This window comes from Panicum virgatum, chromosome 5K, assembly GCF_016808335.1.
Source record: "Panicum virgatum strain AP13 chromosome 5K, P.virgatum_v5, whole genome shotgun sequence".
NCBI lineage: Eukaryota > Viridiplantae > Streptophyta > Magnoliopsida > Poales > Poaceae > Panicum > Panicum virgatum.
The window spans coordinates 18561879-18699534 of record NC_053140.1 but is presented as its reverse complement, the minus strand read 5'-3'; the positions used below and the strand labels follow the sequence as shown (position 1 = coordinate 18699534).

The 137656-nt window shown below is 46.8% G+C and overlaps 13 protein-coding genes, 1 long non-coding RNA gene and 1 pseudogene across 26 annotated transcripts; 7 read left to right on the top strand and 8 right to left on the bottom strand.

Moving 5' to 3' along the window:
* Window positions 1-10113: 10113 nt before the first annotated feature.
* On the bottom strand, window positions 10114-12887 carry LOC120706814 (GDSL esterase/lipase LIP-4-like). 2 transcript variants are annotated; one of them, XM_039991544.1, is made up of 5 exons: window positions 12451-12887; window positions 11412-11597; window positions 11140-11303; window positions 10613-10946; window positions 10114-10514 (listed from the first exon to the last, which is right to left on the bottom strand). In XM_039991544.1, the coding sequence occupies exons 1-5, from the start codon at window positions 12764-12766 to the stop codon at window positions 10282-10284; spliced, it is 1233 nt and encodes a 410-aa protein (XP_039847478.1). In that variant the 5' UTR covers window positions 12767-12887; the 3' UTR covers window positions 10114-10281. The 2 variants fall into 2 exon arrangements, with proteins under 2 accessions (XP_039847478.1, XP_039847479.1); XM_039991545.1 differs by having other exon boundaries at window positions 10613-10883.
* Window positions 12888-24427: 11540 nt separating this feature from the next.
* LOC120706813 (GDSL esterase/lipase LIP-4-like) lies at window positions 24428-28651 on the bottom strand. The gene is made up of 5 exons (XM_039991543.1): window positions 28208-28651; window positions 25975-26160; window positions 25677-25834; window positions 25172-25442; window positions 24428-25068 (listed from the first exon to the last, which is right to left on the bottom strand). Exons 1-5 carry the CDS (start codon window positions 28506-28508, stop codon window positions 24836-24838), a joined length of 1149 nt encoding a protein of 382 aa, XP_039847477.1. The 5' UTR covers window positions 28509-28651; the 3' UTR covers window positions 24428-24835.
* Window positions 28652-45483: 16832 nt separating this feature from the next.
* On the bottom strand, window positions 45484-48376 carry LOC120706811 (GDSL esterase/lipase At1g09390-like). The gene is made up of 4 exons (XM_039991542.1): window positions 47575-48376; window positions 46805-46990; window positions 46573-46727; window positions 45484-46436 (listed from the first exon to the last, which is right to left on the bottom strand). Exons 1-4 carry the CDS (start codon window positions 47990-47992, stop codon window positions 45900-45902), a joined length of 1296 nt encoding a protein of 431 aa, XP_039847476.1. The 5' UTR covers window positions 47993-48376; the 3' UTR covers window positions 45484-45899.
* Window positions 48377-49395: 1019 nt separating this feature from the next.
* LOC120706810 (YTH domain-containing protein ECT4-like) lies at window positions 49396-54363 on the bottom strand. 2 transcript variants are annotated; one of them, XM_039991541.1, is made up of 7 exons: window positions 54166-54363; window positions 52756-52893; window positions 52603-52676; window positions 51991-52485; window positions 50926-51447; window positions 50633-50845; window positions 49396-50422 (listed from the first exon to the last, which is right to left on the bottom strand). In XM_039991541.1, the coding sequence occupies exons 2-7, from the start codon at window positions 52841-52843 to the stop codon at window positions 49706-49708; spliced, it is 2109 nt and encodes a 702-aa protein (XP_039847475.1). In that variant the 5' UTR covers window positions 52844-52893; window positions 54166-54363; the 3' UTR covers window positions 49396-49705. The 2 variants fall into 2 exon arrangements, with proteins under 2 accessions (XP_039847475.1, XP_039847474.1); XM_039991540.1 differs by lacking the exon at window positions 54166-54363 and adding an exon at window positions 53242-53833 and having other exon boundaries at window positions 49706-50422.
* Window positions 54364-66258: 11895 nt separating this feature from the next.
* Window positions 66259-70447, top strand: LOC120706808 (solute carrier family 25 member 44-like). Of its 2 annotated transcripts, none has more exons than XR_005688438.1 (6): window positions 66259-66510; window positions 67523-67904; window positions 68454-68650; window positions 68740-68881; window positions 69514-69647; window positions 69810-69969. XR_005688438.1 is itself a non-coding variant. In XM_039991539.1 (6 exons), exons 1-6 carry the CDS (start codon window positions 66434-66436, stop codon window positions 70082-70084), a joined length of 984 nt encoding a protein of 327 aa, XP_039847473.1. In that variant the 5' UTR covers window positions 66259-66433; the 3' UTR covers window positions 70085-70447. The 2 variants fall into 2 exon arrangements, 1 of the variants encoding a protein (XP_039847473.1); XM_039991539.1 differs by lacking the exon at window positions 69514-69647 and adding an exon at window positions 70059-70447.
* Window positions 70448-71030: 583 nt separating this feature from the next.
* Window positions 71031-78346, bottom strand: LOC120706807 (polygalacturonase At1g48100-like). Of its 2 annotated transcripts, XM_039991538.1 has the most exons (12): window positions 77064-78346; window positions 76814-76981; window positions 76641-76685; window positions 76330-76537; window positions 76145-76226; window positions 74190-76037; window positions 73992-74120; window positions 73532-73679; window positions 73281-73407; window positions 72993-73085; window positions 72327-72367; window positions 71034-71455 (listed from the first exon to the last, which is right to left on the bottom strand). In XM_039991538.1, exons 1-6 carry the CDS (start codon window positions 78168-78170, stop codon window positions 75527-75529), a joined length of 2121 nt encoding a protein of 706 aa, XP_039847472.1. In that variant the 5' UTR covers window positions 78171-78346; the 3' UTR covers window positions 71034-71455; window positions 72327-72367; window positions 72993-73085; window positions 73281-73407; window positions 73532-73679; window positions 73992-74120; window positions 74190-75526. The 2 variants fall into 2 exon arrangements, with proteins under 2 accessions (XP_039847471.1, XP_039847472.1); XM_039991537.1 differs by having other exon boundaries at window positions 71031-72367; window positions 73351-73407; window positions 73992-76037.
* A 7793-nt stretch (window positions 78347-86139) lies between these two features.
* On the top strand, window positions 86140-91515 carry LOC120706806 (annotated as a pseudogene).
* Window positions 91516-92412: 897 nt separating this feature from the next.
* On the top strand, window positions 92413-96675 carry LOC120706801 (leghemoglobin reductase-like). 2 transcript variants are annotated; one of them, XR_005688435.1, is made up of 3 exons: window positions 92413-92790; window positions 95171-96479; window positions 96511-96675. XR_005688435.1 is itself a non-coding variant. In XM_039991533.1 (2 exons), exons 1-2 carry the CDS (start codon window positions 92539-92541, stop codon window positions 96419-96421), a joined length of 1503 nt encoding a protein of 500 aa, XP_039847467.1. In that variant the 5' UTR covers window positions 92413-92538; the 3' UTR covers window positions 96422-96674. The 2 variants fall into 2 exon arrangements, 1 of the variants encoding a protein (XP_039847467.1); XM_039991533.1 differs by having other exon boundaries at window positions 95171-96674.
* A 253-nt stretch (window positions 96676-96928) lies between these two features.
* LOC120706803 lies at window positions 96929-100926 on the bottom strand. 2 transcript variants are annotated; one of them, XM_039991535.1, is made up of 7 exons: window positions 100579-100910; window positions 99287-99386; window positions 99046-99141; window positions 98914-98966; window positions 97566-97614; window positions 97430-97477; window positions 96929-97336 (listed from the first exon to the last, which is right to left on the bottom strand). In XM_039991535.1, the coding sequence occupies exons 1-7, from the start codon at window positions 100827-100829 to the stop codon at window positions 97241-97243; spliced, it is 693 nt and encodes a 230-aa protein (XP_039847469.1). In that variant the 5' UTR covers window positions 100830-100910; the 3' UTR covers window positions 96929-97240. The 2 variants fall into 2 exon arrangements, 1 of the variants encoding a protein (XP_039847469.1); XR_005688436.1 differs by lacking the exons at window positions 96929-97336; window positions 97430-97477; window positions 97566-97614 and adding exons at window positions 98076-98601; window positions 99898-100026; window positions 100327-100397 and having other exon boundaries at window positions 100579-100926.
* Window positions 100927-101015: 89 nt separating this feature from the next.
* LOC120709763 lies at window positions 101016-107017 on the top strand. Its single transcript, XM_039995418.1, has 10 exons — window positions 101016-101261; window positions 101823-101912; window positions 102069-102197; window positions 102442-102522; window positions 102614-102649; window positions 102754-102862; window positions 103038-104447; window positions 104531-104806; window positions 104906-106951; window positions 107010-107017. The coding sequence occupies exons 7-10, from the start codon at window positions 103292-103294 to the stop codon at window positions 107015-107017; spliced, it is 3486 nt and encodes a 1161-aa protein (XP_039851352.1). The 5' UTR covers window positions 101016-101261; window positions 101823-101912; window positions 102069-102197; window positions 102442-102522; window positions 102614-102649; window positions 102754-102862; window positions 103038-103291.
* An 8-nt stretch (window positions 107018-107025) lies between these two features.
* On the top strand, window positions 107026-107900 carry LOC120706805. The gene is made up of 2 exons (XR_005688437.1): window positions 107026-107445; window positions 107599-107900. It is a non-coding gene; the product is annotated as an uncharacterized LOC120706805 (long non-coding RNA).
* Window positions 107901-108189: 289 nt separating this feature from the next.
* LOC120706802 (craniofacial development protein 1-like) lies at window positions 108190-113177 on the bottom strand. Its single transcript, XM_039991534.1, has 5 exons — window positions 113024-113177; window positions 111772-111837; window positions 109420-109544; window positions 109140-109319; window positions 108190-108832 (listed from the first exon to the last, which is right to left on the bottom strand). Exons 1-5 carry the CDS (start codon window positions 113061-113063, stop codon window positions 108458-108460), a joined length of 786 nt encoding a protein of 261 aa, XP_039847468.1. The 5' UTR covers window positions 113064-113177; the 3' UTR covers window positions 108190-108457.
* A 178-nt stretch (window positions 113178-113355) lies between these two features.
* Window positions 113356-114158, top strand: LOC120706804 (ubiquitin-40S ribosomal protein S27a-2-like). The gene has a single exon (XM_039991536.1). The coding sequence runs from the start codon at window positions 113456-113458 to the stop codon at window positions 113921-113923; it is 468 nt and encodes a 155-aa protein (XP_039847470.1). The 5' UTR covers window positions 113356-113455; the 3' UTR covers window positions 113924-114158.
* Window positions 114159-115917: 1759 nt separating this feature from the next.
* Window positions 115918-121689, bottom strand: LOC120706799. Of its 7 annotated transcripts, none has more exons than XM_039991530.1 (7): window positions 121573-121689; window positions 119632-119720; window positions 118507-118647; window positions 117546-117659; window positions 117420-117455; window positions 116474-116590; window positions 115918-116328 (listed from the first exon to the last, which is right to left on the bottom strand). In XM_039991530.1, the coding sequence occupies exons 3-7, from the start codon at window positions 118627-118629 to the stop codon at window positions 116233-116235; spliced, it is 486 nt and encodes a 161-aa protein (XP_039847464.1). In that variant the 5' UTR covers window positions 118630-118647; window positions 119632-119720; window positions 121573-121689; the 3' UTR covers window positions 115918-116232. The 7 variants fall into 7 exon arrangements, with proteins under 7 accessions (XP_039847464.1, XP_039847465.1, XP_039847462.1 ...); XM_039991531.1 differs by having other exon boundaries at window positions 118507-118644; XM_039991528.1 differs by lacking the exon at window positions 121573-121689 and adding an exon at window positions 119126-119206 and having other exon boundaries at window positions 118507-118887.
* Window positions 121690-125407: 3718 nt separating this feature from the next.
* On the top strand, window positions 125408-128186 carry LOC120709762 (protein GFS12-like). Its single transcript, XM_039995417.1, has 4 exons — window positions 125408-125665; window positions 125882-125916; window positions 126410-126457; window positions 126554-128186. Exons 1-4 carry the CDS (start codon window positions 125519-125521, stop codon window positions 128184-128186), a joined length of 1863 nt encoding a protein of 620 aa, XP_039851351.1. The 5' UTR covers window positions 125408-125518.
* The last annotated feature ends 9470 nt before the right edge of the window (window positions 128187-137656 follow it).

Genomic DNA, 137656 nt, shown 5'->3' with positions numbered 1-137656 from the left:
GCATAGAACTGACATTGAAATCGGTCACCATACGTCCATCCCAATGCTGAGCATGCATTATCATGTGAAACCCGCAACCTTTGCTGCATCAGCGAGTAGTGCAAAAAAAAGGAAACAAAAAAAGCATGTGAGACAGGCACCAAATCTGTTGTGTAAAAACAAGGAATGGTAAATAGTGGTGCTGAGTTACTTGTTTGTCTGCTTCGGGACTCCAATATCAACAATTTCATAACTGTCTATTTGGTGCTTCGAAGTGTTGTAGTAGTCCTTCCACAAACTTTTTACTGCAGCAAGAATTTTGTCGCAGCAAGCAGCCAAATTTGCATCTCCCAATGATCTCATAGAGTTCAGCAGCTCAAATCTTTTGTTGTGCAAGTTTAGTACAATCAAAAAGTAGTGTCCCGAGTGTTCATTACCTTCCACTAGCTTCTGTAAGACTGGGAAGAATATCTAAGAATTTTTTGTTCAACAGCATTTTAGATAGACATATATTTGCTAATGAGGAAAAAAATAAGGGGTACTGCATGAAAAAAAAACATGTTTCCTGGGAGAGGGAAAAATGTGGTGAATACCATCTGTCGGTGGTCCAAGTGGTTTTCGTTTCTTCTGAACGCTCGTTGGACCGCTGCCATTCCCTTTTGGTGATTTAGCATAAGTGTCTGCAGGTGTGTGGGGGGGGTTAAAAAAAAGCATTCCAATATGGATAAAAAAAAGTTTACATTGTCTAGCCAGATGCACTGAAATTTATGTTAAAAAGGTATATTAATGTGTAGTTATAATAACACATAATTTTCTGTGAAAAAGTTGCCTAGTCTAATACATGAATTTTCCAGTTTTTATATAAAAAGTTGCCTAGCCGCCTGAAAAAAAATGCCTTAAGTTCTGTATTAATACGTTCTTATAATTAAAAGTTTGCTGCAAAACAAATATGAGAGAGAAATCTTACTGAAATATGAAGTGGCATTACACATTTGGTAGCCCCCTCATCTTCTTGCCATTGATAACATAAATGCCGATCTCTGCGATGGTATTCTTCATCTTCCCTCCTGGTTTTACCGAATCCACTAGATCTCCCAATGTTGCGTGGTTGAACTCATAATTGATTATGATTTCACTGCAGGAAAAAATATAGGGATTTTAAGATGTAACAGAAAGGCAATGTGAATGGGAAACAAAAAAGATATGAAAAAAAGGCAATGAGATTAGACACACATACTCCCTATTGTTGAATTTGGTGCGCCTTTCTGGACATGAGCAAACGGCTTCGTACACCTTGGCCACATCCCAACTGCATTTGAATGATACCTTTCGAACAACTTCCACATATGGGGACTCCAGCGCTGCAGGCAATTTGTGCATCCGTCTTGGTGCTAGTGAGTAATTAGGTGTGATGGATGCTGCTACTGATGAGTCACCCTCTGTTTCCATTGGTGGTTCCTTTGTCAGCACTTCAGATGGCATTGGTGCTGCATTTGGTGTGCTAGATGCTGCTACTGCTGCTGCTGCATTTGGTGTGTTGGATGCTGCTGCTGCTACTGCATTTGGTGTGCTGGATGCTGCTGCTGCATTTGGTGTGCTGGATGCTGCTGCTGCTACTGCATTTGATGGGCTGGAAGCTGCTGCTGCTACTACATTTGGTGGGCTGGAAGCTGCTGCTGCTACATTTGGTGGGCTAGAATATGTTGATGCACACGTTGGTGTATCTGGAACACTGCTATTAAGTTTTGTCTGAGCTAGTTTATGCATTTGAATAGCCTGTTCTTCGAACATTTGAAGTTCCTCATGTGATACACCATCCAATGTCCATGGGGATGTACCTTCTATCGGAGGGAAAAAAAGCAAAAAAAAAAGAATGAACAGTTAAACTTGACTGATGGAAAAAAGCAATTTGGTTGGGGGGAATGCAAGCTGGGATTACTTATTGTACGTAAATGAGGTAAACATAACTGCCTAGCATCTACATGTTGGTACAGCAGTCTATTAAGTCTGCCTCTACCCAAGTCATGCTTAATGGTGAACCAGGACAGCCTATCTTCCATCAAAGAGGACTGCGCCAAGGGGACCCTCTCTCCCCGATGTTATTTATCTTAGTTATGGATGTCCTAAATAGTTTGTTCACCAAGGCTACTGAAGAAGGACTTTTGTCTCCCTTACACTCGATTGGTCAGAGACTATCTCTGTATGCTGATGATGTGGCACTCTTTATTAGCTCCGATGGAGAAGATCTTCAGCTCACAAAGGATATTCTGAAAATTTTTGGAGAAGCATCAGGGTTGCAAACCAACCTGCAGAAGAGCTGTGTGATACCCATACATTGTGATGAGGGAATTGTGGAGGATATAAACAACACTCTAGAGTGCACTGCTGCAAGTTTTCCCACTACCTATTTGGGTCTGCCTATATCTGACAAGAAACTGAGAAGAGGGGATTTATTAGACTGGATTGAGAAAATAGCTAACAAACTGCCAGGGTGGAAAGCTTCGCTGCTAACCTTGGCTGGACGAACAGTGCTAGTACGATTTGTACTTACTACAATTCCCATCCACTTGCTAGTTGCCATCAAGGTTCCCAAGTGGTTCTTACGCGCGGTGGATAAAATAAGAAGAGGTTTCCTATGGACAGGTCGAAAAAATGCCAATGGTGGTAATTGCTTAGTTGCCTGGGAAAAGGTCATGAGACCTATTGATCTTGGGGGGCCGGGCATTCACAACCTCGAGATCTTGGGCTGGGCATTACAAATGAGATGGCTTTGGCTTGAGAAAACTAGATCTGATCGGCCTTGGGCTGGCCTACAAATCCCGGTCTACTCCAATACAACAGCTATGTTTGCTTGTGCAATTACAACTACGGTTGGTAATGGAAGGAACACATTGTTTTGGACTGACTGTTGGTTGCATGGCAGCTGTCTAGAGGATTTGGCCCCAAATGTTGTCAGTTGTGTACCTCTAAAATTCAGAAAAAAGAGAACAGTGGCTGAGGCTTTGCTGGGGAATTCCTGGGTGGCAGATATAAAAGGAGCTCTATGGTGGCTTGGCCTGGTAGAATACCTTGAGCTGTGGGACATGTTAGCTGGTGTTAACCTAAATAATACAGATGACATCCATCGGTGTAAACCTGAAGCTTCAGGGGAATTCTCTACAAGATTAGCATATAAAAATTTCTTTGTCGGAGCCATCACCTTTGAACCTTGGAAGAAAGTATGGAAGTCGTGGGCACCCGGGAAATGTAAAACTTTTGTGTGGTTGGCCATTCGGAACCATTGTTGGACTGCAGACCGTCTACAAAAAAGAGGCCTCCCTCATCCTGAGCGCTGCCTGCTCTGCGACCAGGAAGAAAAAAATATTCAGCACATCCTCACTTCCTGTGTTTTTGCTAGGCAATTCTGGTTTGCCATTTTGCAGCCATTAAACCTGGCTCGCTTAACACCAACAAGGACGGTTAGCTTTGCTGATTGGTGGAAAAAAGCTGAGAGGAAACTTCAAAAACAACACAAGAAGGGGTTTAATTCTTTGTGCATCCTCGGAGCCTGGACCATTTGGAAGCATAGGAATGCATGTGTTTTCGAGGGAGCGTCTCCAAACCTACAGGTCGCGGTGCAAGCCTTCAAGGAGGAATCACACCTTTGGCAATTCTCAGGGGCTAAGAGGCTCGCTGCCCTAAGCCTTGAGTTGGGGGAAAGGCATGCCCATTAGCTGGTTTGGATGTGGTCTGGTCCCAACTTTGTGTGTTTTTTGTAATAGTCTTTTTTAGATCTGCACGCTCCTCACTCTGGTCCAAAGTGTGGAGTGTTCTATGTATTTGGACCACTCTTGTTCTCTCTTAATACAAAGATACGCAGCTCTCCTGTGTGTTCGAGAAAAAAAATAACTGCCTAGCATGGAAAAAAGAAAAAGAGGGGGTATGTACCAGGCTCGATGTTGTGTTTGTTGATCATGACAGGAGGTGTGTAGTGAACTTGGTTTTGGTGGGAACTGCTTGTTCCTTCCTCCGGTGGTGTCGGCACTTCAAGTGACCCCATGATGTTAAAACCTGGAGGGTCAAAATCCCAAGAACTCCTCTTGCCATCGCTTGATGAAGGCGCTGCTCTTTTCCCGCTGGAACTTAAGCCTTCATCCATGTTGCTGCAAACCCCAATTGATTTTGGTGGAAGCATAAGCCTTGAATGTCTCATGTGCATGCTGCCCAACTTCTTCACTCCTTGATCATGTTGTGCTGCTGGTACATTTGGTGCTGGTGCAGGTGCATCACACCTTGGCTCGGTGTTTTTCTGCATTGTGGTTCGATGGGCACTGACTGGTTCTTTTGGAATTGATTTCATCCTGTTCAGCCTGGTGCTTAATGGCACAACATCTTCATCCTCAGGATCCCCTGATAGGTCAGCTTCATCTTCAGAATCTAGTCCCAAGCTTCCTTCGTCACTGTTGCAAAAATCTTCTTCCTCAGCTTTATAATCTGAATCTTCCTCTATCTCTTCTCTTCTTCTTGTACTTCATCATAGTATTTCACTGTCCTACACCTCTGTGATCTTCTGACACTTGATTCAGCTGGGTCCCCATCTTCCACAGCTGCTAAATCTTGAATAAATGTGCCAACACCTCTGTGACACCACAAAGAACTTTCCTAACAGTTTCACACATTTTCCTCTTCTTTTGAAAAAAAATAAACAGAACAGGGCGGTTTGAGCATCAAAAAAATTCAAAAAATGTCTGCTGAAAAAGTAGTAAGTTGCTGGTAGAAAAAGTAAAAATGCCTGCTAAAAAAAGTGGTAGAAATGTAGAAAGTTGCTGGTACAAAAAAAAGTAAAAAAATGCCTGCTGAAATATAGTAAGTTGCTGGTTCAGATTTAAGAAAAAAAATGCTTGGTTGTGAGTGAGAGAAAAATGGAAAAGGAGAAACATGTGTACATACATCTGGTGCCAAGCCGCGGGGTGCTTTTGACGATACAAAGCTATAAATGTCATCCATCTGAAAAGGAGAGTCTTGCACCACTGAATGTGCCGATGATTTGAGCTGGGAAAAAAGGATTGGTTATGGTCTGAGTAATGATAAAAAAAATGGTGGTTTGACTAATGTTTAAAAAACAATCAGGCTTGGTTTTGACTAATACCTTGAGCTTGCCAAATGAACCATCACGATTCGTGTCCAGCTTGATGACCTCATCCAATAAATTCCTTGTCCATGCAGCGATCATTGGCATGGTGGCAGGGATTTGGACATTTGGAATAGCTAAAGAATCAACATAGATAATTTGGAAAAAAATGCACAATCATTAATTTTGAAGAACAAAAAAAAAAGAAACAGGATGAACATTTGATGGGCTAAAAGACTTATGACAAGCAGTAGAATGCAGCCCTTGAAGGAGTTATTCTTGTTGAGCTTTTTAGCAGCAGCCTTGAGTTGGTTGACAACAAACTCGCACCAATTCAACTTCTTCACTCTTGAGAGGTCCACTAATGGGGGGGAGCATCTAGGGCTTATCCCCAAGCTGGTGGGAAGGCACAGAAAAGTCGACACTGCAATCATTAGCCAAGACCTCAGGATATCTTCATTTGCTACTTTGTTACTCTTAATCCTATTCACTATTTCTTCGATCTTTGGTGCAGACCCTCGAACAATGCCATACTTGCTCTGTATAAAATTGATGGCATCGTCGTCAAGCTCATATTTGACTTCATCGCCCTTGTTTGGAAGCTAAAATATCAGAAACTGACTGCGCCATGACTGAAATCCTTCCCCTGCCGGGTAGAACAAGCTCTGATGTCTCTGCATCAAAGCACTCAACCGTGAGCCAATTCGCAAACGCTGCTGGAATGGTGGGGCACTCAATCTTAAGAAGCCCCCCAAAATCTACATCTCGAATCATATTCTTTTGGGTTCAGTCATTTCTGCATAAATCATGGTAAGCCTGGAAGGAGAGGCCCTGTTCCTTTTACGCTGCAAATTAGAAACAAAAGAGGGCCGAAAAAAAGAAAAATCAGAAACCTGAGTTTACATTGTCTAACCAGGTACACTGAAATGCCTTATGCTAAGTGTAATAATGCATAGTTAAAATAGCGCATAAAAATCGGGTATGGCAAAATATTAAAATATAGAGTTGCCTAGTAGTCAGATACATGAAATTGCATAGCCGGGTGCACTGAAATTCCTTAGGTCATATATTAATTTTGATGCATCAAATATTACATATAATTTGCCTAGTCTGATACATGAATTTGCCTAGCCGGATACGTTGAAATGCATTGGGTTATATATTATTTTGCCTAGACTGATACATGAATTTGGCTGTTTTAGAAAAGTATTATAGCCTAAAATGAATTTGCATGACCATGTCGGTGCAGGATAAAATCCAAAAAATGCGTGGGGGAGATATTTTGTCATACCTCATCAGATGATTTCGCTCGGCCTTGTCACTCCTTCTGAATTTTAGACATTGTAAAACCTGTGTTTTACCAGAAGATAAAAAAAAGGATAGTGATGATGAGGCTGAGAGGCCTGAGAGGCTGAAATCGAAGACAACTAATAAGCCATGGAAAAAATTAGAGGAACTATTGTTGCACTGATTGTGCATTTCCAGAAAACTGAAAAACCACATGAATGTAACCACCACCGCCACTAAAAAAAGTGATGAGTAGAAGCATATCGGTACAAAACTCCCCCTCCCCCCCCCCCCCACCCCCCCCCCCCCAATCATCAGTACAAACCTGAAGTAAAAAAATTGAATCTATCAACTACGTGTGGTGTAGCATGAACTGAGCTAACAGGGAATTGGTACTAGCAAAATATTCTACGTTCTCAAGCAACTAGACTGAGAAAAAAAACTGTATGGCCATCTATAAGCACTGGTGTGTTCCACACAACAGAAAATTCCCCCCAATGGAAAAATTACTTCTACATCGATGAGCATCCTCTCCTCCAGGTGCAGGAGGAAACCCTCTCCCCCTCAAGCGAATCAGAGTGTTTTAATGCCCCCCCCCCACCCAATGGAAAAATTACTTCTACATCGATGAGCATCCTCTTCAGATGCAGGAGGAAACCCTCTCCCCCTCAAGCGATTCAGAGTGCTTTATTTATCACAAAAATCTGGGGAAAAAAGCCCTCTCCCCCCTTGAACCCAGAAAATCTCAGGCCCCCTCATATAACGCATAGCAAATACCACAACCACCTCCCCTCCCGTCCCCGCCCCCTCCCCCAACAACCGGAATCACCCCATCCCCATCCCGATACGGACCATTTTGGAGTGCGTGGCATGAACTAACCTGTCTGGATCTGCGATTCCTGCTCCCCCTTGAACCACTGCAGGTGTCCCCGTCGAATTGCTTGCCGTTGACCTCCACCAAAGCGAGAAACAACAGTCAAATGCAGGAGAAGGGGGCGCAGGTTAATCCGCGGCACATGAATGGCACGCGTGACTCACCTGTTGCTGGCCTGCGCCTCACACCCCTCCCGCACTGCGACGCGGGAGTTCGCCAGGGCCAGCGATGCTCGTCGCCAATGCGGGGGATGCGGCTCGTCGCCTCTGTATCTGAGATGAGAGAGAGAGGGGCCCTAGAGAGAGGATGAGGAAGAAATGAACCGGCACGAGAACCAATGTTTTGAATAATATTTGGGTGCTACATCTAGAAAGTGGGCCCGGTTAGTCAGTGATACGGACAGGTCACGCGCGCGTTGTTCGTTTGATCTGGACCGGACGGTGGATGTGGGTGGCCGTAAAACTGTGCAAGAATACGGCCTGCTGAAATAGAGTCATTACCTTGTTAAATTGTAATGACATGCTTCTGATATCAATGATAAATTGGGGTGGGTGGGGGGGGGTTCCCGGCAAGCAAACATAAGGCCTGGATTCCTTGGATGCACAACAAATTCATTGGAAATATAGGAGTAGCTTATAATTTCAGTTTTGCACGTGATAAGCTAAGCTCTGTACAACTCTTTTCTTTGTTTTTTATAAATCAAAAATCTTGAAGCGTTGTGGGGAACTCCCCCACAGTTTTTCTTCAAAAAAAAAAGCTAGGCTATTTACAATACATCTGGAAGAACTAATCAATGACGGTCCCACGATTCGTCATTTGTGTGGCCCAACCGCCCATGGTTTAGGTTGGGGCCATCCATGACCTCAGGGGTGGACCTAAATTTTTGATGCTGTAGTAATTAGAAATTTAATTTGCACCAAGTTCGCCCTTGCATGTAGCCCTAGCCAAAATTAACCAAGAACCGAATCGAAAAAACCGAGAACCGGAACCAACAGAACCGGAACCGAGGATTTCGGTTCTCTGTTCGGTTCCTATTTGTTAGGAACCGAAATTTTCAGTTCGGTTCGGTTCTAGAACTCGGTTAACCGAAGAATCGAGCTTTTTAAATATTTAGCTCATTTAGACATTTGGCCCACTACAACCCAACAGTCAAACCCCACCCACGGTGCCCCTTGCCCGGCCCACCCAGCCCCTTCGCCAGTCGCCCCCCCCCCCCCCCCACCAACCAGACCACCCACCCCCACGCCGCCTGCCGCCCCCAAATCCCCCCAATCCCTAGTGCCGCCCCACCGAGCGCCGGGCCCCGGCCGCCGTCCTCGCCCCTGGCCAGCACCCGGCCCCGGCCGCTGCAGCCGGCCTCGCCCCCGCCGTGACCTTCCTTGCTCCCGTCCTGGCCCCCGCCGCCGCCCTCGGAGTTCCCCTATAGCGGCACCATGCCCACCGGCCCATGGCGCACCACAGGAGGCCCACGGCGCGCCGGACAAGCTCTGCCGGCAGGCTAGGCGGTGGTGCCACGGCGGTCCCCAGCAGTCTCCTGCAGGCAAGGCCCCAAGGCGGCGGCGGCGCTGCGGTCTCCTGCAGGCAAGGCGGCGGCGGCGGCGCTGCGGTCTCCTCCAGGCAAGGTGGCGTCGGCGCGGCGGTCACCGGCAAGGCTGCAAGCAAGCCGGCAGTCCCCTCTACAGGTTGCGGCGGCGCGCGATGATGGAGCCAAGGAGCGGATGGCCATGGACCAATCGCGGGAGCTGCAGAGGCGTGGGAGCTCGGCGTGCTCAGAGGACTTGGCAGCGGTGGTGGGTTTTTTTTCTTCTCTGCCTCTATGACTGGTTGGTTAGTTGGGTTCTCTCGGTTAGAACCGGAACCGAACCGAACTAACCAAAATCGAATTTGGTCGGTTCTTGATTATAAAAAGAACCGATCGGTTCTCATTTCTTAGGAATCGAACTTTTGTGAGAACCGAGGAACGCCCAGCCCGACCTGCATGACCTGTCACTGATGACCATTCATTAGTGATGATTGACACCCTCACCCATCACTTACATGGCCAGTCGGTTCTCTCTGCTGTCTAACCCATCATTTTTGACTCAACCAAACCGAATTTTTGTACAATTGAATCGGGAACATATCATGTGCAAACCAACCTCTCCATACAAACTATGAAAACTTAAATCTGGGTCATCGGATCAACATCCAAGGGGCATGAGAGATTGGGTAATTTTGCAATCTAGACTCGCCCTTGAATTGGGTAATCACACTTTTGCAAATTCTCCCTCCCACCCCCTGCGTCCCTCCCCTTGGATGTTGATCCGATGGCCCAGATTGAAGTTTCCATAGTTTGCACGGAGATGTTGATTGCACCTGATACATTCCCATTGAGCTCACCCATCCAAAACCTTATCCTGCCTCTGTTTTTTCTGTTTTGCTATAAGGCTTTTGAATTTGTGGTAGCGTACATTCCTAGTAGGTGTGAACTTGACGGCAGCTTAGTTCTTCCCGTTCCCATTAATGGCCGTGTTTGGATGAGAGCTTGAAAATTTTTTCACAAAAAAACGAATGCATGTATGAAGTACTAAATAAAGTTTATTTGCGAAATCTTTTTGCGAATGGATGTAATTTTTCAAGACGAATCTAATAAGCCAAGTTCCATCATAATTGGCTACAATGATGCTACAGTAACTGTGCTTAATCATCCCCTAATCGTACAGTTAAAGACCTTATTAGCTACAGTAATGCTACAGTATCATAGTTAAGGAGGTAGTTTTGTAATTAGACTTTATTTAATATCCCTAATTAGTGATCAAAGCACGGGACAAATTTCGTGGGGCCATCCAAACACGGCCAATAATCCCAAAATGCACCTGTTGAGTGTGGAGGACACAGGACAGATCGTTAATTAGTCACAAATTATTCCTTGTGAAATGCGTTACATTTCTTGCTTGCCTTGGATGCAAACGGATTCGCAACTAATAAATCGCTCAGCTTTGCTTACAGGTATCACACACACTGCACTACCAGCGCAGGCCCGTCGTCGTTGTCATGCCTTGCAGAAGTAGTCGAAGGGCAGCTTGGGCGTGGAGAACTCGCCGGAGCTGATCTTGGCGGCGACGACGGCGTTGGCGGCGTCGGTGTAGTGCACGCCGTCCCAGCTGACGAACTTGGCGCCGTCCTCGCACACCCGGAAGCCCGGGCCGAGGCAGCTCACGTTCGCGTTGTAGTTGTAGGGCGGCCCGCCGTAGCCGCAGCACGCCATGAGCGGCTCCTCGAATCCTGAAAATTGGTCACGGGATCGAGGTCATCGATGGCGGTGAATTCGTGATGGAGTTAGAATACAAGGCATGGTGGAGGGCTCATCATCATGCACGGACCGTAGGCGGAGTGGTTGGCGACGAGGTCGTACTTGACGAGCAGCACGTCGGTGTAGACGACGGTGGCGCCGCGCAGCTGCGACCGGAGCTCGTCGCAGGCGGCGCAGAGCTGGTTGTTGAACTCGTAGGCGCCGTCGTTGAGGGTCTTGAGGCAGCCGCTGTCGTCGAGGTCGCCGTCGTCGGGCCTGGGCGCGGCGAGCTTCTGGGGCAGGCAGCCCAGGGGCCCGGTGCCGTGGACCCAGAAGTTCTTGGCGCCGTTGTAGTGGAGTGTCTGGATCGGAAACAATAATTGATTCAAGCAGCAGGTTCGTCGTCGTCCTTGCACAACAGCTAGCTAGTTGTTGTTCAGACAAGACAAGAACGACGATCGACATCAAATAGCTTCGATTTGCATTATCCGCAGGACACCTTATATGTATCAAAATCGATATCAAAATCAAAAAGATCTACAATCCAATTTGTCGATTCAATAGAAGCCCAAAGAGGTGCATCGACAGAGCATGGATAGCAATTTTATTTATTCTTACCATGATGGCGTCCTTTATCTCCGCGATGAAGGCCGGGATCTTGTTGTGGACGATGTCGTCGTAGGGCGCCCCGCTGCCGAACGCGGCAGAGAGGTCGTTCTGGCCGATGTCGATGAGGTAGAGCGCGTTCCGGAAGCCGTCGGCGTCGACCGGGGCGCTCCCACCTGCACCACCGCGCACCCAGTGCATTGCAAGGACAGAGATTGTTAACTACTACATGTGCTGTGTCTTGTGCGCCTCTGAAGTAGGAAGCACGGAAGCAGGCATGTTACCATGGGTGAGGAGCTCGAAGGATCGCTGCTTGAAGTGGAGGAACTGCTGCACCTGGACGTGGAGGGAGAAGGGGGCGCTGCGGGGGAGCGTGGCGGAGCCGGAGACGGCGAAGTTGGCGCCGCCGGTGAAGTCGGAGCCCAGGGCCTCCAGGTACGGGCTCAGGTAGCTCATGTTCAGGCTCTCACCTGCATAGTAACGTAAGGTCACGATTCAGAAAGTGCGGCCCCGTCAGGTGCGGAAATGCGTGCAGTTGTTTCAAGACTGAACAGAGAACTAGAGTGGGAGGACCTACCTAGCATCCCAATGCAATCTCTTACAGCAAACTGTGCAAGGGTAACACGCAGGGAAATGTTGTTATCGATTACCAGTTTACCACGCGTAAGTTTCAGGAAAATGCGACAGCAATGTTTTCAAGGAGCAAAGGTTCGAGAGAGAGCTGCCCAGGCCACATCTTGCGCCGAGCCGTCCATCCACCAGCAGAGGAAGGAAATAATGGAGGTCCCGGTCGGCTGCTCGATCGCCATGAAAAGGAAAGTTGGAGGTCGCAAGTGTGGGACGACGGTGGAAGTGCGAGCTCATGATGGGTAGCACTGCCACTGGATAGCAACCAGAAGCTAGCTAGCCATGCTCGCACTTTCGCCCACGACCGCACTCTACGACTCCTGCCAGTTTGTGGAAACCGGCCGGCGGCCGATCGTTGGTGCTCTCGCCCTTTTCGTTGTCCTGAGTGAGAGGACGACCCAGACCAGCAGCCAGCGCACGCGCGCGCCTGTCAATTGCAAGGACCTGCTGCATGCGCGCGGTCACCATCAGGCACCACCAACTAATTAATAGCCTTCTCTCCATCGATCGTTCTCTGGCTGCTTCCACGCACGCACCAACCAATGCAGGAGAATCACGGCGACCTCGACCACCACTAGCTAGCTGCCTGGTTGCGTGCGCGCGACGACCGGCCGGTGACGAGCAGTGGAAGAAGTGAAGAACGTGGAAGAAGAACGATGGCAGCAGTGGAGATGGGCGAGCCGGCCGGCGACTCACAGAGGTAGTCGATGACGAGGCGGCCGTCGCAGAGGCGCCCCGTGGCGCGGCGGAAGAAGGCGCGGCCCTCCGGGAGCGGGTAGTAGTAGCCCAGCCCCGCCGCGACGCCGCCCGTGTCCGTGTTGGAGTCCCCGAACGCGAACACCACGGGCCGCCGCGCGCACGCCGCCCCCGCCGGCTCGTCGTCGCCCTCCTGTCCGCCGGCGTACGCCGTCCTCGCCGCAAGAGCAGAGACAACGAGTACGGCCACCGCCGCAGCAGCCGCCGCGCCGCCGCCCGGCCTGCTGATGCTGGTGGTGCCGCCAGCCGCCACCATGGCTGACGGCTCAACACGTACGCGCGCTTTGCGCGTCACAAGGGAAGAGACGAGTTGAGTGCGTTGGCGGAGGGCCCGGATGTGATGTACGGTACGGTTTGTCGCTAGAGCAACTCGGCCGGAGAGGATGGGGTGCTGTGTATGTGTTATATAGATAACCGTGCAGTGGCCAAGCAACTGCGCGTGCATGTTCCCTTCCAAGTTCCAGCAAATTAGAGTATAATGCACCGCTAGTTTCTAAACCTGCATTGTGAGGATTTCTGGGTCCATAAACTTTTCAAGTTGTTCGCCGCAATGCGAGTAACGTTGACATGGCATGCTAAATCGTACGTCCCCGAGACTGCCAACGTGGCTTATGATCGTAATCGATGCATTTGCTCTTGGCTTTCTTCTCCAGCATATGCCATCTCCATCCTCTAATCTCTCTCTTAGAAGCCGGCGGGTCGCTTGTCGATCCTACCACTTGCTGGGTCGCTTTACTGCCGCCGCCCGGGTGCCTCCTACGGTCCTACCTGAGTAGGGTTAGACCAGAGAGGTTGAGTGACGAGGGACATAAATAAGACAGAAAATGTACAGTCAGCACGCCATATGTCAGCATTATGTGCACACACGGACAAATATATGGACCTATAATGAACAACTTAACAAGTTTATGGTGAACGAATCATAGCTCAGTTGGTAAGATTTCTTGTGGTGGAATCTGCTCACCAGGGTTCGAGTCCTCGACTCGGCATAAACACTCACGTTTTTATGGATTTATTATTATTATAGAATTTAACCGGCACTATTCTTTTAGTAGTAGGGAGGAGCGTGGTGACTTCATCAATCCCGAGGATCTGCCGGCTTAGTCTCTCGAAAATTTTAACAGAACTTTCAAAATTGAAGGATCTTATTGGCACACTCTCACAAATTTGGGAACCACCAGTGCATTTTGAAACCCATTATGTATGTACTGCTCAAATATGATGCTAAGAGGAAGTGGTAGGATTGACAAGACGGCTTTTAATAATCGAACTGGTAGCGTGTGTATGAATGAGATCAACTCGTTAAAAAGATGACGAAATCTAGCACAAGAAAGGGTTTTGCTTGGGCACAGAAGCGTTGCCGGCTATTACTGGGGATGGACCTGCCGATCGAACAACAAAACTTTTACTCGTCGTCGACGCTGTCGCTATACCCTGTGTGAAGCAGAGGTTGCTGTAGCGATCACGACAAGCTGGGCGCAACATCGATCGGGTCGATATTCGATCCTTCTCCTTCACTACTACTGTTGTTTGCACGACAAGAACCCCCGCCGTGCCGAGAGGAAATAAATTAGACACGGAGTGGCACAAATATACGCAATAATAAAGGCTATTGTCGCAACGTGGAAACTTGCGAAACAGATTCTGTTGGACGTTTGCTGCAGCATCACCGCATGTTCATGGGCGCGCGGGTGCTTAGTAGTGCACAGTGTTTTTGGAAGTGATTCGTTGAAACTGCTAATGAACATAATTAGAATCTGCTCCCTTTGTTTCAAATTTTAAGTTATTCCAACTTTCTTGAAGAGTCAAACTGTTTCTATATTTGACCAAAACTATAGTAAAGATTACAGTGATTCATAACACCAAATAGATATACTATGAAAGTATATTTAATGAAGAATCTAATAATACTTATCTAGTATCATAAATGTTAGGACTTATTATATAAATTTGATCAAATTTTAAATATTTTGACTCTTTAAAAAAGTTGGAATGACTTACAATTTGAAACAGAGGGAGTAGCTAATCACAGAATCACTTAGCCTAAACAAGATCAATCTACTAATGCAGAATTTAGGCAGAATCAAATTTATGGCAATGTTAGGAGTAGCCATATATAGGAGCTCCCTGAGGGTAGGGAGTGAGAGAGAAATAATAATAGGGTGGAGGGTGGTGATCGCTGGCGGGTGTCTCCACCATCACCGCTAGTTCGTAATATACCCTAGTGTTGATAGCCGTCAAATCTATGACCGTCGGCTCATATTACGATCTGGTGGTGTTATCCACATCACCGTCTATCACCACTGGTTCGGTTCAAACCGACGGTGATGGGGTGTTTGCAATGACAGATTCCATAGTAGTGTTTAGACCTTTTGTCTTAAGACTTATGGTTTAACGTGTGGAAATCTATAGCCTGACTCTTTAGGACAAGTACGGTGATACACATCGGTGATCTTATACATTCTCTCGTACAGTTCCATGTAGGGCTGGAAACGAGCCGAGCCGAGCGGCTCGGCTCGGCTCGGCTCGGCAAGTGAACGAGCCGAGCTCGGCTCGGCTCGCTATTTTTGCGAGCCAGAAAATCAGGCTCGGCTCGGCTCGGTGGAGGCTCGCGAGCCGGCTCGAGCCGGCTCGCGAGCCACACTAAACAATGTGAACTAAACTCAAAATAAATTAATTTACTTTTTTTGAATGATAACAATAATTATGTGGCATATATTTCTTATGTACATACAAATTGCTATGTTATGTGTATAAATATTAATTTATACCACTAATGATGAAGAATTAATTCATCAATCATCGTGAAATTATTCTTAAACTGTATTGGGTCGAGCTCGCGAGCCTGAACGAGCCGGCTCGGCTCGGCTCGCTATTTTTGCGAGCCAAAAAATCTAGCTCGGCTCGGCTCGTTTGAGGCTCGCGAACTGCTCCGAGCCGAGCCGAGCCGTTCCGAGCCCGAGCCGAGCTACGAGCCACGAGCTATTTTTCCAGCCCTAGTTCCATGTATGATTTTGATGATATTGAGAAGAGAGAGGGAGAGGAGAGAATGAGATGGTTGGTTCGCGAAGCAACCACCTCATAACCTTGTAATTAAGGACTATGAGACGACTTTCTCATCATTGCATGAGTCGCGGTTGCTATGTGAATCATAATATTTCTTTTTGCTATGTACAAATAAAAAGAATTGGGCAATTGATACAAGACGATTTAAAATATAATAATACATCGGTCGGAGTCGTCTCAATATTATTAGGTGGCAATGCATGGTATCCATATGTTAGGCGGCACTAATAATATACTGCTTGCCCTTAATTGTAGCACGTGGGTGGGGAAAAATGTATATCCAACGTGATTATGCCCCGGTAGGCCGGCAGCCCGGCATGGTTCCAGATGGTGTGGCCCTTGGCGTACGCACGGGATCAGATCAGTTTTGCCGCTACGGCCTACCGAGACGTGACAGCCGCCGGCCGCCGGCCGGACCGGGGCAATGCAAGAGACACACTAGTGCACGCAGCGCGCCGGCTGGCCGTGGGTGTCGCCTCATGGATCTGCGCGGACGGCATGTAATGTACGCACTCGCTCCGGCCGGGACAAGCGCACGCAACCGTGAAGTAAGCAGCCGCGGGCGCTCAGCTCACCGCAGCCGCGCGCCCACATCTGCCTCTCTACGGGCGTCATCACCTGCTTGGCTACTTGCCCGGCCAGAGGCCAGTAGCTAGCGTAGGGCGTCTGCATCGGATAGATGGATCCAGCAGCGGCAGTGCCTGCCGGCGTAGCGTAGCGTAATGCGCCCAGATAACAATGGGCGCGCAAGCGGCGGCCTTGCCTTGCCCCGGCCGCCCACCACAAGCTGATCTTGGTCGCGTGCGGTCGCAGTCAGTCGTAGCTGTGGACGGAAAGGAAAGGGTAGCCTCCCTCACACAGGTACACGCCCCGTGCCCGTGTCGCAGCTGTAACACCCAGGTGTTAATCCTCGGTAATTAGGTTAATTAAAGTCATTAGTTTTAAACTCACACGGCAAAGCACAAAATCAAAACATCTCCTGTCAGCCTGGGCCGGACTGGTTTGACCGGTCTGACCGATGTCAACCATTTTGGGCCCCACAGCATTTAAATCTCTCTCTCACTCCCAACGACCCATTCAACTTCCCAGACCTCTCAGCTCGCCGTCCCGAGCTCTCCCCTCCCATGTTCTCACCCAAACCCTAGAACCCAAATCCTTCCTCTCCAACGGATTCCAAGGCCGGGGAAGGATCAAATCAGTGTGGGGGGATCATCTCCTCCTCGATTCTATCCTTGGGGAGCAGGGGATTCAAGGTCTTCGCGCGGATAGGATCTCATTCAAGGTATTTTGCTTGTCATGGTCGATCTTTAGTTCTAGATGGTTTTAGACGATTCCCTCCGGTCAAATACATCCTATTGGATCCCAGGGACTAGATCCTAGAAGGGTTTTAGAATTGGTGGACGATTTTCACCGCGTCATGGATTCTAGCTTCTGTTCTGGTTGGGACCGGTCTGACCGGTCGGAGGGACCGGTCTGACCAGTGATGCGGCTGGGTTAGTGTGACCGGTCTGACCGGTCGGATGGACCGGTCTGACCGGTGGAGGTTGGCTGAGAGGGTGTAAAGTCGGGGTAGTGGGTACAATCGGTTAGAAATTATTTTGGCTATTAATTGCTAGTAATTTTTATAAATTATGCACGCATTCTCATGCCATATGCATATGCATACGTGTAGCAGCCGCGGCGGAGGAGATCGTATACGAGGTGGTTGCGGAGCCATAAGAGCCGCAGGGGCAAGCCCCGCAGGAGGAGGTTCGCGCGGAGTCAGCCCAAGGCCCAACTCACCCCAGTGTTGAGCAGCAGACGGAAGGCAAGCCCCGGTGCACATCCTTTTATTTCAAACTATGACACCTATATTTATGTTGCTATTACTTGTGCATTAGGTTTAGAAATTGTTTGGAACCCTAGTTGCATGATCCCTAGGTTTCCTCGAGTTATACTAGTATGTAGAGGACGATAGAAATGCTATGCTTAATAGAACTCGGTAGAAGACGAGTGATTTCGGGTCACTCGCGAGATATAGGGTATTTAGTTATTTTGAATATATGGAAATATTGAATTAGGTAAGATAGGAAAAGAATTTGGAGACCGGGCGGGGAAAAGTTAGCCCTGTCTGTGTCAGTTAAGGACCGTTCGTTGTCTGGCCATGTGATTGAGTTTGAACCGTATTAACCGCATACCAGAAGTAGGAGGTAGTCGAAACCGGTAAGCCGAGTACTGCTTTGCTTCGAAAGTACAGGAACCCGCACCCAACTCCTGGGGCGACGCGAGTAGTCGCGGAGAATTGGGATGCATATGTTTATTTTTGGTGGTCTCACGTTGAGCTCGGCTGACCATATGTCGTTGGGCTGGTTCCTGTAGTTCGAGGTGAGGAGGGGAAAGGTTGGTGCGTGGGGTCCGACGGGGCTTTTGCGTGCCGTGTTGGTTAGGTCCACCTTGCAAGGTTAAATCGGATCGATTCGCCGTCAGTCGCTCTCGGATATGAGCACCTTGATCGCAGCACCGCATCGTAGTAATGCTATATGAAATTTAAGTGATGTTTGGAAATGACTATCATGAGTTATTATCCCATGTTTGTCATGATTTGCTTAGCAGGTGCAAATACTAGTTAATGATTCTTGTATATTAAATTTGGAGCTAAAAGTGGAAAAATAAGGACTTATTTTAGAAGCTTTTTATGCAAACTAACCACCAGCCAGAAAGTTTTGCATGTCTAGATATATGGGCTAAGTTATACCCACTGGTCGGGTAAGCCTTGCTGAGTATCAGTATACTCAGGGTTTGTTGCCACAATTATTATTTCAGGACACCCGGACGTCGATTTCTGCCCCTGCTGCGTTAAATTCATCCGCAGAGATGCAGAGGGGTGAGAAGTGGTGGAGAGAGACCCTTAGGCTAGGGCTTTGTCGAGTTGTACACTTGGGGCTGAGTGTGCAGCCTTTCTGTTTTGCGCAGACCGGTCTGACCGGTCCGTGGGACCGGTCTAACTGGTGGTGTCGGCAGGTAGGGCCGACCGGTCCGACCGGTTGGGAGAACCGGTCTGACCGGTCTTGATAGATCAGAACTGCTGAAAGCTAGAGTAGTTGTAGGATCTTTTATATTCGAACTTCAGTCGTATCTATTGTAAAGTTAGTCTTGTAAATTACTTATGTATTTGAACTCGGCCTGTAAAACTTAATGTTTCGTGTCGTGATCGCTCTCGTATTTTAAGTATTTTCTCGTGCTTGTACCATCTGCGCCCACCATCGCGTGGGACTACCGGTGTTGTTTCGATCGGGCCGTGGGTTAAGAAAGGATCGCCAAATTAAGCCGTTAAGCTAATGCGCCCGATGTGTTCAAATGACGACCATTACGCTTAATTAGAGTTTTAATTTGGCGGTTCCGTCACAGCTGGTATCAGAGCCGAAACGCACTGGGGGTGATACAAGCATGATTAATTTTTGAATATTACAAACTAAAAATGAAATTCTGACTTAGGGTGAGAAGTAGTTAAGTAGTATGGGTGGGAATTATGCGAAGTAAGCCCTAGATATATATTAAGTGCTAGAGTCGTAAGTAAGGTTTCAGTTTTGGTCGAGAGGTTAACGTAGGACGCTCATGCATCATGCATCATGGCACCGTGATTTCCAAATTGCAGTAAATGTTTTGAATTTTGGGATTGATGCACAATTAGGACTTAGAAGTTTATTTCTGCTGGGGACCGGTCTGACCGGTCTTGGCCACCGGTCTAACCGGTTTATCTACGTCAAGCCCAAGCAGAGCCATGCAGACCGGTCTGACCGGTCGGTTGCACCGGTTTGACCGGTTGAGCGCAGACAGAGTCCCCCAAGTTGTGTTCAAATAATTGATTTTCGGTGATTTCTTCCATGATTCGGGTGTTAGTTGCAGTCAAGATTTTTCTTAAGTAATCAGAAAAAAATAACTAACCCAATCATGGTTGAATGCAGAAATGAGAGAGCCACCAAATCCTCCTGAGTTGGCCTAGGCCATTGCGGCCATACTCACCGGACGCGATGAGCAGACGGCACTCCTCCGTGAGCTTGTGGCGCAGGGCGGAGCGCCGCGGCCTGAACATCACCACCAGCCACCTGCTCCTGGATATCCGGAGTTTTTGGCCACTCAGCCACCGCTCTTCCATAAGGCGGATGAACCACTAGAGGCGGACAGTTGGCTTCGGACCATCGAGTCCAAGTTTACCTTGCACCCATACAATGATGGGGATAAAGCAGGATTGACAGCCCAGCAGCCGAGGGCTCCCGCGCGCACATGGTAGGAGAATCATGTGGCAATGTTCCCCATGGACACCCGATTCACTTGGGCTCAGTTCAAGGAGGCTTTCAGAGCGCACCATATTCCAGCGGGGGTGATTAGAAGGAAGCTCACTGAGTTCTTGGCCCTGAAGTAAGGCAATAACAGTGTACTACAGTACTCCCAGTCTTTCAACACACTATCACAGTATGCTGGGTACCATGTAGACACCGATGAGAAGAAGCAGGCGTGCTTCAGGCAGAGGCTTAGCAGCAAGCTCCAGGATCGCCTGGCCATGATCAAGTTTGACAGTTTCAGTGAGCTGGTCAATGGGGCTATCATACAGGAGGACGCCCACCTAGCTCACAAGGCATAAAAGAAGAGAAAGGTGCCGGCAGCGGGATCTTCCAGCAGTGCCCCTCAGAGGTTTCGTTTGGTGCAGTCGGGCCCACAGCGAGCCCCCTTTCAGCACCAGCCACAGCAGCAGTGGGGATACAGGCCCCCTCAGTACACTCAGCCACAGGGGACAGTCAGGCCTCCTGCTCCTCAGCAGAATGAGCAGAAGGTCTGGGTGCAGCAGCCGGGGGTATGCCCCAATTTATTTCCGTGCTACAACTGCGGGCAGCCGGGTCACTTTGCACGGAATTGCCCAATGCCACCCAAGCAGGGCCAGCAGTCCGGTCAGCAGAGTCAGAAGCAGCAAGTGGCTCACTTCAAGCCAGGACAGGTGCACTACACCACCCTCGAGGGTATTCCTGACGGAGCTCCAGTGATGGCGGGTACATTTTCAGTAAATGAATATCCTGTCACTGTCCTGTTTGATTCTGGAGCGTCTCATACTTTTATTAGTAAGGAGTGTGCTACTAGATTAGGGCTGAAGATAGAGAGTATGCCCAAGCCGTACCATATTCACTCACCTGGGGGAAAGTTAATCACCAATCAATTTGTCAAGCAAGTACCCCTACAGTTGCAAGGAAAAAATTTTCCTACGGCCCTGATAATGTTACCAACCCAAGGGATTGATTTGATATTGGGCATGAACTGGATGGAGGGTCAGGGAGTTAGTCTGGACACGACCTCACAATCTGTGCACATCAAATCTTCCATTCATGGGTGTATGACTTTACATTTGAAAGATCATATGTCTTTGACACCTACGGTGAATCAGGTTGAGGGTAAGAAGCTAGCAGATATACCAGTGGTGTGTGAATATCCGGACGTCTTTCCGGATGATTTGCCTGGAATGCCGCCTGATCGTGACGTGGAGTTTACCATTGAATTGCAACCGGGTACGGCACCGATTTCTAGGAGGCCTTACCGGATGCCACCCAATGAGCTGGCGGAGTTAAAGAAACAATTGCAGGAATTGCTTTATAAGGGCTATATCTGTCCTAGCACGTCACCTTGGGGCTATCCTGCACTCTTTGTGAAAAAGAAAGATGAAAGCCTCAGGTTGTGTGTGGACTATAGACTTCTGAATGCCATCACAATCAAAAATAAATATCCCCTTCCCTGGATTGATATTCTGTTTGATCAGCTATTCGGGTCCAAAGTATTTTCCAAGATTGATCTCCGCTCTGGCTACTATCAGATAAAGATTAGAGCTGAGGATATTCCCAAGACGGCTTTTTCCACCAGATACGGACTTTTTGAATATCTGGTCATGTCCTTCGGGCTAACGAATGCCCCTGCTCATTTCATTTATCTCATGAACTCGGTGTTCATGCCCGAGCTAGATAAGTTCGTCGTGATTTTCATTGACGACATCCTGATATTTTCCAAGAATGAAGAAGAACATGCAGAGCATCTCCGCATTATGCTTTAGCGCCTGCGGGAGCACAAGCTGTACGCCAAATTCAGTAAATGTGATTTCTGGCTCAAGGAAGTCTAGTTCTTGGGCCACATCATCTCAGATAAGGGGATTTCTGTTGATCCTAGCAAGATTCAGGATGTCCTGAATTATAAGACTCCAGAGTCTGTTTCAGAGATCCGGAGTTTCCTTGGGCTAGCAGGCTATTATCGCCGGTTTGTACCGTAGTTCTCAAAAATTTCTAGGCCCATGACTGAGTTACTCAAGAAAGGGGTGAGATTTAGTTGGGACGACAAATGCGAGCAGGCCTTCCAGACTTTGAGAAGACTTCTGACGTCTGCCCCTGTCCTCGCTCAGCCAGATATTACTCGGCCTTTTGATGTGTACTGTGATGCATCAGGTACGGGTCTTGGCTCTGTATTCATCCCTGTTTGTCTCCGCCGGATATTATTCGACCATTAATACTTATTGTAATGCATCAGGTACGGGCCTAGGCTGGGTCCTTATGCAGGACCAGCGAGTGATTGCTTATGCCTCCAGAGCCCTCAGACGACATGAGAAGAATTATGCCACTCATGATTTGGAGCTGGCAGCAGCAGTACATGCATTAAAGATTTGGCGCGCATTATCTTCTGGGCAATCCTGTTCACATATACTCAGACCACAAGAGTCTAAAGTATATTTTTACCCAGAGTGAGCTCAATTTGCGCTAGAGGCGGTGGTTAGAGTTGATAAAGGATTATGATTTGGAGATTCATTATCACCCGGGTAAGGCGAATGTCGTTGCGGATGCACTGAGTCACAAGGCAAATTGCAGTTGCACCTCAGCCTCAGTGGTGCATGAAACCTTGTGCCAAGAAATGGAAAAATTAAATCTGGCTATTGTATCTAAAGGCACACTTACTAATTTTACCCTCACACCTACACTTAGAGATCAAATTGTGGAGGCTCAGAAAAATGATGCGGGCATGGATAAGATCAGGCAACGGCTCAGTGAGAATGATCCTCAGGTGCAGTGGTTCCATCGAGATAGTGAGGGGGTTCTTTGGTTTCAAGATCGGTTAGTAGTGCCTAAAAATTTTGAGCTTCGGAAACAAATTCTTGATGAGGCTCATCTCTCCCGATATTCTATTCACCCGGGCAGCAATAAAATGTATCAAGATCTGAAACAACGATTTTGGTGTACGAGGATGAAGCGGGAAATTGCCAGATATGTATCTGAGTGTGATATTTGCAGAAGGGTGAAGGCGAGTCATTTGAGACCAGCTGGTCCCTTGCAGCCCCTGAGTATACCATCGTGGAAGTGGGAAGATATTAGTATGGATTTCATTGTTGGGCTTCCCGAGACCTCAAAGGGGTATGACTCTATTTGGGTGATTGTGGACCGTCTCACGAAGTCAGCCCATTTCTTGCCGGTGAAGATCATTTATAAGGCACAGCACTATGCGGAGTTGTATATCAGTCGGATTCTTAGCTTGCATGGGGTACCCCGGACTATTATTTCTGACCGTGGTGCCTAGTTTGTTGCACGCTTCTGGGAGCAGTTACACTCAGCCCTCTGTACTCAGCTCATTCGTAGTTCAGCTTATCATCCTCAGACGGACGGCCAGACAGAGAGGATCAATCAAATTCTGGAGGATATGCTGCGAGCCTGTGTACTCTCTTACAGTAAAAAGTGGGATGAATGTCTGCCACTTATAGAATTTTCTTACAACAACAGCTAAATGGCTCCTTTTGAGGCATTATATGGACGGAGGTGTAGGACACCATTAAATTGATCGGAAGCTGTGGAGAGAAATTTCTTTGGGCCTGATATAGTTCAGGAAGCTGTGGAGAGAAATTTCTTTGGGCTTTACAAATCTTCTGTTTCAACAAAAATAATTACAACATAATCTATTAGTAAAGCGTAGAAGAATTTTGGTTACCTGCAGTCGCCGGCTCGAAAATCCGGCAAGACTTCGCCTCTATCCCTCCCTCCCTCTTTTTTATTGGTTTCTGGAATTTTAGGGATACAAATGAGGGGTTGGGGACCAGCCAACCCTTATATAAAGGTGGGAGATCCGGTCACCCTGCAGCTGGGCGGCTAGGGCCGGCCGCCCCGCTGTCGGGCGACCGGCCCCCAAGGACCTCTGCGCAATTTTCTCCGCGAAATTTTTTTCACAAAAACCCCTGCCGCCCCGCTGCCGGGCGGCCAGGTCCCGGCCGCCCGGCAGCCGGGGTATATTCCTGTAAATTTCCAAATCGAAAATATATTTTTGTAAAAAACGAAAATAAAAAATAAAAAAACCGCTGCCTATCTTGCCCATTCACGTCTACAACCACATAAGGCCCACTCCAGCCCCTACGCGTGCGCATAGCATTTCAAAGACACTCTCCTGCACTTCTTCTGGCGTCCAATCCTCCCCTAGGGCCCATAACAGATCGTACGCTAACATACCACAGAAGAACAGATTAAACATGGACCTGAAAATACTTGTCAACTACGAACAAGGCGAATTCTTTGACACACACAACAGAAGAACAGATTAAACAGGGCCCTGTTTAGTTCCCACAAAAAAATTTCTACAGTATCCGTCACATGAGTGTTCGGACACATGCATGGAACATTAAATGCTATTAAAAAAATAACTAATTACACAGTCTAACTGATTAGCACGAGATGAATCTTTTAAGACTAATTATTCTATGATTGAGCATTATTTGTCAAGTAACAACAAAATATGCTACAGTACCAAAACCAACAACTTTTCACCAACTAAACAAAGCCCCCCACACACAGAGAGAGAGACACACACAGGGTGAAACTGCTTTGATTTCAACCCTCCTAGAGCGTCATCCAGAATTATGGTTACAACCCCTGGACAAAAGGTGACCTAAGTATGAACTCATATCGTATAAATGTTCATCAAAGTTTCAAAGGGGCATTCGGCCCAACAATATTTCAACCTCTGCTGCAATTTCTCAATCAAACAAGACACGCCTTCTAGTCGACAGTTCACCTTCACATTCATCAAACAGGCAACTCATTTCAGGTGGCATTTTGTGGTGGGACAAACAGATCAATATTTGCACTGATTTCACTCTCCCTTATAAATAAACCAGGTAATCAATTTGTTTCAACCATCTCCGCACTTTATAGACTTGCCAGCTATCTTCAAGCAATTTGCCTAAACTAGAAGGTACAGTATCAGGTATGTGCAAGTATCAGACCCTGCAGAACTGATCAAATTTGAGGCTGGGTTTGGAGTACTGAGAGCTCAGTATGGCTTTGGCCACGACGGCATTGGCAGCTTCCGTGAGGTGCACCCCATCCCAGCTGACGAACTTAGAGCCGTCGTCGCAGGCCGTCACATCCTTAGACTGGCAGCCCTTGTTGAAATCGTAGTTGTAAGGAGGCCCTCCGTACCCACAGCATGTCATCAGCGGCTTGTCGAAGCCTGAAGAGCAGAAATGTTAATTGAGCGAGAGACCAAGGCTTTCAGATTTGTCTGATTCTGTGTGAGAATACCATTGGAAAGTAAACATATTTTGTTCGCTCACCATATTTAGTGTGGTTGGCAACCAGATCATACTTGATGGGGAATAGATCGGTGTACACTATTGTCGCGTCTTTCATCTGCGCACTAAGCTGATCGCATAGGCTGTCCAGCGCTGTGTTGAATGCAACTGCAGCTCTGTTGTAGGTCTTGAGACAGCCATACTGATCAAGATCACTGTCGTTTTTCCTCGGTATAGCAAGCTTCTGAGGCAGGCAACCGAGAGCACCAGTCCCGTGTATCCAAAAGTTTTGACTCCCATTGTTATACAGAGTCTGAGTTTTGACAAATACAAAAGGAATGAAGAGATGGGTAGTGTGTTACACTGCTACTGTGCTTTAACATGAACTTGCAAGCTAAACAGGTATAAAAAATTACTGATGAAATCATCATGTAGCATGTTCATGCTTCAGAAGAACATGTGTAATGAGGATTACTGATTGCAGCGTCCAATAAGAAGGTAATAGTCAAAATCATATATACAGAAAAATGATAAAGGAATACTTTACCTGCACAGCATCCTTAATCTCAGCAAGTATTGGCGGGAATTTGGCAATAACTTGATCATAGGGCAAGTTGGACAGAAGAGCGTTTACATCATTCTGCCCTATGTCTATCATATATAAAGCATTCTGGAACCCTTGTGCATCAATTGGACCACTAAGACCTGTATTTAACAAATGTAGAAGACAATAAATTTACAGATAACTGTTCACTGGAGCTCTCACTCAGTGTATGTGGTTCTCATCTTCCCTCCATTTGTACTAATTGATTCAAGTGAGAGGGGTTGATCAGAGTTCAACAGACCTTGATCAATGAGTTCCAGGGATCTATCTCTGAAGTATAAGAATTCCTGGACCTGTATGTGCAACGCAAACGGAACATCTCGTGGTTGTGTTGCTGCACCAGCACTGGCGAAATTTGCACCGCTGCTATAATTAGAACCCAATGCCTTCAAAAATGGGCTCAAATAGCTGATGTTCAAGCTTTCACCTGGATGAAATTCGGACCAAACTCAATGTTAGCAAGGAGATGTATTCCAAGCATTGATTAGTGTTTCTCATGTACATGGAAGAGACACATTGCTGATCAAATTACAAGATTGAAGAACAGAGCTAAACGAAGGGAGAATGCAGTTTGGCACACCACATAGTACCCAAAAATCATGTATTTATCTGATGGTGTTGTGCAATACGATATGACTGCCAATGTTTCTTTTACTCACACAGTCACAAGCCTTGTATTTAGCCGACAGTTATAACTCAATCGTATGCTTCATTCAAAAACTTCAGCATTGTTGGTGTACCTCTATATTCCAAAAGTGGTTACAAGATAGGATATGGAACGACATGGTAATTTATTTGGGATTATTCTGAAGTCCCTGATGAACTTCAATCAGTACAGAAGACGAGCATGTGCATATTAAAAGATGCAGCTGCCGGCTGGCGCAGGATAAATTGGAAAGGCTTGCCGATTAATGAAAGCCATAGTATCAAGTTTCTCTTAAAAAAGGAAGTTTCTTGAAATAGTTGCCCCCATTTGTTTAGAGAAATCAGGTTAGACATGAAATTGATTTCACCATTTTCTTATATGAGCAAGTTAAGCCATCCGCTATAAGGTGCAAACAGTAATATATACATCATAATGGTATGAAATTAGTAACAAAACAATCATAAGTGTATGTATCCAATTCAGATATCAAAATCAGACTTCTTTTATACTCCTTTTCTTCAAAAGAGTTCAAGGAATCAAGGGTGCTACAACGAGTGCAGCTGAGGGCATGTGGCCATGTGCAGCAGCTGCAGTGAGGCCGTCAGTGAATGAATGCCACCAGTCCATGGATCCTGGTCCAGGCTGCCCCATTCAAAAGGAAAGCACACGGGTATTGAATGCTCACAGCAAAAAAGTTGATACTACATTTCGTTCGAAGAAAAAAGAGCTGATGCATTAGTACCACCGGCCTCATTTCTGCCCATCCTTGCAAAGTTTGGGCATGATGGACTCTGCTCACGCGCCCAGCAACAACCAACATTATTAATACGGGAGTAACTGGAAATATTGAGAGGGGGGAGACTGGAGAGACAGGTTTCTCCTCCCTCTCCCATGTCAAGTAAGCAACAGCTGGGGCAGTCTGCTGTAAGCTGGAACTATAAAAGTTCACAAATCACAAGGACCGGAGAGGCCATGTTTGGATGAATGCATCAAAATTTTTTCACAAAAAGACGAATGCATGCATGAAGTACTAAACGAAGTTTATTTGCAAAACCTTTTTAGAAATGGATGTAACTTTTCGAGACGAATCTAATGAGCCAAGTTTCATCATAATTGGCTACAGTGATGCTACAGTAACCGCACTCAATCATCTTCTAATCGTGCGGTCAAATGCCTCATTAGCTAGAGCAACTGCTACAGTACCATAGTTGTGGAGGTAATTTTATAATTAGACTTTATTTAATACCCCTAATTAATGGTCAAAGTATCATTTCTCTCTCATCAAAACTTTTACACACCTAAACCAAACATGGCCTAAATGAAGCTAGATACTGGAGGGACAGGGACCAGCTAAGGAAAGACTGCTCCAGCGTGCTTCACAAGACAGGTCAAGATCATCCTAATTAGCCGTATTGCTTAGTGGCCGAGTGAGCGCACTCTGGTGGGCAGCACACATGATTAAGTTGAGCATTGACACCTGATACTGTGGACAGTGGACACAAAGGATCCCCACCGCATCTGCTGGCCGGCTGCCATGCCAATGACTGTCATCTGTCGGTGACTCACTCTGTAGCTTCCGGAGAGTGCAAGAGCTGCTACAAAGATACTCCTACTGTTGGTGGAGATGCCGTTCGGTAATCGGTACTAGCTTGTTCTCACTTTTCAGTCACAGGAATGGTGTCACAAAAATGCAGACACGTATTCAATCGGAGGTAAAGACTGGTTTGGAAAAAAAAAGAACTGAACGCTCGCTCTTCAGAAAGCAGGTTTTGGGGATTGGATAGGATAGGAACGCATGGGTGGAGGCGGAGTGGGAGTGGGGACTCACAGAGGAAGTCGACGGTGAGGCGGCCGTCGCAGAAGCGGCCGGTGGGGCGCGGGAAGAAGGCGCGGCCCTCCGGGCGCGTGAGATGCCACCCCCGGGCCGCCGCCATGCCGCCGGTGTCCGAGTTGGAGTCGCCGAAGTTGAAGAGCACCGGCCGGGAGCCCGGGCGGCACCTGAACCCAGAGCCCGCCGCCGCCGCCGCCGGCACCGCGAGCACCATCAGCTCCAGAGCCACCAGCAGCGCTGCTACGGACGCCGGAAGTAAGGCCCGGCGCCGCCGCACCGCGCTGCCGCCCGACGACATTGGTGACCGCGGCGTCGCGTGGGCGCGGGGCGCGGGCTCGGCTCGGCTTGACCCCTGTCTGTCCGCGCGGCACGTGAGGAGGGGTGCTGCGGCGCGGGAGGAGATAGAGGTGGCGGTGGTCGCTGTCTGGCAGAGCACTGGCGGATTCTGTGGGAATGGGGCCGTATGTATATATGCGGTGTACGTAGTGGGGAAGAAGAGGGTAGGGGACGGATGGAGCTACCCCATTTGGCCATTTACGACACGGCTGCAGGATCAGAGTGACGCGCACTGCAATCATGGCGGCGTGCCGCGTGACTGCGTGAGTGCCGTTGTCGTCTGCTTGGCCCTGTTTAGTTCTTAAAAAATTCCCTATAGTATCTGTTATATTGAATCTTTAAACAAAATATTAAATATAATTAAAAAACAATTAATTACACAGTCTAACTAATTAACACGAGATGAATCTTTTAAATCTAATTAGTCTATAATTAAATATTATTTGTTAAATAACAACAAAATATTTACAATATCAAAACTCAAATTTTTCACCAACTAAACACACCCGGCGCTTATGGCTTTGCTTACTCCACGTAAAGGCGGGCCTGTTTTTTTATTTTTTGAAGAATTAAGGGCGTGCCTGTTTGCAATTGATGATTGCGTCAAGCTAAGGATGCCCATTAATCTCGAGGAGCCAAGCAGCTATACTTCAAGATCATATTTATCTTTCAGTAATGTAATATATATTTTTTTCAGTCTTAAATGTAGAAGAGTAGGTCATGCAAGCGAATTAGTTCGAAAATAAGCTAATTTGCTTGTCATAAGTGAAGTGGCATATCTATTGGAGAATGGAGGAAATAACCACTATTGCTTACGCCTAGGGTGGTAAAGGACCCTAGATTTTGGCTTAGGACTGGGATATCGCGCGCAGATGGCGATCGCGCGACCCCTCTTTTTTCTCGGTTTTAGCATCTTACACGGCTCGCCTCCACATGTCTCTTTCAGCTATACAGGTCTCTCTATCCTACCCACCCATATACAGCATGTAGTAGGGGGCTTTTCAACATACAACTTGTTTATAGAAAATATTTTATCTCGTCCGTATGATCTCCATTTTGAATACCGATAGCACCATTGTTCTAGGCGGACAAAACTATATCCCAATTGCATATATTTTAAAAACATTTTCACCTAGTAGCAACTTATGTGAAAATTTGAGTATGATATTATTGAAGAAGTTGCCACACATATAAAATATAAGTTGTCACACATATAAGATAAAAGTTGCCACAAAAAATATTTATAAGTTTAATAACAAAGTTGCCAAAAAAAGCAAAATTTATAATGAACATAAGTTGTCACAAATAATTTTTATAATATATATAAATTGTCACAGATAAAATTTATAATATACATAAGTTGTCACAAATAAAATTCATAATATACATAAGTTGTCACACAATTTATATCTTATTCGTATGACAACTTGTGTGTATTAACCCTTCCGTTTCATGACAACTTATTCAATAATATCAAACTTAAATTTATACATAAGTTACTACTAGTGCAAAATATTATCAAAACATATGTAAGTGAGGTCTTGTTTTATTCGTCTCGTCGTGTAGAACATAATGGTATAATCGATTTTCAAAACGGAGCTAATATGAATGAGATAAAATATTTTTTATTAAAGCTTCGTACCAAAATAAAGTTCATTTCCTCAACCTGCCAGTTAACTGGGTGATGGCGTGAACATGCAGCTACGCACACAGGCACATGGGCAAAAAATGTGGGCTGGTCCGGTGCGTGGGACGTTGGGCCGCGACGCATAGGAAGGCCAAGGCCGGGCTTGCGAGGGGGCGCGCGCTAGCGCGCCAGCGCGACCAGTCATAGGATAGCATTTTTCTTAGAAAATCTAAGAGCCGGACTTTGAAAGAGACAGTCTCTAATCTTATATAATTTTGAGCTAAAAATATTAAAAGTCATGTTGGACTGTGAAAAGGCCACTATGGCCATGGCCCATTACCACCCCTATTACGCAAGATTCAATGGGTGACAAATGCATCTTCTTCTATCCTTAATCTCTTCTACAAAGCCGAGAATATCTTATATTCTAGAATGGGTAAACTAAACCATATATTCAAGTCTGTTTCAAACTCCGATCAAACAGGAGGAGTACGCCATGCTAATGTGCCTTGGATGATCCACATCTAAACCATATCTTCAAGTCCCATATCTCCAAACTCTAAATCCTCAGTCAAATTTACTATGTCACTTTGAGATTTCTATGATACCAGTTACCTAAGATTTAGGGAAATTTAGTCTCTATATTTCCCTTTTCATTTATATGTACTGGAATTTGAAAAGTTGTTCAAAAATATAATTTGGTGCAGTAAGTTGGTACCAAGTCGATATCATCTTAGGAAGGTATGTGAAACACGAGTTTACTGCACAGCGTTTGTACACTAGAAATGGTTTGGCTAACATAATTGTTGGCCAAACTTTATAAAGTTTCCTTATGAAAAAAGAGAAACAAATGGAATATTACATGATAGCCATTTGTTTTTCTCTTGATGGGTGGTGTTTCGAAAATCCAATTAACATTAAAAGAACTCTTCTACACATCCATTTGTTTACTTGTGTGCATGCGTTTGAAAGCATTGACAAGTGTGGTTTCTATAAGCCCCTTTAATAATGGTGTGGGGATCTTGTCTTGAGTTGAATTTTTCATGTGAAACTCTTCTGGACAAGTGTGGTTTCTATAAGCCTGAAAGTTGAAGCGAGGACAAACTAACCAAACTCCTCTCCTCGGAGAAGGGGATTACCCTTCGGGAGGCGAGCAGATTCGCCCAGCAAGCGAGCAAACATCTCTCTCGGTTGCCCACGGGAATAGTCCTGCTCCTGTCTCCTGACCAGCAGTGCACGTGATCCTGCGTCTCCCGTCCCTTCCCTGCAACACTGCGTGCATCACGGCCAAGGAAAAACTTAACGGCGGTAAACCATTTACCGGACGTTACCGGTAACGGTAAAACACTGAAAACCGCCGGTTTATCGGATTTACCGTTCGGTAAACCAATTCAAATTTGAAACCACCGAATTTCGTATTTTTCGACCGGTTTTCATTGTAATTTCAGTGGTATTCTCTGAGTAAGTACCGAAAAATGTTGACCACGATAGAAAATAACAAATTGTGTTAAGAGAAGTATAATATTTTCAGAGAATTATATCTAATTGTTATATATAATAGTTCAATATGCATAATGATTTTCTTACAAAGCAAATATTAATAGAATTGACGTAAAACATATGTATATCAAATTATCAATACAAACCACAATCCAAATGCAATAAAATATAGGTGCAACTTGTTAACACAATTTATAGGTTCAAATAAAATATAGGTTCAAATAATACAAGTCTCAAATAGTTAACACAAAATATACTCTAAAATTTTTATTTTGGTGTTTTCCCATAGGAAAACCTTACGACCGACCGGAAATTGTTGATGACTCACATTGTAACGTCGAATCCTATAAAAAGGAATAAATAAAATGGATGAGAAGATATAAAAGAAATGAATGCAAGTGAGAAAATAAGATGTGTTACCTACATACTTAGGTACTCATTCGGAGGGATCTTGCTCTGGGGGATATTCCTGATAGTACATGTGAGGATTTCCATATAGGAGGTATCCTTGATAGTACATATGGGGATATCCATATAGAGGACGCGGAGGGACAGCCATCGGATGTGGTTGTGGTGGCCATAGAAAGGAGGGTGCCGACGGGTAGCTGTAGGTGGAACTGACAGAGGTAGAGCTACCATCATCCTCACCGTCGTACGGGCCTAATGGACGAGTATTGCTTCTTGTGCGACGTTGAGAGCTGGGTGCTCCATGATCTTGATCTTGTGTGGCATGGGTGAAGGCAGTCTCTCCCGTAAATCTCATAGCACCAGTAACAGCACCACCACGATCATCCCCATCATCATCGTCATTGTCATCACCACCCTCATTGCCATCATCATCGTCGTCATCGTCGTCGTCGTCGTCGTCGTCGTCGTCATCATCACCACCACCACTACCACCATGTCCATCATCACTAGGCTCTGGTGTGCTATCGTCAGTGCCAATGCTTTCCTCCTCAACGTCACCCTTTCTTTGTTTATTTCGTTTAGACCGACTTGGAGGAATTTTGGTCTTTCTTTTCCCTAGGTGGGTGTCACCAATATTCTCTCTGGCCCAATCATCAACATTTACTGGCTCACCCACCCTACGTCCAGGAATACCAACGGAGTGGCAAGCCTTTGACCACGCCCTACCCAGCAACTCTCTCGCAGTCCTCCCCTTAGACGTCCAAGGCCCCGTATCAATCCTCTGCTGCCTCGGTCCGGAAGCAGTAGCAAGGTTATAGTCCCTTGCCCGCTCGGGGATATGTGACCGACTCCTAGAAAACAACCTCCCAATTTGTCTAGAGCCACCACCTGGATCCCGTGCCTGGCCTGATCCAGAACCACCACCCCTCTCATACCTTGGACCAGCCCTTTGCCTAAACTCATACTCTTCCCGTGAATGTCTCAAAGCTTGCTGCAACTCATCATCCTGCTCTTCTTCTTCTTCCTCACCTTCCAAGTCAACACATATTGAGTACTTCGAGCTGCAGCATCTCTCCTACGCCTATCTTGTTGTCTTTCATACTTCTTCTCCTTTATCTTGTCCAACTCGCTAATGAAAAAGTTCTTCACCGCGGGGGGAACCGAAGGGCAATCAATAACATCATGACCTCTATGTGCCAAGTGGTCCTTGAACCGTGTTGCCCCTCCACCGCTCTTTGATGTGCCACAATACTTGCACTTGAAACCCGCTCCCCTTTTTCTCCATGCTCCCAAACAGGGTCAACCATTTACCTGCAACGGTGCAACATTCATACACATACACATGCATATTCACATACCAAAAATACATGCACATTCTCAATTTGTCATACACATGCATATTAATTTTCACATTTGTACTCATACACATACATAACAAAACATGAATAACAAATACATGCACATTCTCGTTTTCTAATCCATAAAAACATTGTATACTTCTACTAATACTTATATTACACTACTTGCTACCATTAAAAAATTCAAACAAAAAAAAGCCTTACCCACAGCAGCCGGATCCAATCGGGAGGGAGAAAAAACCGGTCGGAATCAGAGGTTTACCGGCCGGAACGTCCGGAAAACAGCAAAAACCGGAGCAGGCGGAAGCTACGCGCGACCGGCGACGAAATCCGGCCGAAACACCCTGATTTCTGCCCGGGAAATGGCGGGAGCGGCCGGCAGCGGCACCGGCGCCCGCGCCCGCCCGGAAACCGCTTCTGCCGGTCGGAAACCGCCTCCACGAGCGCGGAAACCGGTGGGATCCGGTCGGAAATCGCCGGGAGACAAGGAGGGAGCAGCTCGGGTGTGGGAGGACTGGAGGAGGAGAAATGGGGAGGATGGCCGGCTGCTCGGGGCGAGCGAATGGATAAGGTGAGTGCTTCAACTTTAAAAGCTCAGTTTCTTTTTTTTTACACAACATATGAGGTTACATTTCAAAAAAAATATTAGTCCAAAATGCTCATAAAAATGTCTAGTTTTTTATCAGATTTTTATCCTATTTTATATATATATTTTGAATTTTTCAAATTTAAATCCGGTAAATGCGAAATCACACCGAAATTCGTTTCTCGGATACCACCGGTAAGGTAAATTTTCCGGTAAACCGGATTTACCGTTCGAAATTTTTTTCCTTGATCACGGCGCCACGGACGATCGGACCCACCTTTGTCGTACGCGTACACGTGAGCTGGTGGGAAGGATACCGTGCGTTGCGACGCTTCAGTTTTGGAATAAGACAGTGCTAATTAAGCATGGCATGGCACCGTCACGATCTGATAGTGAATGAAGGTGTGATGCCCGTCTGCGATCGGGACAACATCAAGTTTGTTTTGGCAGTGTCGGCGGATTCCTGTTGCCAGATCTTGAAGCTCTTTTTTAATAAAATTTGGGATCTTGAAATCATTATAGGTATCTCCATTTTCCACTGCCACACCATTTATCATTGAAAAGTAATTGTTCAAAATATATGAGAGGACAGGTTGCACAACAAGAAAACTAACTGCCCTGTATTCAGTTGTAATTAAAATTGCATCCCCTTTGCCTTCATTTCACCCGCCTTCCCTTCTCAAACCAAAGGTTTTTTCCCCTTGACGTAAATTCATACCTGTAATTCTGTCCGGTATCCCTCTGATGAGGGATGAGAGTGGCATCCCGGAGAATTTATATAATAAATGTATACCATAAAACTGGATTCGGTTGGCAAAATCTATAAATAATTAATGGAAACCTCACGTGATATCTATTTAAAATTTCTAGTTCTTAGCATCAGATTAAAAGTCTTATAACTTGATATGGGAAACCAAATGATTTATCAAAAATATTTAGTTGCAAGTTAAAACTGTGGGGTTCAATATTCAAATTTTGTGATGCTGAATTCTACAGTTGCTTAAATTTTTCTTCACAAAACTTTGATGTCTTATTTTTGTAGTTTTCTTAGATTAAATTTGGTATTGTGAATTTAATGATAGACCTGTTTTCAAATGTCAAATTTCTTTTCTTAAATTTTATCCCGCCGCCAAGAATTGTCATCATGCCATCCTATGCCTGCCGCAAGCTGCGAGAACTCAGCGAGAGCTAGTCAGTCCCTACCACGAATCTTGTTTCGAATCAGCAAATCTCAAGCCCAGGAGTCCCTCTGATTTCTTTCCCTGCGTTCATGCCCTCTCATCTGATTTCTTATTTCTCAATTAAGGTGTGTTTGGTCATCTTATGGATCATGGATGCTTGGGCAGTTTCTATTAACTCACTCCGTGTCATCGAGTTTGCATAAAGGTTCGATCCCAAGCAATTATTTCTCCTTTATTAGTTACCATTAATTTCATCTGTATTCTTGATCTAGCTTTGTTCTATTTGTGTGAATCGTGAAACAGAGAGACCCGTTATTTTGTCATGCCTTCTAGTGTTATTTTCTTAGTCCAGTAGTTCTTAGTATTATAAAATTTATCAAGTTATATAAATATTTTTTGGTTATTTTATTTTTTAAAATATATTTTTCGCGCCAAGGTCTCGAAATCTTATGTACGGCTCTGCTTGTATACAAACAACCACTGTTAGTCCAACCGGTTTATGTTATCACATAATAACTAAAATCACTATGACATTGTTAGGTTCATTTTCCTTAGCGTGCTTATTTTTCATATATTTGTATTTCGGTCTAAACTTATAGCAAATTCTCCCAACTGATGAAAATAATTGCAAGGAAAGTCTAAAATATCTTTGTAATATAGGATACATCGAACTATCACCATGAAGAATTTTGACTAAAAAATTAGTATGAGGAAAAATAATAAAAAAGAGAATTTTCATTACTAGGTGGTTTGATTAGTAAGTTCAAGGGTCAAAACAAAGTGAATTGTTTGTTATAGAAAAAGGACCTAGCCGTAATATAGCCCTCTGTACGGCCGATTCATCTTCGGAAAGTATACTATAATATCACATTCCTATTTCAGCAATCCCACCTACATCTCCTTTTCCCGTATTTTTTTTGACACCAACAACTTTGCAGGCCCCATTAAATCCTTTCTCCCTCCCTCCTCAGCCACATCAAATAAGCAAAAAAAAAATGGAAAACACAACGATAAGCTGCGTGACACATAGATAAAAAAAAAAGTCTTTTTATGTTGTCACCAACTGCAAATTTATTTCTAGGTTCTAGCAACAAGATAGATCCACAGGGAAAAATACATTCGAGGTGCGGAAAAATAGTACATCTTGAATTACAAAAAAATGCTAAGTCGCAGAAATTAAACTGCGTGTAAGCATCTGGACAGATATGTTGTTGTAGAAATCCACTGATGCAGAACCTGATTTGAATCCACTGTTGTAGAGCCTGGTTGGATGCAGATAGAAAAAAATGCTTGATTAGATTGATTGTGATGCTAAACAAACTAGAAAAAGTTGACGTAGAGGAAACATCTGAACAAAAAACAACTGATTTGCCTATTAAACAGTACATTATTTCTTGATGATCTACATTTAGTTGCTTTTGATGCATGCAAAAAATGCTCTCATGGTGCTGCTCTCCAATCAGATATGTGACTTATTGAATGGTTGTGCAGGGGATATAGAAGATAAAAATGGATTTAATCGAGCTCCACGAGAATATGATTATGATTTCCTAGATGAATCAGATTCAAATCAACACTATTGCACTATGCAGTTTCTGCTGACAACACTTTAGCGACTATTGGTAAACAATCTAGCTGAAAGCACCTAGGATATGTAGGAGATGGAGCAATCGTGGAAGAGATTTGGTCAACAGCTCCAGTGTTGTGCACTAGGCAAAACGTTTTGCACTACGGAAGAGATGAGGGGAGTTCTACAACTTGTGTGCAAAATGGATTGGGTTCTCGATTCATACAGGAACTTCACACCTCCCAGGTTCAATAACACAATGATAGAAAAGTTTTCTTTGCTTGTGACAAAGAAGGGCATTGGAGGGAAGCAAAAAAGAATGCAAGTCACTTTCTGAATCGGATGACAGCAATTATAAGATGGGGGATTCTGATCCTAAACATGACCTGGGAGTAATGTAAATTAAATAGTCACTGAAATTGCCTAGTGAGATGCATAAATTTGCCTCTGCTAAAAAGAATTAATTTTGCTTAATGAAATGTATTGTTATGCCTAGATAAAACAATAATATTGCTTACTGGGAATCAATGTTATTATATCTGTAGAATAACAGTTTTCTTGAGAACCAACATTAAAATGCTTACATGAAACTGAAAAAAGACATAACTAGCTCAATTAAAATACTTACGAGTTTTGCCAAAACTGCAAACCTCTCTAACACTTAAAAAGACACGTATTAAACTCAAAAAAGTATAGATTAGTTGCAACATTGGCTTGCGTGAGCCTACTCTTAACACCAAGCAGGAATTAAAATCAGTAGAAAAAATTGCTAGATAACAAGAACATAAAAGTTGCTACATAAAAACATAAAAGGTATAATTTGACAAACTTGAAACGCTTATATGTCCTAAACACCATTTAGGATATATTTTTACCAACAAAACAAGGTCCATTTATCTATATTTTTGAAGCCATATTACCATGCGGAGGAAAACTGCATATATGAGACTGGAAAAAGACATACTAACCCAACAAAAATGCTTATGAGTTTTTGCTAAAATTACATACCTCTTTGACACACAAAAGTCATGTATTACTGCCTCATTTCTGGCCATATTATTACCTAATTCAGACCATATTATTGCAGATCAGTGGTTTAAGGATACAAAAGAAAAGTGAACAATACACGCTAATAGAATAAATGCAGAACCAAAAGGAAGAAAAAAGAAAATGTAGAACAAGTGAAATTCAATACCTATCAAAATATGCAACTAAGTACTGCTAGAAACTTTCAAACCTGTGCTGAAAATCCAAATGGAAAAAGTTAACCTAAAATGAATGTTTTGCTTGTTGACTTGCATGACTTACCTACAAATGAATTCCACAAAGTTAATCAATAGAACCAAAAATGGCTTATTAACAGAACATGAGAAAATACACTAATTGGCTAATTCCAGAATAATATCATTGCCTAATCAAAACCATATTACTCCTGCTTAATGCTTAATCAAAACCTGCAATAGTACCCTGTCACAACTGAAACCCTTGAATAGGAACCAAATCGATTTGGGGAAATCAAATAGAGAGAGATACAAGGAGAGATATACTCCAGCCTAGCCTTCATGTACTAGCGACCCCGCGTCGCCAGTGGTCCGCTGCTCCGATTCCGAGTCTTGCTCCCGATGCCACAGTTAAAAGGTAAACATCCTTTTTTCCTTGCGGAAACAACGCTTTGCTTTCGCTAGAACCTTGAGTGCAGACTAGAATCAACACAATCTGCAGCAAGAGAAGAGAATGGAAGGAAATTGCCAGGATCAATACAAAAGCGCAGCTCCTTTCGGAGGCACTTGATCGCAACCTATATGAACCCATAAATATCCGCAATTTGAGAAGGCAAACATCAAAAAATCAACCAAAAATGATCAGACTCTGATGTAACTATACTTGGTGGTGGCCCAAACATCCAAAAATAGCTCCGAGGGAAACACTTCTTGCCCCAATAGTACTGTAAAAGCCTATGCAGCAGCAAGTCAAATCCCCCATATCAGCCTCACAGCACGAGACGCACATCATCCCATACCAAATCCGCCCAGAGTAGGCTCAAAACCCCCTCAATTCCCCGGTCATTTCGCCCCAAATCCACCAGTTCTGATCACTACGCTCTCGACGCCCACCAACACCGGATTGAGGCACCAGCTCACCTCGATGCTAACGAGCCAAAGCACCTTCCTACACCTGTCGCAGGGGTGGTGTCCCGGCCTGCATGTGCGTAGCCGCTGCCCGCAGTGCCCCACCTCTCCCAATCATGGCCCCGCCTGCGACGCCGCGGCCACAAGCCTCCGCCTCATCATCCTGCATGAAAATCCCAACCCATCTCCGCCTCCCCACCCACCTTCACACCACGCTGCATTGCCTAGAACAGGGCCAACCGCGCCCTCCTTGAGGCCCCCCTTCTCCCGGGGTACCCAAAGTGCGAGCACAACCACCGTCGTGCCTCGCTGGCGGGCGGCCGCTGGAGCAAATCGAGGCTGCCAAGAGCTATTAGGGTTTGGTGGCGCCTCTCGAGCAGCTCGCCCGATGCGAGATGAGGAAGGGAGGCAGGAGACGATGCATGGGAGAGGTGAGGGGAGGGGAGATTGGCCGGTGGTGGTGAGGCCGCATGCTCATGCCGCCGTCGCCGCTGGGCATGCCGCTGCATGCCTGCATCAGAGAGAATGCTGGCGATGGTGAGCGGTGGAGAATGGAGTACTGGAGGAGATAAGGTTCTGTGGGACCCTCGCACATGGGTTGAGCCGCTGGTGAAAATAAGTACTAGTCTTTTGACCGACGAAGGTCCGTACAGTTGAGCAAAATTTTACGGCCGGCCATCTAGAAGTCATTACCATAGGAAAAAAATGGACTTTTTCCACGAAAAGGGGATCCTAATTCAATTCAGAGATCGCGTGGTGTTGTCTAAAGATGGGAAAAATAGACGGCCAAATGGGCATTCCCTAATGGGCAGTCTGAAACACGGCCCAAGCACAACACAGTCCGGTCCAGGTCGTGCTCGAGCCTGCACAGCTCGATGCGTCGTGTCGTGCTTCTGCCGACAACGGCGTTCCTGTATGGGACGCACCCTTCATCACCCTGCTGGCCTTACGTCACGCGCACGGGCACGCTGGGCTGCCGTGTGCAGTGCCGTGGCTGGCCGCGAGATTGGCGCGGCATGACTTACGGTACGAATGTCTAGCCGTGCCTAACCGTGCCGTGTCCAATCACATCATAGTCGATCCATTCGGGGGTGGTGTGCCGGCCGTCCATCTGGCCATCTGTAAAAAAAGTTTACATCAAGATATAAAGTTTTAAAAGTATAAAGGTGAGATCAAGGAGGAAAATATTAGTATTGATCTCCACCGGCGGTTTCACTATTGATCTTAACATTCTCCCTCTTGATCTCACCTTTATACTTTTAAAATTTTATACCTTGGCGTAAATCTTTTTACATACTCTTTGCTTGTTTTGCTCTCGGTCCTCGTCTCATTACAGATTAGTACGTAGGGCATGCTTCGTCATGACTGTTATTAGTTACCGTCAGATTAACAACCACAATGTACCTTTCTGTATTGAAACAAAGACCTTAAACTTTCTTTGGGCCCTTTAGTAATCCAGAAATCATAGGCCTTCCATAAAACCCATGTCGACTTGGGTGGTATGCCTTTGGTAAGCGGATCCGCAAACACTTGCTTGATACTTTGATGCTCAATGCTTTCATATGATTTTGAATTTTCTCCTTTGCAACACATAACTCATCGTCAAAGTGTTTGGCAGCACACTTGACATGTTGCCATAGGAGTGAAAACATTCGAATGGTATATTGCTGTTGTCTACCATTATCAATTCCAGATAAAGGTTTTCTCAACCATTTTGTCTGTCATGTAGCCTCATATCATGCTAAACTTTGGGTACACGACCCATGATATCACAACTATTTTGCTTTAGAGCTTTTCCACAATAAAACTCTAAGCGCGAGTGTTAGGTACTACATGGGCTTCACTAATCATCTCGCCAAAACTTATTTTTTTTTTACTAATAACCTTTTGAGAGTACATGTTCCTTTCTAACTTAGCATGAGGATGACAATACTTTGCAAAATTACAAAATATTCTATAACTCCATTCCAATGATCTATTGCTAGACTGGACTTCTGCCAAAATGTCCCGGATACTTGCGCTATGTCAGGGTAAATTCTTTTTGAGCACTAATTTAGCTTCCAACAGCTGAAGCACATGGAATCACTTTCTTTTGATTGATCATATAACGGTTCCTGGAATTCTAAAAATTCCAAAATTATTACCCTTGACAATAGGACATGCGTAGGCTTACTCGCATGCATACTATATATCTTTTAGAACTCTTTTCTAAGTATGCTCTCTGCGATAGTCCTGATACCCCTTTTCTTTTATCTCGGTGAATTTTCTTTCCTAGAGCGAATGACTCTTCACCGAGATTATTCTTATCAAAACTAGAGGTCAAAATAACTTTCATTGAACTTTGTGGGAAAAGAAATTTCCCATCTTTGAACTCTGCATATTTGCAATTTGTCATCTTGACATTTACATAAAATCCAAAACTTTCTTTGTTCTCATAAAACTTTAGATACCACTATTCTGATTTCATCAGATGGTATTCGGATGTTCTTTTCTATCCACAACAAAAACCATTTGGTTATGTCACGTATATATACTTTCTCGTACAAATCTTCATTGGAAGATATTTCTCCAACATCCTTCTGATGCAATTCTAAAAGCAGTATGCCACCAATGTCTTTATGATTATAAAAGAATCCTTTCATAAGATTGTACAAAATGTCTCGTTAGAATTTAACCTATTTCTTTGCATAAATCTTTTTGGCCACAAGTCGTGCTTAGCGACTTTCCATGTTCCTTCTGAAATCACATTTAATCTTGTAGACCTATAGCCTACTGTCTTGTCTCCGTTGGGAACCTATTCTATGTTCCAAAACAAATTGAAACTTCTAGGTCTCATGACATCTTTTATGGCTTCTTGCCACCTCGATGAATGAGAAAACTCAATTTATGACATTCATACAACATCAAAACATATGCTGAGACAATTGTAGTGTTTGAATCATAGGAGTGAGCATACAGTCCCACTTCTCTTCAAGCCTTAGTTCTCGGCATACTTTACTCCCCTAGATTATCCTATCTATTGCAAAGATGAAATATCTTCAAACTTTTGTTTGGGTTTGTTCTTTACAAGCCTCATAGGGTGCTTTAAACACCACCTTGCTTTAAGCACCACCTTTTCTTTCGGTTGCTTTGAGGCTCAACTTTCTTTTCTTCCTATTTGGAGCTAAAAAAACTCCAAGAATCTCGCTTATTTTTTTTGTTGGGGTGTCAATATTATGGCCCTTGTACTCTCTTTTCGGTCATATTCTTCTTTAATAGATCATTCTTGCTTTAAAATATATTGTACTTTGAGGGTTTCATAATCTCAATCTTTCTTGTCTTTCTAATATTTCTCCCCCTCGAAATATGGCACAAAATTTGCCGCCATAATTTTGAAACTATCTTTACACACTTGAACGAGGACCCTTTCTTTAGTTGGTTTATTCACATGATCAACTCATGCAAAACTATGGGAGTACCATTTTCACGTTCCATTTCAAGAGCTCATCAGGGTTCATGATATTATTACACTTTCAAGAACTCATCAAGTTTTTCATTTTGCTATATTTTAGTAAGCCATGCTTGCAATCTTAGCTCGTATACAACTTTCTTTTGTCCTTCGACTCTTTCCAAGTCACTATACAACATGCCACTATAGTAGTGCATCGAAAAATTACTGGGATAGCTTAAAAGGTCCCCCAGACTTCTTCACTTTTATGTGATACTCAAGTAGCAAATGAGTCATCACAAAACTTTCTTCGCCATGCAGGATATTAATGGCACAAGTGCCAAAAACTTTCCCGACATGCGGTATAAAACTTTAAATGCATTAGTAACAATCAATGCCATAATATCATAAATAAATCCAAAAATTATGCTAACACATATGTTTAATTCAATGTTGGTCAAATTGAACATGCGTCTTACTTATGTCACCATTATCTTTACTGTTGAAGGACAAGAAAACACTTTATAATGATAAAAATTTTCTTTACCTTCAATTCTATATCACCGTTGGGCAGAAATAGAACACATGACTAGAATAAAAATTATAATATTGCCATCATCAACTTTGGTCAGAAAATGACAACATCATAATAAACTTTAAATTGCTTTTCTTTTATAAGCAAACTAATGCTCAACTTGACACTTACAATGGCAAAATGGTGCCAAAACAACCTTTCTTTGAGTTACTACAGCGGAAGCTTTTCTTAGCCTTAAACTTAAAGGCTGCTTTTTCCCATAGAGAAAAACTCATCTAAGTTTATCTTTCTTTATTGCAGCGGAGAGCTTTTCTTCTTTTTCAGAAGCAATTCTTTGTTATTCTTTTTTCTCTAAAAAATTGATCACTTTGATGCAAAAAAGTCAGAGATTTAATCTTGAACTTAAAATCCCAATGAAATTACAATATTGCTATCATCAACGTTGGTCAGAAAATAATAATATCATAATTTAACTTTAAACCAATGTCTTTGTACTCCTCTATTTAAATTTTCCCGTTGGTTCTAATTTAAATAGAGGATGAAACTTTTACTTTGCAGCGGATACATGAAAATTTTCTCATATTCAGAAGCATTACTTTACTCTTTTATTCTCTAAATAATATACACGTTGGTGCAAAATTGAATGGAGAACAACATACAATCAAGTTTATTCAAAAATGCTTCTGAAAAATAGAAAGAAAAACTTCTTTCACTGTGTTTTGCAGCCCATACTGCAAAATTCGGCCCGCGGCCCCTCGTGCGCCATGCTCCTGGGCCCTCGGCCCAGCAGTCGACGGCCAGGCAGCCAAATCGGCCCGGCGCGACACGCCTTCCTCGCCCTCTTGGGCTGGATTCGGCCCATCGGCCGTCGATCGCTATCGGCCGTCGGATCGCCCTTCTCGCGGATCAAAATCGGGCGGCCGGCGGTACTCCCCCAAACCCTAACTCATTTTGCTTCACCCCTACTCTGTCCTGGCGAAAACGGCGGTGGCTGGGTGGCCTGGCAGCGCCGGTGGCTCACGGGAGGAGGTGGCCGGCGCCGCCTAGCCATGCGCAGCGGCCCCGAGCCGAGGCGGTCGGCACGGTAGCTCGTCGGAGGAGGCTCGGCGCCACCGCAGGCCCCATGGCCGGCGCGCGCGCTCGCCCGAGCGCGAGCGCCGCCATCGATCGGTGGCTCCCCGTTGCGGCTGGAGGAGGGTGGTGGCGCCGCCGCAGGCCCCCTCGCCGGCGTGCGCGCTCGCCCGAGAGGGAGCGCGCCGTCGTCGAGCGGCCTTGCGTCGGCACCCGGAGTACTCGCGCGCGCGGCGCGTGGAGCGTCGGCAAACTGGCGCCTCGGCTCGTTCTTTCTGCGTGGCGGAGCCGGCGGCGCTGCGAGCAGGTGATCCCACTGCCATTACTTTGCTAGGGTTAGGGTTGTGCTCTGTTTCTTCCTCAATCCAAGATCGAGTTCTTCTGTTTTCTTTCGATTCACGATCGAATCAATCTTTCCCCTTCCCGATCTACTTACTATATCGGCTCTGATACCATTGTTAGAACTTTTAGATCACTATGACTGAATCGAGAGGGTAAACACGGCGGTTCTTGAAAGAGTGGACGGCCATGGTCGTCGACAAACCTGACGGCGATGCCGAAATCGCCGGTGGCAGAGTCGTGGACGCACCGCGGTTCGAGGTTGAGGGCGTTGGCGGCGTGGCGCAGGGGCGGCGCCGTCGCGCGGGGCAGTGGGCTTCCCATCGCTTCTGGCACCGTCTCGGTCGGTAGGTGGGTGAGTGGGGGTGTCTCTATGGGCGTGCGTGCCTCTGTGCCCCTCACCTTCTCTATATAGTGCCGGTGCGACAGGGGCCTACAACCCAATTGGGTTGGGCTCCCCCGACTAGGGAGCCGAGTCAAGGGCCCAACTCGGTCGTTGGACCGAGTCGGTGGAGATCAATACTAACAGTGTCATCATGAGGAGCGATTCCCAGTTATAGATCGAGAGTAGATGGATGGATGGGGATCGGTAGCTACTGCCACTATGTTGCAACCAATAAAATTGCTCCCAACTCCCAGTCCAATCTGATTTTTTGCCACGCTTACTGAGGCAGTTGGTGAAAGTTGACTCTATTCGCTGCATCCAGCCAACAGTGTTTTTTCTCTCATACCAAATCAGCACAAGCCAGCAACCACCAGACAGTCAGCAGTACTTTTCTCTCACAACAAATCAGTACCAGCCACCAGCCACAGCACAACGAACAGAGTCGTTGTTGGTTTTGGTGTAGTACATTTCGTTTTTACTTGACAAATAATGTCCAATCATAGACTAATTAGGCTTAAAAGATTCATCTCGTGCTAATCAGTTAGACTGTATAATTAGTTATTTTTTCAACTGCATTTAATGCTTTATGCATGTATCCGAACATTCGATGAGACAGATATTGTAGAAAAAAAATTTTAGGAACTAAACAAGACCCGAGGGAATGGCAGTCTAATTACTCTGTCATTGACCCAAATGCCCCCCCACCATGACAACAGTGTAGAAGTGGCAACAGACAACAGTAATCCATGACAAATGGATTATGTTGCTACAGGAAAGGAAATTACTGTATCGAGGTTCGCCTTGCTGTACAGAACTGCTGACTGTTATCCTGAATCCAGACATGTGCTGATGTGCAGGCTCCGGAGGCCCAAAATCCGTGCTACAACATGCGATAAGGACAGGTAAAAGAAAATTAGTAAAAAAATAACCGTGGATCTTACACACATGCATGTGTATGTTATCATGTTTGATGTAGTACAAATTAAGTCTCAAACTGGAGGCCAATAATCCCCACAAAACCACTAGGTTGGGCCACCCTTTCATTTGCAAAATTCTAGTCAATAATCAATGGTGTCACATAATTGCTCGCTCCTTTGTTGAACCAGCTCGATCCTGACGAGCGGCGAACCAGCTCGGATCGATCTCCACGAACTCGCTGCAATCATCATATCTTGGCTAGATTCCTTTCTACCATCATCACTTCCCCCCATGGGCAGCAAGAAACCGCACGAGCGAGAGCCTAGCCATCGTTGTTGTTGGCCACGACGAGCGTGGCGTTGACGAGGCTGGCGATGGTGACCCCCCTGGGCGTGGAGAGGTCGCCGGAGAGCACCTTGGCGGCGACGATGGCGTTGGCGGCCTCGGTGAAGTGGACGCCGTCCCAGCTGGCGAAGCGCGCGCCGACGTCGCAGAGCTGCATCTCCGCCGACATGCAGGCCTTGAAGTGGTGGTAGTTGTAGGGCGGGCCGCCGTGGCCGCAGCACGCCATGAGGGGCCGGGCGATGCCGTGCGCGGCGTGGCCGGCCACCAGGTCGTACTTGGCGGCGTACACGTCGACGAAGACGAGCGCGGCGTCCACCATCCGGCGCCGGAGCTCCGCGCAGGCGCCCGCCAGCAGCGCGTTGAACCGCCGCGCCGCGGCGTTGTAGGCCGTGAGGCAGCCGTGGGCGTCCAGGCCGGCGTCGTCGGCCCGCGGGATCGCCAGCTTCTGCGGCAGGCAGCCCAGCGCGCCCGTGCCGTGGATCCAGAACTTGCGGCCGCCGTGCACGTACAGGGTCTGTCGGTCGGTCGATCGGTTGGTTCAGGAGTCAGCCTCGACGACGATCCAGTCCAGAGTCCAGACTGAAATCGTAGCTTACATCTAGCCAATCTACAGAGAGATAGGTAGCTAGTGGAGAATTGGATTTGTTTACCTCGATGGTGTACTTGATCTGGGCGACGACGGAGGGGATCTTGGCGAGCACTTGGTCGAAGGGCAGGTGCATGTAAGCAGAGAGGTCGTTCTGGCCGATGTCGATGGTGTAGATGGCCCGTCTGAACCCGTCGCGGTCGATGGGGGGCTTCTGGCCTGCATCACGCGTCTCCCACCCATCAGATGAACTTGCCAGACGACGACAGAGATTGATTGATTCACCGGGCGGTTACCTAGGTCGATCATCTCCATGGATCTGGCCCTGAAGTAGAGCCACTGGTGGAGCTGCACGTCCAGCGAGAAGGGCGACCCGCCCGGCGACGCCGTGGAGCCGCCGACGGCGAAGTTGACGCCGTTCCGGAAGTCCGCGCCCAGCGCCTTGAGGTAGGGGCTCAGGTACGGCGTGTGCAGGCTCTCACCTGCAGATCACAGCACAGGAACATTTTCATTCACTCCAAGCAAGAAACCACCCACCCAAAGTTATGACTTATGAGCATCGAGCAACATCCTAGTACACAGAACAGCAACAGCCAAAAGGCAACACCAACGACTGTAAAGAATCTCAGATCGCTCCGAGCCTGCGACGATGATTTGCACTGGATTTTTGTCCCCCACAGCTGCTTGGGTAAGAGCAGATCCTGCTGTCAAGACGTGTGTACATGAATGTACCTTGGGGTGGGGCCGACATAAAGCTTCTTTTGTGATCCCATTATGGCGATGCCTGACACGGCGATATCCTCACCACCTTTTCCTCCACTTCCATCCATCCCCAATGCCATCTTCTTTTTTTTCTTTCTAATTGGTTTAAACTCTTTTTTAATCTGGTAATTGTTTGTTTGGTGACTTTTTTTTCAGTTGTGAGATTATCCGGGCTCTTAGAATTAAGTTGAAGGATTTGCAGAACTTTAAATTTCAGAGGGATGAAACTAAGACGACGAATTCCGCTGTGTTGCTTAAACGTTTGTTTCGAAGCCTGGCGGGAAAGCACGGAGGGAGCACTCACAGATGAAGTCGATGACGAGGCGGCCGTCGGAGAGCCTGCCGGTGGGGCGGCGGAAGAAGGTGCGGCCCTCCGGCAGGTTGAGGTTCATGCCGTTGACCGCCGCCATGCCGCCCGTGTCGGAGTTGGAGTCCCCGAAGTTGAAGATCACCACGGGCGACGGCGCCGCCGCCGTAGGGGGATCCCGCCGGGCATCACCGGCACCCGCGTGGGCGAGGCGCCCGGCGGCCCCCGCCCGCGGCGCGACGGCCAGGAAGCCGTACCCCCCGGCGGCGGCCGGCGGCGCGTACCTGAGGCAGGCGAGCACGACGGCGGCCGCCACCCCGGCCATGACGAGGTAGTGCTGCAGCCGCAGCGCGGCGGCGGCCTTGGCGCCGCCTGGTCCCGCCACCGCCACGCCGGCCGCACCGTTGCTGGTCATCGTCCTCCGCTACCCGACGAGCTCGGTCGCTCCCCTCCCTCTCTACCTGCTGCCTCTTCTGTGCTCTTGACGCCCGGCGCGCGCGGGTGATGCCGCCCGTGGCGTGGCGGGTATATAAACCCAGCAGTACTGTCCCGGCCGGTGCGCGCGTGTCAGTGCGTTGGCGGGCGCGTACCTGCGTACCTGACCTGCCGCGTCGGAGTACATGCACATTAGAGGGCAGTTGGCGCCGGCGTCCGGCCAGCGTCAGGCTTAGGTAGCCAACAGCAGTAGCTCCGTCCGCGCCGCCTCCTCTTGGCTGGGAGGCGACGATGGAGACGGGCGCGCCCGTCACGGTCAGTCGGGGGGAAAGGAGAGAACGAGGTAAAGGCCAGCGTGCCCGGACGGCAGCGGCAGCCGGAGTCAGGGGGGGTTGGTGGCGGAGCGCGGATAATTAATAGTAAGGTGTGGAGGGTGTGCGGGGGACGGCGCATCGGCTCCGGCGGGCGGGACGGCATCAGGTAGGTGCCGGGCCGCGGCCAGGGAAAAAGGGGCTGGGTGCGCGAGATAATAATGGCGGAGGACCGGGCGGGGGATGCCGATCGATCGGCCCATCAACAGCCCGCTCGGCAGGTATCTCGTTCGTATCCAGCACGCACGCTGGGAGGCAGGTTTGTCTCCAATCCTAGACGCGAACGCAGGTGAGCCGCGGATAGTGGCCAGTGGCCGCGCGCGCGCGCGCCGCAGCGTCCTTGTCCGGCATGGTGCAGGTGCAGGCAGGGTGCGAGCGCAACGGTGACGAGCCAGGAGGCGGCGGCCGAGCGTGCCGAGCACTGGATCGACCCCACGCGCGGCGGGTGCGACGTCGCTATGCAACCCGGATGCTCGTGTTTTTACCCCCGCGCGCCGGCCGCGGCCGGGTGGGAAGCCGGAAAGGGACGCGCCGACGATCGCCTGCCCGATCGACGACGGGTCGGGGATTTCAACCGTCGGGAGATTTCAGCCGCGAGCGGGGGGGAGAAGATGCGTCGACGTCGCGTGGGGTGGGACGCGCCGCGTCATTTGCTGTGAGGACGCATTTGCAGAAATCTGGAGAGATCGGCAGCATCAAAACCCCACAAGACGCCACCCGTCGATCCGCGCTCAAGTCTCATCACACTTTCACTGTTGACTAGACGCGTCAGTGTGCGACCTTGCGGACAAGAATAAAATTGCCAGCTTTTACGGTTTCAATGTACAGGACAGGACATGAGCAGACAAGCTACGGTTGCAATTTTTTTTCAAAACTTACTTATACTACGGCTGCAATTAGCCGACATATGATTCCTGGACAATGCTGATCGTACGAGAGGAACATACACATCCCATCAAAAGTCCATCACGGGCGAAAATCATCTCAACAGAACAAACAAATCACACACCAGTGTCCTCGAATGCCCAATTTCTTTTTTTTCCTTTTTTTCCTTAATTTCATGAAAGAACACGTCTTATATTGTCCATTCTTTCTTTTCCAAAAAGAAACCCTCAGCATGATAATGCAAAAGTATTTTCTCCACCAGGGAACTAGTAGAATCTAGCTATTCCTCCCTTGTTTTTCCTTTTTCATGCCATATCAAAGCTGGGAAACCACCAGCCCAAGACAGACATCTTACCAAAAGAAAATTAAAACCTGGGACCCAAAATAAACCCGGAAGGAGAAATTGTGAAACCAAAAAAACCCTCCCCACTAGCCACCTACACCTCCGAACAGTCAACCTGAACAGGCATCGAACCAATTGTCACCACACTAACTGTGCTGCTCTTTCGGTCAGCCTCCCCTGTCGTGGAATTGATCTTGAGCGAACCAAGTTTGGCGGTGATCTTCTGTTCTTCGCTGCTGTCTGATACTGCACCAGTGGAGCTACGGACTCCATTTAGACGCTTTTCAGGTGGCTTTGATGAACCTTGAGGGGCACTGTCTGTGTGCTGCCGTGGGTTCTCAACCTTCTTCCAGTATTGCTGCTTCCCATCCGCCCCTGTCTTCAAGCTTGAAGTTGGTGGCTGGTTAGTTACAGTTTTTGCTGCATCCTCCTGGCTCTGATTGCCACTGCACTGGTTTTCTTGTCGTCCATTCTCTTTCCCAGTCTCAATCGCCTGTGTTTCAGAAAGCTCTACACATGGCTCCTGAGATTTGACCATCTTAGGATCATTTTGCTTCTCTGACGAATTTTGTACTTCTGATGTCCTGTCTACCAGTACGCTCCTGGATTTTGTCTGCTTAGTGTCAGATGCATCCTTTGTACTCTGCGAGGCAGGTACAAAATCTGGGGCATTATAGCTCAGCTTGCACCTTCGGTGAGGTCTATATTGCGCTTCTTCCACCTCATACTTCATGAAATCATCAAACAAGCACTCCTTTACTTTCATATCCTTAAAGATCTTGAGCACAGACATTCCAGGGATGTATGGTATCTGCCAATGAGATATTGCAAGAAATCATGAGAACTGAGAAGAGACCTAGGTGCTCATAAAAGAGCAAAGCAATTACAGCAAGTGACAAAGAATTCTGGAGAGAAATATACATGATCTTATGGAACTCCATGAAAATGAAACTTCCTAAAATTAAACAGTTTAACAGTACCAACGAATCTTCAATGCAAAAAATGGACATGGCACACTTACTTCTTGTGTATCTCTGCTGTGTGTGACAGGCTTGTTTTCATTGTTCTGCAGTGTGATATGCTGCAAACAATAATTTGGAATATCCTTAACAATGTGCCATCTCACAGGAAAGCATCCGGTCCATTTATCCTGACACCAGAAGTCCATGTCCTTGTGAAAATTGACAGGGCCAACCATCTCAGCCACGCCACAGAAGTGGCCACTGCCATTCACCTGATTAAAACAATCACAAATTAGATAATTGAACACTGAGCACAAATAATTTTATGGATGTTCATTAGATAAACACTCACAGAGAAGAACAAGAAAACCGGACACTTGGTAGAATTCCTCCTCGATATCCTGTCAGCATCCCTAAATGCGCTATCCAGCTTGCTGTTACCATTGGAGGAACTTGACCATACACCATACTTGATTGATTTGTGGACATCTGCCTCACCAATTGACTTGATAACAAAGAACTTTGCATATGTGTAATCCATCCGGAAATCATCTCTGTTGTATTCGTCGGTCCTTATAAGGATTGTCCCATCTGGATTACCAACAGGGAGCCTTGACGTATACGATCTCACAATTATGGCAGAGCTCCTCTGATTGCTTGGTTTCCTGGAATCAGCTAAGCTATGTTCATTTAACAAATGAACCTTTTGGCCAGGAGCATTTAGAGGAGCACTCGACTTTGAAGAAGGCTGAAATTTCTCAGCAGCAGCCCATTTCTGAAGATCAGATGCAGCATATCCAAAGTTTCCAGACAGTTTTGCCTTTGGTAAAGGATTGGCGGCAGATATTGGCCTTTCAAGCAAATGTGCTGATGCCTGTCATAAACAAAAGACAAACCAGTTAGATAGATGAGATAGTACATAGAAGAGAAAGGAAAACTACTCGCAAGGTCAACTTAAAGTTGATTTACATGTTCAGTTACATCAAGCCCCAAACAAAATCATGTTGAAAACACTATCAAGCTATGTTTGTAATTCCTGAACTCCCTTAGCTGTAATAGTCCCAAAAAGAAAAAGGGTAATGCCCCTACAAGTTACTGAAAGTTAACTTTCTCCTAAATTAAGGCTACTTGCTAAAGATGATATACTGAACACCCGACCCAACGCAATTCCAGAGAAAAATTCAATGACAACCAGCCAAATAGAGTTGATGCTGTGATGCAATGGGTTACCTAGCAAGCATTGCATTCAAAATGTATCCTTGATAACAATGACGTGAAAAGGCTTAACAGAGCCACTACCTGAAAAGGCTAATCTACAGTGTTGCAGAAAATTAAATAGTCCTATTGAACAACAGCTAACAAAATAAATGTAACCTGACAAAAGAGCGAGCCAACAATTACTTGTAAATTTGCCTACCTGTGAAGTGTGAGGGGGTTTAATAGATGCCATGGATCTATCTGGCAATTCTTGCTTCTGTGCAACTGAATTATGCAGTTGTACCTTTGGCGGTTTTGCATGGTCCTGAAACTGCTTTGAAGAGACAATAGTAGACTGTACAGGTGGATTCGCAGCAATGTCACTTTTGGTGGTAACAGGAGCAATTAATGGAAATGCTGCATTCGCCGCCGACGGTGCAGCATAACCTGGTATGGCAGGGAGAAAGGCAACATTGCAGTGAAGAGGTGCGGTCACGCTTCCTGGGACACTATCTTGTGCATAAGGAAGAACAGCTGAAATGTAATAAGGGGTGGTGGCTATTTGGCATGTGGAGCTAGCAGGGTCAGCAACATATTCCTGGGGCACAAATGAGCCATCGGATATGTAAGAAGGATCAACAGGGTAAGGACTGCAGGAAGGATGCATAGATCCATTGTCCGGGGCAGCATAGTATACGCATTGCATGCCTTCGGTCTGCAAACAACATGAAAGGAAGGGACAATTTAGAACATGTATTCGAGAAAAAGAACATTTTAAAACGCATGATTGCAAAGGTCATTAAGCATCGAATAAAACTGTTATTGTACTAACCATGTAAAAAGGATCTTGACCATCATATCCTAAAGAGTTCGGGTGGTTATACCATTCCATAGGCGATGCAACTTCTGCATTTGACAAATTGGTCACAACCAAACAGAATATAAAAAAGAGGCACGCCAACAGAAACAACAGCAATCTCGTTACCTGCATAACCATATGGGTAGGGATTTGCAGCAGCAGGAACAAAAACATTCTGTCCATACATTAGCTCAGGGGTCATTCCCATATCCATGCAATTCACTTCGGACAAGTGTCTTGTTCAACTCCAATGTTCAAAATCAGCTGGAATTCATAGTGTTAGGGATGTTATTGGCAATTTAACAATGCAAACAAAATAAAAATGAAGTGCATGACAACCTAAAATAAGTGCACCGCGTATAAAGCAACACATAGTGGTTGATGTGGCATGTGCATGTGCACCGCGTATAAAGCAACACAATTTATGCCATTACTCAATAAGTAAGGCAAAGTGGCATGTGCATGAGAATTCCATAAAAACATGCGACCCAGAAAATGTAAAAGAACATGCATTAAGTCATATATGAAAGATTTAGAAACATATGTCATCAACAACAAGGTCACTTTTGCTAAAAAAAAGTTAGAACAAGCAATAGGAAAGTGCATGCTTACCGAAGATTTATCCACAAAAAGTGAACACAACTTCACGGACATATTTATAAAATCAAGTTTCCATATGGAAAGTGAATGATGCAGAAGAATAATGTTCACGCGTCACAAACATGTTAGGGCTTAGGACAATGTTACACATTGTTTGTGTAGAAGTGCCTGGAAAGTGCAAACCAATAGTAATCTTCTACTGGTGTGAAGACAAAATATTGTTAATCTCAATGATGGCAATATATAGAAGCAACACTAGCAAATTGCAAGTGGGTTGAAATTCTTTAACTAGTATGGTTTTCAGAAAGATGCAATCATAGTGCAAATGTCAAAATTCCTTAACAGAGATATGCTTCACTTAAAGAAATAGAATGATGGAACAGTAGTGCATGTCAAAATTGTGTCTTTTTTAATAGCAGCATGTATAAACCGTAAGACCCGTATTAAATAACGTTCAATATCTAGAGTTTGCAAGCATTAGCAGATTTCTGGGTACAAAATTATACCAAGCGTCATCAATAAAGCAACGAAAATACTGCTGGTAACTTTTAGGAGGATCTGTTCGTGAAGTAGAATTTGCCAGCGCAACCACAATATGAGCGACCTATCCAAACCATGAAAAAATTGGCACCTCATGCCGAATCGTCCACAATAAAAAAGCCTAAAGCAGACAGCAAATTCAACAGCAGATCTCCAATTCACTTATTCATACGCCACGACAGAGTCTGAACCCTAGATCCGAATACCAATGGACACGACACCGTCAGAGATCCCGCGCCGCGTGCACCAAAACGTCGCGCCCTGCCCCAGACCATGGGATCCCCTCCTCAACCATCAAGCATGGGATCCCCTCGCAAACGGGCATCTTGGGTGGGGGGCAACGACCAGGAAGAGAACAACGGGGGCAGAGGGCGAGGAGACGGGCAGGGTACTCACCGATCAGGACGCGATCCCGGTCGCCGGCGGCGGAAACCCTAACCCTAGGAGAGAGAGAGCGCGCGCAAGCAGGCCGAACGCGAGGCGGCGGCGAGGCTGGGGAGGGAGAGCGGCGAGGCGGAAACAAAGCGGGAAATGCGAGCGGAGTCGGGGACGGGGGGAGGCCAAAAAAAAAATACAACTCTTTTTCTCTCGGCCGCGCCCCCTTCTCCCTGGTTTTGCTTTTATTTTTGGGATCTCTTGTGCGGTTGGACGGTTCTGCCCTCGGTACATAAGGCGGTTCCAGAACTGGCCGGGGTCGACGCCTGTGACACGTGGGGACCCGCCGCGGATCGGGCCAGAACTCCGTTGGAAACCTGCAGGGTTTCCATCTCGGGTGGGAATAGGGGGGTAGGCGGCCTGGAAGAACGGAGAAATTGGCTCCCTCAATGACAGTGGGTCCAGTTTTAGGTTGACCTCACGTGACAGCTAGCGCAGTCTTGGTTGGAAACGGACCTGCTTTTGCTACGGAAAAGTCACTTTATTTAGGACAAAAAAATATTTATGGTTTTAATTTTCTCCTTTTTTACTTTTTTTTGCGAAATTTCTCCTTTTTGTCTTGAAAGGTCTTTTTTTTTGCGGGTAGTCTTGAAAGGTCCTCCCTTTGCCTGTGCTGGGCCCGGAAGTGTGAGGAGTGGCTTCCTGATACGTTCAGTGACGTGTGGGCCTCGCTCTAGTCGGGACCCGACTGTCAGTGGCGAACTATTTTGCTTCTACCCGAAGTTTAAGCGAACTATGCTTTTGAAAATTATGAATTATATCCCCTTTTTTTCTGCCGGCTTCGACGAAAAGGATCCGGATTTGGGACGGACGAGGGAGCCGCTGACGTGTGGGACACCCTGCAGGGCCCACGCCGTGGTGGAAGACCAGAAGGCGTCTTCTGGCTTGGTGAATGGTGACGCGCCGGTCCAGCCGCGTTTGAAAAAACGTCCCCTCGGGGCTGCGCGGTGGGACGATTATGCCCCTCGGTACGGTTTGAAATGTGGCCGCTGTGAGATAAAGATAACGGAATGGCACACGGCGGCCTCCGGTTTCAGGCGGCGGGGTGCTGTGCAGCTGTGCTGTAGTCTGGCTGGCACTGGCACGCGGGGGCCGCTCGTATGAGGGGTCCACCTGGCAGCGTGTGATTTCCGTGTGATTGCGTGTTTGCCAGTTTGAAATTTCAAATTCTTTTGGTTCGGACCGTGCGGTGCGACTTCGGGAGGCTTCCGGAAACCGCGAACTAGGTAGTGCGGCACGGGTGTTGTTCGAGAATTATTCAGGCCTGTTTGGTTGGGGCTAGCACAGAGGAAATTGTTTGCATGCAACTGTGCTAGCACAAGAACTTATTTGGTTTATGCTAGTCTTTAGCACAAACTAAGAAATTTTGCTACATGCACACAAAGTGCCTTGATGAAATAGTGCACATACATAACACACATTGGCATATCAAAAACATGTCTAATTAATTATTACACATGCACAACAAATCATAATATTTCAATTACAGTACGTAGGAGCCGCAAAACTTTTTGATTACAACAGTCATGCACACAATTCTTATTGCGGTAATAAAAAATATATCCACACATGAACAACCATCGTTACTGCACTATGAAAACAAATGGCCACACACGACAAACTGAACAGAACTGTGCTAAAAAACGTGCTGCCAAGCGGCAAGCTGTTGCTATTTCATCACGCAGCGCATTCATGTTCACATCGTCATCCACTACTGCTACAGCACCAGCCTCATCTGCGTCGTCGTCCTCTTCATCCGATACTTCCAATGTCACATCTGGATCATCTAAATTGAAGTCTTCATCATCACTATCATTATCTAAAATGAAGTTATGAAGCCCACAGCAAGCCAATATGATTTGTGTCTGTTTGTGCTCAGAATAGTGAGGGAGACCCAACAATATGCGCAACTTCATCTTTAACACACCAAACGATTGCTCTATCACTGACCTAATGGAGGAATGAGCTTGGTTAAAAATTTCTCTTCTACCTCGTGCTCGTGGCGCCACTTTCCAGTCTTCTTGATGGTACCTCACTCCCTTGTACGGCGTCATAAACCCCGGGCGGTTCGGGTAACCCGAGTCCACCAGGTAAAACTTGCCTACATTAGTTTTTCATCCGTCACAAAACAAATATAATAGTTCATTAGTACAATGCGAACACAAGCAAAACCATCGCCACGTACTTGGAGGAGGATGAGGAAAGTTGTCATTGTACCTCTGCATCGCCTCTTGTAGGACAGTCCAATCATGTGCTGATCCAGGAATCCCAGCTGCGACAAATGTGAACCTCTTGTCGAAGTCACATATTGCAAGCACATTCTGACTCTTCTCCTTGCTCCTATTGAAATAAGGTCCAACCTTATTGCCAGGCACAATCACTTTGACGTGTGTGCCATCGATTGCTCCAATTGCATTGTTGAAGAAAGGAGCATACTTGTGGTTTGCTATCTTGGGATGTACTGTATGATATATTTAGCTAGGTTCATAGGCACACATGCTACCACATCAACTGTTGCATGAACCAACATAAATTGTATTTAGGACACCATAACTAGCTACTCCGAATGCAACGTAGGATCAGCGAATGCTTTGTAGATCCACGCGAGACGATCTTCCGAAGTTCCTAAGTAGCGAAACACTGCTCTCCAATGATCAGACTTAAAGAGCTTGGTCAAGAAAAAGAATTCGTCGCTGGATTGTGAGAGGCCACTTCGAACAGCCAAATCCAAGCACGATTTCAGATCTTCAGCTTTCTCCTTCTGCAGCTCAGCCGCTTGGTCAATAACCTGCTTGGCTTGTATGCCCGACTTCTTCAGTTCAAGGAACATTTTGTTCAAGAGGGATGTCACTTTCACTCTTTCCTTCTTGGCCGATGGCGCCTTGGGGCGTTTGTTCTTCTTCGAAGGACTTTCAGCGGTCGAGGTAGTTGCACCACTGCTTCCCCGCTTTCGGCTGCCAGAAGTGGTTGTGGGACTAGTGCCATCACCCTATGAGGTTCCATAATCCCCAGTCACTTCCATTTTGCTCCAATCAATTGTACATTCCTTGAACATGTCGTACAGTTTTGCAGTCCATGTGGGAAAACCCCTCTGCAGTTTGTTAACCTTCTTAGGCCGGGGTACTGCGGCCACGGGCCGCCCCAGGCAGACACGGGCGGCCACGGGTACGGGTACTGCCCGTAACCCATGACATGCGGAGGGAGCGCGTACGCCGGCGGCAGCTAAACGTGGCCTTCCAAGCCAGGCGTCGGCGGAGGGAAGCCACCGAAGTGAGGCGCCGGCGCCGGCAGCCCGGTGAAGGGAGGCGTCATCGTTGGGGCTGCCCCTGCCGCGTCGGAGGCCGAGGAGGAAGCGAAGGCCTCGCCGGCGGCCTGGTCGGTGTCCCCCATGGACAAGAAATCCCCCATGCCGCCCTCTTCAGATCCGGCGGCGGCCTGTGGCCCTATGGCCTGTGGCCGCGGCGGCCTTGCTGCGCTGCGCCTTGTGGCCGCGGCGGCCGCGCGGCGCGGCGGGCAACGCCCTATGGCGCCGGCGGCGGAGAGGCACCTCCTACCTCGTGCATCGTCGGCGGCCGCGGATCCGGACAGTGCGACGGGGATGGCGGCTGCGCGCTGCGTGGAGGAGGAGCACGCTTGATGCGGCGGCGAAGCACTGCGCAAAGGAAGGGGGCGCTCGATGCGGCGGCGGTGGGGGGTTGCAGGCGCGAGGGACGGGGCGGCAGGGCAGGCTCGAGCGCAGGCTGTTTTTACATTTTTTGAGACGCGATGCGTGGGGTCTAAACGGGTACGCCAAGCCCCATTGCTGGTGGGCCCATCTGGCCCAGATTGAATTCTAGGAAGCTCCCGAGTCCGTTTGGTTTTCTAGAATGGAACAACCCTGTTCTAGGCATTCTAGAGGCCTAACCAAACATGGCATGAATGGAGGTGCCAGCGTGTCGCATCTCATCACAAAAGTTGTGACTGCCACGCTACTGCTGCCGGTACTTTAAGATCGAGGAATTAGGGTCTAGAAAATCCATTAATTAATTTTTAGTCCGTGTCATATAGGATGTTGTTAATTAGAGAGACTAAATATGATAAAATTATAAAACTAATTGCATGAGACTAATTCACGAGAAAAATTTATAAGCCTAAATAATTCATCATTAATAAACTTTTACTATGTTTAATGTAACACAACTTTGCTAAATCATTGTTATATCATAGAGTAGTTAATCTTAATAGATTCATCTCGCGAATTAGCCTCCATTTATGCAATTAGTTTTCTAATAAACCTTGTCGGTACCCCAGGACTGCGGTACCCCTTCTTGCTGTATCTAGACAAGAGCCTTGTAGTTATCCTTGACTACGTCCAAACAGCCGGACCCCTGCGGTCCGGAGTCCTGATCTCTCGGCGACGGTTCCGGACCTGCCTCGCGGCTGGGAAAGGTCCGGGAACGACGCGTGTCCCGGAAGAGGCGGGCAGCCCAAACAGCCGGGGCTCCGGACCTCCCGAGGGGTTCGGACCCCCGCGGAAGTCCCGGACCCCTCATAGGGTCCCGGACCCCTTGTATGGTAACCGGACCACTCGCTAAGGGAAGAAGTCGACGTCCTGCCTCGGGGTGGTCCGGAGCGACACGTGTCTACAAGCACGACTTTTCAAGGCCGCTTGGTCTCCATACTAAGCCTCACCCACCACTGCATTTATTATGGTAGGTGGACACCCGCATTGATGCGGTGGAAGCCAAGGCGATTCTTTGACCAGGAGGCACTATTGATCGCGTGTTACCAAGATAGTGGAGCCGCAGGCGCCGCCCACGCCGCGCCTGCCAAGTCTGCCATAACAGATGGATACGACGGCTCGGCTTCACCCATTATGACGCCTACATAATAGCCTCCACAGGCTACGCCGCAAGCTACGCTCCCCCAACGGACACCTTGGTGACGGGACAAGAGAAGACCACTGTAGCGCTAGCAGAGCGTATCGGAGGAAAGATCCGTAACCACTGTACCCATCTGAATACTCTGCGTAGTATGCTGCGCAGTCGCGTTGGGCCCACCTGTCGGGGCCCCAACGTCCTATGTATCCGCCCCCTTGGTCTATAAAAGGGGGCGCCCGCTAGAAGGAAGACTCAAGCTGGGTGAGAGCTAAGGCCCGGCAGAGGATAGATTCATACACAACAGAGATCAAAACTTCTCCCAGTGGACGTAGGGTATTACGCTCCGGCGGCCCGAACCACTTTAGATCGTGTGTTCTTGTGTGCACGCCTCAGAACTGGATCAGCCCAATCGCCTAGTACCTCCCCGAGTACTCCCTCACTGGGAATAGGCGGGTGCGCTCCGCCACCCGGCTGTGGGTACCCTAGAAATCCCACGACATTTGGCGCCGTCCGTGGGGAGGAACAGGCGCTGGCTGGATCTTCAGGCTTCTGGGGCCGTGTTCATCCTCTGCAACGATGAACAAGAAGATGAAGGAAGGCAGGGCGTCACCCACGCCGCATGCTGTGGCACTGGGGCGCCAGCGCCCTCGGTGCGACGGTGCACGGCAGCTGCGCCTGCTGTGCGTCGCCACTGCGACGCCTCAGAGCCGGCACGGTGGTGCGCGGGGGCGACGCCTGTCGCGTGCCGCGCCCGCGTCATCCCGGTGTCGGTTCAAGGTTTTCTCTCAAGCAACGGCCATCCTTCCCCTCCGGCGGCATGACGTCGGCTCAAGGCTTCCTCTCAACATGGAGCCCGGAGCCGACGGCTATCCCGGAGGAAGTTGGCCGTGTCGTCCTGCCAGCACCGGAGATCCGCCTCAGCGTAGCTTGGTGCTGCTGCAGACAAGGCCCCGCCGCCAGGCGCGGGGACCCCTGGCGCTAGCACCAAGGACAAGCCGGCGAACGACCGCACCTCTCCGCGCTCCACGTCCGGTCCATCTGCTGCGCAAGGGCGTCTGGTTTCCATCGGCAGACGACGACGGCGGTAGGGGGGGCCTCTCCCACTCAAAGCCAAAGAATTTGTCTCATGCTACCTAAGCATATGACAGCTCTTAGGCAAGGAGTGGCCCCCCGAGCTCCCGAGGTAATACTGGATGATGCAATTCAGGCACATCTAGGGCGCCGACGCCTCCGACGACTATGAAGAATTTAGGAGTGGCCGTACCACTTCCAACCGAAGAAGAACACGCTGTATAGCATGCAGCCGTAGGTTACTCCTAAGAAAAGATTAAGAGAGTCCTCCTTTGTAATAACGTGGCGCCTATGTGTGTGTCCAGAGCGGTCAAGGTCTGACCTTGTAAACCCGTCCTCTGGCCCTATCACACAAACAGGCAAAAAGCGGTCCGGAGCGGTGGAGGTCCGACCTCGTAATCCCGACCTCTGATGTATACCGTGATAACCACACTAATAAAGGAGAGTTATTTTCTTAGTCTTGTCTCGCCACCACTCTAATTACATTCATTCGTTCTGATTGGCTATTTCTTGGTTAACCGTCTCTTCCCCCCAAACAGAGTCTTTTCTTTTGTTGGCGATCCAAGTTAAGTTGCCGGCTTGAAGTCAGGTGAGGACGCCCCTTCTAGCTGGAAGGCAGTCCGGACCCCTAAGGACCTGCTCTGGAGAAGTGGTACTCGTATCCTGGGGTAGAGGAGCTCCGCGTAGCTTAGCCTGGTAATGTACCCTAAGCTTACGTACTTCACTACCTTGTTACAAGTACTCTAGTATCCGAGACTGCTGTCTTTAGAGGTCCCGGGCTCCCTTCTAGTATAAGGCTTGGTTTCTTGCACCTTACTGTGAGGTCCGGTGACATTTTCCTTTGGTTCGTCAGCAATGATTCAAGTCCACTCCGGTGGCCCGCTCCGGCGGAGACCGCTCGCCACGGTCGCCTCAAGTCCACTCCGGTGGCCCGGTCCGGCGGAGACCGCTCGCCACGGTCGCCTCAAGTCCACTCCGGTGGCCCGGTCCGGCGGAGACCGCTCGCCACGGTCGCCTCAAGTCCACTCCGGTGGCCCGCTCCGGCGGAGACCGCTCGCCACGGTCGCCTCAAGTCCACTCCGGTGGCCCGCTCCGGCGGAGACCGCTCGCCACGGTCGCCTCAAGTCCACTCCGGTGGCCCGCTCCGGCGGAGACCGCTCGCCACGGTCGACTCAAGTCCACTCCGGTGGCCCGCTCCGGCGGAGACCGCTCGCCACGGTCGACTCAAGTCCACTCCGGTGGCCCGCTCCGGCAGAGACCGCTCGCCACGGTCGCCAAGAGCCAGGTCCAGGAGGTGGTGTTGCTCCCTGAGCGGTCCGAGGTCTGTGTAGCCGCTTAGCTTGGTTCCGTACCCTAAGCCTACACCTTCATCGCCCTGCGGAGAGCACTCTAGAGCCTGAACCTGGCAACCGGTGTACCGGCCTCAGGGGTCCGGAGCACCCGCTCTTTGTATGAGCACACCAGCGTAATCAGGTTACGTAGAAACACATCACGATAGTGGCCCCACCCGCGGGTTCGTACCTCTCCCGAGGTGGGCCCGGGGGCCACTGTCGGTACCCCAGGACTGGGGTACCCCTTTTTGCTGTATCTAGGCAAGAGCCTTGTAGTTATCCTTGACTACGTCCAAACAGCCGGACCCCTGCGGTCCGGAGTCCTGATCTCTCGGCGACGGTTCCGGACCTGCCTCGCGGCTGGGAAAGGTCCGGGAACGACGCGTGTCCCGGAAGAGGCGGGCAGCCCAAACAGCCGGGGCTCCGGACCTCCCGAGGGGTTCGGACCCCCGCGGAAGTCCCGGACCCCTCATAGGGTCCCGGACCCCTTGTATGGTAACCGGACCACTCGCTAAGGGAAGAAGTCGACGTCCTGCCTCGGGGTGGTCCGGAGCGACACGTGTCTACAAGCACGACTTTTCAAGGCCGCTTGGTCTCCATACTAAGCCTCACCCACCACTGCATTTATTATGGTAGGTGGACACCCGCATTGATGCGGTGGAAGCCAAGGCGATTCTTTGACCAGGAGGCACTATTGATCGCGTGTTACCAAGATAGTGGAGCCGCAGGCGCCGCCCACGCCGCGCCTGCCAAGTCTGCCATAACAGATGGATACGACGGCTCGGCTTCACCCATTATGACGCCTACATAATAGCCTCCACAGGCTACGCCGCAAGCTACGCTCCCCCAACGGACACCTTGGTGACGGGACAAGAGAAGACCACTGTAGCGCTAGCAGAGCGTATCGGAGGAAAGATCCGTAACCACTGTACCCATCTGAATACTCTGCGTAGTATGCTGCGCAGTCGCGTTGGGCCCACCTGTCGGGGCCCCAACGTCCTATGTATCCGCCCCCTTGGTCTATAAAAGGGGGCGCCCGCTAGAAGGAAGACTCAAGCTGGGTGAGAGCTAAGGGCCGGCAGAGGATAGATTCATACACAACAGAGATCAAAACTTCTCCCAGTGGACGTAGGGTATTACGCTCCGGCGGCCCGAACCACTTTAGATCGTGTGTTCTTGTGTGCACGCCTCAGAACTAGATCAGCCCAATCGCCTAGTACCTCCCCGAGTACTCCCTCTCTGGGAATAGGCGGGTGCGCTCCGCCACCCGGCTGTGGGTACCCTAGAAATCCCACGACAAACCTATATTAATAATTCTAATTAGAGACAAACATCCGGGACTAAAGTTTAGTCCTTAGATCCAAAGCAAAATGAGGATTTCAAATCATAAGGATTTTCAGTATATTTATCTATTTATTTTGTCAATAAAACCAATTGTTTCTGCAATATTTGTTACACATTTGGAAAGATATTATCGAATAGAAAGATGGAAACATAGACATCAAAGGAGAGCCATTAACTATACATCAGAACGATCGTAGCCTTGCAAAATAAAAATGAGCAGTAGTATCGTTTTGAGAGTGCTTATATCTTCATTTTAAGGGTGGTAGGCTGGACCCCGAGCCAGGTCAGCTTGGCTCAATGTGGCTCGTTTTCTTAATGAACTAGCTCGGCTCAACACATTAACAATACGAGCAAAATTGTTGGCTCGACTCTTTCACGGGTCGAGCCAGCTCATTAGACTTGAGAGCCGGATATAAATTTAGAATTACATCTTAGTAAATTTAGGAGCCAAGGTAGATACTAAAATTTCAGCTTGGCTATAAGTATTATTGTAGTAGACCGTGCATGTCTGCACTCTTAATGTTTTTGACTGACTTCCATTCAACTTGCAGAATGGACTCCAGCAGATCATCCCTCATCTAAAAATGCAGACACATGCTAAGTTTTAGTCACAAGCAAATATTGATTCACTTTTGTAAATAACTGTAGTAATCTAACTATTATTTAGTTGGGCACTAAGTGAAGGTAAAATGAACACTTAATTTCTTTCTACCGCGCTTTGTAACTCGGATTGGCTCGTGAGCGGCTCACGAGTTAGCTCAAGTGAGCTCGTTAACGAAACGAGCAAAGTTAGCTGCTCAGCTCGTAAAAAAAATTCACCGAGCTAAGTTGAGTCGAGCTGAGCTATAGCCGGGCCAACCTAGCTCGCGAGCTTTGTGCTTGATTCTGTTGCGCTGGAACTAGCCAATAGTGTTTTTTTTCTTACATAACAACCATCAACACCAGCCAGCCAGCAGTATTTTTCTCTCACAATAAATTAGCACCAGCTACCAGACGCAGCCGACCAAACAGAATGCTTGTGATCTAGACCTACTGGTAGGCGACTTCTTGGCACGGGCCATCGCAAAGTCTGTAACCACTCGTGTCATGTGACTCATGTCCGCCCTCGACTAGACCCGTGGATAAAATATCGCACCTACGCCCGCGGGTGTACTACAAGTAACAACACAATAATTATTACACTCTTATGCATCAAGCATCAATATTTTGAGCATATAAATTGTCAATTAAGCATCAAATAAAAATAAGTTATATCAATAAAATGCATAGTATGCATTGGAATGCTTATTCAACTATAAACACTCTATTCGCTGCATTCAGCCAACAGTGTTTTTCTTTCACACCAAACCAGCACCAGCCAGTAGCCACCAGGCAGCCAGCAATACTTTTCTCACAACAAATCAGCACCAGCCACAGCACAGCGAACAGAGTGTGTTGGTACCCCAGGACTGGGGTACCCCCTCTTGCTGTGTCTAGGCAAGAGCCTTGTGGTTATTCTTGACTACGTCCAAACAACCGGATCCCTGCGGTCCGGAGCCCTGTTCACCCAACAACGGTCCCGGACCCATCCCCCGGCTGGGAATGGTCTGGGAGCCCCACGCGTTTCGGGAAAAGCAGGCGCTCAGCCCGAACATCCGGGGGCTCCGGACCTCCCGTAGAGGTCCAGACCCCCGCGGAATCCCGGACCCCCATGGGTCCCGGACCCCTGTATAGTAACCGGACCCCTCACTAAGGGAAGGAATTGACACCCCGCCCCCAGGGAGGTCCGGGGCTGCCACGTGTCTGCAAGCACAGACATGTATATAAGGCCGCTTGGTCTCCATACAAGGGTTCACCTACCACTGCATTCATTGCGGTAGGTGGACATCCGCATTAATATAGCAGAAGCCGAGGCGACTCTTTGACCAGGGGACACTACTGATCGCGTATTACCAAGACGTATAGTGGAGCCGCTGGCGCCGCCCACGCCGCGCCTGTCAGTCTGCCAAGACAAATGGACACGACGGCTCGGCTTCACCCATTATGACGCCTACATAATAGCCTCAGCAGGCCACGCCGCAAGCTACGTTTCCCCAACCGGCACCTTGCTGACGGGACAAGAAAAGACCTCCCTGAGTCAGAGCGCCAGCGGGGCATGGAAGCATATCGGAGAAAGGATTCACAACAATTGTAGCCATTTAAGTACTCTGTGCAGCATGTTACACAGTCACGTTGGACCCACCTGTCGGGGCCTCAACAACCAATGTATCCGCACCCCTTGATCTATAAAAGGGGGGCGCCCGCTAGAAGAAGGCTCAGGCTGGAAAAAGTCCAAGGCCCGGCAGAGGATAGGTTCATACATAACCAAGAACAATAATTCTCCCAGTGGATGTAGGGTATTACGCTCCGGCGGCCCGAACCACTCTAGATCTTGTGTTCTTGCGTGCTTGCCTCAGTGCTAGATTAGCCTCACCACCTAGTGCTTTCCCGAGTCCTCTCTCACTGGGAATAGGCGGGTGCGCTCCGCCACCCGGCTGTGGGTACTCTAAAAATCCCACGACAGAGTGAAAATTTAATTGGATGTGATCAGTTATATATATCTCTAGATCTAAATTTTGGGTGGACTGTATCCTAACGAGTGCGGCGTCCGCGATAGGACTGCTATTCTTAAGAAATAGAAAAATAGTGATTATATTCAAATTTTTATCGTATTTGCATCCTTTCCGACTCAGCTCTCCAATTTGCTCTAATTTTAGGTGTATATTAATAACTCGTAGGCGAATAGGTGCACCTCCGACTCTTTTTAATTTAATAATTTATACATTTTGAAGACTCTTTTTAATTTAATAATTTATACATTTTGAAAAATAATTGGAGGTACACGTAAGTCACCGACTAGCACCCATGCTAGAACGTGACTGTTGATGTGAAGCCCCGTTCGCTCCAGCGAGTCACGTGAGCCAGCCAGCCAGGTGTGCGAGCGAGGACCCACGTAGCAGAACCTTTGAAGCCGCTCACACCCTGACGCAACATAAAAAATAAAAGAAGGTTGCCCACGTAGCACCTTTCTTTGACCCACGAGGCGGCGGCTGACAGCGAGGCTCAATGGCCGCCGGACACGTGCCCCGTCGCCGCGCCTCGCTGGCGGAGGCGCGGAGCATCCGTCCTCCCATTCCGATTCCCGATCCCACCAGCCCGCACGACTCCTCCCATGAAAGCAGGAAAGCGAGGAACACCCACCACCCACACGCCCCGCCCGGCCCCACACCCCCGCCGCCGACTTCCCGGCCCCACCGCGGCCTGCCCTCCTCCCGGCCCCACCCCGGCCCCACGGGTCAGCGAGGCGGGGCAGGCGCGCTTCCGCGGGGGGTGCCGACCCCAACCGTGCTGGAAACTTCCGTCCAAACCCCTAAAATGACTCGAGGTGGCGCGGCGCACCCAAACAAACTCGCCCCCGCCCCCCCCCCCCCCCCCCCTCCCCACGCCGCGGCCGCCGGTGCCCTCCTGCCTCCTTTTCCCCGTGCGCAAATTCGGCCGCGCACGGAGGCGGCGAGGAAGGCCGGCCGCGCCGCGGCTTCTCCTCCATTTGTCGTTCCTCTCGCGGGGCGGCGGCGCCTCTTGTGGGTAGGCCTGGGGGGCGGGCCCATGGCGGCGGCGGCGGATACGTCGGAGGCGTCCGCCGCCGGGATCGCGCTCGCGGAGGCCAACATCCACTGGGAGAGGTACGCACCCGACGCCCCCCTCCCCTTGTTCAGCAATAGGACTGTTGAAATTTAGAGGGATATTCTCTTCGTATCCTAGCCTGCGGGGTGGATGTCCAGGTGTTCTCCTCCTCAGCGCGCGGCACGGGGGTAGGATGAGAAATGGGGAACCGGTGGAGGTGCGGGTTGGTTCCAGGCATCCGATTCACGGCACGGGCGCATTGGATTTTTTCCCCCTAGCCCTTTTTTGTGTGTATCTTTGGCTGGGGGATCACGGGATAGCTGCGGTGGATTTGGACGGGGAACCGAAATTAGGTCTTCCAGTAAGCCACAAGCTTTGTTTTTTTAGCATCGCCGCAAGCTTTGTTCAGATACACTTAACATGTAGGGATGATTTGTGGTGCCATTCTCTTGTGGGAATCAGCGGCTGCTATTTAAGTATAGTTATTCTAATTGTTGGCAAGGAAATTAGTGCGAGTGGGCAGTCTGGTCAGCTGGTATGCAAATTTTCGCTAGCAAAATCCAAGCATACTTGAGCACCAAGGGGGACCAAAGTTCTTGGCTTGTAATATACACAAATTGTTATGAACGACTATACAGCACTGTCACATTTTAAGCGTCATTCCAGAGGCCTGAATTTTCAAACTTATATGGATTCATACGGAGTTATCTTAGATCTGTTCTCAATTGTGTCAGTCTTATATCTGCCCTAAACTGGTATGTGTGCATGATTTATGGTGACGTGCATGTACAGATTTCTGTAGAAATTACTGATATGTCGAAGTTCATATTGTGTGATGGGTGTGTATGATTATAGGCTCATAAATTTCATATGCCTTAAACAATCATAATTTAACACTGGTTGTTTCTGCATTTTTCTTTCATCTGTGATGAGAGGGCCTGTGATTTGTATCGGAAAATATCACGCCTTTAGCCTGGCAATTTGTGTAAATACACATAAGATATATAAAGAGATTATCCTTGTTCACATACTCTTGGAACTGATATAGCTATCTTCTGTATCACACTGAAGGTTGGACAAGACGAGGTTTCATGTGATCGGGGCTATCCTGTTTACAGCCCAGCAAGGTGCTCTGCACCCAACAGCTGTTGTGAAGACTAGGATGCAGGTTGCTGAAGGGGGGCTTGCACACATGTCTGGATTTGCTGTTTTTAGGAGGATATTGAGAAGCGATGGCATCCCTGGTGTTTTCAGAGGCTTTGGCACCTCTGCAGTTGGAGCTCTACCTGGGCGAGTACTTGCTCTAACATCACTGGAGGTCTCCAAAGAAATGACATTTAAATACTCAGAACGTTTTGATATGTCAGAGGCATCAAGAATTGCTTTAGCAAATGGCGTTGCAGGCCTAGTTTCGAGTATCTGTTCAAGCTCATATTTTGTGCCTCTAGATGTGGTGAGCATTCTTTCTTCCTAGCTCTATATGCTTATAAGTCCATCTGTCATGCTTAGTGCCTTTGAATTAGATAGCTAACATCAATATTAACAAGTTTTTCATATGCTAATACATTTGCTTCCAAAGGAGGAAGTATAACAACATCAATCTGATTAACATAGCAATCAACACAGAAACCTATTTGGCGGAGGCTTTGCCTTTGAGTGAGTGATATTTTTCTAGTGAGGCTGCTCATGTTGCAATTGCTTGAAAACTTGTGAACTGTTTTTTCTCCTCAGATAGCTTAAGTTTAAGAACCACATGTAGTTACATGTTACAACGTGATCATTATGCCGTGTCATGGAGTTCCTAGATGACTGTATCTATTTATCTGTACTCTGTAGATAGCAAGGGCTGACCATTTCAGGACCAGTTTATCCATTTAGGTCCATTTTCTTAGACAACATTATAGTTTCTCTCAACAAGCGTATGCAACATCATTTTTCTGTATGGTATCCTTATTTTACTATCTAATTTACATAATGCTCTTTCATATCGCTGAACTTACAGATTTGCCAAAGGCTCATGGTTCAAGGATTGCCAGGTATGGCAACATATAGAGGCCCATTTGATGTGATAAACAAGGTTTTCAGGATGGAAGGGATCCGGGGGCTTTACCGAGGTTTTGGAATCACGATGTTGACTCAATCCCCAGCTTCTGCCCTTTGGTGGAGTGCATATGGTGGTGCTCAACATGCTATCTGGAGGTCTGTCTGTTTTGTCTAACATTTATCGCTCCTTGTCCACAAATGTATTCGAGTCATACTTGATTGATATTCTTGCAATCCTAAAATAGGAGCTTGGGTTATGGAAATGACTCGCAAACAAAACCATCTCAGTCAGAACTTGTTGCTGTCCAAGCAACAGCAGGAACAATCGCTGGTGCTTGCTCGTCGATTATCACCACACCAATAGATACCATCAAGACACGTCTTCAAGTAGGTTTATTTGTTCTTGTGAACATTTGGTTATGTATCTTTGCAGAGTGTACTTTGCTGTGGCATTTATCATGTTTTCTTTGTGATAGCACGTTCTGCTATTTCTTTCCTAGCATCCCAATTGTTTGGTAATATCTTCTTTATTAGACAACATTTTTGGACTAGAAAGTTGATTCATTTCCTGAGTGTCATAAGCTCACAGTTTCTTAGCTGAGGTTCTTCCTGATAATTTTAAGCTCACATATCACAAAAGGTAGCAAAACTATGCTTCCAGTCCCCTTTTGGTGGTCATGATTGTGCAACAGAGGATATACTTGTGGTTGTAACCGGAAGGTGCAGGATAGAGTTTGAAAGGGCTATGGACCTAGTGCTCTTTTATATCCTATGTTACTAACACTTGTTGAGAGAAGCTCTGAAGCACTAGGTGCAGGATAGTGTTGGAGTAACATAGATATAGTGCTGTTTTTCCTGACTTGTGAAATATGGGTAGCTTTACTATATGGTATCACAATTCAATTTAGGATGGAGTAGGACAAAATCTCTGTTATTCTAAGAAGCATTTGAGATCGTGTTTTTAGCTCTTAACTTAGGTGAATTTGATTGTGTTTTTAGCTTATTGTTCCTCTGTCCAGGCCATTGCCTCAGTTTTGCAACTGCCCTCCTATACATCATTATGACATTTCAAGGTTGGCACTGCAACATTTTTGTTGTTGCCGGTGTTAGCAGACAATGTCAACAGTACATGGACGATCATATCATACCTTAGGTATGCAGGTTGTCTTTCAGTTGGATGTTTAGAGTACCTTTTTTCTAGGATAGGATATGTACTTGAAACTAAGTGTTGTCAAAGTTAAGGTACCTACTTTATTATCATGTGTGATACTTGTGAGAATTCCATCAAGTGTTAAATATCTGCATCTGATTTTAGGTTATGGACAACTACGGTAGTGGCAGGCCATCTGTCATGAAAACTACCAGGCTGCTGCTAGACGAAGATGGCTGGAGGGGTTTTTATAGAGGTTTTGGACCAAGGTTTCTTAACATGTCTCTCTGGGGCACATCAATGATCGTGACTTACGAGCTCATAAGTAAGCCAATTTTTTTAGTAAATATCATTACCTGTGGATATTGAGTCTGAAGGTTATTAACTCTTTTTTTAAATATTCCAAACCTGCAGAGAGGCTCTCGGTGAAGTCGGAATAATACTTTTTTGACTTCTTTCCCAACAGAGGTGATTAGTTCAATCAAGATCATCTTTACCAATACAGGCTATCTAGTGAGTTGCTGCACGACAAGTATCGGTGAGTATTATGATCGAGTAGGATACAGAGCTATCACGTAGTTCATTAGTTTCATAACATGCTTCTGTATGAGACTTGCGATGTATATATATGTGCTGAAGGCTAAAGCCTCTCTAGGGTGTAATGGAAACAGGCTCATAGGCTTGTTCTTGCTAATGGAGCACCTTTTTGGCTTTTTCGCTGTACCTGTTAATGGTTCAGCAACATTTTGGCAACAAATTTAGCATCATTTTTGTTCAATGACGAGTTCTCCAGTTGTTGCTTACGCTGCTTACGTCCTACTTGGAATCGGAATCTACCGAGACTGTTCGTTATATGTGTATCTTATTCTGGTGTTTCTGTGCTTGAGTGATGAATCAAACCAGCAAGAGGGACGAGGGTTGCTACTTACCAGTTCAGTACTTGAGGGCTCGACTGTGTTTTTTCACTCTTAATCCATTGCAACATAGATTCCAGTAGTTGTGCACAAGGCGTAGGCGTGAGAACTGCAGAGCCAGAGGTCTGCCTATGTCGCATGGTAGTTGCACTAGTCTCCAAAGGATCAGTCTTTATCCGTCCTTTCAGTCAAAGTTCTAGCTCTCATTTTCATACATTTTGTGAATACAGAACATGCCAAACGAGGATTTGTCACATTGTTTACGTAGTATTTGCTATTTGTCACATGTTGGGCACAAAGTGTGTAACAACTATCATACGAGTACTTTGCGCGCGCCTTGGCGCGCCCTTGGCTTAATTTTTTTATATAAGTAAATCTTAAATTTATATGCTTGTAATAGAACATTTAAGCAGCACAGATACTATTTATTTATACTATAGGAATCTAAACGAAGAAGTACATTTGCACATAATGATATTAAAGCTGACATCTATGATTTGCATTGAAATTTAAATGCAGAAGTACATATCAGTAGGGAGATTCTACAGCTAAACATTTTTTTGGTCCTGATACATTCTATCATAAAGTCCTTTGGGTCTATGGCGGCTCTTGTTACCAGTAGGCTTAGGCATCCATTTTTTTTCTTTTTCTCAACATGAGTAAATATAGAAATCATATATTTATAATGCCACATGTGATCTACAGAGAAGTATCATTTAGTCTCCTAGTACGAATCTAAATACATAGGTAGATTTGTTTACAATGGTAATAAAGCTAACAACTATGTTTTCCCCCTAGTAGCTACACTAAAATATTTTATTGGTAACTGAGAAATTGGATTATAAAGTTCCTGGAGTCTCCAGTTGCTTTCATAAAGCATTTGTTGCACATGGTCTCCTGCAGGCCATTTAAATTTTAAAATATAAGATATCAGTTCAGTTGTGCTTCTGAAATAGGTAACAGAGTGTGATACCTGTAATAAGGTTATATTTATTAGTGCTCTAGGAAGTGACATGATTTTCCTTTTTTTTTGGCAATGAAGGCTGGAAGGATATCATTCGTTGAATTGAACTGAAAGAGGTATGTTTTTTCATGTAGAAGTTGTTTGGCAACATTTGAATTTAGAAAATTTTTGGTAGCATCCCAAGCTGTGTAAACGACTTGAGCACAATACAGTACATATGTCATTAATAGGTGCAGTAGAAAAGAGTTTTGGGGCTCTGAAACTAAAGGAACCTCCTAACCTCGGGACACATAACCAAAATACAATGGTTCATACTGTTGTTGGTGAGATAAGAGTGCCTAATAATCTGTATAAGATATTACACAGAAGCTGTTCCATTTTCTTTCCAAATGGTATTGACTGGTAGAGCTATGGCCATGGAATAGCTGAGGGTGTATTGGTATGGGAGAGAGGTAGGTTTCAATATAGCTGATGAAGCATTTTGAAAATGGGCACCATATAAGGGGCTGCAAATGTGGCGAGGATGATTGCTATGATTAAACGAATAAATCTTTTCGTATTTCTTTGATTGTGATTGCCCTGCGCGCATATTCTTTTTTAAATTTTAGGAGGAATCAGCTAATGATGGGCAGTGAGGGGAAAAGGTGAATTATCGAATAACTTCCAAGTTTTAGGCATGCTGGTCGATATAATTGAAGGAAAATATAGTTGTGTAAGTTTGGAACTGTATGAATGGAAACAAAATAAATTTATTATTATGATTTTATACATTTGAGAACAGAGCCATTGTGTTTGAGTAGTTACCTAGCATTTGCACTTTCATTCTCCGGGTTCGCGATTAGAATCTGCAAATTAACAAATGTATAAATTTAGCTTGAATAGGTGGAATAGATTATATATGAACTGGGTTAATGTAAGGCTAAAAAAAAACATGATGAGTCATTCAATCTATCTGTATCTATAGTGTAATAATCATCTCTAGTATCGGTTCACAATTGGAGTTCTACTCAAAAGTTTCTGCAACCATATTTGGATCTTCGAAGAGACATGGTTTTCGTTTTTGTAAATAAATGCGGATAATTAGCATTTGGTAAGAAATAACGGACGGTGAATACCAATTCTATAGGCATTTATTTTGTTTACATGGATCTTGGCTGGATGAAGTATCCTGTAGATCAGTGTCTATCCATGGTAATACACATCACGCCATATATGACACAGTACATACTCGCAAAAAAAAAAGACACAGTACATTGTTTTGGATACCCTAAAAACCGATAGACACAGGTGGTAGTTTAACATGGGCAGGCATATATATTTTATAATGTAGTAAACTAAGAGAGGCTGCAGCTGTTCATAGCCTCATGGGAAAAGAAATAATCATCCCAGAAGGTAGTGCACATCAGGACTGCATGGTCTGTAGATAGCTTTTCTAACTGTACATGGAAAGGAGAAAGAAAAATACTTAACTGGTTCAATCCATTGACATTCTATGGCGCCCAAGTAGCAGCTAAACTTGAACAGCACTCGAATCTCCTCAACCCTGCTTCTCTCCTGAATAGCCTACATAAATAATAAAGACAGCAGATGAGTTCCTGAAATGTGCTTTTTAATTTCTGTTACTGCAGAACTACATGCACAGTAGGTATTGGCGAAGCAAAATTTTTCCAAATGAAAAAGTGTAGTATAGATACGGAAATCAAAAGCATACTTAATCTGGTTTTATATTTTTCATTAAGTCTGAAACAAATTTTGTACCTTGCCTGAAGCTTTTTTTTCGCAAAACTTAACTGAAGAAAAATAAATGCTTGATGAGTAGATAGGAAACCTGCTGGGACACAGAACTGGAACCTTCTACCAAGAGCAAACCCTGGTGAGGCATGTGCTGCACATCAATTTCAAACTATGATAAATCTGTTTTAAAGGTTTCAGTGATTTAAAACTATTTGACATGTAATTGTCAAAAGAGTAAAAGGGTAGCAAGCTTAGAATTTTAAACAGTCACTTACCTGTAACTTGGTAAAGTCCACACTATTAGTATCATGCCTGCTGTTTTTTGTGTAGACTCTGAACCAATATTCCTGCAAGGATCATTTATCTATCGCCTAGGCATCTTGTTTTGTTGTGATCGATGCAAAGCAATTGGATTTAATTATGCTGCAAGGGATAGCATACTTCTGATATAAACGGTGCAAATAACTTGATTCTAGAGTCTTTGGCATTCTGATCTACTAAGCAATAAAGATGAAGAACCCAGCTGGTATACAAAATAAAGCGGAAAGAGAAATTGAGGTTCTTTGGAATATTGAAGGACCGTATAAGCTAAAGAACAAAAAATTTCTTTTTCTTTCCTCTTTGTTGCAAATGTATGGATATACGGTGAGTAGCTAAAATACATAAATCTGTTGTCTAAATGCAGTAACAAAAAGTTGCAAAAATATGTATTAGAACTTTGAATAGTATGCATACCTGTATGTTGCTGTTCAGTGGTGAGGACCACTTCCGTGGCTACACTGCAGGATGCAAGCATTGACCGACTGGCTTGCTAGGCTGCTACCCTGTGTTCTCATAGAGTTGTTCCTCGCCCAAATCGGACTACTGCATTCTGGGTCAATCTTCTGTCCACCCAAAGGGTAAAGGAAGCTAAAACACAGAGGTGAATCTTACCTTGCCTGGTGAGGAAGATGAAGGGAAGGGAGGAGAGGGAGGACGGGGCATCCATGGCCACAAGCAACCCGTGATAGTCGCCCCGCGCAGTTGTGATTGCATCCGATAGGAACCAACCCAAAATGCGTGCAAAGAAAGGGGAGCCGATCACCTGGCCTCCAACGACTGCATGGCTGGCAGCGAGCTCTGGAGCGTTGGTAGGGCGCTCTGCTGGCCGTGGTCGCCGAGGACCGCGCAGGCCCGCTGCAGCTTGTTGACGAAAGAGATCAGCCTCTCCATGGCCGCCGTGCCGGGAGGGTACGATCTGTCCGGGTCGCGAGAGGCGGCGTGGGAGGCGAGATGGAAATGCGGAAAGGGAGGTGCGGTGGAGGTGAGGTGAGGCCGACCGCCTAGCCGCATCTAGGCGCCGGTCGTTGAAGTCGAGCTAAGGGCTTCGGGCGGAGGTCGCCGCGCTGGCCGGGGCGGGGGACCAGGCAGAGAGGCATGGGTAGGGGGAGGGGGAAGTTGAGGTGGAGGGGGTGGGAGGAGTGGAGGACGAGGCGAGGGGACGGGTTCTGCGCCGCAGAGGAGAGGCACCCCATCGCGGTGCGAGGATGAGGTCGGCGCCGACGGGTCAGGGAGGGCCCGCGGCCGGCGGCGGGGCAGAGCAGGCCCGTGGCCAACGAGCCCGGGAGGGGCCGGCGCGCTCGGTGGCGTGGCACGGCTCACGAGGAGCGCGGCAATAGCGACGGCGACGGGTCGACCATGGCGGCGCGACCGCGTTTCGGCGCCGGCGATGTGCGAAACAGAGGGAAACAACCCGGACGGATCGAAGGCTCACCGAGTATTCGATTTTGCACGTGGGTGGGCAAGGTGGAGGGCTGGAGGAGGGTCGTCGACGACAGACCGGAGCGACGGGCGAAACTCTAGTGGCGGCCGGCAGTGGCAGGATCGATTCTGGCGGATTCGGCCGGGGAGCAGCTCGACCAGGGCTTGGGAAGCTGGAAGAGGTGGCGAGGGAGGTGTTCACGTGAAGAATCGAGAAGGGGCTGCCGGAGATGGTCGGAATCGACTAGCGAAGGGAGCTCGGTTCGGTCCGAGCCGGAGGAGATTAAGGAGAAAGCAGCGTGTGCTGATAAGGCTCACATGCTGTCCAGAAGGCACCAGAATCTTCCGTCTACCAGAATCTTCAGAATCAACGACGACCGCATGATGCACATCGGGTGGCCCAAATTAATTTTGCTATCGTGGCCAGTCTGGTTGAGCTCCGAGCGGTGCGTCTTTAATATATAGAAATGAGTTTCCTATTAGGAAAGAAGTTTTGTTAGAGAAAAGAAAACATCTACAACGTCACAATCTCAGCAAGTCGTGAGCTGATCTTGCAGAGAATCCGGGCGGCCTTCCTGCAAGCAGTAGACCGGCGGCTCCGTGAGCGTCTCCATGACCCCGTACGCGTTCCAGCAGAAGGGTTCCGCGAGCCCCGCGGCGCCGCGGCCGCCGGCCGGCAGCAGCTCGACGCCGGACATGGCGATGCCCGTGCACGCGACCGCGTCGCTGCAGGCGAGGCGGATGGGCGCGCCGCCGCGCGGGTTGTAGGTGCCGCGGATGTCCCGGTACGCGACGCCGTCGACGCGCACCGCGGAGGTCTGGTTGGCGCACCCGCTGCCTAGGCAGTAGTACTGGTCGATGACGATGCAGTTCCTGACGTTCTGCACCCGCACGCCGGTGAACTCGACGGCCGACACGGCGCCAGCGCCGCCCTGCCACGTCTTGATCCGGAGGCCGTTGTCGGAGTCGACGATCCGCGCGTTCCGGACCGTGACGTTGGACACGCAGGCGCGCGTGTTGTGCACGCCCAGGCTGCCGATGCTGCCAGAGAGAAAGGGGTTGCCGCGTCAGCTGCCACGCTAGAGGTCGACGCCGCCGCCGCCGCGCCGGCCAAAGAAGAACATCGGCGACAGGCTGCTGCTACCTACCTTATGCCGTGGCCGTGGCCGCATGTTATGTTCTCGATGTGGACGTCGGAGCAGCCGGCGCCGATGGAGACGCAGTCGTCGCCTGCGGTGACAGACAGGTCGAGCTCATTTCAGAGGTCCGTCGATGGCAGCTACTAGTAGCTACTTGGTACAAATTTGGTTCCCTGCAGCTTCGTTCACCGTACCGTTGTAGATCCTGGAGTTGAGGATCTGGACGGCCGTGGTGTTCTCGACGTGGACGCCGTCGGTGTTGGGGCTGAACGCCGGCGAGCTCACGAAGAGGCCGTCGACGAGAACTCGCGCGCAGCCGTCGAACTTGAGGTGGAACTGCGGGCTGTTCTCGATCCGCAGGCCGCGCACAGTCACGTCGTTGCTCAGGACGAACCGTATCAGCTGCGGCAGGCACAGCCAACAGGGTGAGGCCACCAATGGCTTCGACAAAAAAAAAAAGAAACAGAGCCAAATCCAAGTGGTCGGACGGCGAGAGCTTGCTTACTGCTGGGCTGTCGCATGGTCCGGGCAGCGTCGATCCGTTGGGGCCCTGAGCCACGAACGACACAGACACGTCACCACATGCTTGCTGATCGAGGTAGCTAGGAGATCACGCCGTGGCAGGCTGACCGGCGGCGGCGGGAGAGGAAAGGATAGGAGAGCGAGCGAGCCACGTACCCGGTGAGGCTTGCACGGGAGATCCCACCACTCCTCGCCATTGCCCTCGATGGTGCCCTTCCCCGCCAGCGTCACGCCGTCGGCCCTGTAGAAGACGAGCCACTGCCTCCGGCTGTCCGCCGCCGGCCAGCTCGCCGGCCCGTCCGGCGGCATCAGCACGCCGTCGATCTGCAGCGCCCGCCGCCGGCATCGGTTAGGAATCGCACGCCTGGAGTACTACTCAAATAGTAAACTGCGTTTAATTCACTACCTGGAAGGTCAGCGCGGGCTTGCACGGCCCGGCGAAGATGGTGGAGGTGATGGTGAAGACGCCGTCCGGCGGCACCAGCAGCGTGGCCCCGGAGGAGCTGAAGGAGCACGCCGCCTTCCACGCCGCGCGGAACGCCCGCGTGTCGTCGCCCGAGGCGTTTCCCGACGCCCCGAACGCCCTCACGTCGAACACGGCTGATGAGCTGTCCTTGGCAGGCGCCGGCGCCGGCGGCGGAATTGGCTTTGACACGGCTGGAGGGAGCGCCGGTGGCCGCGGTGGCTGGGCTGGCGATGGCGTGGGGGGCTTGGCCTGGGCGTGTGGCGGTGGCTTGACCGTCGTCGAAGGCGCCGGTGGCTGTGGCTTGGCAGGGGAGGGCCGCGGTGTCTGTGCAGGAGCTCTGGTTGATGTCTTGGCCGGAGGATGTGCCGCCGGTGGGCTTGCCGTGGAGGGCCGCGGCGGCCGTGCTGGAGATGGCTTTGGTGGCTTAGACTTAACCGGCGTGCAGGGTGCCGGTTTGGCATGCGAAGGTGACAATGACGGCGGCTTTCTGGGAGACAGTGACGGTGGCCTCGCCGGCGACAACGACGGTGGCTTAGTAGCATGAGAATGCGATGGTGCTCTGGCTGGCGCGGGCGACGGCGGCTTGGCGCGAGAGCGTGGCTCGGTTGTCTTGTTCGGCGGTTGCTTGGCTGGAGTGGGCGCCGGTGCGCCGGCCGGTGCCGGCGAATGAGGATGACGCGACGGCGGGGAGCACGGCATGTGGTGCCGACGGCGCGGCGCTGGCGCTGGCGCTGGCGCGTCACCGGCGTCGGGGGGCGAACCCGGCGGCTCGGCCGGAGAATCGCCGTCGACGTCGGGAGGGAGCGCGGGGGCAGGGGGCAGGGCGATGTGGCCGCCGCCGTTCTCCGCGCGGTGGTGCCTGCTGTGGTGCCTCCGGTGCTTCCGGTGGTAGTGCAGCGCTCTGCTCGCGTCGGCGGCGACAGGATGGCAGCACAGCACTGAGATCAACACCAATACGGAAATGAGCACCGTCGTCACCAATGGCACCGGACGAGGACGCAACTGGGGACGCGTGCGTTTCACCGGCGGCCTCATCGGCGGCGGCATTGCAAACAATGGCAGCGTGTATAATAAGGCTCTTAGTCCAAGCTCTGGCTGCTAGTAAGCTATGGTGCTGCTTTGGTTGGAGGAGCTTTGGAGGGAAATGAAGATGCTATATATACATGAGCTGCGCTTTGGTGGTTTGAACGTATGTGAGAGCTTCAGCTTGTTGCAATCATGGAACCGTCATGTGAGATAGCAGCGGTAGTTCCGATCGATCCGGCTTCCTTTTCTGCTTTTCATGGATAGGATCCTGGTAATCTCTTTCTCTCTGTATGACGTGATGTGAAAAGATGCTCAATGAGTGTACGTGTCCTGTGAGTGCCTGAACTGTACTCGAAAGAAAATACCCCGTGACTGTACGTGTTAGGTGGTAGCGATAGAAACATACTGAACCTGCAGTAGGAGTTCGAGGAAGATTTAGGGTTCGCTGAAAAGATGGTCTGACCATGCGTCGTTCCCGAACGCATGTTTAGCCGTGGCTCCAGGCTCCAGCACGCCGCAAGTTGATTGCTAGGCGCCCATTTGTTGCGCGCACCAACGAATGAAGGACATGCTAGATGCTATAGTACCTCACTAGCTCTGCCTGCTACAAACTACAGCTTGGATCTGCTTACCCATATATCTTATACTGTTTAAAGCCTCGATGAACGGTTGAATTCGTCAGTATGTATGAATGAGTAACTTGGATTATGCCACTTCACATGAGTCTAATTAAGGTCTCAAGCACGACTGCTTTGTTTGATTCACTGCGACTCCTGTCACGTGAAAACGAATGGCATGGTCCTACCGATTAGTTTACAGCTGCCAAGAAATTCAGTGCCTGTGTACGCTCCAAGGAAGAAGCTTCTAGTTCTTCACGGGATGGTCATACCATGGTGGGGGCAAATATGAGAACGAAGTTGGATGCCCAATCAGATCTTCACTTCGTGTTTTTGTGCAATAACCATGTCACATCTAGTTATCTGTTTTTGTGCTGCTTTTTTTTGTTTTGTTTTGCAATACTACTAAAATACCTGTAGGCAGGTCTTTTCTATTTTTCTAGCTAAGCTATACAGTAGTGCTGCAGTTCCTTTTTGCTGAGAATCCTTCATTTTTGCAGAGGAAACATGCAACCAAAACGCCAAGGAAAAGGATATAGGGCCGGTGCAGCAGCCTATGCGCGTGCATGTGAGGATCTAGTGACACATGCGTGCTCTTGTGCCGGCCACGGCCATCCATACATGCATCTCCCTTCGCGGATGCGACACGGGACGCAACGCTCGCCTGAAAGCAAGAGAATAACTGGCCGCTGACACACGCCGACGGCCCGGCCGTTCCTGCTGTCTCCGCAGCGCGCATTAGACAGCAGACGGACCAGAAATCTCCATTAACCTACTTGTTTACGAGTACTATAATCATAATCACCATCGTCATCTGAACTGAGATGATGTGGGAGAGCAGCCACCCGTGAACCCCAATGGATTCTGTGATTGATCAGCGGGTCTGTATATACTGCAGTCTGCAGATTAAAGGGATGGTAAAAAGGAAGAGCCAAAAATCACAGATGCAAGCTCGTTTACTGTCCAACGTAGCACATGATAAAGAGCTTGTTTGGTTTTTCTAGGAGTGAAACTGTTTAAATTTTTGACCACTAATTAAGAATATTAAATAAGACAACGTATCATGTGCAAACCAACCTCTTCGTGCAAACTATGGAAACTTCAATCTGAGTCATTGGATCAACATTCAAGGGGTATGAGGGATTGAGTAATTTTACAATCTGGACCCGCCCTAGGATTGGGCAATCACACTTTTACAAATCTTCCCTCCCACCTCTCTGCGTCTCTCCTTGAATGTTGATCTGATGGTACAGATCGAAGTTTCCATAGTTTGCACCTGATATGTTCCCATTAAATAAAGGCAATTTACAAAAAACTAACTCTAGAACCCCTGCGTTAGAAACCCCGACGAATCTAATAAGATTTTTGGCCGCATGATTAGAGAATGCTTACTGTAGCATCACTGTAGCCAATCATCAATTAATTGCCGTCATTAGATTTGTTGCGAAAAATTAGACCCATCCGTAAAGAGATTTTACAAATATACTTCATTTAGTAGTTAGTACTCTGTGCATACAAAATTCCCTTCTAGAATTGGGCCGAAGCTCTTCAAAGTAGGAGAATGCTAGAGGACAATGATGACATCTAATAAACTCTGAGAGAAATAGGATCGTACTAGATGGCGAACTTTTAAGGCTGCCAGAAATCTTTTTGGCAAGCTCATTGATTTAGAAGAACACGCGATGACTACGATTATTGTTAGAGTGCGCAGCGGAATTCAGCCTGATGTACGATCACACAAACGAGAATGACATCGAGGCACGATATTTTTTAACGAGGTTCGGCGATGTGCCTGCATTTTTGGGGCATGACTACGGGCGCTCCTCCCCATAAACAGCAGCTACACCGGCATCCAGTCACCACCGCGGCCACGCCGCCGCCCACGCCAGCCGTCCAAGTCGTCTCTCAGTTACACGGTAGTGCCCTCATATTTATGAGCTCTAGAAATACAAAGTACGACCCCAACTCTATCCCTAACCTACCAAATAACAATTCAAGTCCAATTGTAACTAAACTATACATATATTCGACACATATCTAACAATTGTCTCGCTGAAGAATGCTGCAGTTCACATATCAAGACGCAGATGCTGCGTAAAAGTGATCCGATCCATCAGAGCACAGAACACGGGGAGATACTATAGCCCAGACAACCACAAGAACTGTATGTACGTACTTGACATGGGAAAAAGAATTCCAGTTCAGCAAGCAAACTGAAAACAGCCGATCGATGAGCAATCCTGCGTGCTACGGATGGAAACAGTTTTGTCCTCTCAAGGTACAAGTGACATATGTACTACAGCCAGCGACGCTCAGAGCTACTAGTCGACTCACTGTCTTTGAATGCTTGTTGGTGAGCGTAACGGGCAGTTTCAGAGGCTCGATGCATGCGGTCTCGTACTTCTTCGGTTAAACCTCATCAGGCATCAGTGTTCCGTACTAAATTAAATCTGATCTAACAAAGTCGGCAGTCGGCAGTCGGCAGGGTCGAAACTTCCGATCAATTATGTTGGAACTTCCGACCTCGTGCAACCAGTTAAATTGAGGACCCTTCGTCGGAAGAACCGACGCACTTTCGACGGGGTCGGAACTTCTGACGTCCGGTCGGAACCCCTGTTGTTTTTGCAGGAACCATAGTGTGAGTGAGCGCAAAGTGTCTCTCAAAGGTCGTTAGCATCTCAATTAGGCACTTTGGCATTTTCAAGTCATCTTTCACATCCCTCTTAATAGGATGATGTTTCCTATACTCAAATTCAAAATAAAAATTATAAAGATCTTCAATGAAGCTCAATGACGTCTTTTGTTACTCTTTTTTTCATTTCAATAATTTTTGAACATCTTCATTGCTCGATAAACGCATTAGCTCCTTAATTATGCTTGTCATCAAAATCAAAACCCACTTGGGGGGGGGCAAATGCACTTGCAATCTCCCCGTTTTGGTGATTGATGAAAACACAATTAAGGCTCACAAGATATTCAAATAATCATTTAAATCCAATGATAGTGTTGGGCTCCCCCTCAATTTGTGCATTGTTCAAGATAAATTCAAAAATGGCCTCAAATGCCATTTGCACAAATTAACAGGAACTCCCTTATATCATTGCATTTGTGGGGTGCACGTGTCAAGAGTAATTTGTGATGCATATGACAAGATATATCACACAATAAAGTGGAAATAAATATTACACCAAGGTCATGAGCATCACATAGACATAAAGTTCGAATCACACTAGCACAATAAAGTCTTACAAATTTAAAAGTCTCACTTGGCACACAACACATCAGACATAACTCAAATGTCTTACATGTTCACAAACTAAGATAGAAGTTCACAAACTACTCGACGAGATAAGTAAAAAGCATGAAGTCTATGACCACGGTGAGCTCACTCCCTCTTTGGCGTCAAGCACCAAAAAGGAGAGGCCCTGCCATAAGCCACTACTCGTCGTCGTCCTCATCATCATCATTGTCATCGGCCTCCTCCGTGGATGTGTTGGCAGCAGGCACATCATCGTCCTCTTCATTTGACTTCTCACGTCCACCAAAGTCTTCTTTAATATCATCATCCCCTTGCACAGCACCATACATCATAGAGGGGCCTCCCATTTCCTCCCAAGGATTGTAGAAAGTGGGTGGTGGAGGAAAGTCGATGGGAGCCCTAAGAGGAGAATGAGGCATGCCTTGCTTGGTCATGAGTCCCTTTTGCATAGACTCAATCTTAAGGAGCTGCTCATCCAAATATTTCTGGTGGCATGGATCGCTTCGGCATTGTGCCTTAATACATTGAAGAATGCAAAGAGGCCTTGAGATAAGGAATTCAGAATTCCCTTCTTTGGAAAATGAGGAGGGCCATGGGAGCTAGATGGACCTTGACTAGATGGACCATGAGAGCTGGAAGGAGCTTGAGATAGGGCATGAGAGGGAGCACGTGGAGCACGTGATCCAATCTTGAGTAGCCTCTCTAGTGTGTCCTTGTTGGGCCTGTAGACTTGGTGCCCCTTGTCAGTCAAAATATTCACTCCAGTCACTTCCTTGATCATGAAAAAGATGTAAGGAGCATAGTGACATCCTTTCTTTGGAGAAACTGAGCAAATGATGATCTCCTCCCAAATGAAATCAAAGACACTGAACTCAGTTTGGTTTGGAGCCATCCTAGCAAGGAGATTCTTTGACATATTGGATACATTATCTGCATCACCACTCTTTGGAGTAAGGGTGTATCAAAAGAGCTGATTGAGCATCTTATAGTATGAAATCATTCCCTTGGTTTTCCCAAACTCAATCTCTCCATAAGCCCTGTCATACATATAATGCATTTCTCCATCTTCAAGCACATTCTCATCATGAATCTTTGGTCTGTCTAGATCCTCTGATGAAAATTCAAGAATAGTAGCAAACTCACTATAGCTAACAGACAACAGCTTATCTTGAATAGTCCAATGAAACTTCTTGCCTTCTCGGTCGACATAGAGAGTAGCATAGAATTGTGCGATCACCTCCTCATTCCAATCACAATTGAAGCTCATGATGGTATGCAAATTCATCCGGTCACAAACATGGACAGCCTCATTAACAACTTGCATGTCAAGATCCTCCAAATGAGTCCAATTGATTGATTTCATTTCAGTAGTTGGATTAGTCTTGGTCATGATGACCGTCTCATACCAATCAGCATGAAACCACAGCCAAAAGCGGACATCGTCGTGCATCTCGTTACGATACTCCCCTGGGTTCTCATATCTCAAGTTGTAGAAGTTGTGCTTGCCCTTCATATAATTCACTGTCCGATGTCCATCATAGGAGCCATGATGCGCCTTGTAGGTGCTTTCATGCGAATGATGATCCTTGTCAAAGGCTAAGTCCTCTCCAGCACCTTCCATGTGAGAACCAGGTGCGGAGGCCCTCTTGATGTGAGGACGAGAACCTTGGCCAGATGTGCCTTGAGGCAACAACCTACCACGCCCCTGGGCACGCTTTGGAACCTTGGATGCCACATCCTTTCTCTTCCCCCTAGCAGCCACTGGAGATGCATCATGGGTAGCCTCTGATTCTGAAGAGGAATTTGATTCAATTTCTGGAGTCACTTTCCTCTGCTTTTCTCTCTTATCGTGAGCCATCTGGAAATATATAATGCATATGAGGAATGAGTCAACATAAGGAATCAGATGGGATAGAACTGACAGAAAAAACACCCGAGTATGAACTCTAATCTTTGGAATGAGAGATTTTGCCATCCAAACTTTACAAGATTTTAGCCATATGTTCTCAGGTGTGCTAGGAACCTATTCCTTAAAGGAATCCATCTAACTCCATCTACATTTAGAGATCGGGCAACAGGGATTTTGAATGAATACCTTTTTGATTTCCCGCGTGAATCGGAGGAACGAAGGAGGGGATTAGAGTCTCCGATGGATGGGGAATCCAATGCACTACTTGGCCAAGAAATCCCACGGTCCAAACTTCAAATCGCCGCGAATGTATGTGAGAGTGGGAGGGAGGCAGCGGTGAGAAAGGAGTTAGGGTTTGGAGAGCAGCTCAACGCGCATATATAGAATCGGAATTATCGGAAGTTCCGTAGGCGAGAGTCGGAAGTTCCGATGGTGCAGAAAAGGATTTCCCGAAGACCCTCGGTCGAAAATAGGAGGGAACTTCCGATGGGAACGGAAGTTCCGACAACACGTCGGAAGTTTCGACGAGGCAGGGAGCAGCCGGCCGAGAGCCCTGGGTTGCTGTTACCTTATGCTGTGGCCGTGGCCGCATGTTATGTTCACGATGTGGACGTTGGAGCAGCCGGCGCCGACGGAGACGCAGTCGTCGCCTGCGGTGACAGACAGATCGATCGAGCTCAGACGAGGTCCGTCGATGGCAGCTACTAGCTAGCTACTTGGAAGGTCAGCGCGGAATTGCACGGCCTAGCGAAGATGGTGGAGGTGAGGTGACGGTGAACACGCCGTCCGGCGGCACCAGCAGCGTGGCCGCGACGGAGTTGGAGGAGCACGTGGCGCCTTCCACGCCGCGCGGAACGCGCGCGTGTCGTCGCCCGAGGCGTTGCCCGACGCCCCGAACTCCCTCACATCGAACACGGCTGGCGAGATGTCCTTGGCAGACGAGAGCTCTCCTATCCTTACGAACCCAATGAGAGGTGGGTTGGAGTTTTTTTCTCTCTCCTAGATGCTGGATAGGAGTTTGGAAAGGAGGCGGGTTGGAGTTACTCTTACATGTGCTTAGGCGGAAAAAAAGAAAAGAAAAAAAGAAAATTGAAGAAAAGAGGAGAAAAATATCCAAATTGAAGGAATTCATGTTTCCGGTGTCAAATTTTGAAAGACACGCTATTTGAGTATGGATGCATGAATTGAGTGTCAAATATTGCAATTTCTTCATGCGGATCACAGCAATCAAGTCTCAAAATATGGTCCAAAACAATCAGTGTTGTCGGTGAGATGATAGAGGAGACTACGTGTGAAAGAAAGACATCTATCTACTCACATGTGCATGTGTCATGAGTTTGAATCTCATGGCGCGCGCATTTATTGGAGCAAATTTTTTTCTAAGTGATGGTGACCGATACTAAATGGAGGCAGCCGGTACTAACGCCCCGCCGCTGGTACTAGTGCCCGTTTTTTTAGCTGTGATTCATGATTTTAGAAAATCTTGCCATTTGAATGAGTCAATAAACGAGAGTATGGAGGTAATTTCACACTACTAGCTTGAAGGGTAATTTAAATATTTGTCACTGTTATGAGAGGCTATCGTCCAGATACACCTTTTAGAACGTGTCTAACAAATTTGCCATCCGAGGCAGTCCAGGTCACTCTGCTAGCGTGGAGGTCTCACTCGGAATGACCGTACTGCCCCTCCTTAGGATTCCCTTTATCCCCCTCGGCCGGGCCCGCTCATAAGCTCGTTCTCGTCCCTGCTCACTCCCTCCCTCTCCCCCAGCCCGCTCCCGCCGCCGCGGTGACTTGGACGGCGACTCCACCCGCTCCGGTGACGAAGGCACGACCCAGTGACTGGAATCAGACGGATCCGCCGGTCTGACGAGCGAGCCCAGACAAGGGGTGATAAAGGGAATCTTTGAGAGGGGTAGCACGGTCATTTCGCATGAGACTTCCACGCTGGCAGGGTGACCTGGATTGCGTCAGGGCCAAAAGTGGCAAAACTTAGGGCTCGCGTTTCCCTCCGATGGCAAATCTGTTAGACGCGTTCTAAAAAGGTATCTGGACAGTGGTAATATTTAAATTACCACAGCTTGAATGGAAAATAATTTAAATTGCTTTTTTCATTAGAGGAAGGGAGCAGTAGTTTTTCCGTTTTTGAAAAGAGATTTTGGACTCACGGAGGTCAACAACAGCCGAGACAAACGGCAAGCGTTCGGCGGCCCTCGTCGGCTCGCCCCGCCGCTCGCTGCAATGAGGAAATGCTCCGGCGTGCTCCTCATCCTCACGCTCGCCGTCGGGCTCCTCCTCCTCTAGCACTCGCCCTCCCCCTCCTCACTCCCACCTCCCACCGCCGCCGCCGCCGGCCCGGTCGCCCACCTCCTCCCCTCCCTCCCCGGCCTCTCCGACCTCTACCCTCCCCCCGCCAACTCCACCGCCCAGCTCTCCTGGGGCCTCCTCCGCCGCTCCGACGCGCTCCCGGGCACCGCCGCGGGCGTCCTCGAGGCCGCCGATGCCTGGCGGAACCTCACCCAAGCTGTGGCCGCCGCCGCCGCGGCGGCAGGCGAGGTGGGGCGCGCCGGAGGGCCCGGCTGCCCGGCGTCAGTGGAGGGGGATCTGGGCGCCGGGCGTGCCAGGATCCCGTGCGGGCTCGCGGAGGGCGCCGCGGTGACCGTGATCGGGGTGCCCAGGGAGGGGGCGGCCCGGTTCCAGGTGGAGATGGTGGGCGCCGGCGGTCAGGTGCTTATGCACGTCAATGTGAGCCTGGGAGCCGCGGGGATGGTGGTGGAGCAGAATTCATGGACGCCCGAGGAAGGGTGGGGGGAGTGGGAGCGATGCCCGCCTGTTGGTGATGTCGGACGCAGCAATAGCAGCTTGCAACGAAGGTTAACTGTCTTAATTTTGCCTTGATCTGCATGTCTGATGGATGCAATGATTTCAAAGTCTAGTCCACTAGTTAGTTGTAGCTATGATTTCAAATCTTGGAAACTTGCTTATGCCTGTGCTGCTCTATAGTTACTGCTAGGCATGTAAGGTACTGATGTGCCTCAATCTCCTCTCATTGACTGTCACAGACTTGATGTGAAAGAATATGCAAAGGATTAGTATTTGCGCCATAGGGAAAGTAGTGCCACAATAGTCCAACAAGCAGCCGTTTCCTCGCGTCCTGGTTGAGGCTTTGATTCTTATCACTGTTTTATGGTTAGTACTTAGTGCAGGACTTAGCGGGTTTGCTTCAGTATTTATAAAAAGTACATAGCTTAAATGTGTTGTGGACGTAAACACACAAATCCTGGGGGGCAGCTGAAAACTGATTTGTACCTAAGAGCTATTTATCAACAGATCCAAACAATAAGAAACTAACAGGAATCTAGTTTATAAATACAGTAAACTGTTATAGTCAAGGATAGATTTATAAACATCAAAGTTCAGCTAGGCGCTAGGCGGAATCTAGGCGCTGACCCATTGCCTAGCGTCTAGTCGGGAGTACTCGGTCCTAGGCGCTCCTAGGCGTTTTCCTAAGCGTTTTAATTTTTATACACATATATATGTATTATCTTAAATTAACATAAATAAAAGAAAAAAAATAAGAGATCTGTGGACCTAAAGTTAAAGAAAGGCCCATCAAAAAAGCCCAGCAGCCCACCTTATCTACCCTTCCCACCTTATCCATCCAGCCATCCTCTCTCTCTCTCAATCACACGATCCTCCCTCTCCCCTGTTTCGTCTCCGACGCCGCTTGTCTACAGTCCACTTCGCAGATGCGCTTGCCGCACCCGCACTGCTTCCCAGCTGCGCCTGCCACCTCCACCTCCACCGCCTCCTCCTCCGCCGCTGGTGCCCGATGTCGAGCCCGTCTGAAGTTCCTCCCCCACCAGCAACCTCCGCCAGGCGCTCCTCCACCCCCACCGGCGCTGCCTAGCGCCCAGAGCGCCGACTACCCCCATAGTCGAGGCGACGGGCTTCGCCTAGCGACTAATCGCACCTAGTCGCCGCCTAGGCGCCGCCTAGCCGAACTTTAAACATGCAAATTACAGCGTATAAGATTGCTCTTTGCTTGTAATCTCAATGTCATAAAAAGATGCAGAGAGTATATCAGTATGGATGGGAGTTTCATTTGAGGTGCCAGCGAAGACATTGCTATATGTTCTTGTTCTTGAATTATTAATGGTTCTGGTGTCATGGTTCAGATAGTTGTATTGCATTTTTTAATGAATGAAATTTAAAGTTTACTTAAAATACATTTGCTAGTGATTAAAATTTGAGTACACAAGGTGATAATGTGGACCTTTTCAGTGATATCGTCCTGCATTGCTCATGTCCTCTGTTGATTCCTGACTACAGTTAAAAAAGCCTTGATGGGTAATAACATAATATTTGTGAGTAATGTTATGCACACCACTGTATCTGTTACCAAGATCGAGGTGTTATTAGATTCTTCGTGTACCAGGTCCATTACAAGCATGCGGCACTGTAGTGACATTTGACTAACCTGGTGACATGCCATAGTAGATGCTAGCGGTCTACTTAGGGAATCCTACAAAACAAGAAGTCATTAACTACAAATTTCAACATATGGACGCGTATATTATTTTTTTGGAGTATTTATAAAAAGAGTCAGCATTCATGCAGATTTATTCTTTTGTACTTTTTATTGGACTTGTATGGTGTTCTTTAGTATATTTACATGATGAGTTCCTTAAATTTGCAATTCAAACTTTGATCTGTTAATTAAGTAGTTCTAGTAATGCCGACTCCTGACTGGAATGGCCAGTTATAATAGGTTGCCCCATTGGGTCACTTGATCACATCTTAGTATTTTGCTGTTTAAAAATAAATTTTCATCTTTAGAATTTTAGTTACTAAACATTCATCTTGTTATTTATAGTCTCTGCTGGTACTGATAAAAGAAAAAATATTTTTCTATATGTTTGACCAGTCTAGTCGATGGGCTTGTTCGTTGCAATGAGAAAGTGGGTGCCAGCGTCATCCAGGAGAATAACAATACCATGATAAATGTTACCGGGAACCAACCTGAAGATGGGCAGAAGCCAAAAGAGCGCAGTCAGTTAAGTGGCAGCTTCTCAATTGTTGAAGGAGAGCCTTTTACAGTAACAGTGTGGGCTGGTGTAGAGGGATTCCATATGACAGTAAATGGCCGGCATGAAACATCATTTGCCTATAGAGAGGTGAGATTTTTTCAAAGCAATAAGACTTCATACTTTGATTTTGTGAGTACTGCATAATTGTGAAAACCTTTAGGTTTTTGATAGAGGTCGGAGCCATGGTTGATAGCAGAAGTCAAGGTTTCTGGTGATCTGGAGCTCTTGTCATTATTGGCTAATGGATTGCCAGTTTCAGAAGAAATCGACATGGCTAGTGTCGCGCTTCTGAAGGCCCCACCTCTGCCAAAGAAGCGAACTTTTCTACTGGTTGGTGTTTTCTCTACTGGAAACAACTTCAAGCGGCGGATGGCTCTGAGGCGAACATGGATGCAATATGAGGCTGTCCGCTCAGGCGATGTAGTAGTCCGATTTTTCTCTGGTCTTGTAAGTTCACTTTATGTGCCTGCCTTGAGTAATGTTACAATATTTCTAGTTCTTTCTTTTGAACCAGTGTCTCTGTTTAGTTGAGACACCTTAGCAGACAAAGAATCACTTGCTTATTCTCATGTCTCCACAGCCTAATTATTTCCCTATTTTCCCACTAGCTTCAGCATATAGGAACTTAAATTTTCAACTCCACTGAACAAGGCACTGTTGTTCAGAATAAAAGTAGTAGAGAGCACCATGTCACACTGATATTATAGCAGTTCTTTCTTCTTTACTGGAATGTGTAAGACTGAGGAACAAGATGAAACTTTTACAAAAAATTACATATAAAGGATAAACTAAAAGGACGTATATTATAAGCTCCACTTTGCATCTGTTGAAGTATTGTTTCACCTCTAATCCAAGCTCCTAAGTATGCAAGAACATCTGCTTGCATTACAAATATTCTTGACAATGTGAATCATGTTCATTTGTATTCTTTTGTAGTGAACCTTCTCTCCTTGCATTAAACTGAGCTGTCGTCTAAGCTTCTTTCAATATTCAGTTATTCTCAATGGTAATCAATTCTACTTCCATTCTTACATCATCTTTCTTTATCCGCAAAATACAGCACAAGAGTGAGCAAGTCAATATGGAATTATGGAGAGAAGCTCAATTGTATGGTGACATCTACAAGCTGTTAATATTCTGATGCCAAAGAGATTTCCATGAAGTGTAAAAGATATCAATACCTTTGCAGTTTATGTTGTTTTTACTAGCTATTATACCTGCAGCCTAATCATGTAGTTTAGTTTGTGTACTAATCAAATGGAATACTTGGTATAGCTTGTAAGCTTCACCATTTGTTGTGCAGTTACACATTTTGACAAAAATTGAAATGAGAAAGTCATTGTTGCCTTGCTACTTGATTGAGGGAAAGAATTTGAATTTAGTTTGTCATGATTTTTATTTGCCTGTTGTGTTATGATGACATGGTGTTGTATTGATTTAGTAACTTTCCAAATTGCATGTATAAGCAGAGTTAAAATAAATGCACGCACATCCTATTAGCATACACTTATATAAGTATATTTTTTGTTGCAATTTTGCAGACCAAAATTGTTCCTACAAAGTACATCATGAAAACAGACGATGATGCTTTTGTTAGGATCGATGAAGTGGTCTCAAGCTTGAAGAAGAGCAACTCCCATGGCCTTCTGTATGGTCTAATTTCTTTCCAATCTTCACCACACAGAGATAAAGATAGCAAATGGTTAATCAGTCGGAAGGTATTTCCTGCAGCATTTATTATGCAAGAAGATTTCATTTGATTGGTTGCTTTTTCACACTTTTGAGAAATGCAGGAATGGCCTTTCGACATGTATCCACCATGGGCACATGGTCCAGGTTACATAATCTCTTGACATTGCTAAGTTTGTAGTCCTAGGTCACCAGGAACTGACTCTTCAGGTAGGTTATGATCAACGGATTTCCTGTTGTGTTCTTTTGGCGCACATCGGTGCAGGTCTTGATTGATCTTGTTGCTGTCTCAGCTATTCAAACTTGAAGATGTGGCAATGGGGATTTGGATCCAACAGTACAAGAGCAGTGGTCAACAAGTAAACATCGTGACTGATGATAGATTCTACAGTGAAGGATGCGAGTCGGACTATGACCTTGCTCACTACCAGACCCCAAGGCTTATGATGTGCTTGTGGGAGAAGCTTAAGACGGATTATCAAGCTGTATGCTGTGAATAGCATCTGCATCAACATTTGCAAGTAGGAAGAGCGATAGATTAGCCTTCTTGTACAACACATCACCGAGATTTTTTGATGCTCAGTGGAAATTGTTGGAACCAAGCGCCCAACACTTGTAACATCAGGTAACCCGTATGTTGTACGTCCTTGTTCCCAGTTTTTCAGGTGGAGGGTTCTTCGGTTTTTCGAATTACAGATGCCTGTTGAAATGGAGTTGAGCATGTACTTGAGAGAGTTCCCATCTGCTGCAGATCTTGCGATGCTAAAGACTCTTGATAGCTATTCTACAATGTAACTTCAAAGCTGTGACTGTGGATCCCATATGCCCATGCAAAATGCTGACGAGACACGATAGGAAGCCTTTGGTTTCGATGGCTGTCGAGGACAAGTGCAATTGACATGTGAGGCAATGTAGGCAACTTATTAAAGTCTCGTCTGTCTTAGTTGCTGAAAGCTCCATCTTCGAGGATACGGACGTTCATGCGATGTTCATCTCAGATGCTGAAAGCTCCACCTGCGCGGATACGGACGTTCATGCGATGTCCAAGACAAACTTGAAAGGTCGTTGGTGGCCTGACTCCATATTTTGCACAAAAAAGAATCTCGAGAAAGAGAGGAAATATACCAAAATTAACAATGTTTCATTGCAATGTAAACTTGATGCGGGTCGTAGAAAAGGTATGCTATTCCCATTTCCATTGTGCAGACAGAGATAGCTCAGTTGACCATAGTTTCATATCAAACAATAACTACAGAAAGCAGAAGAGAGAGAGAAAAAAGAGAAATGTCGTTTTCTTTATGTTGAGAAATATCTCTCTTTCTTGCTTAAAAATATTTTTCCTGTCCAAGTTACTTCCTCCGTCCATAAAAAAAATGTAATTATGGGATCCGTGTCGGTAACTAATTTAAATTTGACCAAATTTATAGGAATAATATTAAATTATATCTTCAAAAAAATTATTATAAAAATATATTCTATAACTAATCTAATGGTACTTATTTTATATTATAGATATTATTATTTTTATATAATTTAGTTAAAATTTAAACTGTTTGATTTGAAAAGTGAGAATTGCATTATGGGGGGAGTAGGAGTATTATTTTGGAGCAATAAAAAAAAATCGTAAAGCCAGAAGCGACAGATGCCCCTGGCCCCCCCTCTGATTGATGGGGCCCCACCGGCGGCCGCAATATGCGCTTTCCATTTCGCTTCCTCCCCCGTCCTCCTCTCCTGGCCGCCGGCTCTCCCCTTCCTCCTCCTCTCTCCTTCCAGAGCACGAGGATTCTTCCGAACAGCGAAGCCCTAACCGGAGAGGGGGATAGAGATGGCGCTGGCGATCCTCGCGAGGCGGCGCGCGGCGGAGGCCGTGCTCCGGCGGCCGCGGGCGGCGGCCGTGTCGGCGTGGAGGGCGTACGCGGCGGCGGGCGAGGAGAGCGACGTCGTCGTGCTGGGCGGCGGGCCCGGCGGGTACGTCGCGGCGATCAAGGCCGCGCAGCTCGGGCTCAAGACCACCTGCATCGAGAAGAGGGGCACCCTCGGCGGGACCTGCCTCAACGTCGGGTGCATCCCGTCCAAGGTTCTGCGCCCGGCCTGCCTCTCTCGTACCGCCCCCCCCCCCCCACTCCCCAATTGCCGTGCCCTCTAGATTTATCGTTACTGCTTTCCGATGCATTGCCCTGCGGTATGATTCGTGGCCATAGATCTGTTGCTGTGGGGGGTCTAGGGTAAACCCAGGTCGCTTGCGACGGCCGTGCGGCTCTTGCTGTTGTAATTCGAATAGATGATGTTGATTGCGCGCTTTGATGTGGGTGCGTTGGTGTTGAAGTGCCTGTACCTTGGTTCTGCAAGGGACGCAGTTTCTGTTTGGTGACTAATTTTGCAATGTGCGGTTAAGGTTTGAGTTGCATTGCGTACATGCCTGTTTGGTGGATTCCAAATCCACTGCATATTGTGACGTAGAGTGAGTGTGTTCTGCTTTGTTTCTGCTGTCCATTTGGAATTCTGTCTCTTTCAAATCTAGCTGGTTTGGCATCTGCTTTGATAATAACAATTTTTTTTTAAAAAAAATAGGACGGTATTGGTGCAAGTATCATGTTAATACTCTTTAAGATTGCAATAATACATGCATGTTTGATAGACGGATCAGTGTTCCAAATCCACACCATTTATTGTCACGCTCATGATTAGATATTTTCTATCTTCTGCTTTATTTCTTCCATCTCTTTGTTATTCTGTCATTTTGAAATCTGATTGGTTAGGATCTGCTTCTATGAGACATCCAAAAAAATAGCAATGTACGCTATACTGTTCCAGTATCATCGTAATACTCTCCTTAGTGTCCTCTAACCTCCTTGTTGGTGGCTCTTGTGAGTTTCATCTCTAGCTTACTCCAACTTGTGTTACTACTAGTAATAAAGTTTGGTCTTGTTGACAAAGATGAAGATGTATTAATTGCAATGTTCCAATCTTTACACCTTACTTTAATAATGTGAAAGAGAATACACGATTGCAGCATGCCACTTATAATAGGGTAATATGTGATCATTTCTTGTTATTTTTTCATCAGTTAATGCTTGTCTTTGGTCCATGTATGTGGTTGCAGACATATATTGTGATACGAGAAGAGTAACTGTTTCAATTTGATTTACACACACTATTAGATCAACATAAACACCTGATACGATTTTATAAATCTAGATCTGTTCAACGGTGTTTATTTTGATTTTATGTCCTGAGTTTGCTTCTGCTAGTCTGCTGCAATTGACCTTTCTGACAGTAATTGGGTTTGTTTGGTTTTGGTCCATATGATATCTGACTGTTGGTTGAACTGGGAGTCATATATCACGATATTGTATGCTTTGGTCATAGTATTTCTAGTTAATAATTTTAGTTTAGCTGTTCTTTTCTTATGAATTGTTTCTCAGCTATCCTTTTTGACTCTTTGATTGTACGCTATGTGACCCTAACGGAGTGGCATGATTTCTTATAGTTATAAGCTATTCACACTTTCAGGCTCTATTGTTCAATCAACTTGAGTTTGATAGTGCGCAATGTGACCCGAACGAGTGGCACTATTCCTAGTTTACCATTTATGTGTGATTGGCTCTGTATTACAGTATTTTATTACTTGTTTTGTGGTGGTTGTCATTCACAATCAAATTAAATGAGTGTAATGCTTGAACCTTGTTGACGATGTAGTGCAGCATATAAATGATGAAAAGGGCTCTGTGTTGGGTCTTCTTTGAGCCAGAGTACTGTTTTGCGCTAAGAGATGATGTATTTTCTCTTTTTTGTGGGAAATAAGCACATCGCTTGTAAATTTGTTGCTACACAGTATGATTCAGGCTCTATTGTTCTATCATTATCGTTGTTCAACTGTGCACTTTTTGTTTGTATGGATACATAGCTAAGTATCACTACATGAGATCTAAACCTCTTCCTTACTACTCCCTCCATATAGGAAATAGATGACGTTTAGGACAGCGACACGGTCTTCAAAGCATAACTTTGACTGTTTATTTTTATAAAAATATTTGTTGAAAAGTGATATATGTATATTTTTATGAAAGTGTTTCTTAAGACAAATCTATTCATATAATTTTCACTTTTTCAAACTCAATAACTTAAAAGTTATTCATGATTTATATTCCCAATGTTTGACTCAAATCTTGTCCAAAACGTCATCTAAATCCTATATGGAGGGAGTATCTTATAATTTAGTTTTTCAAGAACTAGCCTATAACTCCATACTAGTCCAACTCAAGATTTACACTGTTGTTCTATCTTGGATCATCAACAATGGAGCGTATCTCTATACACTTTTACCTTGGACCCAATTGTTGTTTTTCTCTGTATCATTGCCCTAGGGAATTATCAACTTCGGTGATTTATTTTTATCGTCATGCTTCATTAGGAACACTTCTAAGTCTGTCCATGCATCCAATTTTGTATTTCAGGCTCTTCTGCACTCATCACATATGTACCATGAAGCAAAGACTTCTTTTGCGCACCATGGAGTTAAGATCTCAAATCTGGAAGTGGACCTTCCAGCGATGATGGCTCAGAAAGACAAGGCTGTGGCAGGACTAACAAAAGGGATTGAAGGACTCTTTAAAAAGAACAAGGTGACCTATGTTAAAGGCTTTGGGAAATTGGCTTCCCCCTCAGAAGTATCAGTTGATTTAATTGATGGCGGTAGCACTGTTGTCAAGGGGAAAAACATAATCATTGCAACTGGGTCTGACGTAAAATCACTTCCTGGAATAACTATTGATGAGAAGAAAGTTGTTTCATCTACTGGTGCTTTGTGCTTGTCTGAGATCCCAAAGAAACTGGTGGTAATCGGTGCAGGTTATATTGGCCTTGAGATGGGTTCAGTCTGGAACCGCCTTGGTTCAGAGGTCACTGTTGTTGAATTTGCGCCAGATATAGTACCATCAATGGATGGCGAGGTCAGGAAGCAGTTCCAACGCATGTTGGAGAAGCAGAAGTTCAAGTTCATGCTCAAGACAAAGGTAGTTGGGTGTGATACCAGTGGAGATGGCGTGAAGCTGACGCTCGAGCCTGCAGCTGGTGGTGATCAGACCATCCTTGAAGCAGATGTTGTCCTTGTCTCTGCTGGCAGAACCCCATTTACTTCTGGCATCGGACTAGAAACCATTGGTGTTGAGACAGATAAGGCTGGCAGGATACTAGTTGATAAGCGCTTCATGACCAATGTGAAGGGAGTCTATGCAATTGGGGATGCCATCCCTGGGCCCATGCTTGCCCATAAAGCTGAAGAGGATGGTGTTGCATGTGTTGAGTTCATTGCTGGAAAGGAAGGCCATGTTGACTATGACACAGTTCCAGGTGTAGTTTATACACATCCAGAAGTTGCCTCTGTTGGCAAGACTGAGGAGCAGGTGAAGGCTCTAGGAATCGCCTACCGTGTTGGCAAATTCCCACTGCTGGCTAACAGCCGTGCAAAGGCCATTGACGATGCTGAGGGGCTAGTCAAGGTGGTGGCTGAGAAGGAAACTGACAAGATTCTCGGTGTGCACATAATGGCGCCTAATGCTGGGGAAATCATCCACGAAGCTGTGCTTGCCTTGCAGTACGGAGCATCGAGCGAAGACGTTGCCCGCACTTGCCATGCGCATCCCACTGTGAGCGAGGCCCTCAAGGAGGCTTGCTTACAAACCTTCTCCAAGGCTATCCACATATGATTCCTTGGTTTTTCTTTTCTTATCACCCAAATGTTGGGTCAGGAAGTTAATTTTGGATCTCTGGGACCAAAAGGTCTCTGTTTGTTCGCAATACTGCGAATTGAGCCATGCCATCTTATAGCAGTCTGTTTTGATTTTACATATCTGCTATATACATCCCAGTAATAATATCCTGGTACTTGGGTGTATCTCCGCAACGACTCTTATTTATTTCCGATATCTATTACCAGCAACTCAGTGCAGATTTATATTACGGTATCCTTTGCTTCATCTGTTGAAACGCCACTCTTTTCTATTTCTTTTTTCCATTGAGATACTTAACGCATTCTTACGTGAAGCTTTCAGTGACGATTCAATTTTGCTGGGAACTCCACTATGTGTATTATGTGAATCGAACGAACTGACATGGTCCCTTCTGACTGTTGGGGGTTATAACTACATAAACATGAGATGATTGCAAAAAAAGTTTAATTGCTTGTTAATAGTATCTTTGAAGCTTTGCACGCATTTAACATCAACCATACTTTTTTGGACTCAAAACAGCCACTTTGAAGGTGCATTTTCCTTGTGGCCGGTTGGTACATTTGGTTTGTGATGGCATCTGGCCCAAGAAGCATAATCATACCGGAAAAATAGAAATGATAAATAAGAGCCGAACTTAAGCTTCATACTAGCCATAATATTCACTCTTTTATTCCTCTGTCAACACATTATTTTCCCCACATCTGCAGTGACAATATGCAACCTTCTGTTGTGATAATCATGCTTCAATGGAAATGAAACCGATCAAATTCTTGAGTTCTTGCATTGGAGTGATCGTCAAGGCTGAGGGATCTTGCTGTTACGCTCCTTTGCGAATGCCGCGAAGCGTTCTAGACCTTTAAGAAGTAAGCCTTCCATGAATGGTTTCAGTGCCTGGTGAATGACGATTAGATTGATCAATTTAAGGATTTGCAACAGCTGTTGGAATATGGCAACAAGCATACGATGTGTTGATATGCCACTTACTGATCCAACCGGTGCCAAAATTTCAGGAATCTCATACGCCACAGTTAGCTGAAATCAATAATCAAAGAAATATATTGTATTTCTTATTAGTTCACAATACTTTTTTGCGAAAGAATTCACAGGACTGGGTGCTCACTTGTACTCTACAAGACGATGGGGTTTTAGGGAAGAAGCGAACAGCGCCTCTGCAACAAGCAGATTTGGTTATGTTAGGTTTAGGAGTTATCAATTTAGAAACACATAATGAGGCTCTCCTATTGAAAAATTTACACAAGTTCTTCAACAAATCAGACATTCCCTGGGTTAATCTGTTCTGGGAGAAACACTACAGAAACGGTAAACTCCCGAGTCACATAAAAGATGACTCCTTTTGGTGGAGGGATATTCTCAAACTACTAGATGCTTTTAAAAGAATGGCAATGGTTAATATTCAGAATGGTGCAAGTTGTCTGTTTTGGGTTTGATATTTGGGGAGGACAGGTACAACATCAACAATCCCCAGAGCTCTTTTCCTTTGTAAAAAAGCAAGCACTTGTCGTTCCAAACTGTCCAACAAACAGAACCATTACAGTCTCTTTCCATTTACCCCTCTCTGTGGAAGCTTTTGCACAAATGGAGCAGCTACAACTAGTAAACAATCAGCCAATTTCAGACAATCCGGACTGGTGGCAATATATTTGGGGAAATACTCAGTTTTCCTCCAAAAAGGCTTACTTACATCTCACTGGTCATGCTCAAGTTCCCCGGCTTTCAAATGGTTATGGAAATCTAGTTGTCAAAACAAACACAAAGTTTTCTTCTGGCTGCTACTCAAGGATCGCCTTAGCACGAGAAATTTACTAAGACGGAAAACAATGGTACTTGATTCTTATGAGTGTGAACTATGCAACTCACGACAGGAGGAAACCTTGGAGCACCTTTTCCTAAGATGTCCCTATGCAATTGCTTGCTGGAATCTCATAAATCTATATGTCAGCCGGCCCTCAAGTTTCAATTTTCGAGGCAGTTGTCAGTTTTAAGGGACAATTACATACGCTCATTTCATTGGACATTATCATTTTGCTTTGTTGGGCTATCTGGACCTCCAGGAATGATGTCATCTTCCAGAATAATCATGTTTCTCTCTCGTCGACAAGAGCAACATTCAAGAAAGAACTCACACTGCTTTTGCACTGTGTGAAATCAAAACATAAAGCATGTTTAGCTGAATGGATCAATAACTTTGGTTAATGTGTCTACTTAGCTTGATCTTCTTTCTTTGTATCTTGAGTTGGTTTGTAAAGACTATTTTCCTGTTTGTTTTTTAATATATATCTATAATCAGTAGGGGATGCTCATCCCCTCCTGTTGCCTCAAAAAAAAAAAGTTTACCATGGATGATTTACAAATTATTGTAGTGCAACAGCTGGATTTTGCAGAAAATAAGCATTAAGAGGACTAATATATGAATGCAACAGCTGGATTTTTATTTTCCGAAGAGTTACCTGTTAGGAAGGCCTTCAAGAGAACGCCAATGGATCTTTTGGTTTTTAGTCGGCTGACACACAGAAGTGATGTCATTGAGACGGAACGTTAACAGCCAAACTTACAGCAGCCTTGTCATATCTGATACTCACCGTCATATTTCGAGCAAGCCAAGAGAATTCTACATTCCGACCAAATACCTCGTACTTCAGACTCCAGCGTGAAAGATCTGGTTTATCTTCAAGGACCTATAAATAATCATTTGCATATGTGTGCTGAAACTGAAACAAAAGCAGCATATGCATGCAAAGCCAAGCTAGTGAAAAGGATATGTACACAAGAACTATATTAACATATATCAGTATCGTTTCAAATATAATGAACAACACTAACCTTGACAGATGAGATGAATGGCATCCACTGAGGAATGCTCTCACGTTCTGAGTAACACTGATAGGCAACGGAACATGGAACATCAACTTCAAGTTCAGTGCTGTTGCCAAGGCAATATTCAGTCCAAATTCATAATGTACCAAAGTTCGATGAACAAATTTATGTCAAAACTACTGCAGTCAAGCAGGTAAGTTGCCGCAAGATTGTTATTGCGCAGTGAACTTCTAGTAAACAATTATACCAGTTTTCAATTGCACTGGAAACCATGCTATGATTTTACTCTTTCGAAGGAGAAAAAATGTCTATACAGATTTTTTTTCTTACTGAAATTCAAGATCATCCGATCAAGTGCTCAGAAGCAACAACATATGAGGCATCTTATTTTTGGTTTCAAACCAAGTATGAGACAAGTTAGAATGACCATATTAGATGTAATCCGAAACTCTATATGTTTAAAAATGGTGGTTAGACTTAACATAGCCACATCTAGAAGACTTTCCTATTGAAAGTACACATCAACATTTCTTGCATCAAGTCATAGCTGAAGTGAAAAACTTTGCCCCAACAAATAGTTTCTTCCTCAACAAGAGAGCTTTCTGAGTCAGACATACAGTTTGGATATGAAGTGATAAATAGCATCCAGAACCTGGGGCCAGCAAAATCTAGCCCTATCCACTGCTTGTACTGGTCCTTATCCATCTTTTGCTGCTTCCATGGACCACCGTGCATGGCTGTTAATACTTCGTCTCACCCTAATTACCAATATATTGAATACCGACCGAGATACACTTCCTAAAGTCCAGCTCCTCTTCAAGTAAACATTGAACTTTCGTGACACAATGTCTGCAAGCAGAGTGAGCTCAAAAGGAAAAGTAGAAAGAGAAAAGGGAAAATTTCTCCTATTCAATATAGCAAGCTATAATTATAGTATGATAGCCAGGGGCGAAGCCAAGACTGGAAGATCACCGGGGTCTTGCGTAAAATATGATGGGGTCATTAAGAACAATTGATAACTATCTACAGTGATTGTCCATTGAAATCTTCTAAGTTCATCGGGGCCGGCGGACCCAGTACCAAGTGGTAGCTCCGCCACTGATGAATGATGATAGCCCTGGTGAATCAAGACTTGACAACCCACAAGAAAATGAAAATCGTAGTTCCCTCATTGGGAACCAAAATGTTGCATGAATTCAACCCACAAGCCCAGAAACAGATTGAAGATTGGTGAAGCGTCCCAAGAACTGACACAGGGATGCGAGGAATCAGGAAGATTCAGGAGGAGAGGCGCGTACGTGCACTCCTGCCACTCCATGGCGACGGGAGAGAACAAGGCGGGCCTCGCCACAGGCCGTGCCCTTGCCCTGCTGCTGATGCCGCTCGCCCTCGCCTTCCCCTCCCGTCTCCTCCTCATCCACCACCGGCTGCTGCCGATGCACAGCACCTTGCTCTGAGATGGCCGCAGGGCCAGCGACGGCGAGGACGGGGCCACTGCCTCCAGGCTCGCCTTCCCGGCGGCCGGGTGGTAGTACAAGGCGGCGGCCATGGCTGCTCCCTACTCGTCCGCGCGTGCCGTGTGCGTGGTTGAATGGCTGCGCGGGCACTGTCTCGTGGCGACCACAAGAATATCTACCATATTCTCTATTTCTGTATACCAAAACTCTTCCCTCAAGAGGCCACGTTTCCGCCTGCCTTTGGCCGTCAGATTGCGGCGCCAATGCATCCATCCGTCCATTGCAGCAGAGGTTTTCTCGAGCCTTCCTTCCTTGCTCTTATCCTCTTCCTCCGGCCACCTCACAGGGATCCAATCGTCCTCTCCCTCAGCGGCCTCTCCTTCAGGCTGCCTTTCTTCTTCTCTGTGACCTGACGTTCGCTGCCACGGCAACCTCTTCTCCGGCGCCTGCTCCCTGCAGCTGCAGCCCAGCGAGCGCTGTGCTCCTCCATGCCGTCGAAGCTCTTTCCGGTTCTCCCTGTTACGGTAGGTTAATACTCTGTTTCTTCGATCTCATGGCCCTTGCTCCTTTGTTCAGAGACATGAGATCCAAATGTTTCTAGCTTGCATTTCTCCCTCACTATTTTTTTACAGAATTGGTTGCTCCAATTTGTATTGCCATTTGCGCCTAAAGTAGATGCAGGTAGCTAATTTGTTAGAAGGGTTATGCAGGTTCGCAATTACATAGAGAGGTTGAATATGGATTCATTGTATGCTTCCCAGTTGTGATAGACTTCCATTTCGATTAAAAAGACCAATAAAGCATGGTTTGATTTTTTTTCGTATTATCCTACGTGCTTCGTATGTTCATCTTCTTTGCCTCATGCCTAGACTGTCTTTTTCTATTTCATCCTCCTTTTGCTCTTACTTTTCCCATTACATTGTTTTCCTAAAACAAACATTTGCCTCTGCTGTTTCCCACAAGGAAAAAAATGTTACTGTGACATGTTTTCGTATGCTAGACCAGAATTTGATAATTTCTTCATTGCATCAGTCACCTCTCCTTTGCAAAGTATTAATAGATTCATCATTGCTGCTTGCTCTTAGCTATGGCGTGCTCAACAACTCCAGTAAAGTATCGTAGAGAATCATCTTGAACTATGGACAAAGCACGCAAGCGGAAGGCTGCTCATACAGGTCAGCCATTTGGAGGCCAAACATTAGCTTCAGGCATCAACGATAAATATATATACACACACAGACACATACATATACATAAATATCTTATTGGCAGAGCATTGTTCTACATACTTTTCTTACACAAAATATGTGTGCCTATGGTCTGTGGTACAGGGAGACTCCCCATTGAGCAATTGACGAATAATGATTCATCCATACCGGCTTCTCAGTTAGGAAGCTCCATTTCAGAATCTCTCCTTCCATCACAGAGAGTGGTCAGACAACGAGCCCTGCTATCTTCAGGTAAATCATCAGTTTTGGTGCTTCATGATGCTAACTGACAGCTTGCTTATTGCATCACAATTTTTTTTCTCTCTACAGTATTGAATTGCTACACTATAACCATTATTCTGCCAACTGTGGTTCATTAATCTTTCTTCACAATAGATTTGTCACATCTAATGCCACCTGTATTGCTTCGTGCTCAACCAAACTGTGCCGCTTTCTACATTTACAAACACTAATTCGCATTCTTTGTTTCCAATAGATTTGCCACGGCCAGAGTCATCTACTGCTGCTGAAACACGTAAGAAACGTAAGGCCGCTATAGCTTCTGGAAGACAGGAAGGTGCATTTCCATAGTTATCATAGGCATATGCAGTCAATTTTGCCTCCTACAATTCATTATAACATTCTTACACATATTTACATCTTCCCAGAGAATTCAGAGCCTCTTCTTCATAACCGACACCGCCGTAAGTTGTTAAAGTCCATACTGTCCCTTCCATATTCGATACACTAATTTAGGTTCTTTTGTTCACCGAATGCATACATGTTTACCTGCATATATATGTCACAGGGAATTGTTCCCTAAGAGGACATTCAGGTCCTATCTCAGACTGCTGCTATATGAAGCTGTTAATACTGCAATCAAAGAATCACCGGCGAAACACACATACAAATATCTGGCAAGTTCTATTCTCAAAAACATGGTGCCTCAGCTTCAAATAATGACCTTTTGGCTATATATGATGATAATAGCGAAACTCAAAATACCATTTACCTACATTTAGTTCAACAAGGGGTTGGTTGGTCACCTCATATACTAACAGTTTTTGTTTACCCCAATTTTCTCATTCTCAGGCACTGTTTCCGCACCCCTTTATTTGGGAAGTCAGAATCAAACATGCTCATATTGTGGTGCTCGCTTTTGGGCTGAGGAACGAGTACGTGGACATGGACGGACAACTTCTCCAGTATATAACAAATGCTGCAGAGGAGGAAGCATTCTACTACCTCCTTACAAGCCACCTCCGGAGCCCTTACTTGGCCTTCTGACAGGAAAGGATCCTGCACTATCAAGACATTTCTTTGATAACATCAGACGATACAATTCTATGTTTGCCATGACTTCTATGGGCGTCAATGTCATAAATTCTATCAACGATGCCCGTGGCCCTTATGTCTTCAAAATTAGTGGCCAACTATGTCATCGAATAGGATCACTAATTCCAAACGATGAAGCAAGACCTGAGTATTGCCAGTTATATATCTTTGACACTGATAATGAGGTTAGAAACAGAATAGCTGTTGCAACAACCTCAAACAGTGACTTTCAACCAAACGAAGCTATTGTTGCTTCCTTGATAACCATGCTTGATACACACAACTCAGTTGTGCAAGTTTTTCGAACTGCCCGTGATAGGCTATCTATGCAGCCAAACAACCAATCTGGTGAACCAGACGATCGTTATGCTGTCAAGCTATTTTCCACCCCAACCCAGCATGGCAACATTTATAGTGACCCAGTTACATCTGAAGTGGTCGGCTTGGTTGTGAATGATTTAGGGACCACTGAAGAGGGGCGTGACCTAATAGTGCAAGATCACTCATGTCAGCTCCAAAGAGTAAAAGAAACACATTGCAAATTTATGGCAATGCAATATCCACTGTTGTTTCCTTACGGAGAAGATGGTTTCCATGAGAATATTAAGTACAGAAGATGTAGTCGCTCCAACAAGATCAAGCGAAAGGTTGTCACCATGGCAGAATATTATTCATACAGATTGCATGATAGAGCCGACGATTTCAATACCCCTTTGCGATCCAAGAGACTAACCCAAGCTTATGAAGTTGATGCGTACTGTTGTGTCGAGGATGACCGCCTGAGATACTACAGGAAGAAATCATTTCAAAAAAAATACAGGTCCAGCCCATATAAAGCTTTAGTTGAAGCGGTCAGTAGTGGGATCACTCAAGGTTCGGCTGCAGGGCAACGAATTTACTTGCCAGGATCATTCACTGCAAGTCCCCGCTACTACTACCAAAACTATCAAGATTGTGTTGCACTATGTCGTAGGTTCGGATGCCCACATCTATTCATCACATTCACATGTAATGCTTTGTGGCCAGAAATTGATGAAGCTTTGGCATTCATACCCGGGCAACAAGCTTCGGATAGACCTGATATTGTTGACAGAGTTTTTGAAATGAAACTCAAACTACTCATACAAGATATAGAGAAGTATGAATTCTTTGGACCTATACTTGGAGGTACTGCTCTTCTCATCCCCTAATATATTATGCTTTACCACTTACTCCAAAGTTTCTAAATCGTAATATGTTGCCTTGCACAGTTGTCTACACGATTGAGTTCCAAAAACGAGGCCTTCCACATGTCCATTTGATTCTATGGCTTAAAAAAGATAAGCCTATTGATGCTGCTCAAATAGATGCCTTTATATCCGCACAACTGCCAAATCCATCTGTTGATCCGTTAGGTTTTGAGGCCGTTTCTAAGTTCATGATTCATGGTCCTTGCGGATCCTTAAATACGTCCTCCCCTTGCATGGTTGATGGAAAATGTGATAAGTTCTATCCAAAGAATTTTTCTGAAACCACTACTATAGCAGGTAATGGTCAGGTTACTTACGCCCGCCCAAATAATGGTATTACTACTGAGAAAAATGGAGTAAGAATTGATAACACATTTGTGGTACCGCACAATGTAGACTTATTGGTTAAATATCAAGCACATATAAATGTTGAAAGTGTTAATCGCAATGGAATGGAAAAGTATTTGTTCAAGTATACAAACAAAGGACCTGATTGTGCCAAAGCTGCACTCAAGAGGAAAAGAGGTAATCCAGACTCTCCTACGGAGATAATTGATGAAATAAAGGAATATCTAGACTGCAGATATGTTACTCCCAACGATGCTGCATGGCGATTGCTTCAGTTTGATATCCATTACACTAATCCATCAGTAGAACGCCTTGCTGTTCATCTCCCGCTAGAAAATGGTGTTCTTTATACAGAGGATGACTATCTTGATCAGGTCATTGAGAATCCATCTAATCTCATAACTAAGCTAACGGCATGGTTTGATGCCAATCAACAATATCCAGAAGCCAGACAGTACACCTATGTTGAATTTCCTGAACACTGGACATGGCATGGTGATGGAAAATATTGGCATATACGCCGAAATAGTCGTGGGAAGGTTGGTCGAATTGCTAATGTTGCTCCTAACGAAGGAGAAAGATTTTACCTGCGCATGTTGTTGCATATAGTCAAAGGAGCACAAAGCTATTCTGATCTCCGCACTGTTGCCGGCCATAAGCACCCAACATTTCGTGCTGCATGTGAAGCATTGGGCTTGCTGGGTGACGATCAAGAATGGTTCCATGCTATGGCTGATGCAGCACACTGGGCACTTCCCTATCAATTGCGACAGCTGTTTGTCACATTACTGCTTTTTTGTGAAGTCACCAACCCTGTTAAATTGCTTGATGAATACACACAGGCAATGGGAGAAGATATTGCATATCATGCGAAACAACTGACTCCAGAACTCCCTACAACAACCATGGACCAACATATCAGATCATATGTTTTAGTTGAATTAGAAAAACTGCTCAAAGATGCTGGATATAGCTTAGATCACTTTCACTTACCACAACCAGACCACAGTTCCTCTCGGATTCTCACCAATAGATTCATTATGGAAGAACTTAGTTATAATTCAAATGGTGCATTTGCTGAACTAGATGAGCAGATCAAGAGACTGAATTCAAGCCAGAAACATATTTATGATACCATAGAGCATTCAGTCTTAAATGGTTGTGGGCACACTTTCTTTGTTTATGGTTATGGTGGGACTGGCAAGACTTTTCTATGGAATACTTTGCTCAATAGTATTAGAAGCCAAGGAAAGATAGCTTTAGCAGTTGCATCTTCAGGCATAGCAGCTCTGTTACTCCCAGGAGGTCGAACACCCCACTCACGTTTCAGAATTCCATTGGACATCCACGAGCATTCTGTCTGTGCAATTAAGAAAAATACACAGTTGGCTGAGCTAATACAACAGACATCCCTGATTATATGGGATGAAGCACCTGTCAACCATAGACATTGCTTCGAAGCACTTGATCGCACACTAAGAGATATCATGTCGTTCAATAATGATGATGCTTCCACCAAACAATTTGGTGGTATAACAGTTGTGCTTGGTGGTGATTTTAGGCAAACTTTGCCGGTCATCCCAAACGCAAGGAAACAACAAATCATGAATGCAGCAATCACTCGATCCCGTATATGGCCGTGCTGCAAAGTTCTTGAATTAACTGAAAACATGAGACTCAACTGCCCAACTCTTTCAGGCCCTCAAAGAATTGAATTGCAGAAATTTGCTGAGTGGCTCCTCTCTATTGGTGATGGCACAACTCCTGGCAGTACAATAGACCAGCCTGATACAACATGGGTTCAAATTCCAGACAACCTTCTATTGCCACCCGAACAAAGGAACCTTACAGGATTGATTTCTTTTGTATATGAAACAACTCCACGTGTCACGGAATTAGCAGCCTATCTCTGTGAACGAGCAATATTGGCACCAACAAATGAAGTCGCTGCCATGATAAATAAAGAGATTATTTGTAAGATAGCCACAGAAGAAATGTCATACTACAGTTCTGATTCCATTGATGATCCGACATCAAATTATTGCACTATGGAATCTCTGTACCCACAAGAGTTCCTTAATACTATCCAAATGAGTGGCCTTCCTGACCATCATCTACAACTGAAGATTGGTGTCCCTATCATGTTACTTAGAAATCTGAACCCATCCAAAGGTTTGTGCAATGGAACTAGACTCATAGTGACACAACTCACTCATCGTATAATTGAAGCTCAGATAATCACAGGAAAGGCTACAGGATCTAAAGCTTACATTCCAAGAATAACTTCTGTCTCATGTGATCCAAAATGGCCTTTTAAGATAAAGCGTCGTCAATTCCCAGTCCGTGTATCCTATGCCATGACAATAAACAAAAGCCAAGGACAAACACTTAGCAAAGTTGGCGTCTATTTACCAAGCCCCGTATTCTCTCATGGGCAGCTTTATGTTGCATTCTCACGTGTGACATCACCTACAGGCTTACGTGTGCTCATTGAGAACAACTCTGAGAGGTATGAAAACCACACACATAACGTGGTATACACTGAGATTTTCAATGACCTAACAAGCCGGCGTAATTATTAGTTCCAGGTACCACTGTAACACAGTTACCTTCTTTGCTTGCCCATGCTTCTTATATACACTTCATACTTAGAATGTTTCTTTTGATAGATTTCATAATCATACGGGCTTAGTTCTCTTAACCAATGCAGATGCTTACAATGATTTCCCTATGTTGTACAGGTCTTCTACTTTTGGCTGTTTCCATTCCAAACCACTTGATCATCTATTCCTCCGTTGATCAATTATATTCTACCAATATGCTTATAGCCAGTCTAACATGTATATCCAATCAGGTCATAGGTGTTTCCAATTCACCATATGACATACTTTAGCCGTGTATGTTTTTTTCAATGCAGCAACAATGGAAATATGTCTCTTCTGCTTTTGTGTCACCAAATATTAAACTTCTGGTGACCATGTAAAATTTAATACGATCAACCATGACGTCCACAAATAATACCGACTAAAAGGTTTCGTGATTCTATAAATATTACTTTTTGGCTTAATTATGAATGACAAGGCTGCCCGCGGCAACGCGCGGGGTACTAACTAGTTCAATGGGTTCCTAGCACGGCACTTGGCGTCCAGGGGTAGCTCAGGCAGAGCTTTCAGGTTTCAGTAAGCATGGGTTCACGGGCAGGCCGGCAGATGCACACTGATGATTGCTCAACAGGTTGAATAAAACAAAACAATCAACAGGTTGGAATCATATCTATATGCATCCATGTTTCAGAAATAACCATTTTTACCTCAAGTTTCTGAGCTCCTTGGTGCAGTGTCATCAGAGATTCCCAGTTTCAGAAATGCTGCCAAACCCAGCTTCTCCAGTCATGAGTGGAGAGACTGCCATATGTACACGCTATCTTCTTCATCCACAATCAATGGATTCAAACTCGAAATAGAAGAAGAAACAAACAAGAAAATCAACTGGTTGAATGGGACTGGATAGGATTGACATATTGGTGTCTACCATTATCTCAAAAGAATGTCTACAACAGAGGCAGTGGAGAAAGATCTCCAAAGACGGTACATTTCAAGGCTATGCATCATCCTCACGCATATCAGTTTTCCGTTTAGCCATCATAGACAGCCGAGCATCCCGCTCGCGCTCAAACTCCCGGTAATCAGTTCGCTGCAAGAATGATTGCCTGTCGAGGTACTGGTTTGAGCTCTTCTTGTAGGCGTCAAGCTCCTCCTCCACGCCCCGGTTCTCTTCCTTGTACTCTCCCCAGTCTTTCTTCGTCTTGTCCAGGACGCTCAGCTTCTGCTTCTTCCGAATCTGCTCGAGGATGTTGTCCACAGCTGAGGGGGCAGCGCCAGCTGCCTTGGCCTTCTCAATTGCCTCCTTGGAATTAGCATCCACCAATTTCTTGATTTCAATGTCCTTGCCAGCAAAGTCCCTTACCTCAGTGATCTGTTGGATCATTCAAAAGCAAAACATTACCACACGAACTAAATGTGCAAACTGTCAGAAGATTTTCATCTACATCCCTAATTGTGGAGCCAATGCAAATCCACGATTATGGGTATTCTTAGGTTTTAATACAGTTTTGGACTAAAAGAAGATTCAAGTAAATGGACAAGAAATAGCATATGTGAACAAGATATAGCTACAGCCTAAACACAAGCCATGTGTCATCATATTTTCTTTATCAAGCAATTCTATTCTTAAACCAATAATAAAATAGAAAGGATGAGTGATGTTGATGGTTCAAATTTACCTCCACTTTCCCTCTTCCAGATGCCACAGCAGCAGCATTTTTGGCAGCTGCAAGGGCAGCTGCTGCAAGTTTTTTCGCATCCTCACTCGTTTCATGTTGTGCCTGTTGCTGCCCATTTGGGGGGCTTTGACTGGCAGTAGAAGTATTACTAGGCGAAAGGCCTAGTACAGTCATCCAATTCTAAAGGAAAAAGAAAATTCTGAAAGGTAAGTATAAGTATAGAAAATCCAAACATTAGATAAGTCAATGCGCTTAGATTGGTACAACAAACATTACTCACATTTGTTGGCTTATTTTTCTTTTCTTTTGCTGTATTACTGAGCTTGGTCATCGTAGGTGGGGGCATCTTATTAGGTAACCCGCTGTTCATTTTCTTCCAAATATCCTCCACACGTGATTTTGTGCCTGTAGGAGAAAATAAATGCTTGAGGCTATGTGTTTAATTTTAAAGAAGCAATCGCTAAAATAATTGTGACAGCATGTTGTATAAGGATAAAATATTAAGGAAAAAGTCCATTTTACTCCCCTCACCAATACACTTTGTCCGATTAACCCCCTAAACAAAATTTAGACTCAATTTACTTCCCCGAACTATTTCAATTGGTCCAATCTACCCCCAGTGAGATTTCTCTTTTTTATTTCTCCGTGTACAAGTGGAATTTTAACTTCAAATTTTGCAATGTAACTTATAATACGATGCCCTATGCTTGAAAAATACATTATGATTTTCATGAATAATTTTCATGCAGAATAGTTTCACTGTGATAAATTTCGTGCTTTGTTTCCAACTGATGAAAATAATCATGAAAAATTATTAATGTATTTTTTTTAACATAGGGCATCATGTTCCCTATCACCTCACAAATTTTGCACTTGAAATTCAAGTTGTATGCGCTGAAACAAAAAAGAGAAATATCATTAGGGGGTATATTGGACTAATTGGAATTGTCAGGGGGAGTAAATTGAGCTTAAATTTTGTTTAGAGGGTTAAGCGGACAAAGTGAATTGGTAGCGGGGAGTAAAATGGATTTTTTCCAAATATGAAAGGCATGTTACACTGTGCTGTCTAAGACAAACTATAGAGCATGTAAAACACAAGTTCATTGACATATCACATAATGCCAGCTTCTGAGTTAACAGGTGTCCTAATAGCACCTCATGTATGTTAATTCAGATATAATAATGTAGCTTTCAAAGTTCGTCCACTTATGCTTAAGGAAGTTTTCCTGGGCCTTATACTAGTATGAATAGGTCATTAGCACTGCTATGCTTAATAGGGATCGATAGAAGTCGAGTGATAATTCTGTCACTCGCGAGATATAGGATGTCTTTATATTACAATATATGAATTATTATATTCAAGATGGAAGGTATGGGATGGGAGACCGGATGGGGGAAGGTGTAGCCCCATCTGTGTTGATTAAAGGATCGTTCCGTTGTCGGCTGTGCTGATCGGGGATTGAACTGTACTAACCGCATGCCGGGAGTAGGAGGTAGTCGAAACCGGTAAACCGAGTACTGCTTCGCTTCAAAAGTACAGAACTTCATCACCACCCCTTAGGGCGATTCGAGTAGTCGCGGAGAATTGAGATGCATGTATTTACTTTTGGTGGTCTCACGTTGAGCTCGACTGACTATAAGTAAGTGGGGCGGTTCTGTAGTTCGAGGCGGGGAGGGGAAAGGTTGGTGCGTGGGGTCCGACGGGGCTTTTGCGTGCCGTGTTGGTTAGGTCCACCTTGCAAGGTTAAATCGAATCGATTCGCCGTGTCTCGCGGTTATGAGAGCCTTGATCTCTTGGTCACATCGTAGAAAGGAAATGGAATAAGAATGAGATGAGATGCAATGAGGGCTGATATTATTTAATTAATGGTTTGCTCACCTTGCTTGTTGTAGCTTTGCAAATCCTAGATGGTTAGTAAATTTATTGATATAATTGGAAGCTAAAATTGGGAAAATAAGGACTCGGTTCTAGTGCTTCTTCTGCAAAATCAACCACCAGCCAAAAAGCCTTGCATGTCTAGATATGTGGGCTAAGTTATACCCACTGGTCGGGTAAGTCTTGCTGAGTATTAGTTACTCAGGGTTTGTTGTTTACCCTATTTCAGGTATATGAACTAACTAGGTTTCACATCGGTGGGCTCGATGTGGCGCCTTGTCTTCACGTCTCGGTAGTCATCGACTTATTTAGTTTGTTTCATTTATTCTCTAGTAAAAATACTCTGTAAGTTAGATTCTTCTCCGCTGCTATCTTTTCTTTTGTAAAGTTTAAATTTAAAGCGGTTTTGTAAAAGCCTTGATATTATTTACTATTTTTGTAAGTTTTTATCATGCTGGTACCTTCTGCGCTCGTGCGAGACTTCTGGTGTGTTTCGATCGGCCTGTGGGTTGGAAACAGCCTGTCAAGTTACACTTAATTAAGCTAATGCGCCTGATGTGTTCAAATGATGGCGGTTACGCTTAATTAAGCGCTTTAACTCGGCGGGTCTGTCACAGTCCACAGCCCATATACACATCACAATTTGAATTTTCTGACACAAATATCTAAATGGATAGTTTATGATTCATGTGTGCAAAAATACATACTCTGAAAAACAGTGGAGCAACTCAAGCATGGGGAAACAAGTATACATACCAACATCATGAGACTCTTGATTTGAGCTACTGGCACGAGTTTCATCTGGAACCACACCTTTTGCCCCTGAACCAAAACACATAACAGAAACTTCAAATATCATGCATTCACACTCCTAAGTTTGACTAAAAGATTAAAAGGCCAAAGAAAAAAAAAACTATGTCCAACACACACAAAACACTACTTCAACACCCTCATCTCAATTTTATGTGTAACAGAAGTTACAACGGCCACGGCATTCAAGTTGCTTGGAAGTTGAAAATGATTCCATGTAAAGTTATCTAATCAAATCTTTTGGACAGTTTTCTTGCCTATGTAGGGAGTTCTTTCAGTGAGTGAGGTGTGGTTTCTTAGTCTCATGTCTATAATACCGCTTGATCCTCCATTTGTGAAAATAAGGTACAATGAAGGTAAGAGGACCAGTGCCAACTGTCAGTGCATATATTATATCCATTTACAGGGGCAGACATCAGAAACAGTGATCTATTCTAAACAAAAATATCAACTTTGCGGAAGCCAGTAACAAACATGTCTCACAGGGCAGAACAAAAAATAGAACTGCCTGTTCCAACAAAACCACACTGCAGACGTAGTCCTGAAGATCACACCAAAAGGATCAGGAACATTTTAGAGTTGAGCATTTCAAGCTATTATCTCATCCTACTATGAGCCATTCATCAAAATTAGTCCTTGCATATGAAAAAGTAAAACTGCAGACGTAGTCTATCCACAGTCCTTTGTTTGTGCTTCAGTTCAAGAGTTGAAATCAGGATTACTTCAGAATTTTCACATGCATGGTAGGACGAAATGTTTCTTCCAATAACGGGTAAGAATCTAATGGCAAGGCTTATCCTATGAACAGTCTGCATTCCCTCATCAGGATCTTTCAGAAGATAAAATTGCAGACATATCCTATGAGCAATCCTCTGTTTGCACCAAAATCAGGATTACTAATGGGAAGGCTGCTCATAGATTAACTAATCCCAATGCGCCCACTACACCAAGAAAAATAACGCATGGACAGTAATCTTATCGAGAACCGTACACGACAACCAACCGCGCGCGGATTCATCCCACGAACTAGAAAGAGGAGGATCTCGGCACCAACGCCGGAATTAGATGCCCAAACCCGACAAAGAGCGCAGCATCTAACAGTAATCCCCCACCCCCTTCTTCTCCTACGACGAAGCCCAACCCCATGTTAACCGAGCAAAGCATTCGCGCGCCCAGGGTTTGTCTGGGGGCTTCGTACCTGAGCCGCCCGCGTCCCCGGCCGAGCTCGTCGACGCCATCGCCGAATCGATCCCTCGCCTCCCCTGCGGCTGGTGGCTTCGGCTTCCTCGCCCCGAGCAGACGGCGGAAGCGGAGGCGTCGCCGCAACGAGAGAGAAGGAGAGGGAGAGAGAGAGGAAAAGCGAATTGGAGAAGAAAAGTGCAAGGCCCAGCCCAATAGAGGTAAAAGCCCACGCGGCCCAACTCGGTTCCACGTGGGCCCATATATCCACCGTCCGATCCGACCCCTCCCGAATCCAACGGCGCAGGAAAACTCACCCCACCTATAAAAGCATCATCGCCCCCCCCCCCCCCCCAAGCCCTAGCCGACCACACCACTCCACCCCGCCGCCGGAGGCGAGAAGCAACCTCAGGTAAGGGCGGCCGCCGCCGGGAAGGGCGGGCGGGGCAAGATGCAGATCTTCGTGAAGACCCTGACGGGGAAGACGATCACGCTGGAGGTGGAGTCCTCGGACACCATCGACAACGTGAAGGCCAAGATCCAGGACAAGGAGGGCATCCCGCCGGACCAGCAGCGGCTCATCTTCGCCGGGAAGCAGCTCGAGGACGGGCGCACCCTCGCCGACTACAACATCCAGAAGGAGTCGACGCTGCACCTGGTGCTCCGCCTCCGCGGGGGGGCCAAGAAGCGCAAGAAGAAGACGTACACCAAGCCCAAGAAGATCAAGCACAAGCACAAGAAGGTGAAGCTCGCCGTGCTCCAGTTCTACAAGGTGGACGACGCCACCGGCAAGGTCACCCGCCTCCGCAAAGAGTGCCCCAACGCCGACTGCGGCGCCGGGACCTTCATGGCCAACCACTTCGACCGCCACTACTGCGGTAAGTGCGGCCTCACCTACGTCTACAACCAGCAGGCGTAGGGGGAAGAAGAAAAATGGAAAGTCTTGCTAGATTATAAATCTTCTTTTTTTTGTCGCTTGTGAAAGTAGTTTGTTAGAACAGAACACCCGCATCTCTTATCTTATGGGGATGTGTACTTTTTGTTTTGATGATATGATGTCGTTATGGATCCTACCAAGCACTGTTGAATTCAACCTATGTTTGTGTTAATCTTATACTGTGCGTGCCCAGTGTTAACGTGATTTTGTTCTTAGAGTCGCATCTTTCTGATATCATGTCTCTGTTGCTGTCGATATTTTTCTGTAAGGTGATGGTATGCTCACGTCCTGATATGTTGCAAAAAGCTGCCTGCCGTGTTGAGTTATGTTCGCATACGAAATGTTGCAAGGTCATGGGGATAATCGACATGATTTGTTGCAAAATGTTGTGCTTCTACTTTTATTATCAGGTAGTTGGAAATTAGTTCAGTGCCGTTTCAGTCTTCAGTCAAAGTTATGATGACAACCAATACCAGTCTTCAGTCAAAGTTATGATGACAACCAATACCAAATGATGGGTTGATGACACACTGTTATACACTTGCTATGGTGTAGAAGTTCATTGACCCTTATGCTCTGATTATACCGCTATTCTGTAATGTTTGTTGTAGAGATACGTTCTTATTATTTATTATTTGGTAGTTGGAAATTAGTTCTGTGTGTTCTGTTCTGTTCTTGGCTGGGCTGATCAAATTAGATGGAAATAAGCTCTGAATATGCACTTCGTCCATAATGTCATCGTCCATGTATTCTGCTCCATTTTTATCACTATTACCAAATGTTGTCTATTAGGAAGAGAATGAAAGCACAGCATAAATTAACATGGCCTTTTTTTGTTTAAATTTTTAGCCATATATTCTTGGGCTTGTAAAATAGTGATGACTGGGTTAGTTTTAGTTCTTGTACATTTTTACCTACATTTATTTTGCTGACGCTGAAACCCTTTGTAGTTTTCATTGTTCTGTATTACAACTGATTGTTGATTGCATAGCTCACACTACAGTTTACAGGCAGTAACCAGGTCTTGTTTTGATTTTTGACTAATTTGATAGCACGGTCACCAGTGGGTCAATGTTGAAACGGCACTTCATTTTAGAATATGGTGGCATTTTCTGTTCACCGTTGCTTTGACGAGTTCCATATTCCGACTAGATGCATGTCTTGCTGTAATGGTAATCTGCGTGCTTAGTGTTTGATCCTCTAGCAATGGTTTTTCTGGACAGACTTCGGTCCGAATTGCCGAGATGCGAATGAGATCGGGGGTTCTGTTTTTCTGGTCACAGTTGCTGCTTGGACGATTCCTATTTTCCGACTTGACTCTTGTCTTTCAGTAATGGTTTATTGTTGTTTGACGATCCTGAAGCTTGTTGCGTCATTATTATTTTGTCTTTTCCTTAACCTATGTTGGGCAGACTTTGGTTTTAATTGCCGAGATGCGAGTGAGATTTTTTTTGGGGGGGGGGGGGGGGAGGGGGGTTGAGCCCACGTAAAAGCATTTTGTTTACATCCAATTCACTTTTTTCTGCTGGTGGCTGGTGCTGATTTGTTGTGAGAAAATTACTGGTGGTTGGTGTTGGTTTGGTGTAAGAAAAATATTATTGGTTGGTTGGAGAAAGCAACCACCAGAACATAGTGAATTGGAAGTAAATAAAATGCCAGCCATATACAACCGCTCTCATTATCGACGATTGTATTTACTCACTCTGTTCGTTGTGCTGTGGCTGGTGGCTGGTGTTGATTTGTGGTGAGAGAAAAGTATTGCTAGCTGGCTGGTGCTGATTTGGTGTGAGAGAAAAATATTGTTGGCTGGATACAATGAACAGAGTAATTATATACTGCGATTGCAGCGAACCACCACCTAATTACTAAATTAAACTAGGTTCGTGTATGTGCGTTGCAACGGCTAAAATACATAGCAACCCTAATCAATCATATTATGCAAAAGAGCCTATCATATTCGTTATGATCAATCGAAATAACATATAAATGCACACTTTTATAATACTCATAGTTTTCTGGTTTAAAAGATAAGAAAGCAAGCATGAATACATGGGCTCCGCTCAACCATAACCGCAATCTCAATCTACTGGAATCCCCTACCCTATAAATAAGATATTGTACACATAACACAAACATAAAAATTACACAAAATATATATATTTAAGATCAATTTTACTGATATTCCACAAAACAGAGAAATTCAAGATAATTCTTAGGATTTTGAACAAAACTAAATCTGACTTTTCCAATTTCAAATGCTTTATATTTTGCAAAGGCTTTGATCAAATCAATTACTGAAGCTGCAGTTGTTGTATGAAGGGGATGCAGATCAGTAGCAGCTTGTCCGAATCAGTGGCAAGGTAGAGCTCCTCGTTGTCCCTAAAAGTCTGCGAGCACCACAACCCAATCGCCATTAAACTCAACAGCAGAGCAGTCACAAAACACATACGACCTCGCTAGCCAGGAGCAATCGGACACAAAAATAATCTGCAGGATTTGCAATAGGATTTCCTACTTAAAAGCCTTTTTTACCTGCATGTAGCATATTTTCTTATTTTGATTAAATGAGAGATATGTATTGCTCCATACCATCCATCCCTCCAGAACAGCAACGTTGAAAACTAATGCCACAAATATGACTGTTGCCTCCTGTCATATGGACGACTGTCTCACTGAACACAATTTATTTACGCACAAAAAAAATGCATATAGATTTATTCTAATATACATCTTTTGATCAGAGTAAGGCCATAAATATTTACTGAAAGATGTATCTCAATGCATTAATTCAGACAAGATGGAGGTACTCGAAGTATGCCTTTTATCACCAAGCAAAGAGTACCCTTTAAGATGTAATCATAATCAAGAGTTGTTTTTTGATGGATTATCTTTAGACTGTGTAGACAAAGTATGTTTAGAAGGCATCGAAATCCAGACACGAGATGGGTAACAAAAGCTACACTACTTTATGGCAACTGAATAAGGGTTCCTGATGAATTTCAGCAGCATGAATTGAAGATAATTTTTAGTTGGGTTACTTTTGGGAATTACTTTTGTTTCCATGTTTCACTTTTTAAATCGAAATCTACTTTCCTGTTGAAACAGTAAAACACTAAGAGGTTGTTTCATAGGTTAGCAAGTGTCTTAAGCATTGTCAGCATTGTCACGTACTAATATGTTGAAGCCCTATCAGTATGCATGCTTGATACAGTAAATAAACTGGAGGCCATAACAGGTTGATGCTCTATCATTATCCTACTAAAGTGATGCGTCTGCCATCTAAATCATCCAAAGGAAAGACAGTAGACAAAACAATACAACACTTTTCAGATTGATTTGATCATCTCTTAACCATCAACTAAAATTGTATAAAGTATAATCCCTCGACAAACCAATGTGTAATCAGCAAACCATCAGCTAAAATTATCTAAATTGAAATTCCATGACAGACCATTAGTTGGAGGGAGAGCTCACTGACCTTTGAGGTAATGGGTGGAGGCTGTGGGGGCGAGGGCTGCCAAAAAAATTGAAAAATCAGAACCAGGTCTCACGTCATATTCTGCATCTCCATGAAATTTCTAGTGAATCAAGCAAAGTTGCACACCTTTAAATGGATCCGACTGAAATTGAAGCTGCCTGACCAAGAATTGTGGCAGCTCGGTGGTGAAGATAAATTGTTTCGGGTTAGCCAAGACCAGGGGCCATGATCCAATGCAATCTTTTTGGAGAAAATCATGCCATGTATGTTAGATAGTTGCCGTTCCCGAGCGAGAAACAACACTAAAGGTCAAAATGCTCATTGGACCCGAGCGAGAATCAAACTTATCAGTTAAAATGATCAAGAAAGTTGAGTTATCCTCACGCTCCCAGCACATCAATCATCATCCTCTACAAACCCTCCTAAACCTTGTTGCAATCACGACAACATGTATGCAGCGAAATATGTCGATGCATGCTAGCTGGAACACTATAAAAGTGAATGTTACTGAACATAAAAAAACTTTGGCTGGCGAAGGAACAAGTACAGAGGAGCAGACCATATATAGTGCAAATCTACTTTAGTTTACTTAGAAAATTTGAGATGCTCACAATTCTCTGTAACCTGCTCCTCTGAAGACAACAAATGACAAATTAGTACCTTTTGAGAGGTAAGGCCAACATCAAATTAAATGTACGATAAGTTGAATGCATTGCTTATATATTATTTTAGTTCTTTCAACCAATCAGAGAATAGAAGTGACGCAGTGAGGTAAGACACTGAAATTGCTGCCAGCGACATCCACCTTGCCTTAGCGTATGCCAACAATGCATACTCAGGAAAACTTAACTATATGTGGTTTAGTTATAAATAGTGGATAGTGATTGATGTCCATCAAAATGCTAAGAGGACTAAACAGTGATTACAACTATGAACAGAACACCAAAAGATGTAGAGACATTACTAAGTTCAGACTTTTGATGCTAAGGGCAGCAACTATTGATGCTAATTTATTAGGTGTCAGAATGCATTCCATGATAAGGGAAGCAACTATTGATGCTAATTTATATTTAGTATGTGTGCTTACATTTGCTGGATGTGGGACAAAGGAGGGGTGAGAGGAGTGGCTGAGCGACTCATACTGGATTCTTCTCCTCTGCAGCAGCAAGACATGCAACGAGCACACCAGTGAGGCATGCTGCTTCCTCATCTTCAGGTCCTTTAGCTTCTACACCAAAAAATGCGACTGATGTTCATGCAGTCGTGCACAACTACAAAGCCTTATTGCACTATGCAAATTCAGCGAACAACTCTCAGCTCAAAGGAAGAGGCCGGATTTGTGTCAAGATGCATATGCATTGTTGAGAGAAAGCCGGTAGTACTCTCAGCAACTGAATGGATACACGAATATGGCCACATCAGCTCTGTCTGAATCGCCATTGAGTGGAAGCAATTCTGATCTGGGTACCTGAATAGTCCAATGTGAAACTGAATTTTGTCAGGTTTTAGAACTGGGTAGATAGCATTGCATGCCCACGACCAACTGTGTCGTCATAATTTGAACAACAATCGTGCAAGTTCTCTAATTTGTATAAGAATCTTGTATGTCTGTATCCTGACTGAGGAATAAATGAATTTTTTTTGGCAACTGCACATGAATGGTGGCACAACCCCATCTGTCCTCATCGAGCACAACATTGCATCACCTGATCTTCTCAGCACTCAGGCATTTGCGCGGGCAAGACAACCTTTCCTCAGACCCTCCTCCCCACAACATGCTGCCCATACTGTCCAGAGAAAAATGAAGCACCAGATTCAGGTTCAGAGAAAAGACCGACTGTTCCCCTTCACCCGAGCGCCACCGCTTAAGATCTGAGCTCCACATTAGGGCCGTTTTTCTTGCAGTTTGAGGTGCTTTCTGGGGCCAAGGTGTGCGGTGGTGCTAGACTTGCGTTCGGCCTGCCGACAGCGGTTCTGGCTGAGTCAGAACGGCACCCACGCCGCCGCCTGCCGCTGCAACATGGGCGCTACCGTAGGGAGCCCGGCGGTGCCTGGCCGATCGTGAGGGTTCGGGAGGGTTCCTAGAGACGCGGGCGAGCTAGCAGGGTTCCTCCTATGTGCATGGCCGGAGCATCACCGGAGAAATTCTACAGGCTCTCGGATTTCGACAGGAAACACAAAAATGGAAAGAAGAGGCAAATCGCGATCTGACCTGTATTCTCGCTCCCTGAACGCCCTTGCCGCGGCTCCTCAATCACGATGAAAGGGCGATGCGCCCTGCGGTGGCGGCGGCCGGCCGTGCGGTGGTTTTAGCAGGTGCGGTGGCGGCGGCCGGCGGCACGTTGGACTGCGAAGGGCGTGCAGGCGTTTGGCAGGCGAGCCGCGGAGGATGTGCGAGCGGTGGGCGAAGCGGGGGAGGGGGCAGCGTGGAGGCGCTCGGAAGGCGGCGAGATTTAGGGGCGGGCGCTCGGCAGGCGGCATTATTCAAACAAAGGAGGATGCAAGGTGGCAAATTCAAACGGGCGATCAGGATTAGCTCGCGGCTTAACCAAAAGGAACGAACGAACGGATCGCAAGTGACAGCGTAGACGAAAAAACGTCACCTTTAACCTCTTTTTAGTAGTATAGAGATTAAATGTAGCAAAAAAAAACTTACAGCCTGCCAAATAAAATCATTTGCCTATCAAAACCCTGACCAACGAATCTTGAAGAAATCTATCTATGTGATGGTGGAGTGGAAAAAAGAGGACATGGATGAAACATCCGTCTCCGGTACCTTCCAGCAGCCATGTGAAAAAAAAGGACATTACGGTCCGCGGGTTCATTTTCAGAAAAACTGATCGTCGGTAAAACTCATAATTCTTAGCTCTAGCTCGGTCAATCAAATTAGGTGAGTTAGACTCTATGAAAAACTTATTCAGAGGACTACACAACTCAACTGAATAAAGGATCCAAAACAAAATGGATCAACCCAGAAATCCATTCCAAGATCCAAACCAAAATTAAAAGTATAACAAAATTTCTTTTTCCAAAATATGCCAACTCCAAATGATTTCCCACCATGGGATGATCAATACCTTTAACCTTTAGTTAGCATTTTCAAATATATTTATAAAACTTTAAATGCCACTCGATCCTAGCGATGTATGCAGTTAGATGCTCAAGTAGCACTAAATGACCGATAATCAAATAAGTTTGCATAGTACGGCCATCTATCTTAAATCTAGTCATGCACTTCTCTACATACTTATGACCGGTGAAATGAAATGCTCTACAAGTTATATCTTTGCTTGTGCATTCCATACCTATGACTGGTGAAATGCAATGCCCTACAAGTTATACCTTTGCTTGCGCATTCCGTTTTATCTTCTCAAATGTTGATGCTACACAAACAACAACATCCCTCAAGCTTTTTGATCATCATTATGAGTCAACACTTGGCTTGATTTTCCTTAAATGATATGATCCAGTTCATATCATCATGTGCGTCATTGGTTCATTGATCTCAACTTAACTTGTTTTTCACCATTGTCTTGGTCCATCGGCGCTAAGTCTTTGCTCAAGCTTCCTGGCCACATACGTTTTGTCGCTTCAAAGCCTCCAACTTGCCCTTCGCACTTGCAACCGGTCCATCGACGCAAAGTCTTGTCTTGATCTTCTCCATCTAGCCACAAGACTCCACATCATGTCTCACATGCATTGAGTTACTTCATCATATTATATGAGTATAGCATCAACACTTTGTCATTTCTCCTCCATGGCACATGTTGCTCATACTAGTGTCTTTGTGTGTACTAATCACCTGTATATTTTAACATAAACACTTATTAATCCACCTAAATTCTCACTCAATTACCAAAATCAAACAAGAGACTTTCACATGGTCCCTGGCATTTATTTTCTTATATTATGTCTCTTTCAGAAGCAATGGTTGTGGGATAACCCGCTCAAGTTATGTTATCTTAGGAACTTGCAGTTGTTAATAATAATTTCACAAGATGAGGACAATGCTTTATATTAAGTTTCATTTCTGAGAGCCACACCCTTTATTGAGAACTTGGAGCTCCACGCGTGCGCAGGCACACGACGCGCATAGTAAAGGGATGACGTCCATCCACGAAGAGACCTCGTCTTTCTGGCCAAAAGACGGCTGAAACCCAGTTACCCGGGGTCTTTTCCCCTTTCGCTTTGCCCTCACTCCTCTCCTAACTTTAGCCGCACTGCAGCAGCGAAGTGTAGAAGAGTTTTGCTGTTGCGAGATTCCCGACCGTCGAGCGTGAGATGTTCTGCTCTTACTGAGATATGTCCTCGTGCTTTTCTAGAAAGTTTAAATAAAACTTCTAGATAGCCGCCTATAGTTTTGCTGTAGCCTTTGGGAGATGAGAAAATTAGAATATTCATCTCTCAGTTCTAAAAGACTAAATTCGCTAATAGTCGGTTATATCCCACTATGGCCGCTAAATTAAGGGTTATTTAGCCTACTAAAACATATAACTAGATTTTATTTATTGTTAATTTAGTATTGCACTTCGTCTTTTACAAAATTTAGTATTTGATCAACGATGTAAAGAGGGAATGAAACTCAAGACGTACTTTATTATATGAAATTTTCTTGATTTCATATTTATATGCAAAATTACTCATAGTTTTTATGCACGGTGTTAAACTAGAAATGTATAATTGTGAGAAATTTCTTAAAGATTAGAGAGTATGTGTGAACCATGGTTACCATTCTTAATGGTGAAATATGAAATACTCTATAAAGTAGATATATGTATGGTTAGATAAGTATGAGAAAAAATTCTAGAGTTAGATATTTTATAAAGAAGTGTATAAAAGATAGATATATGGCAAAACTATATGAGCCATAGAGTCCTATAAATAAGGGGTGCTCCCCTCCCATCAAATCTCAAATAGGAGATGCCAAAATTGGCATGCAGTGTTATAGATGGCCAAAAGGCCCGAGGCCCGACAGCTCGGCACGTGGCCCGGATTTTTGGCCTGGCCCAAGCACGACACGACCCAATTGGACTGCCAGTGGAGCACGGCGGGCGGCACGGCACAGCCCGATGTTTAAGACCGGCCTGTTAATAGCCCGTTAACCTGTCTCTCAAAACCCTAGGTCCCTTCTATCTGGTGGTTGGTGCCCTGTTTTTTTTCTTTCGCCTCCTCTACGTCAATCTCCGCCTCCATCCTCCGACCCTCCGTCGATTGGGATCCCCAATCGATTCCCCTCAACAAGCGGCAAGCTGGCAACGAGCACGAGGCACCCTTCCTTTTCTTCTCCTGATGGCAATTGCTGCTCGCGCCCCATCTCCCTTCCGTCGCGACGAGCTCGACACCTTGACGCGGCTCGGGTATATCCTCTGCGCGGCACGGGCTGGTGGGCAAGCAGATCACGATGGCACGTGGGGGCTGCGTCAGCAAGGTAGGCGGCAGAGTGCAAGGGAAGGCCGGCAGCGCCGACGAGCAGATTGCGGCGCCGGCGAGCTAGCGGACGGCAGCGGCATGGTGGAAGTAGGCCACGCGGGCCACTTTGTGCCTCGGGCGGCCCGTTAGCCTGTCGTGCTTTCGGGCTGGCCCGATGATACAACGTGCCGGACTTGGGCCGCTGGCTGAGCCCGTGGGCCGGAGAGGCATGGCCCGGGAGGCACGACGTGCCGTGCCGGCCCGACCTCCTTCGGGGCGTGCCTAGCCCGTGCCTGTGCCGTGCCGAGCCAGGCTGGCCCGTTGGCCATCTATATGTAGTGTAGTCGTGTCATGGTAGGGTAGCCACATAAAAAATGTAAAAGTTTTGTGCTGTACTAAAGTTGAGTTTTCATATAGAGTTGGTCTCTCATATTAGTGTCTAGGTGAAGATTTTGTTGGCGTAGTGCGGGTATAGGGTCCATAGAAGAAGTGATATCATATTAATTTGGTACAGCTTTTAGGAAGTCGCTGTAAAAGTTAGGGGTGCTAATTTCTAACACATGTTATTTACATAACCGCTAAATGAGTTAGTTAGACTATAACCCATTATAATCTTTTTTAGTCTCTACAAACACCAGCTTCTAAATACCTTATTCCGCTATAACCCATTATAGTCTTTTTTTAGTCTCTACAAACACCAGCTTCTTTAGACCGTCCACAGTGAAGGAGGAAATGAAGGAGCAAATACATTGTTTGACACTATAGATGTACTGTTTGGTACTGTAAACAGAGAGGGCGTGGGAAACGAGGAGAGAGCAAATTTGCTCTTGCTCCCTCCGCTGTGGTCAGCCTAAATACCTTATTCCGCTATTTTCAATATTGTCATCGTCACATAGTTCCTCAGCGAACCGTACCCTGAATTCATGCATGGGTCCCGCTGAGGCTACCCAGCTGGCAATAACATGTTCTGCTTGAGATGATGTCTTGATAGTCACGAGATTGTAGGTGCAGCCACTGAGCTCCTGCACTTGCACCTCTGCAGCTTGTCGCATCCATTCAGCCCCTGAATTGGACCACTTGATTGTCTTCTCGGATCCTAATATAGCCTTGCCAAGGTAAGTCGCACCGGCCCTCGTCATCTTCATATGATTTGGAATGTAAGCAACAACATATGCCTCCATAGCTGATCCAGCTATTGACGAGACATTCAGGATGCTCTATGACATAATTAGTCACTTGTTTTAAGCTTTTCCTTAGCTTCTTGACCATCTACTTACTCAACTTAGTGGTGATGGTAGAATGACTTCTGTGAGGGGGTGGTATCCAAGTTAAGACGTCGGCTGATGAATACGAAATTTTATCAGCATCAGGGAAGAAGATCTTGGACTATACGTCACCCTGCCTCAAATTGACTGCAACCAGTAGCTCAGAAGAAGTAGATCACGGTGGCACGGAAGAGATTGACGATTCCAAATACAACAGTGCCTCTGTGACTTATATTATGAGCACAAGCCAAATATCAAATGAGATAGTGTACAACAGTGTCTAATTTTTTCTTTTGATAAGAATAAAGGGACCTCTATTTATTAATAAGAGTAAAATACATGTACCGCCTCTAAATTTATCCCGAGTATGCCATCTAAGTTCCCAGACTCTCAAAATATACCTTTTAGATCCACAAAGAAAAGGAATACATTGTTAGATTCTAAAAGGTCAAGTTCAGCAAGCAATTTTCTAATTTGTCTAATTCAAGTCAAGTAATGCATGAAGAGTAACATACTTCATTACAAGAAACTTGATGATGGTCAGTCCTTTTTCTTTCCTATTTTTGAAGCTTTTTCCTAAAAAATAAAATTTATAAATACTAGCTAAGAGCATGTCCAAAAGAGCCCCAGTATCCACTCCCAAAACTCAATTTTGAATTTAAACTAAAAAATACCAGCTTCAACAGCCCCCCTAAGTTGATCCCCAATATGACACCTTACTGTTTGATTATATACGATTGCACCAATCATTTATCTATATATGTATATAGGTTATGGGTTCTTGTAATTTTTCCTCTTATGTTTTGTTTATTGGATAGTAGTTACAGGTGTTATAGGCATATTCTTAGCAATGAGTGTTTTTTTATGTTGTAGAAGATATCTTAACTTTTTTTAGAATTGGTTTAATTGGTATTGCTGAATTTGAATCACTGTGATATTTTACATGATGTTTAGAAACTTTTAAGTTAATGCTACTATTGACTATTTGTAGACTCAGCACTAGATCAATTTTCATTAGGCGTAAACATAAATATTAAGCAACATTAGATGGGTAGGAAAAAGTTTAAGAGGGGCTGAAAAAAAAAACCGCTGCAACGATATAGCACCTCTTTGACACTCCACAAAAGACAAATATAATAATTTGGAGTAGTCTTATATTAAAATATCGATGGACAATAAAAATAACAAAATACATCATAAAAAATAAAAAAATACGATTTATTCATACCGAAAAGTCAAATTACGAAACTAATAGACGCCACGGGCGACTCCCATTATTCATGTGAAAATCAAGAGGCGGTCCGCTCACCCACTCCGGCCCACAGCCCAGCCCACCCGGTCCGCTCTGCATTCCGGAGGGGTCCGCAGCACAGAGGCATCCGTCCCACGAATTCGGCCGCGGCTCCTCCGATCCAGCCGCCGGCGATGGGCTGCTCGCCGGAGGCGGCCGCGGGGGCGTGCCCGGACTGCCTGGAGCGCCTCGTCCGCTCCGACCTCGGCGGCTCCCGCCTCTCCTTCGTCCACGGCCTCTCCGACTCCCCGCTCCCCTTCGCCGCTTCCGCCGTCGTCCAGGTCCGCCCCGGCCGCTCTATTTTCCGTGTGTTTCTCGGCGCTTTTCGCCGACGCGTGCCCCCAAACTCGTCGCGGGCCTTCTCTTCGGTTCGACCAGCTTGCTGTTTTGCGACCGAGTTTGTTAAGCCTCCATTATTCGCATGCATAAACCCCTGCTTGGTTTGGAAGAGCTTCTGGCTGTAGCTTCGGCTTAATGCTTGTTTCCTTTTCGTGCAGATAGCGTCTGATGGAGCGGAGGAAACTAACGGGAGGTAAAGCTACGCATCCACGACTTTCTTGGTTTTCGGCTTCTCATGTTAAGATATTTGGACACCGCTGCAGTGTGTCGATGTCATTATGACAAAATTATTTCATTCGACTGTAGCTGTGTATAATGTTACGTCGTTATAAGCTTGCAACTACTGCTCCAGCTGGGAATGTGCTTCGGTGCAATTCCAACTAGAGTGAGCTGTATGTTTCAGTCTTTCAGATCAGATACTCTATCAATGCTGCTTGAAATTCTTGTTTAATATTGGAACAAAGTAAGCACGTACGGATTTTTGTGTAGGACCTTTGGAATACATCTGCTTAGTAGACAACCTAGTTTGGAAATCTACAAAATATATGCCACAAATTCTGATAGACAGAAAGCGGACAAATTAGTAATGCGGATAATTTCTTACTTTTCTATAAAAAAGGTTACTACCATAAACTTAATGCTGTTTCTTGTTTCCACTCCTTTCCACTCATCCATATATGTTGCAGGCAGCATTACTCCAGTTTTGTTTTAGTGGGCCTGGGCAGTAAAAAATGGTAATTCTCTTTTCCAAGGATTATATTTATCTTCAAAAGGCTCCAAAATTGATGTATCAACATATACGGAATTCTCCACATTTTCATTCCCTACAGTGACAACAATTCCTTGGAGAATGGTATTCATAATGACACCCTGCCAGAGCAAACAGTATATAATGATGATGACCAGGATACTCAGCAATCAGATTCCTCTTCTGGCAAAGGATGCATTGAAGATCATGAAAATCCCCCTGGGCTCAGTAAGCAGCAAAAGATCATAAGCACAATTGCCAAATTAACTCCTGTTTGCTATCTCAGCATAGACCACACTTCAGAGGTCGAAGAGCTTATCTTGAGTTACCTGAACTTCTCAACTGAAGAGAATGTGATTAATTCATTAAATCTGTTATCTGAAAACAAAATTAGTGGTTTAACTGGATTAGATTTCCTCAGTTTTGTTGGATTTTCAGCATTTGATGACTTGCATCCTTCTGGACATGTGAGGCATCCCAACATCTTACCAGTGTTAGGTGTTCTAGAAACATCTGATCATTGCTTCATATTACATCCAAAGGCTCCATACACTTTGGAAAATATCATGCATTACAGTCCAGAGGCATTCTGCTCAGATTGGCATATTAGATTTCTTATCTACCAGATAATATCTGCTTTGGCATACCTTCATGATTCAGGAGTTCATCATGGCAATCTAAGGCCATCAAACGTCTTGATGTCTGATTCCTTATGGCCTTACCTGAGCATAACTGATACCTGCCCTGTAAAACACAGTTGGGGTTTTTCTGATCTGAAATGCTCACCTAACTCATGCTGTTTTAAGGAGGACTGTTCCTCAAAAGCCATTTATACTGGTTTTAAACTGCAATCATCCTTGGATTGGCAATCTCACTTTAAGCAATGGTGGAAAGGTGAGCTGAGCAATTATGAATACCTTCTTGTCTTAAACAAGTTAGCTGGTAGAAGGTGGGGTGATCCAGCTTTTCACACTGTGATGCCTTGGGTAATAGATTTCACTGTGATGCCTGATGAAAGTTCTGATAATGGTTGGAGGGACCTAACCAAAAGTAAATGGCGGTTGGCAAAAGGTGACGAGCAGTTGGATTTTACGTATTCATCATCTGAGATTTCGCATCATGTTTCTGATGAGTGTCTGTCAGAGCTAGCTGTCTGCAGTTACAAAGCAAGGAGGTTACCTAAGACCATCTTAAGGTCAGCTGTGCGTTCGGTCTATGAGCCCAATGAATACCCGTCTAGTATGCAAAGGCTTTACCAGTGGACGCCTGATGAATGCATTCCAGAATTTTATAGTGATCCTCGGATTTTCGCTTCGCTTCATTCTGAAATGAGTGATTTGGCTTTGCCTTCCTGGGCAACATCCGCAGAGGATTTCATTTGTCTGCATAGGGATGCTTTAGAGAGTGATAGAGTATCACAACAACTGCATCACTGGATCGACATAACATTTGGCTATAAACTTTCTGGAGAGGCATCTGTTAAAGCCAAAAATGTAATGTTGCCTCCTAGTGATCCATCTAGACCCAAATCAATTGGGCGACATCAGCTTTTTACAAGGCCTCATCCTAAGCGCCTTGTTAGCACCCCTCATGCAGTCTACCACAATAAGGGTCCGGTGTCGCCACGTGTCCCCCGAGGAGGGATGCTCAGCACCAGCGGCCGGAGGCACGGACCTCCTCTGGCGGGATCTCCACGTGTCTCCCGGGCCCTCTAAGCGCACACGCTAGGACTACGCCCAGGAGGGGTCCGGAGCTGTCACGTGCCCCACTACCGCTAGCGCGGGCGCAGGCGCGAGTCTTCCGCCGGAAGACTCGCCCACTCACCGCATTTAATGCGGGAGGCTGAGGCGTGCTCTGCCGCCACAGAGCACGGGGCAGACTCCACTATTGGTTGCATATTACCAAGGTGCACAGTGCAGCCGTAGGCGCCGCGCACGCGATGTACGTTAGTCTGCCGCATTAAATGTATATGACGGCAAGGCCCTTTCCATCATGCCGCCTACGCCGCAAGCTACGCGGCATGAATAGCATGCGTGACGCAGCCTACCCGGCTAGCTGCAAGCGCAGCACCAACATGACAGGGCAAGACCACGCCAGTCAGAGGATTTGCGCCGGTCAGTACATCCATGCGAACGAGGCAGCGAAATCCCAGAATAAGATCTTCCTCAGGCGTAGCACCATAATAGCGCTAGGTGCTACGTTATTTAAATACATCCACGTTGGGCGCACCTGTCGGGGTCTCAACGGCTATGTACGTGCCTCCCTTTGACTATGAAAGGGGAGCACACGCTAGTCTCAGGACAAGTGGACGCAGACTCTCTCCCTCACACTCTCAGCCCACCAACTGGAACCACTCTCGAGCAATCACTTGTGAGAACAGACAATACAACACACAGTGGATGTAGGGTATTACGCTCCGACGGCCCGAACCACTCTAAACCATTTGTGTTCATCGTGTTCTTGCATCTAGATCGGACTAATCCTAACTACCCCTCGAGTTCATTCTCCCTCAGGGCTTAGGTGGGTGCATTCTGCCACCCGACTGGGTTTACCACCCGACATTTGGCGCGCCAGGTAGGGGGAAGTTAGCTAGTTTTAGTTCATCTCTCACTCGTCTCCATGGTTCGGGTGGTGGAGCACTCCTACCACGACGACGACGTGGAGATGGCGGAGTGTGTGGCGTCATCCGCGCCACGCGCTTCTCGCCTTCCTGCGCCAGGGGCAACCGTGCCCGTGGAGCAGCCACCGATGGCAGCGGCGCCCGTTGCACGCCAGCGAGAATCAGGGCGCCCGTCAAAGGCCCTCTCACAAGCTGCGAACAGCGGGGCGCTGGCGGTAGCGGGAGTTGCTTCGCAACCCTCCGGCTACTGCAGCCTCGCCAGACGCCCTGAGGCAGTGGCGGGACGACGTTAACCGTCTCCTCCATCTGGCTCAGGCCTCCCCCAGTTCCACAAGGACTGGGCAACGACCTCCGCCTGGCAATGCGGTGGTACCCTACCACTGGTGCCAGGGCGACGCGTCGGCATCCGTGCTCGAGAACTAAAAGGCGTCTACAGCCATGGTGACACCGACTCTGGCGAAGACGAGCGCCGCAAGAAGCTGTACGTGATGTACGGCGGAAGCTCGGAACTCGTCTCCCGGAGAGACGTCAAGACCCTTCGCCGAGAGGTCCTCTCGGTGAAGCCGGGGGTCCCGAGGGCGGTGCCTAACCACAGGTGGAGGAACACCACTATCTCCTTCAGACCATCTGACTGTCCGGAGAACATGGCCGGGGCTGGTGTACTACCTCTAGTCACCGTCCCTTTCATAGCCAACATCAGGCTGTATCACGTGCTGATCGATGGCGGGGCTGGCCTCAACGTCATCAGCTATGCAGCGTTCAAGTAGCTGCAAATCCCGGAGTCCAAGCTGGCTCCCTCTTGCCCATTCTCAGGAGTGGGCTCACACCGGTGTTCCCTCTGGGGAGCATCACTTTACCGGTCACGTTCGGGACTAAGGAGAACTTCCGTACGGAGAACGTGCAGTTCGACGTCGCGGAGGTAAACCTCCCGTTCAATGCCATCATTGGCAGGCCGGCGCTCTACCGTTTCATGGCCATTGCCCACTACGGGTACTTGGTCTTGAAGATGTCTTCCCCTGCCGGTGTCCTCACCGTGCGGGGTGACCGCACCGCTGCCGTCGCTGCAGTTGAGAAACTGCATGCTCTGGCGGCGGAGTCTGCACGCTCCGAGGAGGATACCCCCTCCACCTCGTGAGCCAGGGCGCCCGCAAGGGCACCTAAGGTTCAGCCGTCTGATCCGGATAATGTACCCGTGAAGACCGTGCAGATCGGAGCGGCTTCCTCCAGGACCACCCGCATCGCGGGGAACCTGGAGGAGAAATAGGAAGACACGCTCATCACTTTCCTCCGGGCAAATGTGGACGTGTTCGCCTGGGAACCGTCACAGATGCCCGGGATCCCCAGGGAAGTGATCGAGCACAATCTGAGGATCTACCCTGACGCCAAACCGGTACGCCAGAAACCTCGGAAGCAGTCAGTGGAGCGGCAGAACTTCATCCGTGAAGAAGTCTGCAAGCTGCTACACGCCGGCTTCATCGAGGAGGTCCACCACCGGGGATCTGGTCCTAAGGCGGATCCTGAACCGAGCAGGGCTCCACAAACTCTCCCCCAGCTGGGAAGGTCCCTTCAAGGTGACGGAAGTATGCCGGCCCGGATGCGTTCGCCTTGCCATAGAAGGAGTGCCGCTGCCCAACCTGTGGAACATAAAGCATCTGCGTAAGTTTTACGCTTAGACAGAGCATTAAATGAACTTTTCCTTTGTAATAAGATAGAATCAGCGTGCGGTCCAGAGCGGTTGGGGTCCGTCCTCGTAAACCCGGCCTCTGGCGTCCATCGCACCACCGGCTAGCATTAACGTGCGGCCTAGAGCGGTAGAGGTCCGCCCTCGTAAACCCGGCCTCTGGCATCCATCGCGCAAGCCATGTATATCAAGTTGCAAAGGAAAGATTTGCTCCCAGTTCTGTCTTTGTGTCAAAATTTTATTTCACATTTTGATTTTCGAACCTTTCCCTTTCTAACCCCCGCGCGGACTTCCACTCTTGTCGTTACAACTAAATCTGTATTGAGTTGCCGGACTGCCGTACAGGTCCGGACCCCCTTGCTGCTGGGAGAGGGGTCCGGACCCCTAGGGACCTGCTCTGGAGAGGGGGTGCTCGTTTCCTGGGGTGGTCCGGAGTCCTGTGCAGCCGCTTAGCCGGTTCCGTACCCAAAGCCTACATGCTCCACCACCTTGTAACGAGTGCTCTAGTACCCGGAGCAGGGTAAGTAGGGGCCCGGACCTCGTTCTAGCTCACGGGTTGGCTTCCTAAGTCCTACACGGCAAGTCCAGCTCATAGTCACAGAATTCGGGGTCGATGCCTCGTCCCACGACCCGGGAACGCCGTTCCGATTCGAGGGTCGGGGTCAAAGAGGGTCAGTGTCCCATTCAAGGTTGGATCGCGTCCCGGTTTGAGAGGGGTCGTAGCCCCATTGCTAGCAGATTTAATTGGGATAAGAAGGTTATTGATAGCGGATTGATGTGGTTTTTGTTAGATAATAAGATGAGTGCGTGTAGTATGATCTAGATGTACTATTTTGTATGTTTCTTATATGCTTGTGCAGATTAGTTTCTTCATTAGTAGCATATATATATATATATATATATATATATATATATATATATATATATATATAGTTTTTGTCTTTTTAAAGACGCATCGACCCGAAGATATCGACCCGGATGAATCAGAGTCGCGTTCCACATAATAATTTATCGTTCCATAGAGGTATACCCCTTTCGTACCACAATTTTATAAAGTGACGACCCTCGACCCTCGACCCCGTTCCTTGACCCGGTCGACCCAGGAACTTTGTGACTATGGTCTCCAGCTGCATATCTCAAAGGATCGAGTACGACAGAATGGCCTCACCCACTGCTAGGAGGGGTCTAGAACGCTGGGAACTAGATCCGGAGAAAAGGTGCTTGTTTCCTGGAATGATCCGGAGTCCGGTGTAGCCGCTTAGCCTGGTCCTGTACCCTAAGCCTACACACTCCACCACCCTGTAACAAGCATCATGCTACCTGGACCTGCGTACCCGGAAGTCCGGACCTCATACTGGCTTGGGGGCAGGTTCAGAATAGGTCCCGCGGGCCCACTACTAAGCTTTGACTTTGAGTGGTATGCAGATTAAGCCTTGTCTGGTGGTAGCTCGCCTCAAACCATTGAGCCTACCTACCAGGGGGCCCGGGCATCCGCTTAAAGGCTTCATGCAGATCGAGGTCCAGACTCGGTGGTAGATAGACTCAAACAATTGAGCCTGTCTCCCAGGGGGCCCGGAGCGCTCGCTTTGAGCCAAATACCAAGTATCGACTCTGCATGCGGCAAACAGCTAAGTTGCAGTATCATTAGTACCATCCTAGCGAGTTTGATTTTCCTCTCTGTAGTTTTTTCTCCTATTCAGGGAATAAGTCGCTCGTTTGACTTACAATCTGTGCTACACCTATTATGCCCAAGAACACCCGTTCAACCCCACAGGGGGGTCCGGAGCATCTGCTCGGCTCGGATGGCAGATAGGTTCCAACATCTGAACCTATCTACCAGTGGGCCAGGGCGCCGAGGGCCGCATACGGCAGATCAGAGCAAGTGACAAACAGCTAAGTTGAAATTTCTTCTATTAAAATTTCAACAAGTATAGTATTTTTACATACACAAAAAAAAGAGAAGGTTCTGCTACGATGGTCCAGCGGTCCCCGGTCTTTTTGCAGGTACGCCGCTCAGGAATCTGCAGGCTCCCGCTTGAAATAAGCAGCAACAAAGTCGACGACCTCCTGCACGCTCTCCCGAGCGGAGGCTTCCGTCTCTGCCACTGGACCATCAACGACAGGGGCTAGCGAGATGGCAGGGTTGTGGCTCCGGAGGCAGGTCAAAATGTACTCCGCCACCATCCGGCACATCTCACAGCCCTCGGCTTCGAGGTGGCCAATGAGGATCTGATCCAGGCGCCGGAGTCTCTCTGAAGCAGAGTCCAGCAACGGGAGGGCATCAGCAATTTAAGCTGGCGGCTCCGCCACTTGGATTGGACTCATTCCAAGTGGTACCAGAGCTAAGCTTGCTTCACCCGCCCAGTCGATGATTCGCTGGGCCCCCATGTGCTGGTCCTCCTGCAGCGTCCGGACTGTCTCCTGGACCGCCTCCTGCACCCGGGCATCCAGTGCCGCCTGTGCCGCCTCCAGCTGGCGGGTCTTCTCCTGGAGCGTGGCCTCCTTCTGCGCCGCTTTCTCACGGAGGGCCTTAAGCGCCTCGCGCTGGCGCTGAAGGGAGCGCTCCATGCTGGTGGTGAGAGATTCCCGCCGTGCAAGGGACTTCCTCTCCTCCTCGAGGTCCATCTCGGCATCAGCCTGCTGGCTGGCGGTCTCCTGCAGCTCCTGGCACCATCGATGCAGAGACTCGGAGAGTTCATTGAGCTCCTGCCTGCGGACCTCGTGTCACTAGCTGCGAGTCTCGAGTTCAGATCGCTGGGCCGCAAGGGTGGCCTCCTCCTTGGCAATAGCCTCCTCCCGCTGCTCCAGGGCTTTCTCCTGCTCCGCCGCCGCGAGCTCCCGGTCGAACACCTTCCGAAGCCCTTTTCGGTATGTCTCAAGGTCGGCCTCAAGCTCGGACCGGGCGGCGGCAGCACGGGAGGCATCGGCCTTCGTTCGCCGAGGCGCTGACACGCTCTCCAGAGCTCCCACTCCCGCCAGAATGCTGCCTCGGCGGTAGAAGTCGCCTCTTCTATGATCCGTTGGACCCGGACCAGCACACGCGGGAGCGGAACCGCATCCTCCTCTAGGAGACCCTGCAAGAGCCGCCTACCAGAAACCACCTCCAGCTCTTCCTCTGCTGCAGGTTGGGAGCTGGGGGTGGGAGCATCTGGCACAGACGCCGGGCTCTCGGGTACCGAGCTGTGTTCGCTGTTGCCAAGCCCGGTGTCGGCGCGTCTGCCGCCGTAGCCGGAGCCTCGGGCGCCACCGCGTCCGGCATCGCCGCACCCGTGGTTCCCACTTCCGCCGCCACTTCCGCCGTTGCCGCCGAGGCACCGGTCGCCTGGAACCCCCTCGGTGGTTTCGGGCGTCGAGCTGGAGCCGGTCGGGGTTGACGAACTAGCGACGCCTAGCTCGGCAGCCTGCTGTGGGAAACCAGGCCTGGCACCGGAGCTGGCACCTGATGAAGCAGGGGCGGCGGAAGAGCTGCCTGGGCGAGAGGCTTTGACAAACGAAGAGAAAAAGCTCTTAAGCAAAAAGCGAAGCACCAGGAATAAGTGGAGTGAACGGAAGAACACTTACCCCGAAGCGCCGGGTCTCCAGCGTCCACGGAGGCTGGGCGACTACGGCGGTGGTGGCGGTGGCGGTGGCACTAGATCATCCTGCAGCCGCTGCTGCTCCTGCTGCCGTGGCGACGGAGGTGGTGGTGGCGCTGACTGCTGCTGAGACGAGGGCGCCGTCCGATGCGGCGATCGCTCTTGCTGCTCCGGCGGCGGTGGCGGAGGCGCACCTCATGGCTGCTGCTGCTGCCCTTGTGGTGGCGGTGGTGGTGGAGGTTGTTGCTGCTGCTGCTGCCGCCGAGGAGAGGCACCTCCCGGTGGTGGTGATGGCGGCGCAGCTACACCAGGGGTCCCGCGTGAGCCGGGGCCCCGGGAGCTACCCTGGCCCGCGTCCTCAGCGGCCCTCTGACGCTTTGCAGCGGGCTCCATAACTGGGGTCCCGTCGCTACGGTGCAACCTGCGCCGGCTCACCTCCACAGGCCGAGCGCCGGAGCTGCTTCGGCCCGGGCTGGGACCACTCGGGGCGGAGCTACCAGCCACGGCCTGCTTGCCCTTGGCAGAAAGGTCGAACCTCGTGGCGCCAGTCTGGGCCAGGTCCCCAGTCGCGCCGGGGATCTGAATGCCGCGGTTGGAGTCGCCACCCGTTTGGCTCGGTGCCAGACCGCCGTCGTCAAGGGTCGGCAGAGTGGCCAGCACCGCAGCCCTCAGGCTCGAGTCCTCGCATAGGGGAATGATGCCCTGAGGGAGGATCAGGTGCTCCGGGACGAAGATCTCCCCCGTCACCGCCCGCACCACGACCTCCATGCCTTCCTAGGTCAGATCGCTGCCCTCGCCGCGGTGGGTCCTGCTGTAGTCTTGGAGTCCGGTGAAGCTCCAGGCAGGACGCGGCCGCTGCTTCAGAGGGCGATCCGGCGCTTCAGGAAGTCCCCGAGCACGTGCAGCGAGGTGAGGCCACTCTCCGCCAGCATCCTGATCTTGCTCAGCACGGGGTCAAACTCCGACGGCAGGGACGGCTTGGCCCTCCAGGACTGGCTGTCGGAGGCGGGCCCCTCGGTCGGCATGATGAGGCGCTCGTTGGCGTCGGTGGTGGCGATCACCCACTCCTTGCGCCAATCCTCCCACTTTCCGCCAGTGAGGCCGGGGATGTAGGGCGTCTGCAGATCGTTCCTTGTCTGGAAGTAGTACGCCCTGACTTCATCCTTGCTCTTCCCGGACTTCACCAGGACGAAGAAGTAGCGGAAGAGGATGACGCAGGGCCGCACCCCCACGAACATCTCGCATAGGTGGACGAAGATCGACGTCAGGAGGATGGAGTGGGGCGTGAGATGCTGGAGCTGGAGGCCGAAATCCTCCAGCAGCAGCACGAAGAACGAAGAAATCGGCAGCCCCACGCAGGTGGAAATATGCGAAACAAACAACACAAATTCCCCGGTGCACAGATCGCAGAGGGGAACCGAGCCCGCTCGAATTCCCCAGGCGGCCTCCCATGGACTCCACCCTAGCAGGCGGCGCACCACGTCTAGTTCCGCCTCGGTCTGGAAACGGCAGGGACAGACGAGGGACGCCATTTTGCTGTGGAGGCTTGGAACAATCTGCGCAGAAGAGCAAGGGTCGAGGAGGCTCGAAAGCAAAGGGGCACAAAGGCTTGGAAGGAAGAAGGTGAATGCGAAAAGGAAGCTGCGTTCAGCGGCAGTCCTTTAATAAAGCCTGACCAATCCGGCGCGCCCCGAAACCGTCGCTGGAAGTCAAGCGACACTCATGCCTAGAGTTAGACGCCTAGTCCACGACAGGGGAGCCCAGGCCCATCTATCACGAGACGCGAGTAACAAGTGAAGGTGTGAAAAAGCGAGATCTGAACCGTCAGCCGCGCACTAAGCGAGGCGGAAGCTGAGCTGACGTGCGCGCACGAAGCGCTGGCAAGACCAGACTTTTTGCGCAGTGAACTTCTAGTAGACAATTATACTAGTTTTCAATTGCACTGGAAACCATGCCATGATTTTACTCTTTGGAAGGAGAAAAATGTCTATACAGATTTTTTTTCTTACTGAAATTCAAGATCATCCGATCAAGTGCTCAGAAGCAACAACATATGAGGCATCTTATTTTTGGTTTCCAACCAAGTATGAGACAAGTTAGAATGACCATATTAGATGTAATCCGAAACTCTATATGTTTAAAAATGGTGGTTAGACTTAACATAGCCACATCTAGAAGACTTTCCTATTGAAAGTACACATCAACATTTCTTGCATCAAGTCATAGCTGAAGTGAAAAACTTTGCCCCAACAAATAGTTTCTTCCTCAACAAGAGAGCTTTCTGAGTCAGACATACAGTTTGGATATGAAGTGATAAATAGCATCCAGAACCTGGGGCCAGCAAAATCTAGCCCTACCCACTGCTTGTACCGGACCCCATAAGCGCACGCGCCAGCACTCCGCCCAGGAGGGGTCCGGAGCTGCCACGTGCCCTACTACTGCTAGCACGGGCGCAGGCGCGAGTCTTCCGCCGGAAGACTCGCCCACCCACCGCATTTAATGGTGGAGAGTGAGGCGTGCTCTACCGCCACAGAGCACGGGGCAGCCTTTGTCAGACTCCACTATTGGTCGCATATTACCAAGCTGCACAGTGCAGCCGCAGGCGCCGCACACGCGGTTTACGTTAGTCTGCCGCATTAAATGGATACGACGGTACGGCCTTTTCCATCATGCCGCCTACGCCGCAAGTTACGCGGCATGAATAGCATGCGTGGCGCAGCCTACCCGACTAGCTGCAAGCGCCGCACCAACATGACAGGGCAAGACCACGCCGGTCAGAGGATCTGCGCCGGTCAGTACATCCATGCGGACGAGGCAGCGAAATCCCGGAATAAGATCTTCCTCAGGCGTAGCACCATAATAGCGCTAGGCGCTATGTTATTTAAATACATCCATGTTGGGCCCACCTGTCGGGGTCCCAACGGTTATGTACGTGCCTCCCTTTGACTATGAAAGTAGAGCACACGCTAGTCTCAGGACAAGTGGACGCAGACTCTCTCCCTCACACTCTCAGCTCACCAGCTGGAACCTCTCGAGCAATCACTTGTGAGGACAGGCAATACAACACAGTGGATGTAGGGTATTATGCTCCGGCGGCCCGAACCACTCTAAACCTTCTGTGTTCATCGTGTTCTTGCATCTAGATCGGACTAATCCTAGCTACCCCCGAGTTCATTCTCCCTCAGGGCTTAGGTGGGTGCATTCTGCCACCCGGCTGGGTTTACCACCCGACACTGTTGTTATGATAATCAACTGTTTTTCATCTTTGCAATGCATTGAGATGCAGTTCTCCTGCATGATAGGAACACA

What these genes read in the sequence shown, in the direction of transcription:
- LOC120706810 (XM_039991541.1), bottom strand. Translation starts at nt 52,843, where the DNA reads ATGGATATGGGAATGACCCCTGAGCTAATGTATGGACAGAATGTTTTT. An exon ending in GTCAAGATCCTTTTTACATG is followed by an intron (nt 52,486 to 52,602) that starts GTTAGTACAATA and finishes TGTTGTTTGCAG; the next exon opens with ACCGAAGGCATGCAATGCGT. An exon ending in CGGTTTTCTTGTTCTTCTCT is followed by an intron (nt 50,846 to 50,925) that starts GTGAGTGTTTAT and finishes TGTTTTAATCAG; the next exon opens with GTGAATGGCAGTGGCCACTT.
- LOC120706803 (XM_039991535.1), bottom strand. Translation starts at nt 100,829, where the DNA reads ATGGCCGCCGCCTTGTACTACCACCCGGCCGCCGGGAAGGCGAGCCTG. An exon ending in ATGGAGTGGCAGGAGTGCAC is followed by an intron (nt 99,387 to 100,578) that starts GTACGCGCCTCT and finishes CCTTGGCAACAG; the next exon opens with CACTGAACTTGAAGTTGATG. An exon ending in GGCTTGCTCGAAATATGACG is followed by an intron (nt 98,967 to 99,045) that starts GTGAGTATCAGA and finishes TCTGTGTGTCAG; the next exon opens with CCGACTAAAAACCAAAAGAT.
- LOC120706801 (XM_039991533.1), top strand. Translation starts at nt 92,539, where the DNA reads ATGGCGCTGGCGATCCTCGCGAGGCGGCGCGCGGCGGAGGCCGTGCTC. An exon ending in TCGGGTGCATCCCGTCCAAG is followed by an intron (nt 92,791 to 95,170) that starts GTTCTGCGCCCG and finishes TTTGTATTTCAG; the next exon opens with GCTCTTCTGCACTCATCACA.
- LOC120706813 (XM_039991543.1), bottom strand. Translation starts at nt 28,508, where the DNA reads ATGTCGTCGGGCGGCAGCGCGGTGCGGCGGCGCCGGGCCTTACTTCCG. An exon ending in AGATTAAGGATGCTGTGCAG is followed by an intron (nt 25,443 to 25,676) that starts GTAAAGTATTCC and finishes GTCAAAACTCAG; the next exon opens with ACTCTGTATAACAATGGGAG. An exon ending in TGCCAACCACACTAAATATG is followed by an intron (nt 25,069 to 25,171) that starts GTGAGCGAACAA and finishes TCTGCTCTTCAG; the next exon opens with GCTTCGACAAGCCGCTGATG.
- LOC120706811 (XM_039991542.1), bottom strand. Translation starts at nt 47,992, where the DNA reads ATGACCAGCAACGGTGCGGCCGGCGTGGCGGTGGCGGGACCAGGCGGC. An exon ending in CATGGAGATGATCGACCTAG is followed by an intron (nt 46,728 to 46,804) that starts GTAACCGCCCGG and finishes CGCGTGATGCAG; the next exon opens with GCCAGAAGCCCCCCATCGAC. An exon ending in AGATCAAGTACACCATCGAG is followed by an intron (nt 46,437 to 46,572) that starts GTAAACAAATCC and finishes ACCGACCGACAG; the next exon opens with ACCCTGTACGTGCACGGCGG.
- LOC120709762 (XM_039995417.1), top strand. Translation starts at nt 125,519, where the DNA reads ATGGGCTGCTCGCCGGAGGCGGCCGCGGGGGCGTGCCCGGACTGCCTG. An exon ending in CCGCTTCCGCCGTCGTCCAG is followed by an intron (nt 125,666 to 125,881) that starts GTCCGCCCCGGC and finishes CTTTTCGTGCAG; the next exon opens with ATAGCGTCTGATGGAGCGGA. An exon ending in GCGGAGGAAACTAACGGGAG is followed by an intron (nt 125,917 to 126,409) that starts GTAAAGCTACGC and finishes TATATGTTGCAG; the next exon opens with GCAGCATTACTCCAGTTTTG.
- LOC120709763 (XM_039995418.1), top strand. Translation starts at nt 103,292, where the DNA reads ATGTTTGCCATGACTTCTATGGGCGTCAATGTCATAAATTCTATCAAC. An exon ending in CTTTGGACCTATACTTGGAG is followed by an intron (nt 104,448 to 104,530) that starts GTACTGCTCTTC and finishes TGCCTTGCACAG; the next exon opens with TTGTCTACACGATTGAGTTC. An exon ending in TGAAACCACTACTATAGCAG is followed by an intron (nt 104,807 to 104,905) that starts GTAATGGTCAGG and finishes CGCACAATGTAG; the next exon opens with ACTTATTGGTTAAATATCAA.
- LOC120706814 (XM_039991544.1), bottom strand. Translation starts at nt 12,766, where the DNA reads ATGGTGGCGGCTGGCGGCACCACCAGCATCAGCAGGCCGGGCGGCGGC. An exon ending in AGATAAAGGACGCCATCATG is followed by an intron (nt 10,947 to 11,139) that starts GTAAGAATAAAT and finishes AACAACAACTAG; the next exon opens with CTAGCTGTTGTGCAAGGACG. An exon ending in CGCCAACCACTCCGCCTACG is followed by an intron (nt 10,515 to 10,612) that starts GTCCGTGCATGA and finishes ACCAATTTTCAG; the next exon opens with GATTCGAGGAGCCGCTCATG.
- LOC120706802 (XM_039991534.1), bottom strand. Translation starts at nt 113,063, where the DNA reads ATGGCGTCGACGAGCTCGGCCGGGGACGCGGGCGGCTCAG. An exon ending in CGGGGACGCGGGCGGCTCAG is followed by an intron (nt 111,838 to 113,023) that starts GTACGAAGCCCC and finishes GTTTTGGTTCAG; the next exon opens with GGGCAAAAGGTGTGGTTCCA. An exon ending in TCAAGAGTCTCATGATGTTG is followed by an intron (nt 109,545 to 111,771) that starts GTATGTATACTT and finishes TTTCTCCTACAG; the next exon opens with GCACAAAATCACGTGTGGAG.
- LOC120706808 (XM_039991539.1), top strand. Translation starts at nt 66,434, where the DNA reads ATGGCGGCGGCGGCGGATACGTCGGAGGCGTCCGCCGCCGGGATCGCG. An exon ending in GCCAACATCCACTGGGAGAG is followed by an intron (nt 66,511 to 67,522) that starts GTACGCACCCGA and finishes ATCACACTGAAG; the next exon opens with GTTGGACAAGACGAGGTTTC. An exon ending in CCATCAAGACACGTCTTCAA is followed by an intron (nt 68,882 to 69,809) that starts GTAGGTTTATTT and finishes ATCTGATTTTAG; the next exon opens with GTTATGGACAACTACGGTAG.
- LOC120706807 (XM_039991537.1), bottom strand. Translation starts at nt 78,170, where the DNA reads ATGCCGCCGCCGATGAGGCCGCCGGTGAAACGCACGCGTCCCCAGTTG. An exon ending in GACCATGCGACAGCCCAGCA is followed by an intron (nt 76,538 to 76,640) that starts GTAAGCAAGCTC and finishes TGCCTGCCGCAG; the next exon opens with CTGATACGGTTCGTCCTGAG. An exon ending in GGCCACGGCCACGGCATAAG is followed by an intron (nt 76,038 to 76,144) that starts GTAGGTAGCAGC and finishes TCTCTCTGGCAG; the next exon opens with CATCGGCAGCCTGGGCGTGC.
- LOC120706799 (XM_039991530.1), bottom strand. Translation starts at nt 118,629, where the DNA reads ATGAGGAAGCAGCATGCCTCACTGGTGTGCTCGTTGCATGTCTTGCTG. An exon ending in TTGTCCCACATCCAGCAAAT is followed by an intron (nt 117,660 to 118,506) that starts GTAAGCACACAT and finishes TTCTCCAAAAAG; the next exon opens with ATTGCATTGGATCATGGCCC. An exon ending in AGAAAATATGCTACATGCAG is followed by an intron (nt 116,329 to 116,473) that starts GTAAAAAAGGCT and finishes TGGTGCTCGCAG; the next exon opens with ACTTTTAGGGACAACGAGGA.
- LOC120706804 (XM_039991536.1), top strand. Translation starts at nt 113,456, where the DNA reads ATGCAGATCTTCGTGAAGACCCTGACGGGGAAGACGATCACGCTGGAG.